This window comes from Acomys russatus, chromosome 3, assembly GCF_903995435.1.
Source record: "Acomys russatus chromosome 3, mAcoRus1.1, whole genome shotgun sequence".
NCBI lineage: Eukaryota > Metazoa > Chordata > Mammalia > Rodentia > Muridae > Acomys > Acomys russatus.
Genome location: NC_067139.1, coordinates 20,859,733 through 21,003,911, shown reverse-complemented (window position 1 = coordinate 21,003,911; position 144,179 = coordinate 20,859,733). Strand labels below are relative to the sequence as shown.

The window sequence follows — 144,179 nt, the reverse complement described above, 5'->3', positions numbered from 1 at the left end:
CTTGTAGATTTCTAGGACCCTCTGGATCCTTTTATTTTGCTGTTCTCCCATGCGTCTCTCATTTAGAGTCCCAATAGGATGCCTTCCCCTCTGTCCCAGTTTCCTGGTAAGTGAATCGGCCCTTGTTCTTAAATCTATGTTAAATTTTGTTTCCTTCCAAATCAACTCCACCTCTGCTTCATACTGTAGTCTCCTGCTGAACTTCTCTGTGCAAACTCAAGAGTCTCCCCCACGATACTAGGGGGAAGTGTGTGAGAAAAACTCAGCTGCTGCAGGTGGAACTGTGTCTCTGGCCCACTCTTCTTCACTGCTGACAGGGGGAAATACAGACTAGATGTCTAACTTCTTGGTTGGCAACAAATTAGTATAGTGAAAAAGTTCCCAGGGCTGTGAAGGGCAAACTGATGGGTATTACATGAATCAACATGGCTGAGACTTGGGGGAGGGCCATAACGCCTTTACTTATCTCTTTAGTTCCCTAACTAGACTCCTTTCTCTCCTCAAGTTGAGCCTTCAGGTATTTCTGGGTCTCCATGGTGTTTCTTACTGTCAACTTCCTCCACTTTCGCCCCCCTCCCCTATATATTTTCTTTATTTCTTTTCTCAGTAATTCTCTGTAGCCTCTCTGGTTTCCTCAAGAATCTCTATCCTCCCTGCTCTTCCAGGAACCAGTAGAAGGCTTCAGGGGAGTAGTACAAACAAGGGGCCACTCCCCCAAGAGAGTAGATATCTTCTTACCCCAGGGTGAGGGCTATCCTCCGGTCTTTTATGTGAGAAAGCTCTCGTCTTCTTAATTCCTAGAAATGGCTCTCTGCAATTCCCCTTCATGGCTAGATAAGAACTTCTGTTGTGGACTAAGATGCCAGAGGTCCAAGCCCCCACCTCCATATCTTAGAATGACTGCATTTGGAGGTAGACCGTTTGAGTAGGAGATTGAGTTAAAATAGTCATTTGAGTGGACATATTGAGCATGCCTTTATAGAAAGACATTAGGATGCTGACACACAGCAGGGGAGACCACATGAGAACACAGAGAGAAAGCTAATTACAAATGAGAGAGAGAGAGAGAGAGAGAGAGCAACTAGCCTTGCCAAACTTAGACAAGGTCTATGGGGAAATAAAGGCCTGCTGCTTAGGCTGCCCTGTCTGTGTATTTGCTATGCAGCCTGGGGAACAAGTCCTCTCTCAAATGATGTGTACTCCATCATGTGACACCCACAAGACTCCCAAACAATAACCCCTATTTACCTCTGACAAGCCTAGAAACGGACCCTCCAATTATCATTACATGTTTATTTAACGACTCACTCAACTGTTTGTCCTGCAAACTAGTTAAACACAGAAATGGAGATGTTTGACCAGATGAGTGGCAGCTTTTCCACATAGCAAGAACAGTGTGCCTATGCACCACCCTCAGACACAAAAGTCTAAATGACCGTCATCTGGCATGCTCTTGTCTTTGGATATGGGTACCCTACTGATTGCAACAACCTCAATCAAAGCGGTTTCCTCCCCTGTTATGACTTAGAAGGAACCAGAATCTTGACCTGCCTTCTCCATCCAGGAACCAAGGTCTCTTGAACTGCTTACTCTGTTCCTGGTGATGGCAGATTCCATGGGAACTCACTTCCTGATCACTGTGCCTAGACATCTTCCCATGGCAGAACATTGAGTATTTGATTTTAACTCTTTACATTCTGAGCTACACAGGGAAACCCTATCTTAAAAAACCAGAAAAAAAAAAATCAAAAGAAAAGAAAAAAGAAAAATAGATATATAGAACTACCAAATGGGTTGGCCATACCACTCCTGGGTGTGACCTAGAGAAATCTGACTCATCACACAAAGAAGACTCTTGCACATGTGTGTTTATCATGGCACTATTCACTATAGCTAAGTCATAGACTTAGCCTGGTACCTATCAATAGTTTAAAAAAAATGTGGAATATATACACAACAGAATTTTATTCAGTTACAAACAATGGAATTGTGTCATCCATAGAAAAATGGGCGGGATTAAAGATTATCATGTTAAACAAAACCCACTAGCCTCAAACAGTCAAAGCTACATGGTTTTGGGAGGGGGAGGGGCTAAGTGGGAAAGCAGAGGGAGGGAAATTTGTTTGGAATTTAATATATAAGAGAATAAATAACCTTTTTAAAATCTAAAAAAACAAAACAAAACAAACAAACAAACAAACAAAAACCCTGCATGGTTTTATTCTCATACGAAGACCATAGATGTAAAAAGGAAGACATGAAAGAAGAGGGGGGGTCTATAATATTAATGGTGTTTGTGTCCTAGCAACAAAACATGTGATGGAAATAACTTTCTGTGAAGATGATTTGTTTTGAATGGTGGTGTCTTTAGTGTCCCTCCATGATAACACCATGGAGTGACTCAGCCTACAGTAGTGGAAGTACTCGGCAGGAAGCTTCCTATAGAGGTGGGCTTGGAAGCAGACCAGAACCAGAGGCACATATTACCTTCAAAGGCCTACCACCAGGCATCTGCTTCTGCCCGCTAGACCCCACTTCTTATGGGTTCCACCGCCTCCCAAACCATAACAGGGACTGTTGAGTAGAGGAAGGGGACAAGGGTAGGGAAGATGGGGTGGGAGGTAGGATGGGGGGGGGTGAGAAGGAGGGGGAGATGGAGGAGGGTAGATAAAAGAGCTTAATGGAGTTGTAAATATAATTTAAGTACACTCTAAATGTATGACAATCTCACAATAAAACCCATTATTTTGTACAAACAGTATACACTCATTTTAACGTCTTTAAATTTTTGGTCTTGTCACATCATGAAGGGTGACTCTGGAAAATAAGGTAGTATTAGTGAAACAGAATAAGAGAACACACTGAAAGCATGGTGGCCTGCATCTTGGCTGGTTTCCATAGAGGTTCGCCAAGTAGGTCTCTTGGGAGTGTTGCTTCTCTCTTAGGGTGGAGCTAGAACACCTTCAGGCCTTTGGTGGGTGAAACAGAACTTATTCTAGGACAGGCCCACTTGTGAACCAGTTTGGAAAATTACTAAATCACAAGAAAGTAGGAAGAAGAAAGTACCATAGCCTTGCCCCAGCCCTGCCCTGCTTGCTGTGGCCTTGTCCACATATGCATGCTGTGTGACCCACTTCCTTTCTTCTGCATGGGCTGGAAAGCCCGTGGTAGGAAAGAAGGAGGTCTGGCAGGCAGCAGGGCCAGCCAGGGGTGAGGCGCTGGGTGTGTGAAGATGGGCTGGCAAAGGGAGTTCCTTGGCATGTGTTTTCAGAATGAGGGCTGGGGAAACGTGGTGACTCAGTCAGCACTGTACCCACAGGCTCTACATTTGCACACCCAACTAACTGTGGATTGAAAAATAATCAGAAGAAAAATTGATGGTATACTAAACACACAGCTTTCCTCTCACCGCCACTTATTAAGCACTACAGAGGTGATCTGAAGCAAATAAGATGCCTAGGTCCTAGGAGGATACAACACCACAGGCGTGCGTGCTTATGTACCTGACGCATGCCTTGCCTCTGGGGCCAGAAGAGGGCGCTGGATTCTCTGGAACTGGAGTTACAGCTGGTTATTAGCTACTATGTGGGTACTGGGAATCGAACCAGAGTCCTCGAGAAGAGCAGCCAATGCTCCTAACCATTGAAGTTCTATTTAGCCAACCAGCCTTTGCCGAATGCTCAGTATAGTTGTGGCTTCTGTCTGGGAACCTGGGTTCATGGTGGAGACAGCACACTGTCTCCTTTTACTTGTCTTTAAGTCTTTTGTACTGTGTTTGCATCCCCATGGGGCTCAGGTTGGTTTAGAGCTCGCTCCCTTCCTTTCAATGACTGGGTACCCATCACCATGCCCAGCTGTGCTGTGTGTTCGACAGAGGCGGACAGGTGGTGCTGGGAGCCCGGTCGGGGGGGCCCTGATAACACTTTGGAACTCAACATCTAAAGAAGACTAAAGGGCCTGAGTTGGGATTGGGATTCACACCAGGATTCCACACAGCATACTACTCTGAACAGCCACAGCCAAGAGAGTTCCCCACCAGAAGAGCCCATCCTTCCGTGCCCTGCCTCGTCCGGTAACCATTTGCCATGGAAGAGCTACTTCTGACCTGAAGGGAAGGAACCTCAACTCTATCTCACCTAGGCCAGTAAGCCCTGGACCCCCCTCCCAGCCCCACCCCCCTCAGCTCTCTGAGTCAATTCTTCATGGATTCAACTTCAGGGTCACTTCGTTGAAGTAAACTGAAGAAAGACCTGACAATGCAGCCTCGGAAGCCATCGGCTTTGCTGCAGGCTGTAGCAGGCAAACCCACGCAGATAATCCTACGAGCCTGCAGATTGGCCTTTCCCTAGATGTGGTACGTGCTCACCCGTGCCAGGGTTGCTGTAACACAGTGCCCCAGTACGAAGGCCCCTGGGAGTACTGCTTAGAGTGACTTTACAGACTCAAAGTCACCCCCTCAAAGATCATAGGGTCAGTCTGGTCACAACCCTACCCATGGCCTGAGATGGTCTCTAGCGACACAGCTGAGGAATATTTATAGGTAGCAACCCATGACTGGAAAGTGCTAACATTCCAATTTGATAACACTGCTATGCAAGCTTCTAAGTGCCTGCAGTTCTCAAAACCACAGAAGTGGATGGCTGCAGGTGCCGAGTGGAAGCTACCCGGCCTACCCCTCCCACGGTAGAAACAGAGCTGATTTGCTCACGAGCTTGAAGTTACTGTTGACCTGGGATTAGGTGTCCTGACTTCTTGCCCAGTGCCCTCTTGGCCTACCACCCCCTATTGTTCATCTTAAATTATTGCAGGTTCTCTAGCTGTAGGGCCTTTTAATTGGTTCATATTCACAGGATGATATTCTCTTGAGGATAAGATTATACTTTTATTTTCCCTCATTTACTTCCCACTCCTCCCTGACCCACAAAGGCCCAACACTGTCAGTCAGAGCCATTGAAACTCTGGCTGAAACCAGTCAGAAAAGGCTTCCTGCCAAGTGACTTTTGGCCAGGCAGTGCGATGAGCGGAGTACAAAGGAGAGAGCCTCCCTGGTTTTCTCATGTATGCTCCACATCAGCCTTGAGCTAATTTGATCCAGCTCAAAAATGTGCCCCAGTTATTCCGCAAATGCTTACAAGGCCCGAATGTCAGGTCTGGAAAAGGAGGTAGAGAGAATCCAGTGCCAGGCTCTCCAGCTGTGCTCCAAAGAGCTCTAGAAGCTTCCTCTCAGGAAGGAGTTTGTCTCCCCATTCAGCTCCTAGGCATAGGTTAGCTGGGAGCCTGAGCAGACCCTGTTCCAGGCTGTGCACCATTCAGCTGTTTAGCTGGGGCTCCACGTCAGGGCTCTTGTGTGTGTATGTGGAGAGTCTGAGGCTGAAAAATCCATGCCAGCTGCAGTTGTAACCCAGAGCTTCCATATGAAGGGTGTGGAAACAGGGGCTTATTCTGGTTGAGGGAGGAGACAGTGATCACCCTGGGTGCAGAGAGGTGGGAGGACACCTTGCTAGTGACAGGATAAGGCTGGAAGACAGCTGTAGCCACTGCCCCCTCATTACTTTGCATGGTTGACCTGGCCCTTCTATGAACCTGTAGTTTGGGCTCCACGGAGATTCAATTTTTAGAAAATAGCATGAGGCGATGAAAGCTGCTTAACTGGCAAAGGAAAAGGACAAAGTCACACTTTCTGTACCATGGCTACGAAAAATATCTGCACTCAGGGCAGATTCTTCGGTTTGATGAGTTTCAGATGAAGTGAGTAGGCTTGTTTGTTTGTTTGTTTGTTTGTTTGTTTTTTCCCTCATTAAGCCTCCTGAGGAGCCTGAAGAAGTTCTACCAAGTTTCAAAGGGGGGCGGGGCATGACTGACAGGGCAACTGGGCTCTGAAAAGCAGGGCCACCTATGTGCTGCTGCCGCTTCACTCCACATCTGCTATACAAGGCACCATTTTGTATCCTACTAGGAGTTCAGTTTTCCTTGGAGACCCAGAAGCCCACAGCTGCACACAAAATGCAAGGAGTTGAAACCCAGTTAAAACAGAAACAGAACTTGAGCTTCTCCATTTGGAAAATGGCTGGACTCGCCTCTGCGCCTGTTCTCCTGGGGACACAGTCTTTGCTAAGTCTAGTTTCCCACCTCTTCCTAGTCAGGGTCTTGTGGTTCATGGCTTGCAATGTTAGCCCTGGTTTTTTGGTTTGTTTTTGTTTGTTTGTTTGTTTGTTTCTTGAAGTGGAAAACACTACTCATCTTATTGCTCAGCTCCTGGCTGGGTCCTGGAGCCCCTGTCCCTTGGGGACATGGGTGTGGCAGTGCTGTGCCTGCAAATGCCAGCGATAGAGAGATAACACTGCAGAGAGAAAAACCATCAGAGATACTAGGATGCTATTCTTCATTCTCCTTTCTGTAAGACATTTTCAATTGCTCTGTCTCTCAAAGAATCCTGCCTCTCACAAGAGTGACAGAACAGTGGTTCTGAGGCAACTTCAGGTCTTTTTTTTTTTTTTTTTTAATCATTTGCTAGGGATTTTCACAAGCAACGGACTCTGCTCAGCTTCTAGTTATGTAATCTTTCTCCTAAAAACAAGGAGTCATTTTGAATAAAACTGAATTGATGGAGCTGCTGAGACCTGTGGGCCCGTGGCATGAGACTGCCAGGCTGTGTGGAATTAGTGCCAAGTCTTGCCAGGGTCCTGAGGCACATTGTTTAGGGTGTGTCCCAGTTGCTGTTTTCCATGGAAGAAATATGGTGCATGCTGTCGTTTTGAATATTTTTGTATTTTCAGCTTTAGGAACCAGCATCTGTATCTCTTTATCTTAGAAGAACCCGACGCTGGGCTGGGGAGAAGATGGCTCAGAGGTTAAGATCATTGGCTGCTTTTCCAGAGGACCCAGGTTTGGTTCCCAGCACCCACATGGCAGCTCATAACAGTCTGTAACTCCAGTTCCAGAGGATCTGACACCTTCACACCAATACACATAAAATAAAATGATAATCAAAATTACTTTTTTAAAAAGCTGCCTCTGACTCTGTTGCCTGCCTTTGGATTCCTTTCCCATAGCTGGGCTGCCTTGTCTGGCCTCAGTGGAGAGGAAACACTTAGTCCTGGTGCTAATTGATGTGCTGGGGGTTGGGGAGATGGGGGGTGGGGGGCTGGGAATGGGGGGTTGGGGGGTGGGTTGGTACCCTTCTCTTAGGAGAAGGGGATTGGAGGGGGTACTGGGAGGATAGAAGGGAGGGGTCTGCAATCAGGCTGTAAAGTGATTAAATAAATAAGTTAGTGAGGAGGGAAAAAAGAACAAAAGTTGGTGGTAGTGAAGTTGGTTGGTGACTTTGGCTTGATTGTGTAATCTGGATATTAAAGATTATTCTCAAGGCTTTGTTTTGTTTTTGCCAGCTTTAGAGATAAATATAGTAACCATCTTTCAATGTCAAACTAAACACTATTTTTTGAAAACATTTGACTCTAAATAGTAAAGTGATGAAATTGTTTCAACAGGCACAAAAGTGAGTTTCGATTGTTTGGTTTTTGTTTTTTGGATTTTTTTTTTTCACAAAAGTAAAAAATTAAAGCCACACCATAATTTGGCATCTTCCTCATTGACTTCAAGGTTATTATTTATGGCTATATTTACGTCTGCTTTAGAGGGGTAGTTCTCTATGTCTTTTTTATTTTGTTTGGGTTTCTTTTTGTTTTTGGTTTTTTTCGAGACAGAGTCTCTCTGTGTAGCCTTGGCTACCCTGGACTCACTTTGTAGACCAGGCTGGCCTCGAACTCACAGCAATCCACCTACCTCTGCCTCCCAAGTGCTGGGAATTTAAGGTGTGCACCACCAACCCCAGCTCTTATTTTCATTTATTTTTAGGGAAAAGTCTCAGTACACAGTACAGGTAGCTTGGGCTCGAACTTTTGGTGGTTTGTGGTCTCTGACTCCCTTTCCTACTGCTAAGGTTAGAAGGGTGCAGCCCTATGCCCAGCCTTTTTATTTTTTAATTATTCATTTTATATTATTTTTCAAGAAGAGCTAAACAGCTTACTTTCCCAAGCATCTAAATTTAAATATTACTTTAATTTAAAAAATTTTTAACAACACCTTAGCAAGCATGAAGCAAAGGCCAGCAAAGACTCTTTGGGTAGGAGACCAGTGTCTTCTCTCATCTGAACTCTAGGACACTGTGGGCATGTCTCCTGGGGCAGGGTCCTGGGGGCTTTTTGTCACTTGGCATGCACCACCAGAGAGGCAGAGGGAAAGCCAGGTTACACTTTGATGGGTGTGCATCCTGACTGCCTAAGGTAAAGTGCAGTGTTTTAGCATACTTTACCAAGTGTAAAGTAACGTATGTGTTTTCACAGTGGAGGATCCAAGGAGCATCCTGGAGCAGCCACCACAGATTGTCCACCATGAGGGACAGATGTTAGTTGAGAGTGTTGCTATTCATGGACCACTCCTGAGCCTCTTCCCTTCTCTGTAGTTGTAGCAAGCTCAAGCATCGGGCCAAAACAAACGGTCCAGGGATGAACCATGCTTTCATGGTGTGCTACACACCCGGGAAGGGGTTTCTTTGTTTGTTTTAGAAGAGATTGACTCTCTGTTCTCCAGTGGTGTGATTTGTGCTCCCTCTGTCTTTGATTTCTCTCTCTCTCTGGGAGAGCCTTTTCAGATCACATGCTGGGGACTGTTAAAAAGAGCATGCTGGAGCATCGGGACTGGGCCTGGAACTCTCAGGACAATGTTCTTCACGCTCTCTTAAGAGCTTAGAGGTTTGGAACTGGTGGCAACTGGTAGTTTTCAGTGTTTGGTAAACAGCCAGTATCCGGAGCCCAGGGAACAGCCTCGCTTAGCTCTTTGTTTAAGTTTTGGGCTAGAGGCTCTGAGAAGTTGGTGCAGGGGAGAGAAATTAACAACCACTGCTCGTTCACAGCTGGGCAGCCAAGTGGACAGGCCTGAAAGACCCAAGCTGACAGCAGAGAAAGAGGCCCCTGACCAGTCTTGGACCAACAGCTTTTAGAGGAGGACACTCCCTCACCCCCACCCCCCAACTGCTCTGCATCTGCCTGGCCTCTGGCCAAAGATCTGTGCACACTGCAGCGTTGGTATGCTTTGGGTGAGGCTCGTGGCCATAGCAACAGGATGGGAGAGACCCAGTTCCTGGGAGTAAGAACTGTGGCCAAGATACAGATTGGGCAGGCAAGGGGTAGGGAGGGGAGGTCAAGGTTGGCTTTGCCTGAAGAATGGAGCCCTTTATTGTTGTGGACAGAGCCACTTCAGTCAGGGCTGCTAATGGTCCATCTCAAGCCTCGCCTTTCTCCAAGTACCTGTGGGTTGAGCCAAGTGTTCGTTAAACTGTGATGAATGTAATCAACCCAATGACCCCCTGACTTCAGACAGAATTAACTGCTGATCTACTAGTAGCACGTGGACCTATTTAAGTATGCACATGCCTAATTCTTCAGTCATGGCTTGTGTTCACGTTAGGAAAAAGAGATGCTCTGTGCACTCATGGCCTGTGGTTGGAGCCCCGGGCTCGTGTTTGAGGAGCTGAGTTCTAATCCTAGCACTGACTTTTCCCCCTCTCTGTGCACGGCTTCTCTGAACATTAATGTCCCTGTCTGTGGGGGCTTATGGTGACGAGGTAGAAAAGAGAGGACTGGTTCCTCTTTGGAACTTCTATGTCTACAGGCTACAGAATAAAGGATCAGAGATACGTCTATTGTGGAGGCGTCTTTGTTTCTTGCTTGTGTTTCTTTGAAGGCACCAGGTACAGCTAAAGATAAGAAGGGTCAACAGATTTCGCTTTCAATTTTTTCTTTAAGCTCTTTATTTCTTCTAGAGCATCTTTATGCTCACACACAATGGAAAGGAGGCGTCACAGAGATCACGCACACAGCCCGCACGCACACCCTCCCCCGCTATGCCATCCCAACAGATCAGTGCATTTGTTATAATTGATAAATACATTGACAGACAGTGATCATGCAGAGGTCAGAGTTTACGGCATGGCTCCGTCTTGGTGCTGTTCAGCCTATGGGTTTGCAGGGAACAAATTAAGCTATGTCTCCACCAGGGCTTAGTGGATAAGCTTAAGCATAAGGCTCTGGGTTCAAATACCCAGCACCTACAGAAAAAGCTGGGTGCAGCTACACACTTGTCTAGAGCCCCAGTGAGGGAAGTTAGGAGGATTCCTGGTGCTTGCTGGCCATCAGCCCAGCTCCAGGCGCAGTGAGGACCTCACAGAAGACAATGGAGAGGTGGGTAGCCAACATCATCCCCTGGCCTCTGCACATTAGTGTAGGAGAACACAGTAACACATAGACAAACACAAATAACACACACACACACACACACACACACACACACACACACACACACTCACTCCATAAAAATTAAAAGAAAAGAAAGGTTAAGTGTCCATCAGCATTACATTGCTGTCTGACCCCCACTTCCCTAAGCCTCCGGCAATAAGTGATCTTTCCTCTGTTTCCAGGGCTTTGCCTTTCCCGGAACATCATGTGACCTCTGCAGACTGGCTTCAGATAACTTTCTATTTCATTGTTACTGTTTGCTTGTTTTGACCCAGGATCTCAATGACCTGGAGCTCACTTTGTAGCCCAGGCTGGCCTTGAACTCAGTAATCCTCCTAACTCAGCCTCCCAAATGCTGGGATACAAGCATGATCCAACAGGCCCAGCTCACACAGTTTTCTTTTTCCCTTCTGCCTACCCCTCCTTTTTTCTCTTCTGACTCTTGCAAGTGTCACCTGGCATCACCACTCCCTGGTGGCCTTGCTTTGGTGACAATTGTAACAACGTACTCATCTCCTGTATTCTTATCTGGTATACTCCAAATGTTCCAGGGCTCCTTAAGGCTAGTCTCTCTCTCTCTCTCTCTCTCTCTCTCTCTCTCTCTCTCTCTCTCTCTCTCTCTCTCTCTCTCTCTCTCCCTCCCCCCCCCCCCCTTCTCTGGGTTTTCCTTTTCACAACTGGTCTCTCCCAGAAGTCTAAGCTGCCAGGCTCCACATCTTCTCCCTTAGTGACTATCACCACAGGCCCAGTTCATTAACACTAAAATTTTTTTCACCTCAGGCTGGAGAGATGGCTCAGAGGTTAAGAGCACTCGCTACCCTTCCAAAGGTCCTGAGTTCAATTCCCAGCAACCACATGGTAGTTCATAACCATCTGTAATGAGATCTGGTGCCCTCTGTACATGTAGGCAGAACACTGTATACATAATAAATAAATAAATCCTTAAAAATTTTTTTCATCTCAACCTTGACTATGCAAAAGAATCAGGCAGGAATTTTTTTTTTTTTTTTTTAAGAAACAGAAAAAAATCAAGAAACTGATCCACACCTGGTTCAAGGGTCGCGGGCGAGACCTGGGCATCTTGGGAAACCACTGTTTCAGGAGAGTCCATGTCCTGTGACAGGCTGTAGGCCATCCTCACCTGTGACAGCCAAGGTTATGTTCTTGGATACTGAGGCAGCTGCCCTGTTGAGGTGTGGCTCTAGCTGTGAGACCACTCCCTGAAGTAAGGAAGAGGCCTTGAAGACCGTCCTGTGAGCCCCCAGTCCTGGTATTTAGGGTTCCGTATTAGCCCCCCTCCCCTTAAGCCTGGGCTGTACCTAATGACTCATATTTAACCAGGAGCATGTGTCAGAGTTGATGGGAGGTAACTTCCAAGATTTTATGTCTTGTCTCTCTTGCATGGCTTCCAGGCCCCTTCCCTAGCCCTTGCAGAGTTCTTGCTCTGAGGGACAATGGCTAACAGTTATGAGCAGCTCTGTGACAGGAAAGTGAGTGTCCTGGAGCCTGCTGACTTCCAGGTGAGTGAGCTGGAATTCACAGGAGAGCTGCCCTCTGGTACAGCCCTGCCGTGACTACAGCTCCAGTCCGTGTGGTTTGCAGCCTCTGTCAGAGTTCCCCCAGCTAAACCACACCTAGATTCCTGACTCACAGAAGCCAGAGATGATACATGCTTCTTATTTTTGAAGCATTCGGTTTGGAGGGGTTGTTATAGCTCGAGTCTGTAATGCCCCCCACCCCCACCCAGGGCTCATATGTTTGAACACGTGGTCCCCAGCTGTTGGAGGAAGCTGTAGAACTTTTGAAAAATAAGTCCCAGCTGGTGGGTGAGCCAGGAGGGGGCACGCCTGGACGTTTGTAGCTCAGCCCTGTCTTAGGCCTGCCCATCACTGTGTCCCATCCAAGATCATCACCTACCTTGAGTTCCTGTTGCAATGCCTTCCTCATCAAGATGGACCATTCTCTGAAAATGAGTCAAAACAAGCCTCTCTCCTCCTTTAAGGTGCCTCTGTCAGATACTTTGTCACAGCCACAAGAAAAGTAACTAATGTTGCAGCAAAAATAACAAATATGCTTAAGGAAAACAAAACAAAAACAAAAACAAACAAAGAAACAAACAAACCTTCCTAAAAGGACCTGCCTTCCTCTTGGAAGGGACAGACTAAATGTTGAGTTTGAGCTATTGGTAGGTCTAAGAGAATGTTCTTTGGGGGTGGCTGCAATACGGGGGGGGGGGCAAGGAAAGGGCAGGCAATCAATAAACAGCACCTCGTTGGCTAGGCCACTGCTTCCCCAACAATATAGAGGTCCCAGGAAAGCATTGTTATGATGCTGATAATTTCAAACAGGATCCTGTGGGGACGGTGGTAAGAGCATTTTTCTGCAAGCTTTGGGTCTTTCGTTGTTCCTGTGGGGACTACGTGTAAGGGCCCAAGGAGTTAAACTGTTTGTATTCTTGTTTCTCTTTCTGAGTGCTCCCCTTAAAATGTCTTTCACACAAGGGAACACCAAGGGCGAGGCCTCCGGAAGGCATCCTTTGCCTTTGGGGAGTTTAGGAAGTGGAGCAGCGCCCTCTTGAGGCCACGTGGCGGAGGTGCTGGGGAGGAGGTGGCGGCTACAGCTGGCTGAATCAAGCCAGGTAGCCATTTACTTAAGTCACAGGCTTCCTCAACTGGTTCTCTCAAGTTTCCTTCACCATAGAAGACCACGAATCTTAGGAAACGGCCTCAAAAAAATCTTTGCGAGTATTTTTTCCTGTCCATTCTTGAAAATCAGTAGAATGTGTGTGTTTATTGCCACATAAATCTGATTTCCCCCCTAAACTTCTGCTCCAGCAAGATGTAATTAGTCTAAACAGCGTGTTCCTGGGAATACATCCTTCCTAGCTAGATGGGGACTCTCTTCCCATCCCGGCCTCCAACTCTGAGATTCCTCCTCCTCCCTGCTTCTTCATCTTCCTTGGCTTCTCTGTCTTGACTTTCCTCGTAGCCTCTCAGACCTCTCTCGCCTTCACTTTGGTCTTTGCTAAGGGTGGTCCACGGTGAGGTACCTTACCACTTTGGAGAGACTGTCTCTTTCATAGACCCTGCTTTCCTGGAGATAGAGATCCCATTCCAGCATCATTTGGTTTAGTTCCATCTTCCTGCTAGACTCCGCCCCTGATTAGACCCCCCTTCTGGGCCTATCCCTTCAAGACCCTGCCCCTTCTGAAGAGAGAGTGCTGTGCCTTCTGGCTCAGTGCCATCCTTCTGGTCAGACCACACCCTTATTTGCTAGGCTCCTCCCTCTGGGAGCTACCTCGCCTTCCTGAGCCTACCTGGTTACACTCCTCCCTACTGGCCTAACACACAAACACAAACCTAACCCCTCACTTCTGGTTTTCTTCCCTACAGCTTCCTGGTGGAGGATTTTGCCCAAGAAAAGAATTCAAAATATTCCCTCAGGGTCATGTTTTCCGGTTTTGGGTCTCCTTGAGCACAACGGTTCTCACACATGAGTTCTCTAAAGAGCCCGACAGCTACAAGTGTACGCTGAATCCATTCTGACAACAGATTTCGGTCTGCCCCAGCTCTGCAGAAAGCATGCTTCCCGGGAGAGCTCTGGAAATCTGCACTGCCACGCTAGTAACCATCCCGTTTACACTCAAGCTTGAGAAGCACAGCTGTGGCTGTCCTAGGACCCAGCCCAGACCCCAGTGGCCATTGGGGACTTCTCTCACTGTCTCCCCTCATCACCCAGACTAACCGCTGCCTCCTTTCTCACTTAGAAGATTGAGGCCATCTGTTGTGAGCTTCCAGCATTTCCTGCCCCCACTCTTGACATCCTTCACATTTCCCAGTTTGCCTCTCTCTCTCTCTCTTTTCTTAGAAAATAAACATCTTCCCATGGCTGGATTTCTATCCTCCTTGACCGTCTCCTCTGGAACTGTGACCTCCCTTGATCCCCTCTCTGTATATTTTGGTCTTTTTCTCACCAGTGGATTTCTTCTTCTTCTTTGTTTGAATTTAAACTTTTTTGGATTGGACCTTATATCTTTTCTTTCCTAAATCTCAAAACATCTCTCAGTAACTTGGCTCCTCCCTCAAGCTGCCAGCTCACTTCCCACTCACTTCCTTCTGGAGTCCTTCTCATTGCTGTGTGAGTCTCAGCCTAGCACTTTCCCTTTCTAACCTCACAGGGGGACCCTGTACAAGGCTGTGCAAAGCATTTGCTGTGAGCCTGGTACAGTGCTCTCAGCCATCAGGCTAGAGGTCGAGCTTTCACAGCTGAAGACTGGATCCCGGGCTGTCCCTCAGGCTGGGATCACATGGGTTTGACATTGTTGCTCAAATATAAGGCTACATCCTTAGAGCCTCCTTACAAGCACATGGCACCTATCACCATCTGTGTGTCTGTCAGCTTTCTGTTACTATCACAAAACACCCAAGCTAATAAATTTATAAGCAGTAAATGTTTGCTTTGGTTTATAATTTCAGTCTGTGGTCACTTGGTCTTATTGAACTTGGAGCTAGAGGGGCACAATGTGGCTTGAACATGTGGCTGACCAAGCTGCTCCTAATGATGAGAGAGAGAAAGGGGCAGGAGGGGGGGGCGGGAACAGATCTTTATATCCCCTTCAAAGACACCTTGCCCACATCTGAGAGTTGACTTCTTCCCACCAGGTTCCACCTCTTAAAGTCTTCACTATTTTGAAATACTACACAACATGGCAACCAAGCCTTCAGCACAGCAGCCTTTTGGGTAGTACATATCTAAAGCACTGCAACTTGAAGAACTAAAGAAAGCCAAAAAAGAATGGAAAACAACACAAAACAAACAAACAAACAAAAAAGCCCCAACTGTTCCAAGTGAGCATGGATGCTGCTGAGCTCTACAAGTGAGCTTCTTTGCACAAACTTTGGGGTAAGAAGGACTGCCAAGAGCTAAAGGGCATCCAGACCAATTCCACTTTCAGACCTGGCTCCCACCACCAGTGCCCACCAGCCTCATCAGTGCCCACCCCCCCATCCCCCACCCCCCCACCCCCCACCCCTGCCCCATTGAGTCTTACTACATCTTTTTGGCTGGCCTGGAGCTTGAACCAGGCTGGCCTCGAACTCACAGAGATCCACCTGCCTCAGCCTCCTAAGAGCTGGGATTAGAGGTGTGCACCATCACACCTAGCTTAATGATCAGCAGCTCTGGAAGAGACAGTGGGCTCTCTGTGCTGCTTACCAGCCCTGAAGCTTAGCCTCTCCTCTCCCATTCTGCCTGATGGTGAGCACCTTTTGTAGGACACAGAATGAGAAATGAACTGGGACATCCATGTGAACAAAGATTCCTTGTTTATGCCAGACGAGAATTGCAAATAAAGCCAGGGTGACCCAGTGCCTTGATTGTGCCCGTGAAGCCTCACACTTTCTTCCAAATGACCTTCTTTTGTGGTTCTCTTACGATGATGTACAGGGTACGGTAAAGAGAATTCTTCATGATAAAGACCCTTTAATTGAAGCCAGATTCTAGAAAGAGAACAAGCAGGAAGGAAGGAGACTGTCTGATTGATAATTCAATTATAATTTGGTGGGTACAGGGTAGACTGTTGGGACAGGCAACCCCAGGAGTCTCTTATGTCATTCCACAGGCATCCTATGTAACCTCTGGTTAATGAACAGCTGATGAAAGAGAGGCCTAAGAGAAGAAGCAGCTTGGCTTTGGAGGGTGGCTGGAAAATCTCAATAAATAGAACCTCAAAAGAGTTATGGTGCTCCTGGTTACACGACCTCACCTAGGAGAGGCAGGACAAGACCATCGAATGTGTTCTTGCCAGCTCATCTCACATCTCTGTGGGCACCTGTACGAGTTTAGACACTAAGTTGCATTCAGTGTACTTTATGGCTTATTCTCTTTTCGTGTCTGTGGTGTCTAGCATAATTCTTACTCATATTAAAGCGTGGTAAACATTATTGATCAATTTAGGGAAGCTATTTATTTCTGTGGATTCTCTATCTAACCAAAAGGATTTTATTTTTGAAAACTCATGGGAAAATCCAAAGCCTGTTTGGAATGTGTAATGAATAACTGACTTAGAATTATGAGTGGACAAGTTCTGGGTAACACGCTCCCTGGGGAGACTCAAGCAAAAGTCTACTTACCCTAATAAAGAACGAATAACAGACCAAATAAGTAGTTACACCAGAGCTCAACTTGCTGAACCAATTAGTTCATTAAGCTTGCTTAGAGTAGTGTAGGTGAGAGGTGACACACAGGAGCAGGAACAGCTCAAAAGCAGCTGCATCATCAAAAAGCCAACTCCAGCCTAGGTGCAGACTCAAGAGCTACATCCCTACACAGCTCTTTCCATGATGTGCAGGCAGATTGACAGGCCAGAAAATCTCCGTGCAGTTCTCCTGCTTGGAGCGTCTCCTCCCCTAGCAGTTGATTATCGCTTCCATAATGTTGGGAAGAGTCTTGCATATCTTGTTAACTAGTAAATTTCAGGAACTTCTTGAAACTTGTGAGTTGTTTATGACACCTTTACCACCACCCACTGTGCCCTGCAAGGATTTTTCCCTCCAGGATGGAATATTTAAATTTAGAGAAAATTGCTATACGATAAGATGAGCAAATCTAATGATTTGGAATTCCGGATAGACAAGATGTACTTACATATGTGCTTAATGTACTTTTAATGTAAACATTCTTCCTAATGGCCGAGCACCAGATCTCTTGTCCTGGTCCAGGAAGCATCAGTTTGATGGCCGGACTGACAATTCTTTAAGGTCAATAGTCTTTAATGTAGTTCCTTCATGTGGCACAACTGTTACCATAGCACTTATGGACTTATTTGTACTGGAACAACAAAGAGTTCCCCAAGACCATGTGCTTAGGACTCTGACATACACAGCCGTGTCTGAGCATGACGACTTCTTTTAACTCAACTCTGCATCCTATGTGTCATTGCTAGTTGCCATTGTAGGAGTAGAAAAGGAAGTGAGGCCGGGCATAGTGGCTCAGACCTTTAATCCCAGCACTTGGGAGGCAGAGGTAGACAGATTGCTGTGAGTTCGAGGCCAGCCTGGTCTACAAAGTGAGTCTAGGACAGCCAAGGCTACACAGAGAAACCCTGTCTCAAAAAAAAAAAAAAGAAAGAAAGAAAGAAAAGAAAAGGAAGTGATCTCTTTGCTGTCCATCATAGTCAACACCCTTTTATAAGATGGATTAACAAGAAAAATCTTATCTATCTGATCATACTTTTATGTGACATGAGAGCCCTCATGTGGGTGACATGGAGGCCCAGACTGAATTAAACAGCCTTATTCCTAGGTCTGATGAAGCAGGAATGATGGGATTCCCCACAGCTATGCTTAACTAGTACTATGTGTACAATAGTAAACCCAGCAAGGCTTGTCTGTTAACACCCTCCCCCCACCCACACCCTGCTCGTTACTCTGTGTAACAGTTTTTTCACTTGGGTATGGAACAAGGCTCTTTCTTGGACAGGGATCTAGGCTGGTAGTGACGCTCAATGGCAGAACTTAGGCTCTGAGTTTGATCCCTACAATTGGACAAGGTAGGTCAAATTTTCTTTACTTCAGCTCTTATGCTGAAAGGCACGATCATACTTTTAAGCTTTTTAGAGGAGAAGGCCTTAATTTGCTAGACCCCATTTTGGAGAAGAAGAATCCTAGGCTCTGTCTTTCCTGGAAGCAGGAGACACAGGAAGCAGAAGACCAGAAAACGGCTGTTCCCTTGCAGTATAGTTTCCTGAGTTCTGACTCCACATTCCCAAGTGTTGTTATCCAGAATGTCAGAAAAGTAGGTGGTGGGACTCATCCTCCCATTATCAATAAGCTGTTCTGCATGCTGTGATGTAAAGAGAACATGGCTTCCAACCATGTCTTTTCACTTTGGACTGCCGCTTGCATCCCAGGAATGCACTTTCTTTCCACATTTACCCAATGCCTGCCTTCCATGTCCTAGCCTCAAAGGGGAGCTGGGAGGAGCAACCAGGGGGACCCCACTTGGCAAGAAATACCATCCCTTATCCTGCACAGAGTTTAACTTTGGGAGAGCACAATGTTATCACCTGTGTTGTAATCAATGGTGGATCCGGGTGTGGTGGCGCATGCCTTTAATTCCAATACTGGGGAGACAGAGACAGGTGGATCTCTGTGAGTTTGAAGGCAAGAATTCCAAAACAGCCAAGGCTACATAAAAAGACCCTGTCTCAAAATAAAATAAAAGGAGATCTGGATTGGCAGCACTCCTTGGCCTCTTGGAAAGAGAGGTAATAAGCTCTCAGGGGACTCCCTGACTCACTCACAAAGCCTGCAGAGGGCATGATGATTGGTCTCCTTTCTGACTGAAGTTAGCAGTGAGAAAACCCAGAAGAGGGTCACCAATCCTACTGATGGCAGGGCGGGGGCTGCAGCATTGGGGGAAAAGTCCTGGGGCAGGAGGTCATGGAAGATGGGGATACACCAAACTGGCCTACTAGTTTATTTCACTTAATGATGCCCTAAATATGTGCTACTAGCTCAGATAGCTTAGTTGTGCTCTCTTCTCCTACTTAGATGAAAAAAACAATTAAAGGTGAGCACTAAGGATCAAGCCCAGGGCTTTCTATATGTTGGATAAGTGCTCTGCCATTGTACAATGTCCCCAGCCCTTTCCAGTTTTATCACTAAGTTGCCCAGGCTTGCTTTGTGCTCAGTAGCCTCCTGATGGAATTATAGGCATGTGGGACCATACCTGGCATGGCTGAGATCTTGAAAATCTAATTTCTATCCTAGAATGTGTCTTAGCCCACGACTGATGCCTCCAGGCCCAAGAAGTCCACTGAGTCACATGACTCCAGTGGCAGATGTGTTTGTCTTTGCTCTGAACTTTAAGACATCACTTAAACACCTTTCAGCATCATCTAGTGTATAGGAGGGGTCAGCATTTCCAGGTGTGGGAATCTGCTGCCACCAGGAACAAGTGAGGTACACAAGGCATTAGATTTCCTAACTCATGGCAGGGAATTTGAGGTTTTTCATGGTCATACAAATACTGTCCATCTTTCCCAGAATGTACTGTGGCTGCTAATGTGCTTTCTTGACATGTTGGGGGTATTTCCAGAGGTTTCTATCTGATATCTTCTACTATGATAGTTCTTTCATCATGGCCCATGGAATTGATGCTGAAGCCAACCAAACCACTGAGTATGCTAATTATAATTGTGCACTTAGGACCCAGGGTTTATCTAATACATGCTGCTGGGTCTAGTGGGAGCATCATGAGCAGGACATTACCCATGATTCCCTCTAGTGCTTGGCTCTGGGTATTCACTTTAATGTCGGGGAGAGGTCATAATGGCATGTAAGGTCTTTACATGTCAATGGTAATTGAGACTGACCATTAGTTTGGGGACTGATTGAGGCATCCCCTTTCCTGGTAACCTGAGCAAATGGCCAACATTTGGTGTGAGGGATATTGTAGGTTGACCCTCATTCTCCAAAAGATGATCCTCTGAAGCCCTACTCCCCAGAACCTGTGACTGGGACTTCTGCTGAAAACAGTCTTTGCAGCTATAACAAAGTGAAGGTCATGAGGGTGGATCCTGTTTCAGTTTGACTTGTGTCCTTGCAAAATGGTGAAATATGGGCTGCTACCATGCAGGAAGCCATGTGGGCTGCACGAGGCAAGTCCTGAGTGTGCATTCTTCTGAGAGTGGAAAACATGGGTCTGCCTTCTTTCTAGGGCCAAGGCACAAATATACCATGGACTTTTAACCTGCAGCTTTTGGATCGTGAAACATTGTTAGCATACCACAAAGCTGACAGTGTCCACATGAAATGTTACTTTCAAGGAGAAGCTAGGTCTTCTGTCTGGCCCCTTCTCCAAAGAAAACCTCTTGTTGGGAATCCTACAGCCTTTCCAGGCCTCAACTGGGAGCTATGTTACATGAGCATATTCCATGACTTCCAAGTATTCCATTAAGACTTTATTATCCAAACAGTACATGGCAAAGCTTGGGTCCACTGGGAAGACATTAATTTCCTTGGGTTCTTTGCCAGTAAAGGGTGGAGGCTTTGGTAACCATGGTGAAGATAGCAAAAAGTTGAATGTGCATGTGTAGAAATAGAGTGGGTAGGGAGGTCAGTGGGGGTGAAGGATCGATGGGACATGGAAAGTGGCATGTGGCCCTTCTAAGGGTCCCACGAGGTCATGGATCTGGTTGAGGTGGTAAAGGCCACAAATATCAAGGCATGGCATTCAAACCATTCTGGCTTCAAAAGGAAAGCAAAGATGGAAGGATGAAGTGAACTTATTTTTCTGCCCCACCTCAACTCCCAACTAATCAGAATTGTCTTGGGCATCTCTGGGTAGAGTGGAAATCCATTCTTTCCAAAGCAGCCTGGGGCCTACTGAGATACATTTACACCCACACACATGAACATACACATGCACGCATCAGTGTTTGCAGTGGTATTCATACAAGCGGGGTTGTGAAGAGGATAGAAAGTTCTAGAATCATTAAAGCTCCAGGTTGATACGTGAATTAAAGCCGGTGTGCTGAGATACACAAGGTCAGACAAAGACATAATCTCACTGTCTTATTTAAGATCTTCTTTCCCCTTTTTTCTCCTTTCCTCCTCCCTCCCCTCTTCCTTCCTTCTTTCCTTTCTGCTCCTCCCTCCTCCTCTCCTTCTTCTTCCTTTGGAGACAGCCTCACTGGTCTGATCCTTCACATTTCATCCCACCTTAGCTGTGCTTTGGTGTGCAGGGATCCAGCAAAGGTGGAAAGGTGGTGTCATCCTCACAGTGACAGTTGTTGGAATCTGAAGATAATATTCATGGCTCATTTATTTATTTTTTATTGCAAGGCCTATTGTGATGGCTCATTCTCTAGAAACTCTCTCTCTCTCTCTCTCTCTCTCTCTCTCTCTCTCTCTCTCTCCCTCCCTTCCTCCCTCCCTCCCTCCCTCCCTGGGGTGCCCCTCCCACTTCTCTGCTCTTCCCTGCCACTATAATAAACTTCTCCATATCATACCTGTTGTGGCACATATTTCATATTTCATACTTAAAATGGTAAGCCCATAGCATTTTAAACTTTGTGTTTTCAATGTTGTAAAGAAGCCCCAAAGCTTCTTTAATGTGAGCAGCCATCACATCATTACTCTGCATCCTCTGACTTCACCTCAGAATCTCTCGAAAGTCGGCAGCCGCTTCGCTCCCGGGGTGGGGGGGTGGGGCAGAAACTCCTTCTGGAATTCTGCTAACATTTCTGTCATTCACTTCCAGTATGATCACTTTTCTCTTTGGCCACAATTCCTTCTTTAGATTGTCCTCTACCCCCCTTTAAAAAAAAAAAACTCACATGGGTTTGCAATGTGGCTGGTCATGTTTCACACGTAGTGTTTATAGACTGATTCGTGGGCTTCTTTGTGCAGCAGAATTTGTGACGGCTGTTGGTCAGTGTGACTTCCCATACGTTCTCTCATGGGTGCCTAGGTGCTCAGCTTTCTGCTGTGTCTCAATATGGCCTCTCTGTACCTGAGCATCTCTGGTGTCTCGGTCCAAACTTCTTTTTAGCAGATTGCTTCTTACATCGGGCTCACAGGTCACCTTTGCTACATCATTTTAACATAATTACCACTTCAAAGGTGCAAATACAATCCCAATCTGAGGTTCTGGGAGAAGAAGTCTCCATATGAGTTTTGAGGGTGGCCCAGGTTAGGTCATAACTCATTGAAAGGAGACATGATACATTTTATGATTAAAATAAGATATAAGGTATAAGATAATAAGGTACCAAGTGGCAGATATTATGTTAGGGAGGCATTTATTAAGTGAGCATGGGGGAGAGAAGGAAAAGGGGAGGGGTACCCCGGGGTGGGGGGGAGGGAGAGAGAGGCAGAGGAAGGGAGAGACTAGAGGTAAGAGTAAGAGATGGCAGGCTGGAGAGATGGCTCAGAGGTTAAGAGCACTGGCTGCTCTTCCAAAGGTCCTGAGTTCAATTCCCAGCAACCACATGGTGGCTCACAACCATCTATAATGTGATCTAAGGCCCTCTTCTGTCATGTAGGTGTGTGTGCAGGCATGTATACATGATAAATAAATAATTAAAAAAAAAAAAGAGTAAGAGATGGCTAAGAGAGGGCCATGAGGAGGGTCTGTCCTTTTATACACTGGGCAGGGCCACACCCCCATGGCAGGTGGGCAATAACGACATCACAGGTAGGCAGACTGAAGCAGAATCCTAACAATGCACACATTTCAAAAGGAATTATGATTTTTAGACATAAGCAGGAAACGCAGATGGTAGAATCAAGAAATGCAGTAACTTTTAGGATTGGTTAAAGTTACTTGAATCTGGTACTTTTCACCAATCATCTCAGGCCCATAATCCAGCACTTGGCTGATGCCAATCTAGTTTACTTTATGAGTTCTAGGCCGCCCAGGACTCTCTAATGAGATTCTGTCCCCTCCCCCTCCCACAAGGTGGTATCTATGGATCATACTTAATACGAAGTGTCGAAGTGCCTGGTAAACGTAGAGTAAGAAATAGCTCTGCCATTTTTGTAAAGTGTAGATAAATATAAGCAGTAAAATAAGATTTTCTTTGGGGTTTCTAAACATGTGTGCTGAGGCCCAACCACAACAGCCAGAAGTTGAAACTCTTGGTTTCTTTCGAAAGAGTGTTTAAAAAGGGCTCCTTAATTGCTGCTTACAAAATAGCCCTTCCAGCGGGGAACTGGCTTTCCTTTCTTGATGTTCTGACCCTGCGGGCTGTTTGGGGGAGCAGCATGACACTCTACTGTCAGGATTCTCCTGGGTTGCATATAGAACAAATACTGACTGAGAATAGTATGGGAACAAAAGGAAATTACCAGAAACATGACCCGGGGATTGTATTCGTGATAGAAGTTTAAAGGCATGCTGTGTTCATCAGATTTCTATCACCCTGACAAAATACCTGTAGAAGCTGCTTTTCTGTTTTATTGTTTGTTGTTTTGGGTTTTTTGTTGTTGTTTTTTGTTTTTGTTTGTTTGTTTTTGTCAGTAGTAACAGTTGAACTCTGGGCTTTATGCACCATGTACCAGACCCCTAGCTCTTTTTCTTTTAAATTTTGAGACAAAGTCTCATCTAGTTGTCCAAGTTGGCCTTGAACTCACTTTGTAGCAGGCGTTGAAGTTTGAGTTTTCTGGCTTAAGCTGAAACAAACTGAGATTGCAGGTCTGAGGCATCTGCCTTGGCTGAGATGGCCATCCTCTAAGGAGAAAGGTTTGTTTGGGCTCTGTATTCATTAGGCTTCATTGTTTTAAGCCTGTGGGAGGTCATGATAAAGAGGCCCCTGAAATCCTGACAGCTGAGAAGGGAAAAAGGAAGTGGGGGGTGGGGGAGGGAGAGAAGGGAGCTGAGGTGGAGGGAGAGAGGAGTCAGCTAGTGGTCACAGTAACCCCACCACCATCAAGGGCACAGTCCCCAAATCTAGCTTCCACTCTACCTACTTTTGAAAAGTTTTAAAAGTTTATACAACATTGCAAAAAATGACTCAAGTTACAAAGGAAACCTTTAACATATAGGACTTATAAGATCCAAACTCTAGTGTCTGCCTCTCAGGGTCTCAGATTCATGTCTTAGCCACAGGTTCATCTGAGAGCCCTCACTGAGCTGCCTCTACCACCACACTGCAGGCCTTCTCATCCCATGAAGAAAGAAAGCCCGTGAGACCCCAACTGGCTTATGCTCATCCTGGACCAAGGGTCTGGGGACAGCAGCCAAGGGCTGAGGGCCCCCTCCCTCGCCCCTCAGGCCGGTGACGCTAAGTCGAGTGTGGTAGGTTGCTGTGGACCGCCAAGCTTTCCTCAGTGGCCACATGACCACTGCTTCCTTCTTCTTTCTCCTGTCCTGCCTTCCTGAGTTAAATATCTGTCTGCTTTGAGGTAAACCCTGTCTCAGGCAGATCAGGCAGGCTTGAGGCCTGAGTCTTTGGGCTCCCTAAATAGGAGAAAGATGTAATGGGATATTGTGGGATCATCAGAAAAGATGCAGAAGCTCAAAGGGAAAGGATGCTGCTGCCACAGTGGAGAAATAAACCAATGTGGACTAAAAATAGCCCTGGGGAAGGAGGGAGGGAGAATGACCCACTCTGAAACAGCCAAGAGCAATGGTAGAAACCATTCTCCTAGGAATATGGTTTGCTAAAGGGAGGGGCTGGGGGTTTGCCCACAATCATGCCCTCGTGGTACTTAGTACCCACCCCCCTGCATTCTACCCATCACTGCATGCAAAACAGCTGCCCTCCCCACATCCTTAGTTCTACAACACACTTGTAAAGAAGGTAAGCCTGCAGCTCCCATTACAAAGATGGGAAACCAAGGTGAAATGACTGGTTGATGTGCCAAAGCCATAAGAGAAAGTCTTGCTGAGGTTGGTATTACACTTTGGGCTTCCCACCCTCTGTGGCTGTGGCTTTGGCCTGGTCCCACCCTTTACTGGATGTGACTCCAGGGCAGAAAACGTTGCTAGGTTTCCTGGAAGGCAGAGAGGTTTGCGTTTGCACGCCTTGCAGTGGACTGGTGGGGGGGTGGGGGGGGGGTTGGGGGGGATGGGGGTTGGGGGGTGGGGCATTTCACAAGACAGGAGGAGAAAGCTGCAGCTGGTAAGGCTGAGAAAGGGAGGGGAGAGGAGCTAGGAGAGCAAGCTGCACAGGGGTGGGGTGGGTGCAGTCCCTGCCCTCTGTCGTCCCATGACTGGACTTGCCCCTGCCACGAATGGAGGAGCCTGCAGCTTCAGCAGCGGCAGCAGCATAGGGCAGGGCTGAATCGTGTCAAATGCTGTTCTTTGAAACAGCACTGTTTGCAGCCAAATGCAAAAGACAGTGAGACTAACAATAGCAAAACCGTTCTCAGTAGTAAGCCGCTGTTTTCTATACATATTGGGGGAAAAGAAAACAGATCAGGACAACTTGTGCCCACCCGTGAAACTCAGGGAACCAGGCAAAGGGAAGCTTCTGCTCCGGCTGCAGCTGCGGCTGTGGCTTCTCCCTAGATTCTGTTTTACTTTCAGCCTTCAGAGTGATGCCTTGCGCTGCATTCTGAGTGTAGGAAAAGTGGAGGGACCACAGTGGCATTTACATGTATCGCTTACCCCTCCTGACAATCCTGTGAGGTGCAGGGTAGAGTCATCTGTCCTTTAGAGATGAGTGGGGGAATGTAGCAAGATGAGGTAAGCTGAGTTGTCACTAGGCAGCCCCACCCTAGCCTGGGCTATTTCCACCCCCAGCGGAGGAGCTTCCCTGGCTTCTTAACCACCGCTGTTTAGCTTCCTGTATGGCTGACTCACCCCGCCTCCTGTGAACCAGAGACATCGTGGAGAGGCCTAGGCATGATAAGCTCAAATCATGGCTTTGTCTCTGGTTTTCTTCATCCCCCACACCCACTTTTAAAAAAGTGGATGACAGGTTATCCTCCCTTCCTAGAACTTACCTTTGCATAACTATCAATGTGCTTGGCTGGAGGAGAGCAGGGAAGGGGAGGTAGAAGGCAGGAGAGAAGTGATGGTTGAATTTGTGTTCTCAGTCAACTGATGGTTTCGCGGTCTGAAGACTCTGCTGTCAGCCTGGTGTTTTGGGTGATGAAGCTGTAGATGCTATTGGTTCCCTGGGAACAGTAAAGCTGCAGGAACTGCTGTCACAGGTTTGTAAGGAGAGCCTGGGGACCATCTGTGAGCTTGCAATCCTGCCCGTGGCTCAGCTCCAGAGTTCTGGGATCACTACTGCGGATACTTTAACCAAGACAACACCCACCTTTAAAATCTCCAGAAAGCTCTTGATGGCCTGTAGACAGCGCAATCGTATCCAGGAAGACATGAATAAAATGATCTCAAATCGATTCAACAGAGTTCCAATGTGACTGTAAAACGGGCTTGGGTATGCTGTGCCCCATTTGTTTAACCTGTATTTCCCCTTTGTGTATGCAGAGAGTGGTGCATAATTTAAAATTATTATAATTAACGTCCAACATGATTATTTACTTTGTGCGTGTGCATGCACGAGTGTGTACGGGCCCACCACAGAGCACCTGTGCAGAGGTCAGAGGGCAACTTGCAGGAACTGCTTCCATCCTTCTACCACGTGAGGCTGGGAATCAAACCAAGGTTAGTTGCTTGTGTGCCAGGCTTGGGGGCTAAACAACTTTATCTGCTGAGCCACCTCACTGTAGTCTCCAATCTTTGTCACGAAGATGAATTCTAAGCGCTAAGGAAGCTATGTGACTGACACACCTGGCTCCTTATCAGCATTTCCCCCTTCCTTGGACCTTCATGAAATAAGATCTCTGATACAGATGGAGTTTTAGGTTCCACAGAATATGGTAGGATTTATGCCTTATGTTTCAATAGTTATCAATCTGTTTCTAATGTACTCATGGGAAAATATGGGAGCCATCTTGCCATTAAGCTATTTTTGAGATCTTGTGGAAAACTGCCAATGTTTTTGTGAACTAGCTAAGAAAGACTCTTGCGTATGAGAGGGAATTTTCGAAATACATCTCTGGATATCTCTTTGGGAAAGTCCTTGTTAAACTAGCATATTCTAGAGCCAAAATGAGTACACAAGCAAGTAAATAAATAAGGATGCGACAGGAACTATTAAAACGTTCCTACTGCAAAATAAGAAATTTGAGAAATGATATTGGTGTAGTATTTTTGCAATGTGCTCTATTATTATTATTATTATTGTTATTATTATTATTATTATTATTATTATTATTATTATTATTATTATTTCAAGAGCAGGTTTCTCTGTGTAGCCCTGACAGTCCTGGAACTTGTTCTGTAGATCAGGCTGGCCAATTCAAGTCCTGGTCTCCCAGATCACCTGCCTCTGCCTCCCAAGTGCTAGGATTAAAGGCTGGGATGAGAGGCTTGTACCCCTGCACAGGGCTTGCTATGCCTCTCAGCTTGGTATGACTTTCGTAAGAACATTTTTGTTCCAGAGGGTGGCCCATTCGCTCACATGTCGACTGACTTGTGATGTGGGATCCATGCTTCCTTTAGTGCGTTCGATTTGTCCCCTGAGTATCTTTGCATACAACATGTCAACTTTATCACTGGTTCTCCGGGTGTATGTATGCACAGTACACATGCTTTTAGACAAACGCTATTAGAACATAACAGTGTTTCCACCTGGACCTTTTTTCCCCACAAGCAGCTTAAGTCTGAGCCTAAAGAAACATCAGGACCTGTTGGGTTTTGCTACGTTCCAGAGGATCTCAGAAAGGATCCAGTCCTTTGATCTGTACCATTGTTTTGAGTATGGCCACTGCCTTGTCACTGTCGTCTCTGGGTGAGAGGCACTGTCTGGGCTTTGAGGAACACCAAGTTTGGGAACATAGGTTTCAGAGTCCCCTCAGTTCTGGGAAATGTCATAAAAGCAGAGCCTTCCCTGGAAGGTACTTTCAGACCCTGGACTTGGCACCTGTGTCTTGTTCAAGCATTCCCCCCCTCCCGCCTCCTGCTCCCTGTTACTTTCTGGTTCTCCTTCATGAAGTTGTGAGTTTCAGGGTCACCCTCTACACCCCTGGGCCCCACAACCTTGCTCCCACCAGGTCTCTCTGCTTTCCTGAAGCCTCTAGAGCTCCAGGTCTGGGTCTTACTATCTGCTGCACGCCTTGGGGGGAAAAAGCATCAGTCCTTCCTTTTTTCCTGGCCTAGTGGCTCTACTCTTTGGAACATTATTCAGCCATGAAGAAGAATACATTTGCTTTGTTTTCAAGAAGCTGGATGTAAGTGGAGACCAATAAGTGGCAACACACTCCACACTCAGAAAGACAAGTTCTTGTCATTTGGGGACCCTAGGTTTTCCATACTAATATACACAATCACGAGCCCATGTATTTCATGAAGTGGAAGGAAAACGGACGAGGGCTGTGAAGGGGACCAAGGAGAGGGCGGGGAGGAGAGGAAGAAGACAAAGTGGGCAACGGGGTCAAAGTACATTCCTTGCTTTTGTGGAGATGCCCCTGTGAAACTCAATGCGGTGTACCATAAATACACCCCAAAACCCTTTTTACACAGCACCCCATTTTCTCCAGCATTAGATTGGGCTTCTCTGCATCTCCCATCTCTTCCCTCTCCATCTCCATCAGTTCTCTAGCTGCTCTGCCTGTGGCTCCGTTTCCCCAAAGGCACAAGCTTTCCTGCTAGCACAGGGACTCTTTCCCCTGGCTTTTGAGGGCGTCCTGGGATCACACTCTGTTAGCATACCTGCCCCCAGTCTGCCTAGCAACTTATGATGTCACTGCCTGCCTGCCACTAGGAGTGCCTCAGCCCAGGATATAAAAAGGGCAAACTCACCTAGTCTCCCTCTCTTCCTCTTCCACTCTCTTCTTTTCTCTTCCTCTCTCTTGTTTTGTCTGTCTGTCTGTCTGTCTGTCTCCTCTCTCTGTCTCTCTCTTTCTCCCCTTGGCGTGCCCCTCCCCCTTTCATGGTCTCCCACACTTCTACAAATAAACTTCTCCATATTATATCTGTTGCCTGGCATCTTATTTTTTTAACCATTTCATAATCACCCTGAGTGTCACAGTTATAAAAACACACATTCTGCCTGACCTTCGGAGTGCAAGGTGCATAAGGCTAGATCCGCACCAGTGGTACTAAAGGAATCCGGTTTGTCCGTGGACAGTTGGGCCTTTCAGAACTTCGGAGGTCCTGCATAGATGGTGCACCTGGCCTGCTCCTGCCTCATGGAGCTGTGACGCCATTAGAAACAGGCCTGACACACTCTGATTCGGCTTTGGAAAATAGTATAAGTTGTGAGACTTCAGCGTGAGAACCATGTCATCCTGTTTCAGGTTGGTGCGTGGTGTGCCCAGTACACTAAATGACACCCAGGACTGGTTCGAGATCACTCCCTTGGGTCATAGGTGTGAAGCTGGTGCTTTTCATTCCATGCCTTCGGTGTGTTCCCACCTTCCTTCTGGCCTGGGCGGGGCTCTCTTCTTGCCTGGCACTTGAAATGTTTCAATCGTCCCCTTAAGCTTGAGGCTTCTGGTGCCACGAAGTCAACACTCCTTGATGCTCATCCGAGTCAGCAGGTGACTTTTCTCTGATTACAATTAAAGGAAAGGCTTACTCAGGAAAGACTGGATGGTGGTGGCAGCAGCAGCGCACGCCTTTAATCCTTGCACTCGGGAGGCAGAGGCAGGTGAATGGATCACTGTGAGTTCGAGGCCAGCCTGATCTACAAAATGAATTCAAGACAGCCAAGGCTACAGAAAGAAACTCTGTCTCGAAAAACAAAACCAAAGCAAAGCAAAACAAAACAAACAAACAAACAAAAAACAGGAGAGACTGGAATCAGCCTTCCCCAGGAGCAGAATTTGAGGAGCTGAACTGCAGAGGTGCTCTGATATATTTTCATGCAGAGAGAAGAGGGTCTCAGAAATTCTTGGCTGAAACAAAGAAGTCTTAGCAAATCTGTGTATGATGGGGAGAGATTATGGTATAGGGTGGTACGCTATTCTGGCCAAGTGGAGGGAGTCTGCCCCTGTGTTCATGCATGCTTTTGTGTGTGTGTGTGTGTGTGTGTGTGTGTGTGTGTGTAGGTGTGTAGGTGCTAGTATTAAATGGTGATGGGATAAGATTTAGGGCTTAAATGGTACTCAGTGAGTTTTCAACCCTGCACTGTAACTTGGATAATCTCAGTTTCCTACAAGACCTATTAAGACATGAAATAAAACACTTTGTAAAACAATAAAAGCACAAAATGGAGCTAGGTGTGGTGGCACAGGCCTTTAATCTCAGCACTCAGGAGGCAGAGGCAGGTGGATCTCTATAAGCTTGAGGCCAGCCTGGCCTACAAAATGAATTCCAGGGCAGCCAGACTGTTACACAGAGAAACCCTGTCTTGGGGTTGGTGGAGGTAGGGGTGGAGGTGGGGGTGGGGAGTGGGGAGTTGGGGATGGGTGGGGGTGAAAGTAGGGGTAGGGGTGGGGATGGGGAGAGCACAAAATGGAAATGAGCGTTAGAAATCACAAAGTCTGGGATGTACTTGGTGATAGCCCACTTGTCTAGCCTATACAAAGTTTAGGGCCCACTTTCTAGTCACACACACACACACACACACACACACACACACACACACACACTACTCCTCCCCTCCCCAAAACACATCCCAGAATTAATAAAAATGCATTTTTCAAGTACAAATCTGTATGGCAATAAAAAAACAATGCCACTAGGTAAATACCATAGTAGTAACTATTTTAGGTGGGCATTAAGACTATGCTAGAATTAGAGGGCAAAGGTTTGCTGAGGACCGGATGCTCACACAGTTTGTAACAATTACCAGAGAAGGATAAGCCCACAGGAAGAGCCTTCAGATACAATGCCCTGGAACCTCGTTCCTGTCAGACTCCTGCCACAATAGCCTGACTTAAACTGAATCAAGAGGAAGATAGTTCACAGAAAGACTGGTGGCACTTTTCGCAAGTGTCAGGGTCATGAGGAAAAGGGACCCAGCAACTTTCAAGCTCAAGAGAACTTGAGAGACACAGACTGTAGATTTACTGTTTGACCCCTGAGCCGGAAGAGGACACTATGACAAATTAAAATGAGGTCTGAAGGGTAGGTAATCATCATATATTAACATTGCTTTCTTTTTTTTTTTTTTTAAAGATGTATTTATTTATTACTTATACAGTGCCCTGCCTGCATATGCACCTGCAGGCCAGAAGAGGGCACCAGATCTCATTATAGATGGTTGTGAGCCACCATGTGGTTGCTGGGAATTGAACTCAGGACCTTTGGAAGAGCAGACAGTGCTCTTAACCTCTGAGCCATCTCTCCAGCCCCTGGAGTGGGTTTTTTTTTTTTTTTTTTTTTTTTTGTTTTGTTTTGGTTTTTCGAGACAGGGTTTCTCTGTGTAGCCTTGGCTGTCCTGGACTCTCTTTGTAGACCAGGCTGGCCTCGAACTCACAGTGATCCACCTGCCTCTGCCTCCCGAGTGCTGGGATTAAAGGCGTGCGCCACCACGCCCGGCTCTAACATTGCTTTCTTATTTTGATCGTTGCATCATGCTTTCACCGTAACTTAATGCGTGGAGAACCTAGAACAGATATATGGGAATTCTTTGTGTAAGTACTGAAAGCTTTTTTTTTTTTTTTTTGGTAAGTATGGTTTTCAAAATTAAAAGTGAATTATGTATCTCCGAATGCTCTGGCTTGAGCATCATCTGTTGGCCAGTTTGCTTCCTGACGACCCGCCAGTTCAGGACTGCCATCTCTAATTAACATGCAAGGAAACTAACAAATGGAGTTTCCAGAGCTTTCGCCGCTTTCCCAAATCCCCAAGCAGCTCCAGGGGCTTCCTTCCTGCAGTTGAGAAAGGACAGAGCGTGTTCTAGACTTTCCTCTGCAGTCTTCAGGATGCGCTGTGAGACTCTGTAAAACCGACTAAGTGCTGAGATTCAAGGAGAAAAACTTACTGGATGCGAGACTTTCCCGCCATCTTTTTTTCTTTTTTTCTTTTTCATGGTCACTTCTAAGTTAATTGGATCATGTGACACCCTTCATTTCCCCTGTCCCCCAGCGCTTAACATTTAATTAACCCTGGACACTCATTGTGGCTTCTCCAAACCGTCCCTGTCTGAGCTTCCCCGCAGCGATTCTGCTATGTGTCAGCCCGCGAGAGCCATTTAAACTCCGGCGCTCAGGAGGAAAGCCATGAAGGCTGTTTGCGCAAGGCAGCTGAGTGCTGGCTGCTTCTGGGCAAGATTCTGGTCTTGAGAAAGTCGGGTTAGTCAGTGCGGCATCCTTCCACCCACTCTGCTTCCCGGAGTTGGGATCTTTGTAGTAGCTGGATGGGTGGCTGCCCCTAGACACACCTTCCCACCAGCCCAGAGGAAGTCCAGGATCTTTTCTCACTTAGCTTCCTGGAATGAACTTGTAGCTGCTGGGAAAATACTTGACAGTCAAGCCATAGCTGGGAGGGTTCGACAACTGGAAAGGCACAAACATCCTCTATCTGCAGGGTGAGGTTAGTTTTTGTTTGGGCTTGTGCTTTTGAAAGGAGGAAATAGTTTTCATAAGCATCTGATTAGACGCAGGAAATGTCCACAGGACAATGAGAGGCTGACGGAGTCAGAGCAACAGGAGTTTGTCGTTGATCACTACTGCCATCTCCTGGCAGACTTTAAGAATTACAGGACATGGGCTTTGCGGGTAAACCATGGATGATGCTCTCTTGCTTCCCTTTCCCCAGCTCCTCTCTACAATTCTTAGTGACAAGAAAGGGAAATACCAAGAATTGTTTTTCAGATAGAATATTTATTGGCATCTTTCACTTATCCCTGGATGATGAATCAAACATGAAAGTGAAGACTTAAACTACAGTGGCCTTTTCTTACCTGAAGCATTAGGGCAGCAGTTCCTAACCTGTGGACTGCGTATCAGATATCCTGCATATCAGACATTTACATTATGGTTCATAACATTAGCAACATTACAGTTAGGAAGTAGCAAAGAGAATAATTTTACGGTGTGTGTGTGTGTGGGGGGGTCATCAACCACAACACGAAGAACTGTATTAAAGGGTTGCAGTTGAGAACCACCACGTTAGAGGAAAGAATTTCTCCAGGGAAGCTTATTATACCTCTGCATTAGTTGCTTTCATGACAACAAACCAACCAAAACAAAATAGGGAAGGAAGGGTTTATTTTCATTTCATCCTGAAGGAATAGTACCACAAGGCAGGGAAGGCTTAGTGGCCAGACCAGCTGCAGGTAACTGGTGGCCTCACGTCCACGGCCAGGAGAGGAGAGGAGAGGAACGCTCAGCTGGCCTTCCCTCTCCCTGTTTTTATTCACTACAGGATTTCAGCCCATGAGTTGGTGCTTCTCCCGTTAAGAGCGGTTCTTCCCTCTTCAGTTAAACATCTCAACCATACTTCTGCAGGTGTGTCTCCTAGGTGCTTTCAAATCCAGGAAGACTGACCATCACACCTGATACTCTTCTTTATTCAAAGTAAGTGCTGGCACGACCCAGATTTTTAAGACCCCTTTTTTTAAAAGTGTAGGGAAAATCTAAAAATCACGCTGAAAAAAAAATTAGCGCAAAACTAAGAAATTGAGTAAGAGCTGCAGTATCAGTTGGTGTGCCTCTTCAGGGATACCCAAATCAAGCAATGAGAGTAACGTAAGATTTGGGATTGCTGATCCCACATTCGAAGATCAACCCAACCCAAATCAAGGCCAAAGTAATTCAAGCAAGCTTTATTCATGAGCACCCGCTGTCTTGCCACAAGGCAGGATTCAAGAGATCAGCATTGTGTTGCGGCACAGTCTGGTGTTTTGTCCCTCGGGACCTTTGCTGGTCTACAAGCTCACATATAATCGTGTTGCTATGTAACCTTGCCTCCAAACTTATCCATGATTGGCCAATAAAATGCCTACACCTGGGCTGGGCAGAGGAGCCGTAGGCAGAGCTAAGGTTCCAAGGGCTTGGAGGACAGGAGGATCATGGGAGAGAGAGAGGAGAAGGAGAAAGATGCAGGAGAGGAGGAAGGAAGATGGAGAGGCAACCATGGGTTGGTGTAAAGAAGAAGCATGCGGTGGGAGGAGCTTGCTGTGAGACTAACGATTGGAGAGAAGCAACGCCAGAAGGAAAACATGTGCAAGTATTGATGGAATTTTGGCTGGGATTAGAAAAAGAAAGTTTAGGGGGTTATATCTGCCTATCCCCAGTGTTTTAGGCTATCAAAAACTGACCCGGCCTGCGGGGTCTTCAATGGGTACCTGTGGAGGGGGCAGACAAGTGGGGGAACAGACAGGAGACACAAAGAAATGAGGGCAAGTCTGGATTCTGATCAAGCCCTGTTTATTTAGACGGGGGGGTGGGGGGTGGGGGGGGCTGGGTATTTGCATAAGCGAGGGTTGCTATGGATACCTAACTCTGGAATGCTCCAGCAGGTGTCTACCTTTACAGCTGCTATAATCACAGAAAAGGAAGAAATTTCAGAGAGAAAGGGAAGTAGTAAAAGATCTGGTTAGTCAGGAAAAGGTTCCCAGAACTGCTGCTCGCAGACAGCTAGCCTTTAATCTGATTTTACTAGTAGTCTTACTGGAAAAGCTATTGGAAAATAGCCAGAAAGGAGTAGCTCTTATTATGAGCTCAAGGGTCTTAGAATGACCGTCCCCTACAATAAACCACAACAGGTGTCTAATTGCTGAACCACGACAGGGTCAGCTAGTTTCTGGTAAATGACAGACTGCTGGAGAAATAGGAACCTAGGCTCTGACAAGATGGCTGAACATTGGCCATATGGCCTACCATCCCCAACAAAAAATCTAACAGGTGTCTGTTAGTTTTATTTATATAATACCAAGTTAAGGAATAGCTGCTGCTTTAATAACAATATGCATCAATGTTAATAATAATTTCTACAAAAACATTGGACATGCAGAAGATAAGGATTTCATAGCTGAGGAGCAGGGATTTTCAAATGGGGGATTTGGCAGGCAAATAAGCAGGGGCCACAGAAGCAGAACATCAGCATAACATGTTGGTCATAATAACCTCCTGAAACAAAAATATGGTTACAAGGTGGTCATAACAACATAGTCATAACAACCTCCTGAAACAAAGACATAGTTGCAAGGTTGTCATAACAACTTTAAAAACAAAGGCATGGTTGCCATTTCCTGGAACAGGCAGTACAGAACCTTTTGTAGTTAAGGTTACAGGTGAGGCACAACCCAATTCCTGAGAAACAGATTTAATCATAAATAGGAATGGCTTTCAAGCCCAAGATGGAGGCAGGCTGGTTTACGAGGACCTGTCCCCTTTGCCATTTGATACTAGTTTTCTACACTGGCTTTTACCCTCCAGAAAGGTAAATTCTGTTATGTAATGGCTTCTTAGAACAGACATTTCATACACATACAGGGGCAGACATAAAACAGCCTTCCCTGGTTTTGTTTTGGGGAAGAAATTGTGTTTTGTATTTAATGGTGAAAGTTCTACAATGAAGAGAAGAATTTCTGAAGCGTGTTAGGGATACAGACACGGCTCCTTGCTCTGCCTCTTCCTCTGCTTCAGCTTCCTCTACCGGGGCCACAATAGACTGACCATGTTCCTGAAATAGAGACACAAATGTCTGACTTTTGTTACAATATTTTGTTACAATAGCGGTCTCTCCTGATTGGAAAAAAAAATTCAAGGTTTTGTTTGGAGAGGCTGAAGGTGAATCACATTGGACGAAAAGCTACGGGCAAGTGGCGTGGCCCCCCGACTGTGTGCTTAGCCTAGCTTAGCCCTCTGACTGTGTGCTTAGCTTAGCTTAGCCCTCTGACTGTGTGCTTAGCCCTCTGACTGTGTGCTTAGCCTAGCTTAGCCCTGAAAAAAAGAAGAAAGATGGCAAAAAGCTCAGTTACCCAGAACAATCACGAAGAGATGGTATTTGCTCTGTAAGCACCATGAAGGTGCTGACCGACTCCCTCCTCTCTGCCAGAGGAATAGCCGCCCAGTCAGCCTTCAGAGGAGGCAGCTGAGGAGAAAACAGCCCGACGGTCCCCGCCTCTACCAGGCTGAGAACATTGGTCCAGTAGATTTAAGAGAGAGGGATGAAAGGAAAGAAGGAGAGCAGCTTGGATGCGCACTGTCTGTCAACTCCAGAGGATATCGGAGTTCTCCCTAAACTCATAATTCATGAAGCCTTCAGAGTTTGGGAACACAATAAACACAACGTTCTGTGTGGCTCCTCGGTCACCCAGCCTTGTGCCGTTTTCCTGGGTACAGGGAAGGAGTTTTTCTGAAAGGCTATGCTTAGCCTTTGTGATGATGACTTTGCAAATATGAGTCTACCCATTAAAGCATTTGGGTTGGCCTTGGCAGCGCAGGTCGGTGACAGAGTGCTTGCCCAGAATTTACTGAAGCCCCAGGAAAGCAAAAACAAAGTCAAGATGAAAGTCTGTGTGACTGTGTTGTCCGTGATGTGTTCAGCCAATATATGTGTTTTCAGTGTGTCAACCTAGAGATACCGAGTTCCCTAAGTCTATTGATTGGTTAGTGATGCTGAGCAGTGAGGAAACGTGTGAACCAGGTCTTTTCTCTGCTGCTCAGTATCTTGTCTGTGAGAGAGTTTCCTTATGTGGAATATGGATTTTAGAATAGTCCCTGGGTTGAGGGATTGTTCCAAAGATTAGGTCTGTGAGCACAAAAAAGCCTGGAGCAGTCAGTAGAGTAGGAGGCAGGCTGTAAGCACACAGCAGCAACGTAAGCCTAAAATAATGATTAGCAGGTACTAGTGTCCTTTATAGGAAAGTTCAACCTCCATCCATGTGCTATCCAAAGTGGAGTCAACTACCAGCTTCCTGTGGCCCCTGAGCGCTTGAAATGAGTCCAAAGTGAAATGTGCTATGAATATAAAAGGCTAGGTAGGTGGTACACACCTGGAATCTCAGCACTCAGGAAGTGGAAGTAAGAGAGCCATCAGGAGGGGCCAGGGGTTCAAGGCCATCCTTGCCTATGAAGTGAGGCAGAGGTCCTGAAACAAAAAACAAAACTCAAGTGTCAAAAGACAAAAACAAATTATAAGCTGGCCATGGTTGTGCACACCTGGAGCCCCAGCATTTGTGAGGCAGAGGCAGGCAAAGCTCTGAATTGGAGGCCAGCCTGGGCTACAGAGCAAGTTCCAGAGTAGCCAGAGGCACATGGAGATAGCCTGTGTCAAAAAACCAATATACATATATATGTATACACGCACGCACGCACAAACACACACCAGATTTTGATTTTGACATTTTATAAACAATTTATTTTTATTTTTTGTGTATGATTATTTACCGGTGTATGTACAGTCTATGTGTATGTGTGTGTGTGTGTGTGTGTGTGTGTGTGTGTGTGTGTGTTGCCAGCAGGCAAGAAGACAGTGTCAAATCCCCAGCAACTGAAGTTGCAGACAGTTGTGAGCTGCCATGTGGGTGCTGGGAACTGAACTTGGGTCCTTTGTGAGCACAGCCAGCCAGTGGTCTTAAAGAGCTGAGTCTTCTCTCCAGGTTCCAGGCCTCAATTTGAAGTCTTAGTACAAAAATAAAAATGTGAACTAGCTTGCCAATGCTTTACAAAAATATTGATTGCACACTGAAATGATAATGTTCTCGGTAACTGGGTTAAATAAAATGTATTTGGCACGCATTTAAAATTTTTGATTGACATATTAATTCTTTACGTTCATGGAGCATGTGATACATATGCTCAGAGTATGAGATCATGTCTATCACCTCAGATAGTTATTATTTCTTTGGGTTGAGACTATTCTGAATTCTCTTTACCAGCTTGTTTGTAATATTCACTGTCTTCTCATCCATAGTTAACCCACTGTGCTATGCCTAATATGTATTATCAACATTAATTTTACCCGTTTCTGTTTTTAAAAGTAGTTACCAAAAAATTACAACTTCCATGCCTTGTGTGCCAGATTATTGTTGGATAAACATTGGCCCAGATGGATAGATTAGAAGGAACGGGAGGCATGGGAGGGCAGCTAAAATGAGTGGAAAATCACAGTCTACTTTACCAGTAACCTGTGCTTATCCTGGAACCAGACAAAAGAGTCAGCTGCATCTTCCCAAGGGTGTGTGGGCACTGATACAATGCAACCCCATCAGCATTGCCTGAGGTCACTGCGTGCTCAAGAGGTGACACTCTATCCCAGGTGTTCAAAGGCCGACTGAAGAACTGATGGTGTAGGATCCAAGGTGGAGTCTCAGATGCAGAGTGGGGCACTGTTAACCAAGAGCAATGACAGACTGTGATCAGCCACCTGGGCAGAGGATGGGGCAGGACATTTGCTTTGACAAGGAGATGCTGGTACTTAGATTCAATCCCATTGGTACCACTTACTAACCGAGCATGTGGTGGAGTCTCTACTAGAATGTGGGGTATGCTTTTGTGGTGCTCACTGGCTAGTGTTGAAGGCAGGGGACTAAACAGTCTGCTGTACACAATGACCATGGACTAGGATAGAATGTGAGAGAAGTTCTTGGCTGAGCAAAGGAATCTGTTGATAAGCATAAGGAACAGTTTCGTAGAGAAAGTAAGATCCCTTCTGAGACTTCTGGGACAGTGGCCAGGAGCAGAAAGGAAAAAGCACATTAGGCAAGGGAGCCACTGGTTTTGGGGTTCCCAAAAGTATTGTGTGCTGGGAGCTGCACATGGCTCAGTGATACTGCCAAGGACAAGAGTGGTGGCCGGATTGTAGAGAGAAAAAGGGATACAGGGAGGGGACACTTTACAGTCCTTAAGCAGAGGAGCGACATATCTATATTTGTGGTTTGGAAGACCTCTCTGCTTAGTTTGTATGGTTCTGGTAAACTCAGTTTTGTGTCGGCTCCTGAAATGGTTAGAGGATCTGGGTAGAACTGATGCAGCCAGCCGTTTGAGGACTCTGGAAAGTGAACAGTAGCTTGTGAGTTAGGAAGAGATGATTTAAAATACTGGAGACCCACCAGCACACCTCCATTTCTTTCTCCTCTTGGACTTTTTCCTGGGTTTAATCATAGCCTCAACCCAAGAGGAGCATCAGGACAGAGAAAGATCTAGAAGTGTGACAAGTGGGAAAGGTGTTTTAATACCAAAAAAAAAAAAAGAGTCCAAGAAATTTTCATTTTCACTTCATGTCTCCGTTCTGCAATCCAGTCCTGAAGCAATGCTGAGGCTGCAGTAGTGGACACTGCTGACGAGACCGGTTTATAGAAGCCTCAAGTCCCGAGGAAGGAGAAACATCTGGGATCGGGAAAGCTGTGGTCTTTAGTGCACGGGAAGGAACCCTCATTTCTTTAAAAAGTTCTTACTTTATTTGGCCCCAGGTATGTGCTCACATGCAGCAAACATGTGCTGAAATGAGGTCATCACCCTCCTATGTTTCCATATGGAGCCTGAAAAAGGTGAACCCCAGGGGACTCCCGCTGCGCCTGGGAAGAGGGTGGTGCTCTGGGAAGCAGCCTCAAAAAGCTGGGTGTGAGCTCTTCAGTTCCTTGTGCATGGAGCTGACTCTACGAAGACTGCTGTGGATGCTGAGGAGCAAACCGTGTGCTAGACCATAGCTCACGACCCACACGGGCTGATGGGTGCCTGGGGCGTGTGCAAACACCTTGGCAACTGAGCCCTCATCGATGTGGCTTGTAAATGGTTTTGCCACTGAGATCACGTCTGTGGAAGGCTGGCCAGAACCTGAAGCCTAGATCTTACATGGTCGCTGAACAGAACAGTTGGCCTGCCTAAATGAAAGCATCAACATGTTCCAAAGGGGTTAAATAATCTCTGGGGGCTTGTGGCATAGCATCCAGAGTAGCTACCACCCAACATCTATTAACACACAACTTTCCTGGGTGTGTGTGTGGGGGGGGGGGAAACCTGCAAGAAACACTAAAGTAGAGATGTTGTAAAGTCAGAATTCTCTAATAAAGATTTTAGAGTTATGACAAGAAAAAGGCTTTAAGCAGTAAGGGCAAACTTCCCTGAAATGAAGGAAAGACAGTCTCAGTGAACAATGGTGATACTAAAGGGGAAAAAAAGAACCAACTGGGCATTTTAGGAGTGAAAAGAAAGTTTTAAAAAGCTGAACAGACTCTGTAGAAACAACAGAAGAAACTGCATGGCAAGCCTAGGCTACTTAAGAACACCCCAACTTAAAAGAACACACACACACACACACACACACACACACACACACACACACACACACTCACCCCAAACCAAAATCCCAGTCCAAACACCCAACATCTGTCAAGTGCGTATCTTGTAGCTTGTGCCTTAATGCAAAAAGATATTCATCTAAGCCATATAATTTGCTGTTCTGGGCAGAAGAGGAGTAATGCAGCCTGTTCACACTGGGTGACAAAGGGCAAGTCATTGAAAAGACGGAGTTGGGAAAGCTTGTTGGGAGGTTTTCTGTCTCTGTGCTGGCAGAGACTGGAGGGTTCCCTCTGGCTTCCCTCAGCTCTTGGCTTCTGAGTGTTGAAACTTGAGGGACACGGTGGCTCAGGACTGAGCACTGGGAAAGCATTTGTGCTATGGCAATTGGCAAAGAGTTCAAATCCCTGGAGAGACTATTGTTAGATTGCTAGCACCACGATGGAGTCAGCTGAGAAGGATGCAAGGACACGTAAAGCATGGGCCATGCTGCCCAAGTTCAGGGCTTATAACATGTGACACTGTGGTGTGTGAGGATTTATGCCAACACGGGGTGAGCCAGCATAGCGGCATGCTATAGTTGGATAGAGAATAAGCCTTCATTTTAATAAAGTGCTTCATTTATTTGTTTTTTGTTTGTTTGTTTGTGTGTGTGTGTGTGTGTTTAGGTGCCACAGTGGTGATCAGAGCATAACTTGTAGGAGTCATGTCTCTCCTTCAACAGTGTGTGTCCTGGGGATTGAACTCAGGACTCCAGGCTTGGCCACAAGCTCCTTAACCCTTTGAGCCATCTCACCAGCCTGAGACTGAGCCTTTTTCTTTAAGTTTTAAGTTTTCCTTATTAGTAATGTGTAAGAGTCTTCTTTGCACTCTCAGGTTGTTCTTCTTTCTCATGTGGCACAAATGCTGAGTGGAAAAGCAGAGTATCTGCCATGTAGCCAAATATATGGTAAGATGAAGGGTCCTACTACAATGCCTGCGCCAAAGAATAGGCACCCAGAGCTCTACAGACCAGCAAGCACTCAGAGAGGCTGTGTACTCTCTCCTTTACACAGTGGTGTAATCCATCCGCACTCCCACACTCAATAGGACAAGACACTGTGAAAACACCGTCACGAGTTTGTGAGCTTCATCTCCTGACTGACAGATCCAATAGGCAAAGCCAAGTCAACTCTATCTTAGGGCCAGATGGGCCAAGCTAAGCTCACTCCCCCTGGAAGCCGTGTGGGACGTGTCTTAGATGCCATCTTGTCAGGGGTGCCCGTGGGCTAATGGAAACTGAGATAGAATTTCCCTGTAAACGAACTAGCTCCAGAGGGAGCACTGCACTCACTGTATCTAACTGAGGTAGAAAACTAGACTGAATTGGTAGCATGAACTGTCCTCCCCCTGGCACTACATGGAGGGAGCTCGGGGGGGTGGGGGGGAAGGAAGCCAGACCATATAGACCCAGTCAGACAGAGAGTATACATTTACAATCTAGAGACACTCATATCATAAATGAACAGTGTGACTTTTGTTCACACAAATGTACAATTCTTGAGACAACTTTATTTCCACCCCACCCTCCTCCACCCCCCACCCCCCCACCCACTCAAGCATTCCTTGCCTCAGTTTTATTCCGCAGATAAGAAAAACCTGGAGCTCATGCATTTGAGAACTCAGAGGCAGAAAGTCGGAGCCTCGAGGAACAACTGGAACTTCAGGAAGCGACCTATCCAGACTCAGGAAGGGCTTACTCATAAAATGAGAAAGCTGAGTTCATTCATTTGCTTGAGAAATATTGCCAGTGGCTGAAATGCTCAATTACATACTTGGTGTAATTTAGTTCCAGAACCTGAGACACAGTCAGTTTAACATTTCAACCTGGTATCATGTCCATGGCAAGGTTAGGACTTAAACCCTGGCCCTCAACCCCCATTTTATACCAGGACCCAGAGTTCCAGCCCCTACTTGCTTTTGTAGGACTCCATATGAGAAAAAACTCACTGCTGGATTGCTGATAAATGACTATGGGGCCAGGACTTCCATTTTGTGTGTAGAACAGATAGGACTTCTGTTGGACCAATTTTTGGAGACACAAATTTTGATCCCTCCTCTTTTTTTTTTAAATTTTGTTTAGAGGACAAGGTTTCTCTGTGTAGCCTTGGCTGTCCTGGACTCACTTTGTAGACCAGGCTGGCCTTGAACTCACAGCGATCTGCCTGCTGAGTGCTGGAATTAAAGGTATGTGTGCCACCACGCCCAGCTTTTGATTTTCTTCTTTATTAAGCTCCACTGGGAAAAATTAGTCTGCTGGATCTGTGCTTGGGTTATATAAATGCTGACTTGGTGCTGGAGAGTTGGCTCAGTAGCTAAAAGCCTTTGTTGCTCTTTCTGGAAGACCCAGAGTTAGTTTCTAGTACTCATGTGGCTGCTCACAACAGTGTGTAGTTCCAATTCTAGGGGATCTAATGCCCTTCTGGCCTCTGTAGGCATTGCGTACTCATGTGTATGTGTGTGTCACACACACACACACACACACACACACACACACACTAAAATCTTAAAAGTTTTTTTTTTTTTTAAAAGTTGACCTAAGGCATATTACTTTTTAGTTAAATACTAGGTCTCAATGTTATTCTCTAGTTTCCTCAGAAATGAGGAAACAAACAGGTGTGTCTTTTCTGTTTAACTAATTTCCCTGGACACATTGTCTTCAAGATAATCTACAGTGAGGATACCTCAATATTTCCTTCCTTTTTAAGTCTGAATAGCAGCCTGCTGAATACAAATGTCACACCACGTATTTTCATCCTTAGTGGTGGCCTCTGCCTTTGGGTATAACGCTGCCATGAACAGATCGCGAAATCAGCACCGAGCACCTGGGTGCTTGGTTATACTGTGTGTCAGCAGAGGGGCTGATGGGTAAACAGTCTAGCCACTCAGGGACACACTGCCTCCCGCAGAGGAACACAGAGAAGTCAGTTAGGGTCAACCTTCAGGGCTAGACCAATAGCTCCAGAGTGCAACACCTCCCTCAACACAGGCACACCGCGGTTCTGTGATTTAACGAAAGCAGGTTTCTGTGAGGCCATACCTTCTTCAGTCACCAGATCCTAACTTCAGTGGTGGTTAATGGGTAATTTACTTAACCTCCTTCAACCTTACCTCTAGAAGAGGCTCTTAAATAGAGATAGCCTCTTTTCACAGGGTGATGGTTACGTCTACGTACCAGCCTATTGCTCTTAGAAACAAGCCAGTGACAAGCATTTTAGGATGGAATAAAAGAAATAAAGTGCTGCATGGGAACTCTGGGCAGAGGAAGTACTACTGTGTTACCCTTTCCGGTGTTCACCCACCCTGGGGTATTTTATTTGAACCAGTTCGTCTGTTAAATTGTATCAGAGACCCAGAGAAGCAGGCAGGGTCTTTTCACTATTCCAAAGCTCACTGTCTCCAGTAAAGGATGCCCACCGGCCTGCCTGTTCATTGAGAGGCTTGAGTCTGTGCCTGGCCTCAGTTAAAGGGGCTGTTACTCAGCCCAGCATGGTGGCACGAGCCTGTAATCCCAGCATTCAGGGAGGCAGAGGTAGACTCATCTCTGTGAGTTCAAGGCCAGCCTGGTCTACAAAGCAAGTCCAGGACAGCCAAGGCTACACAGAGAGACCCTGCCTTGAATAAATTGGTCCTTTTATCTTTTTTTTTTTAAACCCGTTACCCTCCTGGCCTCTGGGTCTCCTGGTGGTCTGGCTCTCCTCTCACGGCCTGACTCAAGGTCCTGTTCACTCTGGACTCTCCCAGATGTTTCTGGTTCTGTCTATGCTTACCCTTATATCTACCAATAAACCATGCATAGGAGCAGTCATGTCCTCTTCTTCCCTCCCTCCCTCCTTTTCTTCCTCCCTCCCTCCCTTTCTCTCTCTCTACATCTCTCTCTCTCTCTTCCTCTCTCTCCTTTATTCAAAGGGAATCCTTGTAGGTAGAGTCCGAGATATCTTCTAGGTCTGCCTCAGCCCTGGATGAGGGGAACTGGCTTGCATCAAGGAAAGCGAACTCCAGGCCCTGCCACCCAGAGGCAGAGTAACAGGAAAACACATTGCTTTTAGAGGTAGGGAAGACACAACATCTTCACAGTTTGAATCCACACAAGTCCTAGCTGGCTATCTAAATTAATACTGGATCATGGGACTGTAACGTTAGAGCATGTGCAAGCCTCACATGGAACAAAATTTTCTCGTTGCTTTGTAAAAAATGTACATGGCAAAAGAGAATATTAATTTTAGTGCTAGGCTTTATTTAGTACATCACATCCCAAATACAAACAAACAAACAAACAAAAAAATTAAGTCAGGCATGGTGGCGCATGCCTCTAATTCCAGCACTTGGGAGGCAGAGGCAGGCAAATATCTGTGCATTGGAGGCCAGCCTGGTCTGTGAATGGAGATCCAGGACAGCCAGGGCTACACAGAGAAACCCTGTCAAAAAAAAAAAAGGCATTCTGAGAAAAACTTAGAGACTCTGTTTTGAATAACTTCTTTTAAAAAAAATAGTATCAACTTCTGCCAACATTTCAGGATCAAAGACAGTTGAGAATAATACAACAGTGGACACTTGGTAAGGAAGAGCTGAGTGAGGATTGGGAAAGTCACACTACATGAAACAGGAATCTATTTTCTTTTCTTGCCCTCCAAGGAAAATAAATGCAGATCAAACTTGCTTTAACTTAAAAAAACTTAACTCAAACATTTTAGCTATAATATTTTGCATGAAGATACAATATGTAGGGCATAGAATTTTTTGTTTTCACTGTTTCTAAGTATTCTCTGGTGTTAACACAGTCACATGGTATGTGATGGTCACTGCTGCCCATCCCCAGAACTCTTCTGTCTTTGCATATTTGCCTTTCTAGGCTTTTCTTTCTTTCTTTCTTTCTTTCTTTCTTTCTTTCTTTCTTTCTTTCTTCTTTCTTTCCTTTTTTACTTTTATTGAATGTCTATGATTTGTATGTCATGCACCAAAATCCCTCTCCTCCCCCCAGTAAAATAAAACAAACAAAAAATCTTGTCACAGAAGCTGTAGTGCATCACGTAGTATAGCCTTTTGTCCACATGGGTCTGGCTTGAGGCCTACACTACCATTATCACATGTTGGGGTGAGGTTAACTCAGAGCCTTGGATCAGGGCCCACTCCCTTGTCCTCAGGGTGGAGCCCACTCTCCTGTTTCTGTGTCACCATGGCAGGGCCTGCTCTCCTGCTCCTGTGTCCTCAGGGTGGGGCCAGTTCTCCCACTTCTGTCTCCTCAGGGCAGGGCTGGCTCTCCAGCTCCTGTGTCCTCAAGGCAGGGCCAGCTCTCCAGCTCCCATTCAATTCACCAGATTGTTGTCAGTTATCAAGACCTGGATGGCCTCCTACTCCTGTGGGTGCTGGATCTTGTGGGCCATCAAGCAAGTGGCAAGTGGAGGCCCCTCAAAGTCTTTGTTGAGTAGCTCTTAGAAACCATTGATGTTGGCCCAGCTCAGCTTCCTGTCCCGGGGAACTTGTGGCTCTGTTGATTCTCGCCTCCTGAGTCTCTGGTTCCACCGTGTGTGTGTGCTCCATCTGCCATGGACCCTTGCCTCGGTGCTGCCCCTAGTATCCAACTCTGCATGATTCAGCTTTTGGCACTGAGCATGGTACTGACCTGTGAGAGGAGGTCCGTCTGTGAGGCCTGTGGTGTGGGCGGTGCAGTCCTTGCTTGGGCTTGACTCGAACAACACCCCCTCCTTGGCCTGTGGGGGCGGAGGTGGGGGCAGGGGCAGTGGCAGCGGCGGAGGCAGCAACAGCGGCCAGGAGTCCCTGCAGGGTCCTATCGTCCTGCAGCGGGAGGGCATGGACAATTCACATAACAGGATTTCTTTCTTTCTGGAAAGCACCAGCACTGTGTTCGGGAGTTCTCAGTATGGTCCTTTGGTGGCTGTGCAGTCACTGCTGTTCTGTGGCTCAGATACAGTGTGTGATCGACGCCATCTTGGATGATCTCAGCTTGGGTATTTCTAATACATTGTGCTAAGTGTTTCCTCCCAATCAGGCCACTCTCAGGGGTGAACATTTCTGTGTAGCTCTGGAACACAGTCCTCCTCCTCAGGCTGCATTGAGGACCTCATCTTTCTAGGCTTTTAAGGATGAGGTGCCATGTGTGACAGACAAGCACTCTTTCCCTAAGCTCAATCTCCAGCCCTATGTATTGTCATTATCTTTTAAATTGTGAGGCAGTGTCTCACAGAGTAGCCTGGTCTGGTTTTGAATGTGTGATCTTCCTGCCTCAGCCTCCAGATCTCTGGGATTACAGGTGAGTACCAGCAGGCCCAGGTCCTTTATTCCATGACCCTAAGGTTTAGGCCACCTTAAGGGAAAAACAAATGAAGAAGAACTTTGGTTACTGCGAACTTAAAAGTGGGGGTTATTTTTTATTAGTTACTTAAAAATATTTGCAAAAAAATGTGAGTTTTGCTTTCTTGGGGATTTTAAGATCTCAGTTGTCTATCACTGGACTTCAGACATTCTTTGTCTAATAGGGTTTCTAAAGGATTCTGAGATTTTTGGTCATTCTGAAGTAGCCTCTCTGACACAGTGAGTATAGGGCTGCAGGTCAGGAAGGGACAGCTGTAGAGAGCCATGTCAATAGACCACCACAGTGGAGGGGAGGGGACCCGGGTTGCCCCCTTACCCAGACACTCCTACCATGCTTACAGTATACTGTCTGAGCAGCTGAGGGCAAGGGTGGAGAGGATACAAAGGCGTTGTCAGATATAACAGGGTGGCTGGGTTTGGCTACCTAGCTCTCCACGGAAGACAAGCAGAGATCGATCGCTCATTTCTGCCGAACTCTGGTACCATCTCTAGGGCTGCTACTTGAGGAAGCCAGAGTGATGTCACAATATAAAGTTAGCTGTGTTTTGTCCCTCTGTGTGGTACACGCTATCTGATAATGATTTTGCTTGCGTTCCATCCCAAGTGACACAAAGGCAGAGGTTCTGTCACTGTCCTTATTTAACAGGTGAGGAAGCAGAGCTCCTGGGTCCCAGTGGTGGCAGAGGTGGGACTTGAACTGAGGTCCATGTGTATGCTACAGCCACAGTCTTCACCTTAGTGTCTAGTTGCTTAGTGTTGAAGCCACACACTGAACGTGGTTTCATGAGGCATTAAACGTGTTTTTTCAAGGCATGACTCTATGGCCTTTCACTGAGTCTCAGTCTATGAATGCTGTGAAAGATGGAAACGAAAAGACCATCTCATGAATTGCTATGGAGAATAAGTCAATGACATGCCTGGAACTGCTGGCCAGATGTTAGACACATGTTATAGATTAACGTGTAAGCCGCTATAGCAACCAAGGGGAAAAGTCAACAGCTGATTACAGTAGATGTGGCCACTCATCACACAGGCAAAGCAAAGGCAAAAGGCTTTGGGAATCATGAAGAATGGCATTTGACCAACCTGGAAACTAGGGAAGGACATATCCCTAGAAGGAGTGATTGTCCACACAAGATGGAGTAGGTGTTTACCAGGAGTGAAAAACAGCAAGTCTATTCTGAGCTCAAGGTCATGAAGGATTTTTTTTTTTTTGGGGGGGGGGCTATAATGGACCAATTTCAAGTCCAAGTAAATCTAAAGAGCAATAGCAAGGAAGATAAGAGGAGGCTAGACTGGAAGCTGATGTGTTTGTTTTACTCAAGTGTTTCCTAGAGAGAAACTCTTAATTAGGATGTTTCCTTATAGAGACTTGAGTGGTGAGTTGGGGCTGGGGCGGAGTGGTATAGTGATGCAGTCAAGGAGCGTGAATCAGTGGACAGAGTGACTTCTTGAAGTCAGAACGTTTTCTTTATTTAGTTCCATTCATTAGCATGTGCTATGTGATAGGAGATTTCACAGCTTGACCTGGGCTGCTGAAAAAGGTATACAGGCTGTGGACTGCTTAGGACCTCTGGCCAAGGGAAGCAGAGGGCCCAAGTCTACCTGCTCAAGCTGTGTATCTTGGTAAACATCTTCAGAGGTACCATCTGCTCACCAATTTGGATGCCACTGATGCCTGGTCTACACAGAAGGGACACCTTTCTCTAACATGCCACCTACATGAATAGATGTTAGATCACAGACTTGCTAGCTTCATCTCCCCAGAAATCAGGCCTTACAGCTGTGGGCAAGCATAAAACAACCTCAAATTATGACTTTATTCTTATCAATCTCTTGTGACTTATGGCACATAGGTTAGAAGTCACATAGTATGGAACTTGCCCACTGTGTCCCCCACCCACACCCCCAAGAAAACCTCTAAGAGCCAGAACTCTCCTTTGTCCCTTCAGGACCCCATTGTGTTGCCTAGAGGGCAATGCTCAAACTCTGATAATGCTCTTCCACCTCAGGGCCTCACTATGGCTGCCCATGGCAACAAGCCTGGAGCTCTCCTACTGCTCTTCCTCCTCCAGGCCTCACCATGGCTGCCCATGGCAACAAGCCTGGAGCTCTCCTACTGTTCTTCCTCCTCAAGGCCTTGTCATTGTTGTCACTGATCATCTATGCCCTGAGCTTTCATGTATATTTTGACTCATGCATACAAAGTCAAGGATATCTATTTTATTTTATTTTTTCTCCTTCCTTCCATCTTTCCTTCCTTCTCAACATAGGAAGTCTGGGGCACAATGATTCTCTGAGTAACAGCTAACACATGTTCATTATGAATATTGTCTACAATGTTCTCTGCAAATTCCACTCTAGCCATAGCCTTAAAGCTAAATACCTGGCAAATTGTTCCAAATTAGCAGCTTCTTTTCCCACTCCACAGATTGGGTTTAGTGTGTGGTTACTGGACAGGCTCTAGGACCTGGGATGTGCTTTGGCTCAAGGCAGCACCAGTCATAGGGTCTGAGGCTGAATGTCAGGAGTGGGAGGAAGGGACTCTGTTACAGGAGTTTGTCTGTCTTAGAGCAGAGGGATGCACAGCACCACGGGGACAGTGGGGGCGTTTCAAGCGGACTTCCAGATGGCAGTAGTGGAGAGTAGGAGGAACTGGGGCGGGCATATGGGGAGAAGTGGGATCCCCATTCTGCTGGGGAGCCAAGAGCAGAGGCAATCGTATTCACCAGGGATGCTGAGATTTCTGATGTGCTTCTTGTCTGTGGTTTTTGGGAAGATCCTTGAACAACAGTGACCTTTTAACTGTCGTCGACCCACCTGTGTGTCATGGACTGTCTTTAGGCACTCTTCGCTTACTACCTTTGCTATTCCTACGAGCCTCATGCCATGGTGACAGTGATTCTTTGCTACTCTACCCTTTAGTATCTTCTTCTCCAGGCTGTTGAAGGTCTTGAAGCTCTTTGAAGGTCAAGGTTCATTGCCTTGTCTCCATTGAGAGCCACATGACAAATCCCATGCCCAGGTTTGCCTTACCCCTACCTTTTCTTTGTGTGTCCCTCACCCTCAGGTTCCTGGAACAAACCTTACTCAACTCTCAGTGGGCCCACCACAGTATGCTGCAGGTACCTTAGCACCTCTTCAAGTCAGTTGGGAAAGTCCAAGGTTTGATGTTGAGTCTATAACAACAGGAAAGATACAGTAGGTGGCTGTGATGGCTGCTGAAGAAAGAAGCTGTTTGCTCACATCTTCATAGACCAGGAAGCAAAAATAGGGCAAGAAATAGGGGCAGGCTATAGCTTCAAGGCACACCCACCAGTGACCTAATTCCTCTAAGGGATACCCCACTTTTTAAAAGTTTCATGGCCTCCCGAAACATCTTTACCAGTTGGAGACCGCATGTTCAAACACATGAGTCTCGGTTGATATATAAGTCCTTTCACTTAAGGGCAAAGAGACCAAGATATTTGAAGTAAAGAATTTATTCACTTCCATGTCACTCAGAGACCATCAGATTATAAAGAGAAAAGGACTGTTTTTTGCTCAGTTTTGGAGTTTTAGTCCATGATGGATGGGTTGAGTTGCTTTGGACCTTTGGGGATAGAGTATGTCCACTGATTTCATCAGCTGCAAAGCAAAAGGGAGAAAGAGGCTTAGAGCCCACAGCCCCTCCCCCATGACTTAGGACCCCTTGCTAGGCTCTGCCTTTTTTAAAGGCTCCACCATACTTCTCAATAGCATCAACAACATAGAAGGACCTGGGGTCCAGGCTTTTAATACATGGGCCCTTGGGGGATACACATGTACCAAACCACAACATATATTAGGGGAAAGCTACATTAGTGAGGGGCAAAATTACATAGATACATTTGAAAGTGGTGGCAGGTCCTTTTCAATTCCAAACTGAACAACCACAGCTACATGTAGACTAGAGGGAAAAATAACTCCTTTTCAATTCCCGTAGTGCTCTGCCTGCCTGGTGCAGCGATGGGGAGAGTAGACAGGGGCACTGGCCTTGCTGACTGGGAAACATCCAGTTAGTTTACATCTGAGCCACAGTGTCCCAGAAGACAGGCAGTCCATGTCATAATGAGGCTAAGGACCATTCCCACCTCTCTGCAGCTATTTCTGGCTGTTAAGTCATTGTTAAACTGGCAGTTGCTATATTTGGTTCTTTGCATCTTGGAGGTGTTTCTTTATTTGCAGGGAACAAGTTGAATTAAAATATACACACACTTTCTTCCAAAGACCCTTTTGGCCTGGTTACGATATTTCCATTTTGGAGGAAACTTCAATTTATCTTTTAGGGAAATGTATGTTTCTTAAATATCTTGGAGAGTTCATTGGTCCATCCTATAACTCATGAAAATGCCACCACAGTTGGTTTAGGGAAACTAGCCATAGCATGCTTAGATAAAATAGTGGTCCATTTGTGTGTCAAGCTGACAAAGGGTCAGTTGTGCTGGTCAATTGTTTTATTTTTGTTTTTTGTTTGTTTTTTGTCAGCTTGACATAAGCTAGAGTCATCTAGGAAGAGAGAACCTCAATTGAGAAAATGCCTCTACCATAAAGGATTGACTTGTAAACGAATCTGTGGGGACATTTCTTGATTACTGATTGATGAAGGAGCACTGAGCTCACTGTGGGCAGTGCTACCCCTTAGCAGGTGGGCCTGGGTTGTATGAAAAAGCAACTGAATAAGCAGTTTTCCTCTGTGGTCTCTGCTGACTTCCCTCAACGATGGACTGGGATCTAGAAGTGTAAGCCAATAAAACCTTTTCTTTCCAAGTTGCTTTGTGTCAAAGAGTGTTTTGCCATAGCTACAGAAGGCTTTAGGCCAGGCACAGTCCTTGTAATATAGCTAACACAATAGAAGAGGGATGGCCTTCTACCATCTTACGGTGCCATCATCGAGGGTAGGCGTGAGGTGGTAGGAGGTATAGGGAGGGCAGGAGACATTGCTTCGCCCGGTGAGTGCCTGTCCTGACACAGTAATGATGCTGACAGCATCTCAGGCAAGCTTTAAGCTGCACATGCATTATCATTCGAATCCCCCAAACGCCCATGTGCTAAAGTCTCAGGCTCAAGACCAGTGTGTTGAACGGCACTGTCACATCAAGAAGTGGACCCTAGTGGGAGGAAGGCAGGCCACTGGGACTCGCAGCTTCCGCAGGACATTAGAACTCCCTCAAAAAGACACTTCGATAATATTCTATGCAGAGAAGTTAAAATTTCCCTCAAAATATGAAGGAGGGCTGGTAGGAACTACGATGAAGGCAGGAGCTTCCCAAAGAGGCCTTTAATTCTGGCAAAGAGTACAACCTCCCCAAACTGGTTTTCCTTTCACTTCAGAGGCTGGAAAAGCTCCTGGAGTTTTCCAGGGTGATTTGCAAATAGATAGAAAGTCTTTTTAGGAGAAGAGAAGTAAACATAAATTATTTGATAGACAATCTGGGTCCCTTTACTGCTGACTTCCTTATGACACTGCCTAGATTTCTGGCTCTTGATATCTACTTAAAAATTTTTTTTATTCAATTAAAATATAATTTCATTATTTCTCCTTTGTCTCCAACTTCTCCCATGCCTTCTCTTCTCCTCCTCAAATTCATGGCCTCTTACTCTTTAACTACTATTGTTACATACATAAGCAAATAATATGTAAATTCCAAATGGGGATTCTGCTTAGTGTTGCTTGTTTGTTTACATTTTTTAGGACTGCCCACTTGGGAGTGGATAACCATTTCAGGAGATCATCCCTGGGGAAGATTAATTCTCTTTCTCGCAGCACTCTTCAGTTGCTTGTGGCTCTTTAGTGTCCCAGGAGAATCTCCCATCAGCTTTGGCATGTCACCTGTGCTGTCATTGCTTAGGGCTTGTTTAAGCAACCATGGTGCTGAGATTTGATGGGTGTACCTTTCCTGTCATATTCAGAAGACAATCTTACAACAGACTTCCTCCAGCTCTTATGATCTTTCTGCCTTGTGCTCTGCAATCTTCCCTGTGCCTTAGGTGCAGGGTTGTGTAATAAATGTATTTGACTAAAAACAAGAAATGGGGGAAAAAAAAAAAAAAAAAAAAAAAAAAAGGAGCGCATAGCCAGTGGCAGAGACATCTGGGAGAGTCTGGAGTGAACATGACTGGACTGAACTTGGCTATGTGAAGAGAGTGGGAGGCAGGAGCCAGACTAAGAGGGTAGACAAAGGGGGCGAAAAAGGCAGTAACCAAAATGACTGGATTATATAGGGGAGGGCAGCGAGGCAGGGGCAGACCAGCCAGCCCCAGGGGTGGGGAAGTTTGGGGTAGGGGTGGGATATGCCAGCCATGCCCTGTAACAGTAGGGACCGAGGGGTAGTGGGAGGACCTGGCAGCTAGGTCCACTCTGCTGTGTTAATGAGCACCTTGGCCATCCCTGTTTCTCCATCCCCCAAACTCCCTGCTGGGCTTTGGGACCTAACTTCATCTGTTGGGGATAGCACCGTAGTCAGTCCTCTGTGTTCCACGCAGCTGTGGCTCTCCATAACAGTCTCTGTGCGCTGCAGAAAGAAGCTGTTTTGATGAGGAGTGGGAGCTACATTTATTCTTAACACCTCCAGTCTTCTGCCACGCCACACGGAGCCTTAGTTACCATTTTCCACCAGAGTGATTCTGGCCATTTCTTCTACCGGGTGTAAGTGTATTTTATAAGAGACTCCTAAATTACTGGGTTTTCCTTTCTCAACTTGCAAAAATGAAACTCGTGGTGAGAACCAAAGTTTAGGATAAGACATTAGGAAAATATATATGTAAAAACAGAGAAATAGATTTTCTTTGCCTTGCAAATCATGATCTTAGTGAAATTGTGTTGAGTGTATTCTTTCAGCCATACCAGTGACCAGCTCTGCAGATGACAGTCCCTATTTAACTCAAACAATAGAAACTGACTAAATATCTATGTCTATGACATTATGTATGTGTGTATGAATGCTTGAGTGTGCACATGCACACACACACACACACACACACACACAGACACACACACTACACGCAGATGCATCAAATTTAAGAAGACCAAAGGGAAAGGAATGTCTGGGATTGGCTCATACCTTTGGGAGTCTGTGCCAGCTGCCCTGAGCTGGTGGGATGTGTGTGTGTGTGTGTGTGTGTGTGTGTGTGTGTGTGAGCACAGAGTCTCCTGAGGGCTTTTATCAGTCACAGGAACGTACTGAGAAACGAATGGGGGGTGCCAGCTGCCGCGGACCATCTTATTCGGGTATAGGTCCTTGGGGTTGGGAGTTTTCGAAGCGTCTGTGGGCAGAAGATAGGCGAGTGACAGGGGCATGTGCCTGGAGTGAAAGAGCATGGAAGGGTCAGAGTTGTTGTGTAAGGTAGAGGCCTTCTCCTAAGCCTGGCTTGGTTGCTTTTGTCTTTTCTTGCAAGCATTATGGGTGCATTGCTATCACTTTTGTCTGTCCTCAACTCAGAAAACCTAAATATTATTGGGTTTCAGACACAGGACAAGCTCCTGAGGTACATCAAAGTAGACCTGGCCTCCAGGTTCTCAGCATCCCTCAGTCCATACCTGTTACAGGTTATAGCTGGCATACCACGCCCTCTACCCTGAACATTCCAGCCCAGTGGCTGGGCTTCCCTTCCCTGAGAGGCTCTTCCCTATGTAATCCAGACATTTTGGTCTCTCGCATTCTCTCTCTGTGCATGTGGGTATGTCCAGTTATCCATTCTCCGAGATTTAATTACAGGAATTCAAAACAACTCACAGGCTTTTGACTAGGAAATTTTTCCCCTCTTCTAATCTGACACAAAGACACTTTAGTAGGTACTAAAAATGGGCAGATGACAAAGTCAGCCCTTCTATCTTGACTACAACCCTGTAGCAGGAGGCTCAGGCATGCTGCTGGGAGAGACTGAGAGGAAATGGGAGTAGAATGGCTGCAGAGCCCAAGTGCCATCTACTCATGCAAGATGGGATGGTTTCAGAAGCCAGATGGGAACTGGCTCACTTCCTGAGGCACCAACAAAGGAGGGACATGACTGCTGTGAGTGAATGTACCCACAGCTGGACTCATGGCTTCTAAGCTGTTCAAGGACTGAAAGTTCTGAGGAGGTAGGCACAGTGCCTTTTTGTTTATAAGACCATGGCACCTGATAATAAAGTGTTTAGTAGTAATTGTCTGAATAATGAATGAATGAATTATTAATTCAATAATTAATTCAATAATAAGCACCAATGTGCATGAGGAAGGTAAAGTCAGGCTTTGAGGATACTATAGTTTGAATCTTGACTGACCTGGAAGGCCAATGAGTTAAAAGCTTGGTCCCTAGGGAGGTGTTATTTAGAGCCGGTGCAACCTTGAAGAGAAGGGGCCTCGTAGGAGGTCTTCGAGTAACTGGTGTTATTGTCTTGAAGGGGATTGTGGGATCCTGTCTCCCTTTAGTCTGTTACATGCTCCTGCAGTAAGGTGACACTCCACCACAGGCCACCAACAGAAACTTCCAAAGCTGTGAGCCTAGCGTCCATTTTTCCATTTGGAAGTTAGTTACCATAGGGATTTGCTGCAGAGATGGAGGACTCACAGGCACAGAGGATGAAGGGAAAGAGTATGTGGACAAGTGGGAGGATGCTGTCACTCTTGGTGGGGTTTTACCAGCTTCTCCTGGTCTTAGGGCCCAGGAGCAGAAACGACACATTGCCTCTGAATTTTAGGCAGGCCACCATCCTCTTGGCTTTCTGAGAGTTACTTGTGCTGCACCAGTGGCCAACACTTGTATCCAAAGAAAAGAACTCGTTAATCACACACAGTACTTAGAATCATTGAGTAAGCCACAATGAATAGGTGTGGGTGTTTTTTTTTTTTTTTTTTTTTAATGTCTCAGGCAACTGTGAGGAAGTGTTCCTAAGGAGCAGACAAGGAGGTAAGTTCCATGAGAGGTAATCACATAAAAAGAGCCATTACAAATGGGGCCTCAAGAGCACTTAGGGTCCTCAGAAATAGATCATTCTGGAGGCTTTATTTCATCAGCTGGGCCTGGGAACAGCTGCCCCTGGGGCTAAGATTGGCAGAGGGATTTCTCTGTAGAGCTTTTCTTGGTCACAGGTGGTTCTTCTTACAGGCAGGTGGGTCTGAAAACCTTTGGGCTCCCTGAGGCTGAGTTTGCTGTGAAGTTTTTGGCAGCCCGTGGTCAGGAGCAGACGACAGTAGCATTGGCACAAGCCACAGTAGCACGGTTTTCATTGTACAGTTCCAGCAAGACCTGGTACTCTCCCTGCAAGGGACACAGGCAAGGCATAAAGCAGATGACCCGCAGTATAGTCAGCCTCTTGATAAAGACAGCCATTCCCCCATCTGCTCTAGGACTGTGCACACTCCACCAACTGCAGAATGAAAAGATTTGTCAAAGCAATGTTCCTGTGTTAAACAGGTAAGGATTCCTTTGTTTGGTTACGGGTCTCTGGACAATGCAGTATAACAATCAATCTAAAGCTTGCATGGCGTTAAGTGTTTTATGTAATCTGAACATGATTAAAGTGAGCCCAAGGATGAGTATAGGGTATACTGCAAGGACTATTTTAAGAAAAGATTTCAGCATCTGTGCATTAAATTTTTTTAAAAATTATATTTATTTATTTTAATGTGATGGGCACTAGTTTTCTTTTATCATATGGGAGCCCAGGCTAGAACTCAGATCACCAAGTACCTTTACCTTCTAAGCCATCTTTCTGGTAAATCTGTGGATCTGGGTGTTTGAGGGGGTCCTGGGTTCTATCCCTCACGAGCACTGAGGAATAGTTCTATTTGTTTGCTGGCAGTGGCATGCCCAGGGACCCAGGAATAGAGACTATGCAAATGGCTTGACAAGGATCCGAGCTGGAGGTCTCCTCCAGATGACCCTGAATGGACGGGAGTTGAGCCGTCTGACAAAGATCTGATCCCTCCTGACCCCTGAGCTCATCAGTTGTTATGATGCCACCTATGACTCTCATAATGCTGCTTTCACTCTGCTCTCCTCTCTCCTTATCTCGATGTGTGCTCCCCCTCACCTGTTCTTTGTTCTCCAAAAATCACTGAGCACAGAAAGCTGGATGTTGTGCCAAATTCAAGTAATAACACCTGGCCAGCAATGCACGCTTAAGGATAAGAATGTCTCTAATGTAGGAGCAACATTAATTTGGGAAAAAGGAAAAAATTGGTTTGTGATTTACAAATGGCACGTGAAAAGTATGAGGCATTGAGGAAAGAAATTCCCAGGGCTGACCCTTTGATCAAGCAAAAAGAAAAATTGCCTATGATTTAGAACTTTAAAGAAAAGGCTTGAATGGATTCTGAGGAAGGCATCAGCTGTGTGTGGAATGGTGAGCGAAGCAGCTTGGGTTAATGATTTGACTTTTTTGGAAAGATTGGCTGCCACAGAGAGCGGACTTTGGAATTGTCATACTAACGAAGAGAAGATTAGAAATTAGAGCTGAGGCATGTAAGGCTGCAGCTACATTTTGCTATGTTCAAGGATTCTATATAAGATGCCTAGCTAGGTAGGCATCAAGCTGAGCTGGAAAAATTAACCGCAAATTGAGGCAATGTTTAGTATTTCTATGCAAAAAATAGCCTAAGAGTGCTAATGTCTAGTTGAAAGGAAACTGCAAAAGCTGTGTCCTTTGGCCAAAACCAAAACTGGCTGAAGAGTTCAAACATTGAAGTTAATAAGAAATAAAATGAAGTACTTGCTTTGGGGGTTAGTGGGGCATAGACATGGCACTTGCTTTCTGATTTCTGAAATTTAGCTGAGGTTGAAATTCTGTAGAATTTTATGCAGCTGTCATGTGAAATAACTGACTTAGACTTCCTTAAAACCTTTCTGACTTTACTTCCTTAAAAAACCAAATAAAGAGTTGATTTTGCACGGCTCCTGTTCATCCCTGCTTCAAGGACTCTCATGGCATCTGGAAGTGCTAGAGCTGGTCCCTCACATTCACTGAGCACCTTTTGTGTGCGAGGCATTGTTCAGGTCTCTGGAGAACCACTAGAACAACTCAAGCCAACTCCTTGCCCTGAATAGCTTGCATCTCACTGAGAGAGATGCAAAGTTCCCAGGGTAAGGAACTCTGCAGATGTAGCCGCTATGGAGGGTTTCAGGCAGGAAATGGAGTGGAAAGAATAGCTGGGTAAGGTTCGGGCTGATGCTGGCTTGCATCTCTAAGTAGGCTGATCAAAGGGAGGCCTTGGAGAGAAAGGCCTGAAAGAGATACAAGAGGATGCCATGCTACTGTGTGGCTGAAGTCTCCATATATTGGAGAGACAGACAAGGGGCCAATAGGGTTTCAGGGAGGAGGGAGATTTAGGGATATTGGAGGCTCATAGGGGACCAGAGTCTCAGAGCTCAGCAGACATGGTGGGGTATTTGCTTTGAGTATGAAAGGGACCCAGGTGTGGCAATTTTCTCAGGTATGATAGATCTCGTTGACTGTTGTGTTTAAAAGAGGTTGTAAGTGGCATTAGCCTAAAAGAAGATACAGCATTTGAAGGAAGGGGCTCTAGATTGTGAATGGCAAGATACACATGCTTCTATATGAAGGATGAGATGATTCAGGGAGCCAAGCCTTTCTGGAGGCAGATGGAGGCATGGGTTACATGACAGGAGGCCAGTGTAGGGGTACTGGACAGATAGCACCCTGTTTCTGTTGCTGAGGAGGGCACTGGAAGTGCAACTTATGGGTCAGGTTGTACCAAGAGGGTATCCATATGTTTTGAAAGCCCAAAGGATCTCCAACTTTTAATTCAGGGAAGAGCAGACACAGACAGATATAGGATCATATGCAGAACCTTAATTTGGGTCAAGGGATTGGAAGTGTTAAAAGAAAAATGAGCTGGTAGTGAGGGCTTAAATAGATACGCCGGTGCTATCATTTCTCAGCATAAAGAAATGATAGTAATGGCTATGCCAATTGCCCTGATCTGATCAATATAGACTCTGCATGTATCCTGAGAGGTCACACTGAACTCTTTAAACACACCCAGATATTGTCCATCAATTAAAAGATAAGTTTTAAGCTAGGGAGGTAGCATAGTTGGTAGTTTCGTGCGCAAACACAAAGACCTGAATTTGTGTCTCCAGAATCTATGGGAAAAAAAAACCCAGCAGGGGTGGTTGTGCCTATAAACATAACCCTTGTGTGTGTGTGTGTGGCATGGGGGGGGGCATTGAGGGTGGAGATAAGTGGATCCTTGAAGCTCAATAGCCAACCAGTCCAGCTGAATTGATGAGCTTCAGGTTCATTATGAGACCTTGTGCAAAAAAATAAAGGTGCAGGCATGGCAAGATGGCTCAAAGGGAAAGGTGCTTCTTGCCAAGCCTGACCATCTGAATTTGATCTTCAGAACCCACAAGGTGCAAGGAGAGAACTGACTCCTGAAAGTTGTTTTTTGATTCCCACACATGCACTGTGACATGTGCAAAACACACACACACATACACACACACACACACACACACACACACACTCACAAACACATAAATGTAAAAAATAAAGATGGAGTGAGACCAAGAGAAGACATCCAATGGACACCTCTGGGCTCCTTACACGCATACACATCCTTGTGCACATGTACATGCACATGTGTACACAACCACACTAATCAGTATATACTACATACATGAATAAGAAAATAAATACATTTCAAAAAAGAAGGAAAATAGCCAAGGTATTGAAGAGTAAATGCTGAGTGGGAAAAACTTTGGTTAAAGAGAAATCTCCAGCTGTTAGTGTCCTATAGGCCTGTGTGGAATGTTTCCCCAGAAGCTATGCCTTTTGTTGGTTCTGCAGGCTGGGTGGGAGCCAGGAGCTTAACAGGTGTCTGCTTCCCACGTACAGGGCCCAGAAGAGGAGGAGAACCAGCCAGCGTCAGGACGCCTGGCTATGCGTCTGGCTGTATCTCTTGGAGCATTGTCACTGGTTGAAGAAGGCAGGAGAGGAGTATGCTGCGAGCGGTGTAGATGGCTACAGTTAGTGCCCGCTGACAACGCTTCTACTTACAATGGTGAGAGACAAAAATGGGTGCAGTCGGATCTGCACTTTTCATTTTGAGTTTTCATGTTTTTCCAGGCCTGTGGCATGCAGTTCAAAGCTCCTTCCACACTGAGCAGGGACAGTGAGTCACAGTGCCCAGGCATGAGAATACATGATCAAATGACCAGAACTCTCCTGTATATTGTGCCATTAAGCTAAGCTGTTCTGCAGGCTGGGTGGACTCAATGCATTTTCAACTTAAGCTGTTTTCAATTCATGGAGAGTTTATGGGATATAATCCTGTGTTAAGATGAGGAGCATCTTTTATAAACCCCGTTACATCTCTGAAGGTAAATTTCCTTTCAAAGAGCTTCTATGACTTAAAGAGTCCCCCCACCCCCTTCCCCTCCCCTGCCTTCGTTGCATAGGAATTGCTAAGGGTAATGGATTTTATAAAGCCAGCAAAGCAAAATGAAATGCAGTTGTTAGCTATTATTACACCAGTCTCTAGCGGGGTATCAGAAGAAAAATGTGGAAAGGAAAAGCATTCAAGTAGCAACAATGTTAAGAAATGCTCCCTGGGAGAGTTCAGGCCCTGCGTGCTGGAAGTGAGGAGAGTTTTCCTTCCTGGAAGAAGTTGTGCATCTCACTGAAAGGCCTGGGAAGCTCGCTGGTGAATCCCAGAGAGGGAGGGCCAGAAGCTCCTGCTATGAGAAGGATTCCTGTGGAAACTGGAGAGGGCCTGTTCCAGCCTCTGTGACTTAGGAGCTCACTGGGTGGGATAGGAGGGAAACAATCTCAGAGCTGAAACCAAGCTCCAGAGATTCCTTCTGCAAGAGGCAGCGCCTCCTTCAGGTCCAGGATGGCTGCAAAGATGAAGCTGAAAGCAAGATGTGAAAATGATGGCATTTTCGTGATGTTTTGTATCCTTCTTTCAAGGAGCAGCAGGAAAATGTGTGGTGATGGCAGAGTAGCTTCAATTCACACGTGTCCTCGCTTTGAGTCTTGCCGTTGAATGCTCAGGACAGGCCAATTTATTTATCTGTGTGTCACTTGCTGTATGACTGCCCCCACTATAAAGTTCGTTGAAACTTAATCCCCAGCATGAGGTCAGAAGATGTGGGACCTGGAACCTTTAAAAGGGGTCTACCCTCTTAAGTGGATTCATTCATTTATAGACTAATAGGTTAAAGCGTCAATGGGTTTTCCTGGGAGTGGGTATGTTATAAAAACTGTGACTCCTTTTGTCCCCTAATGTCCTGTGCTGACTTAGGATGTTGCAAAGTCCTCACCAGCAAGAAGCCCCTTGCCAGATATGACCGCTTTACTCTGGATGTACCAGACTCTGGAGTGGTGGGCTGGGTACATCTTTATTCCTCTGTATTCATGTGTTATATGGTCATATTTGTATGTGAAGATGCATGTGTGTGTGGAATATATGTAATTGTGTGTGCACTTGCAGGTAGACACACCTTTTTCCTTTTTCGAGTCAGGCTATATCACTGGTCTGAAACTCCCCAGGCTGGCTGGCTCATTTCTGCTTTTCCAGCCCTTGGATTATGAGCATGTACCACCTTATCTAGCCCTTTTATTTTGAAGTTTTGTTTGTTTGGTTTTTTTGTTTTTTTGTTTGTTTGTTTGTTTGTTTTTTTGAGACAGGGTTTCTCCGTGTAGCCTTGGCTCTCCTGGACTTTCTTTGTAGACCAGGCTGGCCTCAAACTCATAGACATTTGCCTGCCTCTGCCTCCCTGAGTGCTGGGATTACAGGCATGTGCCATGCTACCTGGCCTTCATCTAACTTTTCAAACTTGGGCTCTGGAGGTCAAACTCAGACCCTTATGTTTGCAAGGCAGCACTTTCCTGGCTGAGCTCTCTCCCCAGGCTGTTCTCCCCATTCTTTACCCACTGAGAGTAAATAGAAGCAGACTAACATCCCAGCTTGGTGGTCATAGGGAAAGGGTGGAAACTAGTGGGATATTGAAGCCTTTGTGGTTTGTAAACTCTTCTTTCTCTGGACTGCCAGGAGCCAGTTGCTGCCTACACATCCCAAGCAAGTCTAGCCATATGGAGCATCCTCCATCCCCACCCCCTGCATCCTGTGGACAAGATGCCAGCATTTCAGGTCTCATTAGGGTTTGCTCTGGCTCAACCCAAAGGTTTTACAGAATACCAGTATGAAGCATCAAAAGGACCACGCCCGCATGTCAAGCGTGCCTCCTAATCATGGCATGTGCTAACACTCTCAACTATTTACGTCTGTTCTCTTATTCTTTTCCACCTCTTTCCTCTCCCCCATGAGTCAAAGATCAACTCTTTGTCACAATAATTACATAACAACACAAAACAGAAAACCAAAACCTTACCTGCGGAACATCAAGTCCAAGGTTATTGACAGGGCCAGCGTAGTATATCTGCTCTGAAAAACATAGACAATATTGTTCATTCATTTAAACAAGCCTCAAAATAATGTCTTCGTGTCAGTCGTGGCCATTAGAGATGCTGATGAAGTCTGGGTAATAAAATAAGAGTAGCCATCGATATAAAAGCTTTACTTTCCTGACTTCAGATGGATCTCAGCCACTTATGAGCAGTAGACCCTGTCTGCCTGTTGCTTGCTCTCCAGTGATGAGGTTGACAGCACAGAGACACCTGGGCAGAGAGCGCTGCCTACATAGTGAGAAGCCCCGAAACAAAGCTCGGAGGCCGTGGAGAGACTGTGGCCGCCTGACTCAGTGGTCAAAAGTCCAGACTGGAGCTGGGAAGCAGGAGAAACACAGGGGAACCCTGAAGCCACTGCCTGTAACTGCCAGGCCAGCCTTTCTCTCTTCCCACTCAGTTACCTTGTTCCTAAGATGGGTGTTTTAATTTAAAAACAGCACCCACTTCCTAGGCCTGGGGAAAAAAATGAAGAGTTAATGAACGCAAAGACTGAAAAGCAGCCCCTGGAAAGCTTTTGCTCTCCCCAGGAACAGAGGGGAGGTTGAGTTTTACAAAGGAGGTATCACTGTCATTGTGGTGGTGACAGTCAGCTAAGTCCTGAGGAACACGAAAGATTTTAAAGCAACAGTATAAAGACAAAGGCCTCGATGTAAAAAACCCCCCAACTTGAGAAAACATAAGAACAGAGAAGGGGGTGGCTTGAATATCTGCGAGGATTGGGGTGCTACTCATTAAGATAGGAAGTCATGGAGAAAAAAGTGTGTCAGGGAAAATTAAAGGGCGTGACCCTTGAAATGACCAATAAAGGGTCTTTGAAAGGAGATGGAAACAGATCTGGAATTGGGGGCAAGAATTAGAGGGCTACAGATATTTGAGTCATTAGCTATAAAGTCATGAGTCCAGCATACAGCATTGAAAGAAGGAAAGCCAGTGGATGCCTGAAGGAAGGAAAATGACCAAATTGCAGAAGACAAGGAATAAACAGAGAGAAGAGGTTAAAAAGACGGAAAGAAGAGACTTGCCATTGAGAGAAGGAGCACCAACATAACTCTGATGCAGGACAACAGACACAGACTGGGCTTGGGGTAGACTGACTTGCAAGGTGGTTAGTACATCAATGCAGGGTGCCTGACTGCACTGGTGTTCTCATTGAAGGTCACAGGCAGAACGCGGAGGCCTTGGGTATTGGTGAGCAAAGGGAGTTATTACAATGGACCTTTATGAACAATGGGGAAGTAAATTCCTTGAGAAGCCGCAGGATTCTTAGGATGTGCTGAGGGCTCAGTTCTCAGTCTGTGGCTAGCATGCAAAGACAAGACTGCCTTAGTTCCGGGAGAAACATTCAGTGGCTTGGATGCAGGCTAGGGTTGCATTGTAGTCACCTTTGGGTTTTTTGTTTGTTTGTTTAGTTTTCTTTTCTCTCTTCTCTAAACACCATCTGTTGCTGCTTACAGCTGGAGGAGCCAAGTGGTGTCATTTATTAGCAACAAGTCCAGCTGCATTCAACACAGATGAATTATCACCTGTCCCCTTTTCAAGAAAAGAACAGTAAAGAATTTAGGTCCCTCACATAGTGGAGGTTGTTTCCCGATCATCACACTGAGTTAGGAATGGTGAAGTGTTTTCACTGGGCCATAAGACTCATCTTTCTTCTGGCCTACGTCAGAGGCCTCCTGTCTCAGTCACTTTAAAAGCCAGGGTAAGATGGGCTGGGGGTAAGCTGGGCACAGTGGCCTGAGCCTGTAATCCCAGCACTTGGGAGGCAGAGGCAGGTGGATCTCTGTGAGTTCAAGGCCAGCCTTATCTACAAAGCAAGTCCAGGACAACCATGGCTACACAGAGAAACCCTGTCTTGAAAAGGCAAAACAAAACAAAAAGAACCAGGGTAACTGGTGTTGATGGCATGCACTTTTAATCCCAGAACTCAGGAGGCAGAGGTAGGCAGATCTCTGAGTTTGATGCCAACTCAGAGATCTACAAACGAGTTCCAGGTCAGTTAGGGGTACACAGAGAAATCCTGTCTTAAAACAATAACAACAACCAAAACAAAACAACTATTTTATTTTATTTTATTTTATTTTTTATTTTTTTATTTTTTTACTTTTTTTTTATTAATTTATTCTTGTTACATCTCAATGTTTATCCCATCCCTTGTATCCTCCCATTCCTCCCCCCCCCCATTTTCCCATTATTCCCCTCCCCTATGACTGTTCCTGAGGGGGATTATGTCCCCCTATATATTCTCATAGGGTATCAAGTCTCTTCTTGGCTACTTGCTGTCCTTCCTCTGAGTGCCACCAGGTCTCCCCCTCCAGGGGACATGGTCAAATGTGAGGCACCAGAGTACGTGAGAAAGTCGTATCACACTCTCCACTCAACTGTGGAGAATATTCTGACCATTGGCTAGATCTGGGAAGGGGTTTAAAGTTTACCTCCTGTATTGTCCTTGGTTGGTGCCTTAGTTTGAGCGGGACCCCTGGGCCCAAATCTGCCTATCATATTGTTCTACTTGTAGATTTCTAGGACCCTCTGGATCCTTTTATTTTGCTGTTCTCCCATGCGTCTCTCATTTAGAGTCCCAATAGGATGCCTTCCCCTCTGTCCCAGTTTCCTGGTAAGTGAAGGCTTTCGTGGGACATGCCCCTTGGGCTAGTATGCAGATATAAGTGAGTATATACCATTTGATTCTTTCTGCTTCTGGGTTAACTCACTCATTATGATCATTTCTAGCTCAATCCATTTATCCACAAATTTCGGGAATTCCTTGTTTTTAATAGCTGAGTAGTATTCCATAGTGTATATGTACCACAGTTTCTTTATCCACTCTTCTACTGAGGGACACTTAGGCTGTTTCCATGTTCTGGCTATTATGAATAAGGCTGCTATGAACATGGTTGAGCAAATTTTCTTGTTGTGTGCTGGAGCATCTTCTGGGTATATTCCAAGGAGTGGAATAGCTGGGTCTTGAGGAAGCCCTATTCCCATTTTTCTGAGATAGCACCAGATAGATTTCCAAAGTGGCTGTACTAGTTTGCATTCCCACCAGCAATGAAGGAGTGTTCCTCTCTCCCCACATCCTCGCCAGCATGTGGTGTCGCTTGAATTTTTGATCTTAGCCATTCTGATGGGTGTAAGATGGAATCTCAGAGTTGTTTTGATTTGCATTTCCCTGATGACTAAGGAGGTTGAGCATTTCTTTAAGTGTTTCTCAGCCATTTGATACTCCTCTGTTGAGAATTCTCTGTTTAGTTCCAAGCCCCATTTCTCAATTGGGTTATTCGGTTTGGTGGTGTTTAATTTCTTGAGTTCTTTATATATTTTGGATATTAGACCTTTGTCAGATGTAGGGTTGGTGAAGATTTTTTCCCAGTCTGTAGGCTGTCGCTTTGTTCTCTTGACAGTGTCTCCTGCCTTACAGAAGCTTCTCAGCCTCATGAGGTCCCATTTATTAATGGTTGACATTAAGGCCTGGGCCGTTGGTGTTCTGTTCAGGAAGTTGTCTCCTGTGCCAATATGTTCCAGGCTCTTTCCCACTTTTTCTTCTAAGTGGCTTAGTGTCTCTGGTTTTATGTTGAGGTCTTTAATCCACTTGGATTTGAGTTTTGTGCAAGGTGACAAATATGGGTCCAGTTTCATTTTTTTACACATAGACCTCCAGTTAGACCAGCACCATTTGTTGAAGATGCTATCCTTTTTCCATTGAATGGATTTGGCTTCTTTGTCAAAAATCAAGTGACCATATGTGTGTGGATTCATATCTGGGTCTTCGATTCGATTCCACTGATCAACCAGCCTGTTGCTGTGCCAGTACCATGCTGCAAAACAACTATTTTAAAATAGACCAACTGGTTGTTTTTAGTTAGCTTAAAAGACAGTGGGTTCCACCATGACATTTCGTTTGTTTGTTTTGAGTAAAGGTCTCATCTAGTCCAGGCTGGCCTTGGCTTAACTAAGAAGCTGAGGAGGATCTTGAATTTCTGATCCTCCTGCCTCAGCCCTCCAAGACCTGTGACTGCAGGTGCACCATCCCCAGATGACATCTCATTTTCACACATGCATATTGCAGTAGGAGAGTAAGGTGGAGGGGGGCTCCATAGCCATCAGGATAAACATGGAAAACAGCAACAAAACCAGCTGTTGGCAGGACTGGAGAACATGCCTCTGCAGGGTTGCGTAGAGCATGTGTGAGAACACACTTCCAAAAGCTGGGAAAGGTAGATGCTACATGAATCTAGGGGCCTGGGGCTAAGTCCAGTGTGTCTGTCTACGTCTCTGTCTCTCTCCTCTTTCTCACATTAAAGCAATCTCTCTCTCTCTCTCTCTCTCTCTCTCTCTCTCTCTCTCTCTCTCTCTCTCTGTGTGTGTGTGTGTGTGTGTGTGTTTTCCAGAGTGACCAACAAGGCTAGAAGGAGGTACCAGATCCTTGGAGCTGGAGTTATTGACATTTGTAAGCTGCTTGATGTGGAACCTGGGATCCAAACTCTATGCTTGACCACTGAGCCATCTCTCCAGCCTTGCCTTTCTTGATGATAAGCTATCTCTATTTCTAAAATTAGCTAGCATCCCCAGTCCAGTTCTTTGTTCCTGGATACGCAAACCTGGAAATCTCAGAAGGTGCCTTCGGATTCCAGGCTATCCCTACAACATACATATATGGTACTTTGCTTATGTTTACCTTCAAATTGCCTTCTTTCTCACCTGCCATCCTGCTGGTCCCCTTCCTACCTCAAACTTATGGTTTCTCTCTGTGAGTGCATTCATTTGGGCATATTATATGCCTACTTTATTGCTTTTGGGTGGCCTGGAGCAAATGGCTTGAGCTGAGCAGCAGAGATGGGTATAAGGCCCAGCTCTCTCAGTCACTAGCAAAATGACAGTGGCCAATCTTGCCTCTCAACTTCTAGACTCACAGAATAGACTTCCTGCAGGGTCCAAGGAGAGGACTAGAGAGCTTGACTTTAGCCTCATTAGGCAGAGTGTGGAACCCAGTAAGAGTAATGGCAATTGTCACTAGTTGATTATTAGTCAGCGCAGAGAAGTGTCACTTGACGGATTCTGACGGCTACGATGACACTCAGTTTTGGAAAGTCTTGTGTGGAAGCATGTGTGTTTCTTTTCCGCTTTTTCAGTTTCAGAAATGGACACGTATAGCTGTTTGAAGAACATCATTTGGATGATCGCTGCTCTTCTCCGATGCTCACTTAGTGCCCCAGGGTTTGCTAATTTGCGCTCTTCACCCTTAACAGGTCCTTCCACTGGGAGAGGCGTTCACTAAATTGGTTTTCTATGCTTCACACTTTCAACTGGAGCATTTTTGGGGCCCATGATGTTCCCGAGAATAGCTGCGAGTAACTTGGGGAAGTGACTTTTTGTTGTTAACTCGACAAAACAACACCTAAAATTAAATGCTCGTTCCTTCCCCTCTCAGGCCTCTTCGTTTCTGAGAATCCTTTAATTAACATTCTCACACTCTGTGCTATAAAAAGGTCCCCAGGGTGCTTGCACCCATTTCTTCCTTTCCCTCATTGGAATACTTATTCAATTCTAATGTGCCGAAGATTAAAGAAATTCACTTTTTTGATTCAGAAAACCTTTCTAAGAATTGGCCTTTTTTTTTCCTCATTAAAGAGAGTAAATTGGCTTTAGTTCAAGCAAGCTTAATTTGATCATCTTTTTGTTGTGCTAGGGATTAATGCCATGCTCACTATGGGGGTGATGGGCCACTGAGCCCCACTCCTACCCCAGACACTGACTTCTACAGCACGGACACACAGGCCCCACATGGTCCAAGGACACAGACTTGGGGTGAAGGTCTGTGCCTTGCTCCCTCTTTCCCCACCCCTAGGCTCCACAACCATCATGGATCCCAGCCTCTGTATCCAGCCTGGGTCCTGTTTCCGTAGTTCTCTCTCCAGTGATGACAACATGGGTGGGTGTAAGTGCTTGTTGGATGAGTCCCACTGACCTGAGTGAGAACTTCATGCACTGGGGATGACTCTGTTTCAAGCTCTTTAGTTCTGGCTGCACTGGTCAGTGCTTGGTAGGTTCAGTTAATTGGTCGGAGTGGGAGATGCTTCTGCACAGGCTCCACTGAGCTCAGTCAATTGCTCCATCTTTTTGTTCTCTGAAACCAGGCAGAGGCTGGAGCAAGTGAAGGTGCTCCCAGCGTGGAGGTGCTCTCGGAGTGGCGGTGTTCCCGAGTGGAGGTGCTCTTGGAGTGGAGGTCCTCCTGGAGTGTAGATCCTCCCATAGTGGAGGTGCTCCCAGAGTGGAGATGTTCTCGAGTGGACGTGCTCCCACAGTGTAGGTCCTCCTGTAGTAGAGGTGCTCCCAGAGTGGTGAACTCCACTGGAAGCATCTGTACCCTTCCTCAGACCTTTCTAGGACATCCTTAGACTTTCTTCCACTTTCAAAACATTTAAGCATTGGTACAGTGTTTTCACAATGTAAAAGTACGTAGACTAACGATTATGATGCCAAGTCTATTAGTGTATGTAGAACGAAGGCTATATTTTAAAAGGTTATTATATTTTTATGTGCTATGCTGGGGATTGAACCTAGGGCTTTACCTATGTTAGGCAAGTGCTTGATCACTGAACTACAATCCTCAGCCCCCTTTATTTGTTTACCCAGCCTTTTTCTTGGGTGTTGAAACCAGAGCACTTACTTTATGGCTGACCATTGAAATCCTCAAGATGAGTTGGCTGTGCAATAGCTGCCATCTTGGGTACAGCTGTGTTGGTCCTGCATGGAATTCACATGGCTGAATCTGCAGTAGACAGCTCACCCCATCCAGGTAGTGTTTGCTTGCCTCTCCAGTTATGATTTCTCTTGCCTTGGCAGGGCATCTGTCTGCCACAGGTAGCTCTGAAGCTGCAACAGGGAGCCTTAGAGAGCTATAAAATCACCTGTGGGTGTGCATCAGTGTAAAGACACCTGTGCCGGGTAGTGTTTGCTCATCTGGGAAGAGGGAACCACACTTGGGACAATACGTCTATGAGATTGGGCTGTAGGCAAGTCTGTGGGGGCGCATGTTCCTTATTAATGATTGATGTGGAAGGGCCTAGTCCTCTGTTGGTGTTTCCACCCCTTGGCATGTGGTACTGGGTTGTGTAAGAAAGGCAGCTGAGCATCATCAGCCTTGAGGTCTTCCTCCATGGTCTCTGCTACAGTTCCTGTCTTGGGTTCCTGCTCTGACTTCCCTCCATGACAGCCTGTAAGCTGTAAGATGAATAGCCCCTTTCCTCCCCCAAGTTGCTTTTGGTTCTGGTGTTTATAACATCAATATAAAGCCAACTAGGACAACAGTAGGTGTTCCTTTCTTTTCCCTTGGGAAGCCCACATTTATGCTGTGGATGTGAACTCTGCCCCTCCTGGTGCCTCTTGTTTAACACCTGTTCTTGAGTCTACACTGCGTCCTACCTCTGCTTAAAACACTTACTTTTCTTCACTTGGACTCTTTCTGAAATTTCTTTCTGTTATATATTCAGGGACCTAGATTTACCCGAGTGGAGGTGCTTAAGGATGTGGGAATAAGTGTAGGGTCATATGAATCGGGCTATGGGTCTTGGTGCTGGTCTGTTGCCCCAGCAACTGGTGATATTTTGAGGCCTGCTCCTTTCTGCTGGGCCAGTAAGGCAAACAGGTTATCCCAAGCTATAGAAAACTATCAACAAAGTGTATACCAAAGACATTTAAAGCTGACCAATGCAGCCACGCACTCCTAGTGTTGTCCCCCCAATAAGAACACCCAAGATCCATCCTGTCAACAAATTTCTATTAAGTAACACAGGAATGTGAGGGCCAGTTTCCACACTGTACATCCGATCTCAAGAATGCTTGATCTCACAGTAGGAAGTCTGTGCCTGCGAAGGTTAGTGCTGCCAGCTTGACAGGGTGTAGAATTGGCTCAGAGAGTGGCCTCCGGGCACATCTGTGAGGAAGTTTCTAGCTCGAGTTAACTGAGGTGGCTGGTCTAAATGTGGGTGGCACTATTTTATGGTCTGGAATCTCAGGCTGAAAAAGAAGGTGAAAGCAGGCAGAGCACCAAAGTGCACCCTGGTCTGCTTCTCAACTGTGGATGCAATGTGGCCAGGCTGTGATAAGTGGTATCTCCTTTTTCCTTTCTAAAGATTTATTTACCATGTATATGGTATTCTGTCCACATGTGTGCCGGGTATGTCCCATGTGTGCCAGAAGAGGGCACCCGATCTCATCATAGATGGTTGTGAGCCACCATGTGGTTCCTAGGAATTGAACGTGGAACTTCTGGAAGAATAGACAGTGCACTTAAACTCTGAGCCATATCTCCAGCCCCAAATTGCATCTCCTGAACAGTGAACCAAAACGAACAAACAAACAAACAAAAAACCCCAAAAAACCTTTCCTTCTTTAGGTTGCTTTTGTTAGACTTTTGATCACAACAGTGAGAAAATTAGTGTTCATAGTACAAAAGTCTTGGACCAATGCCACTCTTTTACTTCTTAGGTTCTGGCTGGTAACTATTCTCTCCTCTCTGAGTTGATGAATTTGAGTGGTTTTTTGTTGTTGTTGTTGTTTTGTTTTTAACTTTTGGTTTACACACATAAAGGAAACCATGCAACGTCTGTCCTCTCTGTGGCTTATTTCACTTAGCACATTGTCCTCCAGTTTTATCCATGGTGTTAAACAGAATGGGGTTTCCTTTCTCCTCTCCTCCCTTCCCTGCCCCCACCACTGTGTGTACTTTTGTGTACATGTTCACACATGTGTGCATGCTGGGGATTGAACCAGGGCCTTGCATGCTTCTGGGACATTTTTTTAAAATCATTGTCTTGTAGAATCCCTGAGTTATTTTTGTTTCACTTTTGAGAAATTTTATTATACATATGTGTGTGTGTGTGTGTGTGTGTGTGTGTGTGTGTGTGTGTGTGTGTGTGTGTTTCACCTGCATACAGGTCTGTGCACAGCTTGTACCTGGTACTTTCAGAGGCCCGACGAGGGCATTGGATGTCCTGTAACTGGAGTTACAGATGCTTGTGACTCACCATGTGAGTGCCGGGAATTGAATCATGGTGCTCTTGAGCCATCACTCCAGCCCATTTTTGTTTTATTTTCAAAGTACACCCTAGGAGTTTCTGCTGCATACCTGCTTCAAGTCTCATGTGGGCCTGCAGGGCCTCAGCACATGCTTGCAGAGAGTGTGTGGTGAGGGTTGGGAGAAGCAGAAATCCATCAGAGGCTGGAGGGACCCTCTGATGTCATCCCAGGTCACGGGGTTGAGTGCCACCTGGGTATAAGGACTCTGCTTTAAAGAGATGTCACACAGAGAATCGAGGAAATCAGTGATGTGAAACCCCAGAGGATGACCTTGACCTGGCAACCTTCGGACTTTGAGGAGGACAATCCTGCAAGGCCCACTGCAGTTCCTCCAGGACCCCAAGCTGGAGATCAGCTCTATGGTACAGTGATGGCTAGCTTTTCTGCCTTGTTGGGACCCTTTCCGTACCCCCACCTCACTCCTGCTTAGTGTTAGGCTTCCAAGTTCCTTATTTCTTTCTTTCCACAGGGAGGATCCCAAATGCAGAGTACTCCCTGGCAGAAAGTGCCTGCTAAGGTTTGACTAGCTTGTCTGTACCCAAACCCAGGGGGGTTTAAGAGAGAGAGTGGGCTCTTTGAGATGCATTTGGGTCACATGGGATAGCACCCCCCATAGAGGGATGGGCGCTCTGGCTCTGCAGGGGCTGCGCTGGTTAGCATGAGAGCAGGTTCGCAGTGGAGCAGAGCGGTGCCCTTCATCTCCTCCCCTTGCTCCTCCTGTCATGTTATAAAGCATCAGCAGGCCTCAGCAGATGTGGGCATCCTTGCTTGAACTTCCTAGACTCCAGAACTACAGATCAAAACAAACTCGTTTCCTTTATAAAGTCCCCAACCTCAAGGATTCTGCTATAGAACTAGAAGACAGGCCATGTTGGTGCCCTATGTTCCTTGCGAACACTGTCTCAAGGATTCAATTGCTGTGATGAAACACCACGACTGAAAGCAGATTGGGGAGGAAAGGGCTTACTTCGTCTTATACTTCTAGGTGTCAGTCCATCACTGAGGGAGCAGGACAGGAACTCAACTAGACCAGGAACCCGGAAGCAGGAGCTAACGAGAGGCTATGGAGGAGTGCTGCTTACTGGCTTCCTCCCCATAGCTTGTTCAGTCTGCTTTCTTACATGACCCAGGACTACTGCCTACGGGTGGCACAGCCCACACAATGCACTGGGCCTTCACACATGACTATTCGTCAAGAAAATACCCTACAAGTTTGCCGATAGCTGGATCTTACAGAGCCCTCTCAGATGACTAGCCTGTGTAAAGCAGACTAAAAACTAGTCATCCCATGCACCAAGGCTATATTTGAGCTAGTGCTGGCCCAAGACACTCAGCTGTTGATTCGTTTGGACCTGCCTCTGATGACAGGCTACTCAGTCTACAGATTATTGAATGGCCTGGAGTTGTTTTTCCTGACTTTTAAGTCAAAAATCAGGAAAAAAATTTCATGTCCTGAATCATGCTCGTGAATTCTCTGAACCCTGCAGTGGTGGTAGAGACAGAGGGATTTTTATTTTTTATTTTTATGTTTTTTATTTTTATTTTTATTTTTATTTTTTTTTTTTGAGACAGGGTCTCACACATCCCAGGATATTCTTTAACTTACTTGTGGCTAAGGGTGGTCTTGAACTTCTGATCCTTTTGTGTCCATGTCCCATGTGCTGGGGTTTCAGGTGTGTGCCACACTACATCTGACTTATGTCGTGCTGGGGAATCTATCCTAGGCCCTTGTGTATGCTAGTGTGCATGCTATCAGCCGAGTTACATTCCCACTAATAGTCAGTATTTTGTCTGATCACACTGGCTGTACGTAAGGTCAGCGCCCTGGGAATCACTTACTGTCTTCCTTTGTGAAACCACAGTCCTACTTTAGGGCCCACAGCTGTTCAGCAAAAGTGGTTGCTTTTCCTTCATGTGAATTATTCTTCATTTTGGTTCAATGATTTCTGCTTCGATATCTTCCCTTGCACATGCAGGCAGAATTCTGACCCCCCCCCCACTCCACCCCCCTCCCCCCGCCACTGCCCGCTTATGGAACTGCACTACCTAGAGAACTCTAATGTGATCAACTCAAAAATAGTCACTGCGGACTTGCAATGGATCATTACAAAATTATCAGATAAGAGTTCTCCAGGGTTAAATCAATCGTGGCCTTTTTTTCATCACACCTCTCCAGTGATTCAGCGATGTGTCATCATCAATCTTCTTAATTTAAATAGCAAGCTAGTTTTGAACTAGGAGCAGTTTCAGCACATGAATTATGTCATTGACTTTAGGCCAAATTGTTTCTCCTCTGAGTAAGTGATATGTCAAGTAGGGGTGCCTACGAAGTTGAGAAGGGGTGACAGTAATGTCCCAGCGAGGCATGGCTTTGATATGATGATCTGGCCTCCTACCAGAAAAAAAACATTCATATGAGCAAGTCGTCTGGGAATATGGTCTGGGGAGTTCTCAGTTGTTTGGTTTTCAAGAGAATAATTTGGTAAAAACACAAGGGCTCAAGCCTTCCTTGGATTATACATAGTCACTTGGGCTCTTGACATGGCAAGCAGAAAAAAAAAAAAAAAGGCTGTTTTTCCTTATTAAGGGTTGCATAGGCAGCAGTGGTCAATCACAGATGTCCACATCCTGGTCCACAGAGCTGTGTATATACCAAAGGGGATTTTGCAGATGTAATTAAATTAGGATTATGAGATGGAGAGATGACCCGAGGTTACGTGGATGGGCTCAGTATAACTAAAAGGTGAGAGGGAGGGACAATGGGAGAAGAAAGAGGAGAGGCCATGTGGAGATGGAAGTAGAGAGTGGAGAGATGTGGCTGTGAGCCAAGGAACGCAGCAGAAAAGGAAAGTGGGTAAGAAGGCTCCTTCCCTAAGCTCCCAAGGGCACATACAACCTGCTCTTCCCACACTTGGGATTTAAATCTGTGGCATCCGGACTTTGAGAGAACAAACCAGTGTTGTGAATTGCATATTGTGTGACAACTTGTTACAGACATCTTGGATTAAGCGAGGAAGATGCAGATGGTCATCCTGAGATGGTCCGTGAGTGGTGGCTTCCCCAAAAGGGCACCGTAAGTGCTGTGACACAAACGCGTGTTTTAGGATTTGAGCACAAGAGAAAATATTAGGGTTTGAACTGGGCCTAGGGGTGAGATTTCTTTTCTTTCCCATGTTCTTCTCTCTTTGCCTGGGAATCCAATTGTTCCATCAACTGATAAGGTAAAATTAGAGTGTAGTATTTAGATTTTGCAGAAATCCAGGAATAACTTGGCAGGAGGAAAGAAAAATAGTCAACATATTGAATTCTCTTTTTCTCTTTCTTTCTTTCTTTCCTTTCTTTCTTTCTTTCTTTCTTTCTTTCTTTCTTTCTTTCTTTCTTTCTTTTTTCTGAGACAGGATTTTTCTGTGTAGCCAAGGCTGTCCTGGACTCATTTTATAGACCAGGTTGGCCTCAGACTCATGAAGATCCACTTGCCTCTGCCTCCTGAGTCTGGGATTACAGGCAAACACCACTGTTCTGGGGCCCCGGGAGTGAGATTTCTAATGCAAGTTATACTGCTGAGTTCAGGACAGACGATTACAAGCAACATGGAGCGCTATGACGTGGTAAGCCAAAAGTACCTGACAGAACATTCTGCAAAGATCCTATCGATTATGACTGCCCTTAGCCCCTTGTGGCCACAAGACTTTGCACTGTGGCCAGTACAACAGATGAGCTGCTTTTTAACTCACTTTGGGAAAATTTTTGAGTAACCACATATGACTTGGGTTATTTTGCTAGACAATGAAATTCTGGGTCAACATTAGCAGAAATATAATGAGAGTTGCATGGGCTATTTAAGATTTCCTAGGGGCCGTCTTTAAAAAAGAAAAAGGAAACAAGTAAGATTAGTGAAATATGTTGTTTAACCCAGTTATTTAAAATATTACCATTTTAGCATGTAACCTATATAGAAATGAGGTACTGTTGTTGTTATTGTTGTTATTATTATTATTATTATTATTATTATTATTATTATTATTATTTCACACAAAGTTTTAAAAATCTAGTATGTGCTTTAGACTTAGAGCATGTCCACTTTGGACTGGCCATGGTTCCAGGCCTCACAGACACTGGTGGCTGAAGGCAACTGCCCTGGACAGTCATGGATGAGGAGCAGGATCCTGGGAGTAGTAAGACTTATTTGCAACTTCCTTCCTCTTGCCAGGTCTCTCTTCCTTTGCTGCTCAACTTCCGTATGAGAAACATAACTTCAGGGAAGTACAGAAAAAGAGAATTCAATGTGTTCACTGCCAACCTATTCCTGGATTTCTGCAGAATCTAGATACTACACTCAAATTTTACCTTATCAGTTGATGCAGGGACTGGGTTCCTGGCCAGAGAGGGAAGAACATGGGGGAAGAAAAGTAAGGGGGCGTGATCTGCAGAAACCGGTCTGGTCCGGCAAGAACATGGTGACTAAGAATGCAACACAAGGCCAGCGTGCTTTGGGAAACTCTGTGGCCCTGCACAGCAGAGCCCCAGGGATGCTTACTTAGTTAAAATGCAAATAGCAGCAACCTTAGGGTCAGATTGGGGTAGAATGGAGGAACTGAGAGTTGCCCTCTTAAATTAGCTTTCTAAATGATTATTGCATGAAAAGCGAGTGAGACACTGAGTTAGATTTATGGAATTTCATAATGGGCTGAGGACTTGGAAAGAAGCTAAGCATTGTCTTGGAAAGTTAAAATTGTTTCTGGTCCTAGGCCATCATTAGCCTTACTATACTGGGCTCAAACCAAACAAACTGACTGGTGTTAAAAGAGTTTTAACCCACAACTGGATCATTTACAGCTGTGCTTGAATTTAAGGATGGAGACAAATGCCTGAACCATACGGATTCCTTAGCAAGCAAGCTCTCTCTCTTCATTTTGTTTAACAATGAAGAGTCCCCTTTGCTTAATCATTGCTCACCTCTCTTTTGTGGCCATTATTCTTAGCTCTGTGTTCTGCCCTTCAAGGGTAGAGTAGTTCTACTCCTTCAGTACAGAGGCTGTTGCTTTGGTTGATGCTCCATGAATTTGCAGCCGTAGTGGCTGTCCAGGAAACCCAGAGCTACTTAAAGGTTATAGACAAGGAATAAAACATGAAGATAAGAAAGGGTTGAAAGCGAGGTGACAGAAATGCAAATGGGGCTCTCCCCTGGGTACCGGAAGGCCAGGGAGATGGCTTTGCTGACCTCTGGGGAATATATAGGCTTGCACCAAAGGCATTTATTATCTTGCTACCTGTGAGGAAAAAGAGCCACAGCTTCTGAGCTCCAAGGCCTCCAGTGCCTCTCCAGGTGCCTCGTTAGGATGCAGACTTCCTCTCTGAGACTGATGATTCCTGAGGGCCTTTGAGGCCTGGCTTGAGTCTCTGTCATTAGCTGCTTTAAGGAGCTGCTGTGGCTGATATTTCAAATGCATGCCATAGAGGCAAGGCCCACATCTCCCTTTGATCATCTACTGCGTTCAGTCACATTTTCTTTATGGTAAGGATTGTATTTGGCTCGCTCAGGGTCATGTAGGTCCGGCTCCAAATGCCATGACTGTCCACCAGAGGATAGTGGTTCTCAGGAGTGGGCCCTAGACCAGGCCTATCACTTTCACTGGCGTGATCTGCGGAGTCATTTCTGCTCCCGTGATTAGTCTCCCATCCATAGTCCTGTACGTAACCCCCAAAACTTCATTGTTTCACCAAGTTAGACTTCGGTGGTACCCTCTCATTGGCCAGTTATGGGTTTCCTAGCTAAGACAAGCATGCACCTCTCTAGGAACTGCGTGATGCAAGAGGCATGCACGTTTTCAGAATTCTCTGAAATGCCAGGATGGTCCATCCATCTGCAGTTAAGCACAGCCTCCAAGCAAAGCTGATGAGTTGTGAGAGCTGCTGGGCTGAGCTGAGCCCCATTCTATCTTTCAGTAGGCAGGCAGAGGGCTGAGGCACCGGAGCAGGACATTGTCCCAGAATAATATTGCTTTTGGTGACATGCTGTCCGCAGTTACGAAATGACACTGGGAGTGAGGATGGCAGGAGAGACTGTACAGTTTTCCAGGTAGGTTCATCCATGGGAAGAAGAGTGAAGACATCTTGTCACTCAGGCTATTGAGAGGGTTGATAAAGGCCAGGGCGAGAAGCTGGCATCATGAGAGGTTGAGAACAAAGTGTGGGGTGGGGAACCATCAGAGCATAAAGCCTGCAGCAACAGGGCTTACAGAAGCGGGTGGTCTCAAATGGCCCCAGAGGCCAGGTGAGTGGTCAGGTAGAAAAGGGGTGACATATTTCATAATTGAGGCTTCAAATAGAGCTGCTTAATCTCCTTCTGCTATGGCAGAAATCAGTGACCAGATTCCCTGGGCTTGCATTTGTTAAACAAGTGAATAGCAAGGCTTGCGGATGCGCTGTGTCTCCAGCATGCTTTATAGAGGTTGTCAGGTTGTCAGCCAAGATTAATGCTCTTCAATGTGCTGCCTGGAAGGTAGCTTTTGGCCTTGTCTTCACAATAGCAGTGCAGGTAGAAGGCATTGTACAGAAAGCACTTAATGGGATGTTTTCCAAATCTAGGCAATAAAGAGATTGCGTTCTCATTGCTCAGCCCCCCTCCACTGCCCTTTCACAGACCCCCCAGAAAGCAGCACACTGAAACAGAAGGAACAAAGGCACCAGAGAAACGAATGGATTCTGACCTGAGGATTTAGGTAGAAGTGTTAAGATGAGTTTTGGGTGGGTGTAGACAACAAGGCTGAGGTATCTCAGAGGTGAATGGTGCCCTGAGGAACATCAGATACAGATACTTGAGGAGAACCTGGACAGCAGGAAATACCCCCAGGATGGGAAGGAATGCAGGGCTTAAGAGAGTACCTAGTGCACTTACACTTTTGACTTACTTGCCTCTGTAAGATCAGGAAACACCATAGTCCAAAGCCCTTAGCTACTGTCAGGGCTAATATCTGCCCTAAGGGCAATGCCATGTTTATATATAGCTCTCAGTGGGTCCACTGGATATTGAAATTCTAGTAATTTTGATATATTTACCATATTGGACCAACAATTATAATAGTAAACTTGATTTATGCAGAAGATAAGCCAGAGAGCAATTGATTTCTAGACTGAAGAATTAGTCAGGGACTTGGGGTGTGGCTCCGTTGCAGGAGTATTTGTATTGCATGCATGAAACCCTGGGCTTGATCCTTAGCACTGCATAAACCGGGCATGTGGCCACATGCCTGTAGTCCCAGTATTCAGGGGACAGACACAGAAGGATGAGAAGTTCAAAGCCATGCTCAGCTATGTAGTGAGTGTCAGGCCATGTTGGCATACTCAAGACCTCCCCTCAAATACAAACAAACAACAATCAATTAAACAAACACTCTAGAAAACAACCAAAAGCCCAACAATTCTTCACCCTGCAAGAAGTGTCACTATGGTATTTTTTTCAACCCAAAGAGTTTAAAGTCAATGAGTTTAGAATACAAACTCGATTTTGTCCTGTAGCTTACATAACGCACAAAGTGACATATGTTCACATCTTCTGTATTTTAGAGTCGATTTAAGTCCTACATTTTTGATGAAAAGTGTCTTGGACAGGGGCAGAGGTACCATGAAACAGCAGCTCTTGTGGGTGAGCACGGTCTCTTGCACCTCTCTAGGAGTCTAGTATGAAAGCGACATCACTAGGTCCCTTCTGTGTCTGTTGAGTTGTCCTGTGTCTGTTAGAGATGTCTCAAAGGAGTCATGTACGCATACAGATGTACCCAGTGCCTTTACATATGACTCCCATGCTTGTCTTTCCCAAATTTTACATTTTTTCTTTAGTTGGTTCAGGGAATAGGTTGGGGCTTTACCTTTCCATTCACTGTAACAAATACCTGAGCTAATCCTCTAAGAAAGAGAAAATATTTATTTTGGCTTAGGGTTTTAGAGGCTCACTTGTACAGTCAGGTGGCCCCATTAGTCTGGGCTTGTAAGAACACAGGAGGAGCATGTTCAGAGCAAACCATTTTCACTCATGGTTAGGAAACAAGAGAAAAGAAAAGAGACCTGGAGGTCCACACCTAAGGTCCTACCATCAGACCACACATCCTACCTCTTGTTTCTATCCCAGCACCGCCCTTCAAATGCCTTCAAGGGCATTTAAAGTAACTAAATAGTCAGTTATTTGTCAAGTCAATTATTTACTTGGTGCTGTGAGATCAATGCCAATCTTGACCGCACTGGGTAGAATTCACAGAGGTTTATCCAGAACCAAGTTTGACAGTTGACGTGTAAGTTGTCATTAGGTGTGGGAAAACCACATGCTCATGCCTCCTGGCCTTGGTCTGGGTCTGTACTCACATTTCTATGTTTATTTCCAGCAGAGCAACTCATTGCTATATGGTCTCACATAACGAACACAAATTACCACACTCCTTTGAGTAGTTTCTCCTAATTTTTTATTTGGGTTGAGTATGATATGGAGTAGGCCTCTTCCTACTTCCCAGCTAATTTAGTTTCATGGTCAGTAAGTCTCATAATTAGTATTCTGCTTTATTTAACTTATGTCACACTCACCTTCCTGAGGAGGGATATTCTAGGAAACTCGTTGCATGGTATTAACCACACTGAAAAGAGACAAAGAGAAGCCAAGCACGCATGTATGCATGCACCCACACACGCTGAACTCTTGGTAAATCAGATCTTTAAAAAGAGTCGGGTAACTTGGCTACAAGCTAGGCTGTGGGGTCTACCCTGTGGTGTGAATTCAAAATGGAAAGAGCAGACTTTGGGGACATTTTCTATGTTAGATGGCTAAGGGGTCACCTTGTTGGGGGCTCTCTGGGACCCTACATGATCTGTTAAAATACATATGGGGGGAAAAGCATTTTTTTCTTCTTATTTTCTCAAAATATTGTACTTCTGGCTGCTAACTGTGTGAGATTTACTCCCACACCATCCACTTCTTCAGTGTCACTTCAGTTCTGACACTAGTGACACTGAACCCCTAGGTTAAGGGCTCAATTCCACAAAGCTGTCTTTCCCGTTCATTTCAGACACTACCCACAATTAGTAGACTCTCAGAATATTCGCACTTTCTCTTTGAAATTATGGCTGCAAAGAGGAGATTCACACGGGCCCTTTCTTTTGCTTGATAATTTGCTAAAGCAGCTTGCAGAACCTAAGAAGCCGCTAACATTTCTCAGTTCCTTCTGAAAGGTATTATAGAGGCCACATGTGAACACAAAAGGCAGCTTATGCGGAAAGCTGTGCAGAGCTTCCATGTCCATTTTAGGTACACTACCCCCTCTAGGGACCTGTACACACACTTTAGGGGTCACTCGGGAGCTGCCCCCCACATAGACACGACTGGCATTAACTCAATCCCCTAAGCCTTATCAGAGGATAAAAGTGTGTGGGATGGAAGATTTCTGGCTTGTAATGACTTTGCATTTTTTGATGACCAGCTGTAGAGCCAACCAAGAATGACACCAGGAGGACAGAGATGCTCATTACCTTGGAAATTCGAGGGGTTTAGTAGCTCTGTCAATGACTAACATGAGAACAAAAGCTTTCCCCAGTCCCTCTGAGGCTCAGGAAGTTACAAAGCATTTAGAAGCTGCTGGGAACCAGTGAGAGAGAACACATACTGTAAACCACAGCACTATAGAAGCCAATAACAAGGCTTCTGCACTTCATAAGGTCCACAGACGCTTTGGTTAATACACATGACACATAGTGAGGGTGCCTAGTGTCGTCAAAGGCTATGCTAACGTTGACTGCTACCTGTACCGACTTGACTTCCTGAAGTGAATGGAGTATTCTTTAGCTATGGGGGGGACTGGAGTAACTGGCTTGGTTCTGACTTCCATGAACTTTTATTTGGTTATCTTGGGGCACAATCTAGGTTTTGGGATCCTCAACATTTTAAAGGGAGGCAATATAATATAATATAATATAATTAATATAATATAATATATAATATAAATGTTATACTAGTTTATACATAGCATAATGTTACCTACAATATAACATTTATCATTATATATAGTGCTATTATATGATATAAATACATATTTTTATGAATATATCTTGCATCATATTATATGATGTATGTAATACTATATTACTTCCATTGTAGTTGTATCTGCAAGACAATGTTACACTATATTACTAAGATAGTAATGCTATCTTAGCAATGTATGTGATATATATCAATATATTATATTGATTGGATGTATGCATGTCTGTACATATGTGGAGGTGCGGAGGATGTGTACAGGTATGCATATGTGTCTGTACACCTATGGACCTCAGAGGACAACCTTGAGGAGTCAGTTTTTGCCTTCTGTGTCGGTTCCAGGAACTGAACTCAAGTCGTCTGGCTTGGCAGCAAGTACCTTTCCCCACTGAGTCACCTCTCTAGCCCCCTAATTTTGTTTTTGAGAAGTCACATTTGAAAAAAAATACAAGTGGTTTTCACAATACACTGATATACTCTTATTAACAAATATATAATACATTGATGTATTTTACTTAGCTCAGGGTTATGATTAAAATCTTAGATATTCCCCAGAGGCATTGAAGGTCCCAGCCTGTGCTGCTGCTGTTGGGAGCCAACTTTTAGAAGGCAGAGCCTATGGAAAGAATTTAGGCTGTTAGGGGTGTGTCTTTCAAGGGAATACTGGGACTCCAGCCCATTCCTGTCTTTTTGTTTCTTGGTCACCATGGGGTAAGCAGCTTTGCTCCAGCACACACTTTGCCACACTGTCCACCTTTCATAGGCCCCAAACAATGGGAGCAACCACCATGGACTGAAGCCTCAGAAACCATGAGCCTAAACAAGCCTTTTCTCTTTTCAAATTGATTATCTCAGGCATTGTGATACAATAAAAAAATAAAAAAAAAAAAAATGACTAACACATCGACCATGTCCCAGATGCCATTTCAACATTGCTATAGTTTGAACATGTCCCTCGGGTCTTATGGGTTGGAAATTAAATCCCTGAAGTTGTGTGTGAATGGCATTTGGACATGGGAGTCTTTGGGAAATAATTCTGATTGGGTGAGGTCACAGAAGTGGAGCTTTCACAATGCAATTAGTGGTTTTAGAAGAAAAGGAGAGACCTAGGTTTGCAGCTTGCTCCGTTGCCCTGTTTGATCCTCTCTGCCATGTCTTGATGCAGCAAGAAGGTGCTGAACAGATGTGTGTGAACTGAGCGTTCAGCCTCTAGAACCCTGAGCCAAATCAACCTCCTGGTTCTGGCATCACTAAGCTGTAGCCTAAGCGAGGCTCTTGGTCCCTTGCCAGCAATGCAAAGACAAACAAACAAACAAACAAGTAAAGTTCACTTCTTCAAAAGTCATTAGGCCTCAGATATTGTGCTATAGCGATTGAAAATGAAGACAAACATATCAATGATGATGACGTAATATGCTTTTCCTTCATATTGTCTTTAAAAGTTGGACCTGCACTTTAGACTTACAGCGTACTGCAGCTCAGACTGGCATCATAACTATATGTGGCTCGTGATCTCTGCATAGGACAGCAGGGGTCTAACTAAAATGTAACCAGCGTTAATATCTGCAAAGGGAACCATGGCGAATGGCTTTGGGATGGCCTAAACTACGCAACGGCATAGTATTCTATAGGTGTGACCATCTTTGAGTGTGGCCGGGACTGCTCCAACTTGTCTCTTAAGTAGTTAGGTGTGGTCATTAGAGCATGCTGTCAACCCCAATTTAGTCTTAAATATTGATATTGAGCATATGCAGCTCGTCTCCAAGCACTGAAAGCAAATGAATCTATGTGACCTGAGCTAGAGAGTAAGTGGTATAGAAGATGCTTCTGTCCAGTCTCTGTCTTCCTAAGCTCAGAGCCTGGATGAAGAGGCTCAGGCGTGTCTCAGGGGAAGAGGGGAGAGCTGGCATTAGATGGTCCCCTGGTGGTCTATTGGACTCTGATTCAGAGCTTCCTACAGATGTTCCTGGAAACAGCTGGTTTAACTGCAGACCACAGCATCTGGGTACACATAAACATTACCCTTATACTTTGCTGGGGTTTGTTCAACGTGCAACAGCCTGCGACTACAAAAAGATGCATGTACCTTAGTTTAGAAAATACCTATTGCCAAAAAGAGTGTGAAACACAGATAAAAATGAACACACACTGAGGGGCAAATGGTGTCAAGAGACTTGCTGGTCACGGGGCTGTCAAGTCTTCAATGTGTTAAAACAGTTTCTGCCAAGTGTCATGAAATGAAATAGGATAAAATGAGGCGTGTCTGTATTCAATTCTACACACCAGTAAATCTGAACTACGCTGTTTCTCTTTGAATTCTCTTAGAGTTCTGTGGGGGGAGAAGAATTTGTGCCTCCCCCGCCAAGCATAAACAATAAAGCATAGTTGATAAAGCATAAACCATGGGCAATCCCCTTGCCTCAGAGCTAGCTGAGGTAGGGCAGAAGTGAAGAAAACTACATCTTATCCATTAATCTTTGTTCAACTCAAGCCATTTAATAGCTTTTTTTTTTTCTGGCTTGGAGAACAGCCACTGGATCCAGTTTGCAGAAGAGTATGTGGTAAGCAACACTTAGCACCTGATTTGCAGATGGCGGCAGACTGTCCCACCCGCAGTGGGCAGCCAGTTTTCCTCCCTCTGCTAAGAAGAACTGTAAGGCCCCAGGGACGCTGTCCCGTGCTTGCACTACTCCTGTTGGATGCCTCCCGTTCTCCCCAGTGTCTTTTGTTGCTTCTAATCATTGTGTTGATCACTGTAGCTGCCCTTCCTGCAGTAGGTTCAAAATCACAATGACCCAAGAGGCCTCTGAATTGTAAGGTTTCACTTTTCTGGCTTATTTAATTTACATAATTATGTGTTCATCATTTGTGTATCCCTTATTTGGTTGTTTTATACTAAGTAAAATTTCCTAGCAATTCCCCAAATGCCAGTCCCTCTGCCTGCCTCTGCAGTCATTGTCCCACGGCAATAAGGAAAGTAAATTGACTGTGGGCTGCCTGCCCAGCATTCAGATAAGTCCAAGGCAAGCTTTCTGATCTGCTAAACAGATTGAGACTCCCCAAAGTGTTTGAGGGAACACTATTTCTCCTGTTTTATTAATTCTGTTAAAGCCATGCGCAGGACAAATAGTAAGGTTTTCTTGAGCTTGGAGGACCAAGACAATTTCCTCCATGTGAGGGTTTGATGAGCTTCCTGCGCAGAAGTGTCCTTACACATGCTCATCTGATGTGAACTGGTATCCTTATATCTGGTCTATCATCTGTCCACACCGAATTCAGCAAAACAAGACTTCACTGTCTCTTTATTCTGTAATAGCTCTATTTGCCATGCCCACAGAGACAGGCATGCAAACACGCACGCACGCACGCACGCACACACGCACGCACGCACGCACGCACGCACACACAACTGAAGTTGAAATCAGGGATATAGCAGAGGGAGGAGCCATGAATTGTTGCATTCGGTTATTTTTCCTGTCCAACTGCACCCCCCACCCCCCACCAATCATCCCCCCCCACTTCCTGTAATGATTAATCAGCATCTCTGCCCTGTGCTCCTCCACACCATTCCCTGGCTCTAGCAATGACTGAAGCAATTAATCTGGTTGAGTTTGGAGGAAGGGATATTGGGTTAAATCTGCATAGAAGACAAATGGAAGAAGGTGTTACATCCAATGGGAGCACCCACGCAGACTGTGGTCAGAAAGTAACCTTTTGCTGAGATGCTAAAGGCACAAGTGCTGTGTGGGACCAGATGTGACTAAAGAAACAGGACACTCAAGGTTATAATACACTTTGCTCATTACAGAATATAGACTTTGGAATAACCTAGGTTTCCAGCAACAGATGAATGGATACAAAATATGATCCATACACAAAAGAATATTATTCAGAGATGCATACAGATAGCTGAACACTTTGTAACAGGATTCAGATAACTTTAAGGAAGGCGGGAGAGCAAATATTTATTCAGTTTCCTGGTTTGTTCATGTTCTCAGAAGTGGGATATCAGAGGTATGAGCTACCTCGCCAGCTCACCTCCCACTTTGCTTATTCCTGTTCAATGTAAACACAACATGTGGTGACTTTGAATCATAGTTTTATAGATCTCATATCAGGCTGATAATGTCCTGAATGGCAGAAAACATCCTTGCTTTACCTTGGGTTCCTCAGAGCACTTGGCACCAAGTAAGGGACTTAGTCATTGAAGTAGGGGGAAGGGGGACAGGGAGGGGTGCAGCCAGAAGATAAAAGAAGATACAAAAGAGAGGAAGTAAGTAAGGAAGAAGGAACTGAGGATTGAAGGAATAGAGGTGTGTGTGTGTATGTGTGTGTGTGTGTGTGTTCTACTAAGTGTGGCCTGGAGGATTAGCTGAGACAAGGACATGTAGAAAAGATCAGACAAACTTTTTTCCCAATAAAATACATGCAAATAAAATTTAAGAAAACATATGAAAATTCATTCATCACAATTAAGTCAGCTTTATCCCAAGCATGAAAGGATGGCTCAATCTGTGTAAACCAAAACACATCATATAGTGGGCTCATGACAGAAATCACATGGGTATTTCCATAGACCCAGAAAAAGTTTTTTGACAAAATCCAGCATCCTTTCATGATAAAAGTCCTAGAGAAACTTAAAACAGAAAAGACACATTTCAACATAGTAAAGGCTATATTTGACAAACCCACAGCCAACATTATATTAAATGGAAAAAACTCAAAGCATTTCTGTTAAAACCAGGAATAAGATACCGGTATCCACTTTTTCCCACTCTTTAAATATAGTGTTAAGAGTCTTAGCCAGAGCAACAAGACAAGAAGTATTAGTAAAAGAGACACAACTAGAAAGGACAGACGTCAAACTATCTGTTTGCAGCTGATATATACATGAGGCCTCAAAGACTCTACCAGAAAACTCTTAGAACTGATTACCACAGTACAGTGGCAGAATATAAAATTATCATACAAAACTCTGTTGCTCTCCTGTATACAAATGGCAAACATGCTGAAGAAAGTATGAGGGGGAAAATCCAGCTCTACAGTAGCCATCACAAAGGTAAACTATTGGAACAAACCCAACTAAGGAAGTGATGACCTCTATAATGAGGATTTCAAAACACCCAGGAGGGGCCCGTTTCTCAAGAGAGAAATTGAAGAAGATGCTGAAAGATGGAAAAAAAAATCTCTTATGTGCATGGGTTGGAGGAATCAATACTGTAAAAATGGTCATTTTCTCAGAGGCACTCTAAAGACCCAGCTAAGTCCCCATCAAAATGCCAGTATCATTTTTCCCGGATATTGAAAAAAAAAAAATCTTTTTTTTTTTTGGTTTTTTCGAGACAGGGTTTCTCTGTGTAGTCTTGGCTGTCCTAGACTTGTTTTGCAGTCCAGGCTGGCCTCGAACTCACAGTCATCTGCCTGCCTCTGCCTCCCGAGTGCTGGGATTAAAGGCATGTGCCACCATGCCCAGCTTTGAAAAAAAATTTTTTTTTAAAAATTCATTTAGAAACATAAACTTCTTAGACAGCCAAAGGGATCCTGAGCAAAGAACAATTCTGGGAATGCCAGATTTCAAGTTATGCAACAGAGCTGTAGTAACAAAAGCAGTGTAGTGCTGGCACAAGAATACACATGCAGATTAACAGAAGACCTAGCCATAAATTCACACACCTATAGACACCAGTGTAGGCTCAATTTTCTTAACCAATATATTTTATTACAACTTACAACCTGACTAACCAAACCAATAATAAAGGAGGATTAAAGAACACAGAACTGTAAGGATATCAGTTCCGAGGAGCAATTCTTCTGGCATAATCAGTAGGGTTTCTTCTGCTGGAACCTGGGGTAACAAAAACCTGGAACCTCAGCAGGAGCCAGAGGCCCCAAGCCTTCCCTTGAGCGGTTTTCTCTAGGAGTGTCTCGAAATGCAGCGATGAACAGCCAAAACTATCTGAAGTCTCCAGCAAGCCCCACCTCCAATTTTTGGCTCACTTATATATCTCCTCCCAGAGTCTGTTCACGGGATCCTTTCAGCTGACAAGAATCAAGCTCTCCCACGAGGTGGTTGGTCTTCTAGTGGATTAACCTCACCTGTTCTCTCACAAGACTGTTCTGATCCCACATGTGGGATCCTAAAAAACAGGTTTATCTCTCCTTCACACCAAAAATACTTTCTGTGCTCACTTGGGGGGGGGGGGGGAAGCCTTTTTAAACTAATAGTATTGGGAAAACTGGAAAGCCACATGTAGTAGAATAAAGTTAACCTTTCCCACCCTCCACAACAATTAACTTCCTGTGCACCAGAGATCTTAACATAAGACCCGAAACTGTCAGAGTTCTACAAGAAAAAAACAAAAACAAAAACAAACAAACAAAAAAAACCACTCCACTTCAAGATATAGGCATAGCTAATGACAGTCTGAATAAGACCTCATAAGCTGAAGAAATTAGACCAAATACTAACAAATGGGACCTCATGAAATAGAAATATTGTCTGCATGGCAAAGGACACAATCATTTGAAGAAAGCACCAAGTTTTAGGATAGAAGGAGAACAAGCTTTACCAATTACACATCTGATGAAGAATTAATATGTAAAATATATAAAGAACTTAAAAACTGGACACCAGTAAACCAAATAACCCAGTGAAAAAATGGGACACAGAACTAAACAGAATTCTCAAAAGACAAAACACAAATGGCTCAGAAACACTTAAAGAAATGTTCAATATCCTTAGACATCAAGGAAACACAAACCAAAGCTACTCTGAGATTTGGTCTTATACCAATCAGAATAGCCAGAGTCAATAAAACAAATAATAGTTCATGCTGGTGAGAATGTGGGAAAAGAGAAAACGTATCCATTGCTGGCAGGAGTGCAAATTCGGACAGCCACTATGGAAATCAGCGTGACTGTTCCCTAAGAAGCCAGGAATAGATGTACCTTAACATCTAGCTGGACCACTTTCAGACATCTGACTACAGAGACGCTTGCTCATCCATGTTCATTGCTGCTCTACTCATAATAGCCAGAGATTAGAAACAGCCTCGATGCCATCAGCAGATGGATGGCTAATGGAAATGTGGTACATCCACACTACAGAATATTATATATTTATCTGTTAGAAAGGAAATCATGAAATTCATAGGAAAATTAATGGAGCTAAAAAAGATAGTCCTGAGTGAGGTGACCCAGACCCCAAAGGATGCATATTGTATACATTCTCTCACATGTGAATGTTAGCTGTTAAGTCTTTGATAAGCAGTGTACAATTTGTAAAATCATAGAGGTGAGTTATAGAGTAAGAGACTGGGGGGAGGGGAAGATCTCCCTAGAAAGGGGAAATAGAATATATCATTATGGATCCCCGGGGGAGACTGGAATAGGAGGATTAAATGGGGATGGGGGAAGGGAGGAGGGAGTCACAGAGGGCATATGGGAGAAACAACCAACACTAAGGGCCATTTGGAAATCTACCACTGTAGGAGTTTCTTAAAATATATACATATAGCAAAGAAATCTAAGTGAAGTCACTGAATAGTGGCAGACATAAAGCTCCAATTACAAATCTTTTGCAACCAAGTGAAACTTCCAATGCCAAGAACGGGTTATATCTAATTGAATTTTTGGCCAAAGGGGGTCCATTTGGGATACCCCCAAATAATTCAAGCTATTGCCAAGGCTATTGGTTGCTCGTCATCAACTGATGGTAAGGTCCTATTGCTGAAGACAACACTTACATACCTCACTGAACAGGGAGAAGTCAAGCTGGTGCCTAACTAGTGCCTTCATCCCCACTGACTAGTAGTCATGGTGCTGAGAGACACTCTGCATGCAACCAAAGGAGAAAGGTGAACACCAACCCAGCTACAAACTCTGCAATCTACAGCATTCATCTGCCTGCACCATATGCTGGTGTAATAGTGGCACAACCGTAGGAGTAACAAAGCACTATTTCATTAGATTTAAGGCCCACTCCATGAGATGGAGCCCATCTGGATGGAGCTCTAACACTGCTCAGATGGCCAAGAACTTGAGACTAAATAGACCGTGGGCCCAGGGGGGAAACAAAATACTATTGTTCTATTAAAGAACAGAAGGATAAAAATGACTCCTATCAACAGGCATTATATCCATAAATGCCTTACTCAGACGGCACCAGAGAAGTGTCCACTTAGAGTAGAGGGAACTAATACCCACAACTGACCAATGTGTAGAGAGTGAGAGACTTTGGAAGAATACTCAGTCCTACATGGGGTGTCTTCATCAAACCACTTCCCTCAGGCTCAGGGAACCGACTGTACAGAAGAGGAAGTGGAAAAGTTGTAAGAGCCAGAGAAGATGAAGGACACCAAGGAAACAGTGTCTTTCAGACACAACAGGACTGATACAAATATGAACTCCCAGTCACAGGGCCTGTACAGCTTCAAGCCAGATGAGGTCCCTGTGCTGAGGGGGAAGTGGACATGAGCTCACATCCCTAAGCAAGAAGCTTTCTCTAATTGACGTCTGCTTGCAAAGAATTAGTTCTCTCCAGTGCAGTCTCACTGAAGGGGGGCCCTGTGCCAAGCAGTAGATGGCCAACACAAGATGAACTCCAGGGTATTTTTGAAGATTATTATTATTTTTGGTATGTGTGTATGCCTCATATTGCTTTGTTTTGGGTAGTTTTTGGTTTTGTTTTGTTTATCTTTACTGGTCTTTTGCTTTAAATGTTCAACATCTTTATTGGGGAAGTACAGATCTATTATGAGATTCTACCTCGTCCCTTTCAGAATGGTTGTCACTAGGACAATGAATGACAACTAATCCTGGTGAAGATGCGGGAAAGAAGAGCATTATTCCCTGTGGTAGGAGTGTAGCCAGATGCGGCCATCATGGAGTTTAGTAGGGACATTTCTCTAACAAGCTAAAAAATAGAACTTCCATACGACCCAGCTATACCACTCCTGGGCATCTAATCAGAAGACTGTGCATCCTACTGAAGAGACACTTGCTCATCCATGCTTATGGCTGCTCAATTCATAATAGCAAGGGACTGGAGTCAGCCTAGATGCCCTTCAACCAACGAATGGATAATAAAAATGGAGTACATATATATAGTGGGATTTTTACTTAACCACACAGAAAAATGGGATTATGCCATTTTCAGAAAAAAAAAAAAAATGGAAAGAACTATTAAGTGGGTAGCCCAGACTCAGAAAGACAAACATCACACATTCTCTCTTTTCTGTGTCTCTTAGCTTCTAATATTTTATATATGTGTATTTCTGTGGGCTTGATGGAAAGCAGATACCATGAGAGTAGATAGGGGCTCATGTCAGGGTAACAAATCCTCTAAGCTTTCTATGTTATACTTAAAAGCCCCAAAGTCCTGATTGGTTGGGTTAGCATCTGCCATTTGTGAAAAATTTTAATTCCTAATTATGTTCTAGGAATTGCTGTTCAGATTCACTTCCTGATGTAGTTCCTCTTCTGGATGCTGATGCTACTTCAGATTGTGGCATCCTGGTTTTGTACCCTTTTCCACATTAAAAAAAAAATGCAGACAAGAGATTAACATACAGTGTTCATCATGCTGAGGGAACTCATCGATGTACTCAGCTCATCGAAAATCTCCAGGGCATACATGAGGTGCAATAGCAACACTCACATGTCAGTGGCAACCAAGAGCTGTCTAATTGGACTAAGGAGACAAATTGCACCCAGAACTGGAAGCCTGACCAGTTTCTTGGAGCTAGTGAGGTCATGGATCCTAGAGGAGGACCTATTTTTACCACTTTGCTAGACCAGCAGAACTCCTTACTACATTCCAAATCTCCTTATACCCTAAGAGTGGCTACCATCTTTCATCAAAGAAGTTTCTCTTTACAGCAGATGGAGACAATCACAGAAAACCACAGCTGGGCACAATTCAGTGATCAACAAATCATTGGGCTGGGGAGCCCAGCACCAGTGGATTCATCCCTATTGCGACCCCTGCATCTATGTAGCCCAGGGAACAAGGAAGAAGGGCAGAAAGGCTGTACGAGCTATAATATCAGGAAGTTTGCTAGGAAACAGCCCATCCTAGGTACGGCTACGCAAACAAGGCTGGAACAAGGGCTGTGTTAATAAGCACACTATGATCGAAGGGGGGGGGGAATTTTAATGGGGTCCCATCCCCAGGCAAGAATTATAGGCCACTAATGACTGCCAGGAGAACTAGCCTCTCTCAGGGATGAGCCCTTACTGAAGAGTGGTCAACCTTAGTAAACCATATACACACCACCCCAAATAATGGACTCTGCAGGTTGTATTTATATTTATTCAAGTATACACACATGTGAATAATTCATGTGTATAGCAATAATAATCAAAGGAAAAAAAAAAGGCTATTAACTTGAAAGCCAGGAGGACATGAGAGGTGTTGGAGAGAGAGTAGCTGGGAAGAGCTGGAGGGAGGAAAAGGAGGTGGAGTGATGTCATTCTATTTCAACTAAAAATATATTTTAAAACCCTCTAGTGCTACAGCGATGGCTAAGTGGTTCTAACACTTGCTATGCAATGTGAGGCAAGCAATGTGTTGGGATGTCCCTACATGGAAGTCTAGACAGGCCATTGCGTGAAGGTGAAGCCTGGATTGCCTTGGAGACCCCCCAAGATGTTGGAGATGCCAGAGCTGTGGGATACCTGCCAAGGAGAGCGCTAACAGGGAGTGGAAACAGCCCAAGTGAGAGAAGTGTGTTGCAGTCAACACAGCTGAAAGGAGTTGGAGCACTTGACAAACAGGCATGGAGATGCAGAATTTCAAGTTTGCCCAGCTGGGTTTTGGTGATTCTTTGGTCCAGTATATTTTTACTATGCTCCCCATCCTCCATCTCAGAAAAGTAATGTATATCATGTTCCATGATATGTTGGAACTATGTGATCTGCCTTTTGATTTTGATTTTAAAGGGGAATTACAGTTAGGAGACTGCCATGAGTCTCAGAAGAGACTTTGGACTTTGAACTTTCACAGGGTGGAGACTGTTATAGACTATGAAGACTTTTGATGTTGGACTAAGTGCATTTTGCATTATGATACAGCTATAAGCTTATGGGAGCCAGGGAGTGGAATGTGGCGGTTTGAATAAAAATTACCCTCATACGCCCATAGGGAGTGGCATTTAAATTAGGAGATGTGGCCTGGTTGGATGGCATGTGTCTCAGTCTCTTTGTGCTGCCTTTTGATCCGGATGTAGAACTCTCAGCTCCTTCTCCAGCACCATGTCTGCCTGCACACTGGCACACTTCCCACCATGATGATAATGGGCTAAACTTATAAAATTGTAAACCAGCCCCAGTGAAATGTTTTTCTTTGTAAGGGCTGCTGTGGTCATGTTGCCTTTTCACAGTAATAAAACCCTAACTAAGGTAGAAGCCTACTTCAACTCCCTAGAACCCATGTAAAACCAGGCAGAGTTGCATGTGCCTGCAATTCCTGTGCTCCTGGGATGAGATAGGAAGCAGAGACAGGAGAGTGATGCCAACTCTAGTGTTGAGATACAGTTGGATGTGTTAGCAACACTGGTCAATGGAAAGGCCAAAGTCCTGTAAGGGATCTGCCAGAGAGGACACGGAGCTGTTAGTCATGAGGACAGTGCACACTCACCTGCAAGATCTGCACTAATGGTTTTTCCAGGACTCACTAAGTGTCCAACACTTAAAAAATGCATGCAACAACATTTCATCACCTCCTCCCCGGCTGTCTACAGTCACTGCTGCTGTGTGACAATAGGGTCAACCCTCAGTGAATAAGAGAGCTCACACAATGGGGGTTCTGCTTCTCCACTTGGAGCACAGCTATCTGTTAGCCCCAGCAGTCAGCTGCCCCCTGGCTACACCAGTGAATTTTTATCAAGCTTTGTTCTATTTTCTTTTTCTGAGTTGTTGCTTACACAGGCGACACCTTATCACCGCAGAGATCATCAGAGAAAACCCGGAAACACATACTGACTCCTCAGGTCTTTAGAAACCATTGGTTCTTTCTGCTGCCAGTCTTTTGAGTAAGATGCTCTTATGTGCAGGAAAACAAAGCCTCTATTAGAACCATCTCCTGCTCACACCTTTGGTCTAAGGGAGGCCCTCCCCACAGAACTGCCTAGTATTTTTATGCAATGGGTGCTGATGGTCGGGTGTGTGTTGCCCAAAGGTAAGAGGGGAGAGCCAGGGCTCTGTCCACGAGGAGCCTGGTGCCAGGTGCAAGCAGTCAGTGAGGCCGGTGGCTTACCTCCTTTTCTTTTTCCACAGAAAGAGAACTTGGGCTGGTCCTCCTCACAGATGGGATAGGAGAAGTTCACAACAGAAGAGCCTTTTGCGACAAGAGCTATGTCCAGAAATAGCTTTCTGATGTCCTCTCCTAAAGAGAAGCTTGACGTCAGCACTGTGTGTCTCCCTGCAGAGAGGCCACTCAAGGCTCAACAGCACCATCTAAGGGATCTTCACAGCCTTCATGGCACCGGGGTGGGGGCGAGGGGGCACTTGTTGACAGAGCAGTATTTCTAGCTTAAGCCTTACCCTGTTTGGGCTAAGGCAGCTCCTTGGCTAACCTTCCCTCTTGATGCTCGGTGCCCTGCCTTTTTAATAGAATGCCTATAAGTCTGGCTTTTAGAGTTCCTCAGTTGGTGTTACTTAACCCCCATGACAGTAGCAGGGCATGGCTGGCTCTGCCTATTCTCACCACTGTTGCCTGGTAGATACTGCACAGCTCCCCAGGGAATTCCAGCGAGCTCTGCTGGCGGTGTCCATTTTTTTTTCTTACTCCTTTTTTCACTCCCACTTTGTCTTTCACCCATTTCTCTTTTCTCTCTTGGTTTCCTTGCCCATAGCATTTTCCCAGACCCTGTGAGTTCAGATCGTGTAAAGAGTTCTAGAAAGACAGGTCAGGCAAGAGTTCTAGGTCTTTGAGAACATTCCTTCCATTTCTCTGGATTGATTCTAGATGCTGGCTTTACTGACCGCGTCTGCTCTGGTTTGAGAGCACTGGTCCTCTAGAAAAGGGGATATGACAAACATACTGGTTTACTGTAACGTCATGGCCAGCAAGGAAACTGCCAGGAAGTGTGTCGCCTCAGAGCCCTGGGTGGAAAGAAAGATTTGCACCCCCCTTTTGCCAATTTGTAAGCACTTCCACTAGTTGTTTGGGAAGCAGACTAATATGAGTAACAGCCCATGCTGTGATGGTGAGTACAACCGATTTGTTTGTGGCAGAGGGACTAGGCAAGCATCTTGTCTGTGTAGCAACAAGAAAACCGTTTCTTTTTTGCTGTCTCTGGTGACCAGGGGCTGACAGTGTTGAAGTGAGCATCTGGAGTCTCTTTAATACTAAAGCATAACATTCCACGAGGGATTAACTGGTGAGTGGACTTGAGAGATGAAGGTGGAATAGTGGTGCAGCCTGCTGTGCTAGTCAATGTGAGTCATTGTGTGTGGAGGGGAGGAGGAGGAGGAGGAGCAGGAGGAGGAGGGGAAGGGGGAGGAGGAGGAGGGGGTGGAGGAGGCTCCTCCGCTATACTTCATGCCAAGGTAATTGCGTCTACTTACTCAGAATGATGCCAAATCTAATGTTGAGATTCTGTTGGATGTGTTTGGAACACTGGTCAATGGAAAGGCCGAAGTCCTGTAAGGGATCTGCCAGAGAGGACATGGGGCGATTAGTCATGAGGACACTGCACACTCACCTGCAAGATCTGCACTAATGGTTTCTCCAGGACTCACTAAGTGCCCAAAACTTAAAATGCCTGTAACATTTCAGCAGCTCCTCTCAGTCTGTCTGTCCACAGTCACTGTCATCTTCACTCTGACAACAGGGCCTCGGCAACAGAGGACACGTTTAGTACTTACATGTTTACATCATTGCTTAAGTTCTTTTAGGACCTGGCCTAATCTTGCTAACAGGAGGAGCTGTATATAGATACTCAGTTAAAATGCGCCTTTACAATTCTGATGTATCCCATGGCATCCCATCCCATTCAATGAGCTTCCCCCACCTCCAATGTTGTGCTCCGTGCAAGGCATTATACTAAACAGTCCGGGGCTAAAGATAGTGTTTGACAGGTATTTTTTGCCTGTTCAAATAGCCACCTTATGAACCAGAATAAAGAGCAGAAAGAACCAACTGCCCCCAACCCTGAGCCACACCTCACATTGTGAGTCCACAAGGCAACAGTGCACACATGCACACGCACATGCACGCGCGCATATGCACACACACACACATACACACACACACACACTCTCTCTCTCCAGTCCCTCTGATTTGCTTGTATGCTTTCTTTCATTCAAATGTTTCTTGTTAATTCTCTCCTTTTGTGAAGGTTCCTGCATAGTCTTGAAAATAGTCTTTTGTTCTCTGAATTCATAGGTGTAGCTACACCTGAGATACTCTTCAGACTGTGTAAATATGCTTAGTCATCCTTCAAATCCATGAGGAATCCATTCCAGGACCCCTCCCCCCATATATATACCAAAAGCTATAATGCTTAAGTTCCTGGTACAAAATATCTTATTTTCATAGAACCCATGTAATGCTCCTGTATATATGTACATATTTATACATATATATGTATGTATATATACTCATTTTTAAGTGTATGTGTGAATGCTTATGTGTATGTATGTGTACCACATGGGTACCTGTGGAGGCCAGAAAAGGGAGCTGGATCCTTCAAAACTGGAGTTTACAGACAGCTGTGAGCTGCCATGTGGGTGTTGGGAACCAAAAGTGGGTTCTGTGCAAACCCTTTTAACAGAAGAGTCATGTTTCCAGTCCCTTCTCCACACAGATATTTCAAATCATTTCTATGAGGCTTACAATAGTTGTTAAGCGTGATGCAATTATGCGATACAAGACAAATGCAGGGTGAACCATTGCTTCACTGCTTTGGCCAAGAAACACAGGAAGAAGTCTGCACACGCTCCGTGCACTCATAAGCAAACGCTTTAGATCTGTTTTTGGTTGAATCTGAGGATGTGGCACCTGTGGATACAGAAATACAACTGTATTGCTTTGTAATTTGATCTGCACCTTAACCTTCTAGAACCTAATGTAAACTTAGACTTAAGGCAAGAACTATTTCTGGGTCATTTATTTTTCACTTCCTTTTCCATTCAGCTTCTCACATGGCTTTCTCATTCTGTTTGATTTTATATCAAGAATTTGAGTATGCATGGCTTTTGGTTTATATATATATGTGTGTGTGTGTGTGTGTGTGTGTGTCTGTGGGGTCCTGAAATAGGTTTCTCATGAATATTGAAGGATTACTAGATATATTTACAGTTTGAACACAACTGGGCCTATGGGAGGAAAGTCATCTTTTTTGTTTGTTTCTGTTTTTGCTTTTTGAGACAGCGTTCTCGGTGTAGCCTTTGCTGTCTTGGATTCCCTTTGCCTCCCAGGTGCTGGGAATACAGGCATGTGCTGCCATGCCCAGCTGAGGAAAGCCACCTTGAGCTGAGAACTTTAAAAGAATTTCCAGCCCTCGTTTTCAGAATGCCCATTACTCGGCCCATCCAACAGATAGGCACCCCACAAATGCACATGATGAACATAAGTTAAGCTATCCACATCTCGGCTCCGACTCTGGCCTTTGGGCTTTGCTTTGTGAGCTTGCCTATCTGCTGTCATTCCTCTGGTATATGCAGACAGGGGGGTGATGTGAAATGGAAGCGGAGCCAGGGGTTGGGCTTGCTCTCCATCAGGGGCTGGGCTTGCTCTCTCTCCATCAGGAGCTGGGCTTGCTCTCCATCAGGAGCTGGGCTTGCTCTCCATCAGGGGCTGGGCTTGCTCTCCATCAGGGGCTGGGCTTGCTCTCTCTCCATCAGGGGCTGGGCTTGCTCTCTCTCCATCAGGGGCTGGCCTTGCTTTCCATCACTTTTCAGTGGCGCTTGGTTCCCATACATGCTTTTCTTGTACCTTCCTGGTCCCAGCCAGGCTTGGCTGTGTGGGCACCCAGACCTCTGCCAAATAGCATCTCAGGAGTGGTTACCCTTCTCCTGCCTTAGACCACAAGGTCTGTCATCAATCATCCAGGTTTTCATCTTGCCAGCTTTTGCCCTTAGCTGCTCCAGCCCTCAAGGAGGCAACTCTTATTCACTGCCATTTTACTCTTTTTATCTGTATTATTTCTCAATGTGGTTAATTAACATATTCCCTATATTAAATTATTTATATTGAAGTCAATTGCTTGGTTATTTCTTCCTCTGTTAGGAGCATTTTTCAACCTGTGGATTGTGACCATCAGAAAACACATATTTCTGACAGTCTTAGAAACTGAGGTACCACTCAGTGGCAAAGTTACAGTTATGAAGTAGAAATGAAAATAATTTTATGCTCTGGGGTTCCTAAGACCACTGGGAATATGTCTTCTCCGATGGTCACGTCCCACAGGTTGAGACTCATAGGATCGAGATCAGTAGAATAGGGAACAATTTGAGAAGCAGGTGTGCCTTTCCTCCTTTCACAGGTGTCATATTAACCTACCTACATCCCAGCATGGGAAGTGTCTGAGTCAAGATGTAAACTCAGCATTAACAGAAGCACAAACAAAGTGACGTCATCTTAGTAAGTACTGCACATTGAAACCAATAAGTAAATCCCAAAATATGCATACTAACTTCATTTTTAAGATTGCCTGGAACATTTTCCTGTGCAGGTGTATGGCCCTGCATGCTTCAGTGTCATACCTGATTTCCTCTATGCGTTTCTAGGCGATGATGCAGACAGTGTTATTACCATCCAAATACTGACCTGGGAGATGCACCATTGCCTCTGATGCCTGTGACGGAGGTGACATCTCCAGCCTGGCAAATCTAATGAAAGTGTCCCTCTGATTGCTTTGCTCCATAATTTTCTTAGGGAAAATGTCCCTCTTTTCTGCTGCTCATTTGGCTCCTTCCTAAACACTTCCATGCTGTCTCGGGGCTCCTTTCAGATTGCTAAACAGTGGTGGGGATGAAGAAAGCAATTAGTCCTGCCACACAATTAGCACTCAGTATTTGAAGAAAACAGAGGCCACCTAACAATAGATGCTTAGGAAAGTGCACCTTCAAAATTGAGCATTAATTTAAATTGCTGTCTGAGGCAAAATGAAAAAGGTATGCATTGCTCAGATAGCAGTTACAGGATTCCAGGGTGTGTTTATCAATACTTTACAGCTATACATAGGATAAACTAAAAGGAGGAGAAAGAAATAAAGCCTTTTTTTGTTATTAGAAAAATAATTTTAATAAGAAACAAAGTCACAAAGGAGTCAGTAGGTTGTTTGTCTCCTCTCTCTAAGGAAATGTATATGAAAACAGAAAGATTATTTTAAAAGTACTTAGGGATTTTTTTGAGCTTCACTGGCAATTTTCTCAAGTTTTTATGCAAACATGATGTCTTTGAATTTAACTATGCATTCTATAGAAACATTATGCAGTCTCTAGGAAAAGGTGACGTCACTTCCTTCAATTCCATCCTAATACTAATACCCTGTATCTTGTTATGTTTCCATTTGGGCCCTTAACATGCTCTGTATTTTGTGTATTATACAGCCTGCCATTCCTCTCCTGGACATGAACTCCCAAGGACCAGAGGTGTCATGTCTTAATATTGTACTAGCTCCTCAGTAACTGTTGGGATAAAAATACTAAAGGCGATTTAGAAGAATGTCATTGAGAACCTTAAAGCAGAAATAGCCCAAACTCATGACTTTGCCATTTACCCTCATGCTGTGTATCATAGGATGGCAATCAGCATCTATCTAGCCATGTGATAGAAAGATCCCTGTGATAATCCATAATGTCACAGAACTGCTGAGGGTCACCCACCCCTGGGTACTATCTTACCCCTGGTGAAGAGGATTTGGGTTAAGGAATTACTTTCTTGTAGGCCGAGCCTTTTGCAGGGCAAACTAAGAGAGTGTGGATAGAGGATTGTAGAGGAAGCAAAAATAGTGAGGTGAAGTCCTAGGGGCAAAAAGACTTATGCAGGGAAAGATGTGGGTAGTATGGGGGGAAACAGGGGTGAAAGTTGGATTAACTCAAAGCAAGGAGACATGAAGAGCCATGTGCAAGCTACTCTACTATCTCACAGCCCAACTTAAAAAAAAAATAGGTGGAAGGATAATAGAACACATACTAAAAGGAAGAAGAGGGGAAAATACTGAGGGTTAAAGCATTAAGCAGAGATGAAGGGGTGGGGAGAGAGAGGAGGGATAATGGATCAGTTAACCAAAAAAATAAGGATGTATGGAGAAACCATTAGTAAGATAATTTCAAAATATAATTCTACAATGAATGTTCCTGCAGAACATTCTGCCTTGGTGGACAATTGCTCCTCCAGAAAAGTGTGAATTTCAATACGAGGTAAGGAAAACCTCCTTAGGAATGAGTGATCAGGGAAATGCTAGCCGCCTCTCAAACAGCACAGGCTATTGCCAGAGCCCTTGTGATCCATCATAACTACATGGTAGAACTCGATTACTAGTGATATCACACATTCTAGCTGTAAGACAGAGAAATCCTTCCCAAACAGACCAGGAAACATCCTGTTGGCTAGCTTTCCTAGTCTTGGAAGGTATTGGAAAGTCTAATAGGGAGAAAAGACATTGGTGTCTGTAGACTGCAATACTGACCTGCCAGGTAAGTTGTGCTTACTGGTGTAATAGTGGCATGACTGTTATAGGGCAACTAACCACTTTATAATTGGATTTGAAAGATGATACTATATTCCTTGTCAAAAGCCTGTGGCCAGGGAGCTCATAGGCCGTGGTATAGAGCTGGTTCTTAGTATTGTACGAAATGGTGATGCTGTCTTGCTGTCTTCTAAATAGTTATGCTTACTCCCATAGACCTGGGCTTCTCGCAACCCAGAGAGCTTCGTTTTGCCATGAACAGCAGGCAATGAAGACGTGTATAACCAATCAAAGTGCTGAGAATAAAAGATGGGGTGCACATCTCTAAATGGGACATCTGTATTAATCCCACCACCATTAGGCTCAGGGAGCATCAAGAGAGAGGAAGCATAAAGGATGTAAAGATTTAGAGGGTCAAGAGAAGTGCTGTGAACTGCTGCCTTCGAAACATGGCATGGCAATTTAATTCACGAGCTTACAGCAGCTGTAGCTCCCTGCACAGGATCTACCCAGGATCAAGCTTGCTCAAATCCCAACATTGATGAGGTAGATGATCATCAGGCTCCGCCCTACACTAAGAAGTTACCAGGGCAAGCAGTTGTTATTCCTCAGTAGAGACTTTGCCTGTGGGTGATTCTGAGTTGTGGCAAGTTGACATCAAAACTAACTATCACACCAAGTTCTGCAATCATGTGTGTGTGTGTGTGTGTGTGTGTGTGTGTGTGTGTGTGTGTGTGTGTGTGTGTGTGTGTAAGTGTGATCTGCACTTACTGCTAGTTTTATTTGCTTGAACTTAAAACCTGTTGGAAATTGGCCAGTTTTCTCCTTCAGTCAAAAGGCACCATGAGAAGAGAAATACCCCACCTACCTCACCCCCATCAAATTTTTCTCAAGCTGTGTCTAAAGCCAGCTTCAAGCTTCTGTACTTCCGGCTTTGAGAAGGTGACCCCCCCCCCTCTCTGTCCCTTTTTTTTCTTCTTCTCCCTTCATTTCTTTTTCCTACTGTGCTCCCTGCCCTCCTTAGAGCTCCCTCTCTGTACCTCTTTCTCCACCCCACCCGCCACTCTCTCCAGTGCTTTTATCTGACTGCACTCTGAGGGCCAGAACACCAACTTTCCCCCCCCAATGGATTTAACTTTTGTGTCCATTCTCACCTTAGCTCAGTATCTGGTTTTGCTTTATGCATGCTCAGACTGACCCAGGAGAATGCTAACGTGAAGGCTAAGGATGCTAATGGGCTTGGCTACTTTCCAATTAAAAATTTGTGAAAGGTTTATATCCCACACAGTAAAAGTTCTATTATCTCTCTCCTGTGGTCCGTAACGTCATACCTGGATCAACCACACCTCTCCAGGATGCCCTCAGGATTGCTAATTTGCCCTTCCTTTAACACCCCACAGCCTGCTTTATATGCCTTCATCACACCTTTATCATCCTTAATCACTGTAGAACTTAAGGCTCTATTGCTCTTTCTTGTTTGTGGCCCAGGATAGCTCTGGGAGTGGCTCAGTAAATACTCATACATTTATTTAAGTATTGTAGATTTTTTTTTGGCAAAAAAATTTTTTTTGTAGCTCAATTGTGCCATTCTCCAACATGAAGTTAGACACACCTACTCCCAGGACCTGTGCTGTGTCAGGTTAGGAGCCGTGTTTTATTTTATTTTATTCATGTTCAGCTAACTGGAGTCTGTGTGTGTGGACATGTCCAAGTTGGTTAGATATGTACATGGGAGGACAAGAAACCAGGTAATTTGACAAGAGCAGAAGGCTTTAAACAATGGAGCTTTTCCTTCCCAGCATTGACTTTGATAGGTGCTGGTAATTACATGCGCGGCCTGGCTGAGAGGCCCATGATTAGCAATCTTTTTCGCCAGTTTGGCGCTTCAAGAAACCTCAAGTGTATTAACTTTTCTTGACAACAATGGAAAGACTTCCTTTTGTCCTGGAGATAGAGTTTCTGGGTGTGCTTGAGCAGCTAGTAGCTCAAGGTCAGATGCAGCCGACTTTCCACAGCCTCTCTGAGCACTCTTTCCCCAGATAATAACAAACAGACCTTATTTAGACATTGTCCTGTATAGGCTGGCTGCTTACCAATTCCGTGAGCCTGTGTTTCTGTTTATGATTGAAATCTAGCGTGTGTTGAAAGTTCCCTTTCTTGTGTGGTGGTTTTGACCGGGGTCTTAATGCTCTTGTATCAATTCATATGGTATCATCCGAGGATCACTGTAGGTCCATCAGTGATTATGATGGCATAAGTCTTGGGTGAGATATTGTTACTCAAATTCATCTACAGAAACTCAAAGCCAACTTTCATCTTTTCTGTTTTTGAAGCTATTGTCTTGTTTGCACTGGCCCCTTTCTCCTCCTTTCAATGCACTAAAAGATAGGAAATAAGTCTAGTGTGGATGGATGTATTCTAGCTGTGTTTTCTTGATCTCTTCTTTTTTCCGCCTGTCAAATCTCATTATTAGAGACTAGCATAGCAAGGTCCCAGTGGCTCGCTTTCAGACAATAGTAGTTCTATTCCCATTCAAGTCTCTTCTCCCAGGGTCTCATAGGGAATTTACTCATTCAAAACTGTACATCCAGTGGAGTTGCTTGCGTCTTCAGATGTTGCACTAAAAAAAAAAAAAAAAACACAAAAAAACCAAAAAAACCCACCCCCAAAACAAACAAACAAACAAACAAACAAACAAAAAAAAAAAAACCAAACCAAACCAAACCAAAACAAAACAAAAAACAAAAAACAAACAAAAAAACCAAAAACAAAAACCAAAAAACAAAAAAACAGCACCAACACCATCAGAGTAGTATACTTTTACTTAGTTTAGGGCTTAGAAATTTCCATTCTGTTTGGTAATGGTGGTCAGTGTGCTTTTGAGTGTAAAGGTACGTTTGGGTTGCTGATGGAAAGTTCTGGAACCTTCACTAGTTTCCTTTCAATTATGAAATAAATGAAACTCATTAACAAAAGCCTTTTAATGACAGAAAAGGAAAGGAATACATATGGCCTCAGAACTAACTCTCTCAGAATAACTACTTTGCCTTCTCCCAACAGGGGAGGAAATGGTTTGTAAAATAATACAGTGGCCCATCTCTTACAGTTTCGTTTTCAGTGGTTGCCATTACTTTGATAATTATTGTCCAAAATTATTGGATGCACCTCCCTTTGGGAGGTGAACTGGCTCCTTGTCTGGCATATCTACACTGTGTACACAATCCACCACTTAGCAGCTATCTTAGTTATAAGAACTTCTGTCTCAGGATTGTAGTATGTTCAAGCAATCCCTATTTGATTTAATAATGACTTCAAAGTCCAAGAGCAATAATGCTAAAAATTCAGGCATGCTAAAGAGAAGCTTTAAAGTAGACCGTTCTTAGTACAGAAAACAAATCACATGCAGAGGTGGCTGAGAGTTATGTAAGCATGAAATACGTATTCATAGAGTTCTGCATTCTCCATTGTTTTAGGTTCTAGAACATACTACAGGTAGGAAACTAAAAAGGAGTACATTGGGCATGATGTTTGTTCAGAATGCCTCCCTCAAAGATGGCCTCCATGTGAGCATCACTGTGAATGTGTCTGAGTCCCATTCAGCCACTGTGACTTAATGTGTCTAGTACTGATAAATCTGTCATCAACTCACATACCGATTTACAGTTTTGTGGTTTTAATTTCTCTGGAATAAACACCCATGAGTGGGTGTTCTGGCTCATATTGCAAGATTGTGTTCAGTTCCCTTAGAAACTGCCCAGCCTCTTTCCACAGTGGGAGTGTGTCTGAAGCTGTCCTTCCAGGAGGGATCCAGCAGGCAGTGTCCACTGGAAAGAAACTCTTGCTAGAGACGTAGGCTGCCTAGGGAGAAATTACAGGAGACTTATGAACTACGGTATGGTTGAAAACTTGCATGTCCACTGAGCTCTTGAGTAGCCAGGCGTAAGATTGCCTCTGGGAAGCCATTGGTGCCACAGGAATGGAGCTGTTCACACTGCAGGGAGTAGAACAAGGATGCCCGTGACAGCTGGCGTCTGTGCTTGCCACCTCCTTTCTTCCTGAGGCTTTATTCAGGGCCCTGACACAATTCTGGCCACACTCCGAGGTCTAAAGGCTGAGTGTTAATTGTTAAGATGTGTTTCCAAAATGCTTTTGGTCATGGGACCAGCCTGATGTGTTTTCTGTTCCTTCTGTATGTCTGGTAATGAATTGCCCACTGCTGTCTCCAATCCCCCAGCCGACTCATATAAGGAAAAAGATCAATTTACACCTCCCCCCAGGAAGCAGCCCTGCTGATGGAGATGACTCATAGTGAGAGGCTGTGTTCACCACACGTCTCAGAGGACCAGCGAGGACGATGCTTGTGAACATGGCTGCCTCTGATGTAAGAAAAGATTGTCTCTACCAAGAAGTACTGGATTTAAGGAAGATCATAGCAGCATATATCCAAAGCATATAAGAGCCCATTATCTCCCAAGTGTGGACTCCCAGGCTTCTGCAGCTATAGTGCAGCTTTCCAGAGGAATTAAAGATGTCCGCTGGGAATGCCCCTCAGGATATTGTGAACTGAAACTGGGGTAAATGACTCTTCCTGTATCTCTTACCTCAGTGAGAACAAGTCAGACTGAATCCACCAGATGCCGGGCTCAGCCAGGGCTGTGTTCCTTCCAGGGAGAATAGATGCCTCCTTGGAAAACTATCCTTGCTGATTGCATCTTACCATTGGCAGAGCAAAGTGCATGGAGAACAGGGTTCAGGGGGTGGGAGTGATACAGGATTACAAGCTCGTGCAAGTTCGGGCTGGAGGAGGAAAAGAACAGTTGCTGGAGGCTGTGCTTCTGTGCCAGCAAAACTAATTCTTCCTCTAGTAGAAGGCTCATTTTTCTGTCTCCAGTCAACAAGCCCTATCATTATTTGCTCTCTTCCTCTTTAGAGGATTAAAAAAAAAGGTTCATATATATATATAAAGCTACCATAGAAAAGAAGCCAGTAACCCAAGCCTCAGATTAACCAAGGAGAACCATGATGAGCAGTTGAGTGACTGCAGTCTCCAGACTAAGCCTTCTTTGGACTCCTTACTGAGTTAATCACACAGTAGGGGTTGAACTTGGCTCCATTCCTAAGCTGCAAGAAGCTGGGCAGCATTCTGCTGTCTCCTTAACATCATCTCTGTAACCATTTGGATGTTCTTCAGCGTCTCTTACCATCTGTTCATGTGTTCTCAAGGCATAACTTAGAAACTGTTGGTGTGCGTAGAAACATCGCCAGACAAGTGTTGGTGCCACTATAGCTAAATACCTTTGTCCCAGCTTCTGCTTCGGAGAAGGTGAGAAAGAAAAATACCTGGGCCAGAAATCACTTTCTGATGGAACAGACGTAAATAGGCATGCTCACACCAAACGTGGGAAACAGACAGGACATAGGACCACAAGTGTGAAGAAAGCCTGGACTACATGCAAAGTTTCAGGTAGACCTGGGCTGTATAATATTCTGTCTCAAAATAAAACAACAATAATAAAAGTGAAGCAAAGAACTGTTGTTCAGTAGTTTATAAGGACAGCAGCTTGAGCATTCTGCATATGCATCTGTAGTCTGCACACATAACAACACTCTACAGCTGAGTGGCTCACACTAGCTGCCTCCTGAAAGAGTGCAGTAAGTTAGTCTCCAGAGAAACTGTGAATTCATCCCTCATGCACTGCAGTAACTTGTTGACGAGGCTTTTCCATGTGGATGGTCATATTAGATGCACATTATGAAATTTTTATCTGTTATGTTTACCTCTCAAATCCTTAAGTATATTTTATCTCACTCCTCTCATAGGAGCCTTCAGTGGGATCTTGGATGGATGTTGGTGGACATATTTGCTCTGTCTTTTTTTCACTTTAAACAAAACACTTTTTGTGTTCTGCCATTAAATATAATGCCCGCTACAGAATTGCAGCTTAGATAGATTTCTCTAGAAGATAGACAGCTCATTTTAAAAAGGCAATCTGGCATTCTTCGGTATTTTTAAAATCTGATTAATTTGGTCAATTTTTATTTATCACTACCCCTTTTCCCCTCAGAGCTAACTTTGAGGATTGTTGCCAGGAAGGGCTCTAGATTTTGTCTGGCAGAAAGGTCTTTACTTCTCTCTCATTACTGATGGGCATTGAACTATATATAAAATTCTAGACTGGTGGTTTTTTCCTGTCTTCTCTGGGGTGATGATAATCCTATTTATAAGCCTGTTCTCAGCCAAGTTGTAATTGATTTCTAGGTAACTTGTTTCCCTTTGGCAGGCTATTGAATCCCTCTTGTGAATCTATGAGGGGATTGCTGTGTGTGCTGAACCTGAAAATGCATACCTCTCAGAGTTCTAGAAAAGGAGCCAGATAGATAGCACCAGATAGATTTCGAAAGTGGCTGTACTAGTTTGCATTCCCACCAGCAATGAAGGAGTGTTCCTCTCTCTCCACATCCTCGCCAGCATGTGGTATAACTTGAATTTTTGATCTTAGCCATTCTAATGGGTGGAAGATGGAATCTGAGAGTCGTTTTGCTTTGCATTTCTCTAATGACTAAAGATGTTGAGCATTTCTTCAGGTGTTTCTCAGCCATTCGATATTCCTCTGTTGAGAATTCTCTGTTTAGTTCTGAGCCCCATTTCTCAATTGGGTTATTTGGTTTGGTGGTGTTTAATTTCTTGAGTTCTTTATATATTTTGGATATTAGATCTTTGTCAGATGTAGGGTTGGTGAAGATCTTTTCCCACCAAGATGAGACTCGATAGTCTATGACCATATAGTGGGGGAGGAGGTCCCTCTCAGTCATAGACCTAGGGGAGGGGAATAGAGTGAAAGTGCAGGGAGGGAGGAATGGGAGGATACAAGTGATGGGATAACAATTGAGTTGTAATCTGAATAAATTAATAAAATAAAAAAAAAAGAAATTCCTTTTCCTCAGTTCCTTCCGTAGTAGTTTATATTTTCCATCACTTATTCTTCCATGGTGTATATTGAGTAACACACCTCTCACCTAGTCCAATAACATCTTTCCAGCAATTTTTTAATAATTTATTCAGATCACATCTCAGTTGTTATCCCCTTTCTTGTCTCCTCTCATTCCTCCCTCCCTCCCCTTTTCACCCTATTCCTCTCCTCTAGTTTCCAGCAATTTTTAAAGGTTCATTTAAACTTAGCTATTATTATTTATTTCAACATTAAATATTCTATATTAAGTGGCTTTATTTTGCCAAATATCTCTGGTATTTATTGGTATTGCGTTTTTCTTTCATATTTTTAAATTCCCACATCTAATTCTTTAAACAGTTATATTTTATTTATATTATACGTCTGTATTTCCAAATTATAATATCTCTCAGAATATGTCTCCTGCATTTGAGTTCTCTGCCAACTCTGATTTACTTCCTTCTGTTTTTAGATTTTGGACTCTGAGCTCATGGAATCTTTAGCATGCCAGTGAAACATAAACTGAGCATGTTTGTTTCTCTGCCAATACACTCCAGATGTTCCCAATCAAAAGCCACTTTAATTTCTGGTACTACGATTCCCTGAATCAGAAAGATGGTGCATATACATTTGGGCCTGAGCCTGTGTGTTATCATATCTGGAGCTGCTCACTCTCGCAGACGTTTTCCTCAGTGACCTGGCAGACTTAGACAGAGCTCCTTGTCTAGTAGCGCTTTGCTTTTGCTCATTTAAACATACATTTGTGGATACTGCACGTAGAAGGATGTGTCTTCATGGTGGGTCAACTTTCTGTCTTACTTGGCACTGTTGAAAACTACCGCACAGTCATTAACACCTCACTTCTAGTCATGGAAGGTAACCTGTTCTCTGAGGGTACTCAAAGCTCCACTATCCTCTCTCTGCTTTTTGGGGGGTATATTTTGTTTGGGCTTTGTATTTGCTCTTGCTCCTGGAGAACCCCTCCCCTGGCCCTTTCAATACAAGCAAGCTCAGCTATACATTGAAAATGTTTTGTGTCCCATGGCACCCCTTATATCCAGGTATTACTCAGCAAGACAGATTTCTATGAAGCTGCTCATTCCATGCAGCTTGCACATAGCACATATAGATGATCTTTTTTGTGTGTGTGTGTGTGTGAAAGATGTCAATCTCTTTTAACAGTGTCTTGTTCACCAAAATATTCATGTGTATTCAGTAATTCAGTGTGCAGGTCAAATGTTCAAGGGCATTGCAGCAGAGTGCTATAGCTGACCTTCAAGGCAGTGGTCCTGGAGGGTAAGGACTCTTGGAGTTGGTTAGATACTTAGTCCCTCATTATGGGAATTAGTTAGTACCTTATGAAAGATGCCCAAGGAAACTTGCATGCCCCTTCCACCATGATGACAAAATCTAAGAAGTTGAGACTAAACTCTCATCACATGTTAAATTTACCATTACCTTGGATGCTTAGCCATTTAACCAATAAAATTCAATAAAATAAATATATGCCTATTAGTACAATAGTGGCATGACAATGATGGGGGCAACCAATTGATTTCTGATCAGATTTGATGTCCACTCCATAGAAAAAAAGTCCATGACCCATTTAATAAATAAATTAGAAGTGAACATTAAAATTCTATTGCACATAAGTTACCCAATTTGACATTGTTTTAGTAGCTTAAATGAATTAAAGCACATAGCATTTAATGCTACCAAATTTTTTTTTTTTCCTGCAGTCTCTTGGGACTTTCTGCGTATACATCTCTTGCTGTAGGAGTAAGCCTGTCTCATTAACACAGTTAAGCAGAAGTGCTGAGAACTGATGCCTCTGGGAACAGCTCAGTACCCCAGCTCTTCCAGTTTGGGTGTGACATTTTGAGGTATCATCCACAGAGTCTTCCTGAGGTCCTCCATAGGACTGAGATTAATTTCTCATGGTGGTCACTTGAATTGGCTTTATTTTCTTTCATGTCTCACTCCTTCATTCTCATCCTGGGGCGTCCTAGGATGAGGACCATTTCTTAAGCAAGTTTATACTCAGTGCCTTATGTTAGCAGTCATTTCCAGAGAAACCTTTAACGTCAGCAATATTCAAGCCAATCCTTCTAGCTTATATTGAGTACAGGCTGTGCTTTCTGTTCTAAAATAAGTCAGATGTGGTTTCATATCTAGCATAATTTATGGTTGCTTTCTTTTTTTTTCATTCTTTAAAAGAAATATATGTATATATTTCAATTTTCCAGTCAAGATGTGCCTATTGGTGCAATAGTGACATGATTATGGAGTAAACCAACTGATTTCTGATTGATTCAGAGACTACTCCACAGGCGCAAATTCCTACCTGGTACTGGGGACCTACGTAAAAGCCTATGGTTTGTCTGGTCATAGGCATCATGGGTGAACCTACCACTTCTGTTTTGAAAAATGGAAATGCTGTCTTATGGGAATGCTAAGGTTCCAACATTTATGAGCTCACAGCTGGAGTTGTCTCCATAAGGTCTGCACAATACCAAGCACAGTACCAGCCATGGTTGGGGGATGAGCTCATGGGCACAGTCCCACCCAAGGGGACAGTTAGCAGTTGTCTTCAGAAATGCTAGATACTGGTGAGTTAATCATACTTTACCTTTGCAGCTGTGCCCATGAGAGTGGCTTGGTTAAACCTGGTGGGTTAGGAAGCAAAACCAAAAAGATATGACAATGGCACGGGGACTTAGTGGGAGGGGAGAGAGTTGGTGGGAATTGACAGATGTAAGAAAGGGTGGTGGAGCGTGGCCAGAATGTATTATATACATGTATGAACTTATCAAATAAATTAATTTTAAAAATAAAGGAGAAAGGGGCACTGGTCCACACCTAGGGTGTGAAAGACGAGGTCCTCAACGCAATCTGAGGAGGATGATTGTGTTCCAGAGCTACAGAAAAGTTCACTCCCGAAAGTGACCTGATTGGGAGGAAACACATAGCACAATGTGTTAGAAATATCCAAGCTGAGATCATCCAAGCTGGCATCGATCTCACACTGTGTCTGATTCTTGGAACAGCAGTGACTGCACAGCCACCAAAGGACTACACTAAGAGTTCCAAAACACAGTGCTGGTGTTTCCCAGAAAGAAAGAAACCCTGTCATACAGATCATCCATGCCCTCCCACTGCAGGACCTTGGGACCACGCTCAGGTGAGCTCTCGGGGACTCTGGGCAGCCCCCACCACTTTTGGGTTGTGGCCTGGTGCAGTGTGGGCCAAGGAGATGGTGTTCGAGGAGGGGGGTGCTGTTCCAGTCGAGCCCAAGCGAGGACTGCATCGCCCACACCGCAGGCCTCATGGACCTCCTCTCATGGGCCAGGGCCATGCTCAGTGCTGAAAGCTGGATCATGCGGAGGTGGATACTAGGGGCAGCACCGAGGCAAGGGCCCATGGTAGATGGAGCATGGGATGGAACCAGAGACTCGGGAGGCATGAATCAACAGAGCCACAAGTTCCCTGGGACAAGAAACTGAGCTGGGTGTGTTTTGTTGATTCCCAGTGTACTCAAAACCAGGTTGTTTTCCCTGTGTACAAATTAGAACATTGCATCTATGGGGCAGGTCTTGACTTATTTTGAAAAATAAGGAAATAAGACACCACAGACCTCACTCTTCCACATTAGATGGAGACGAATGTCAGAGTCCCATTGGGGATGGAGTGAGTGCTCGAGATTTCACATTGTAAATCACAATTAGCCTTCTTCATTAGTTAAGCACACACACACACACACACACATGCACACATGCACACACATGTGCACACATACACGCACACATGCACACATACACACACACGCACGCATGCACACATATGCACACACATGTGCACACACACATGCACACATACATACACACACACACACACACACACACACACACACACCTTTTTTTATGATGGAGCCACAGCCTTATAAACTCAGCAGAAGTTGAAAAGGCACGTGATAGCCCCAACCTATCAACACCTTGGCTTAGCAATAGAGTTGACTGACTGGTAGCTGAGGCTTGCTGCTACCTCCACTCATCTGGAAAAGACATCACATCACATGATATCTAGATGAAGAAAATATCAGAATTTATGGTTTCAGTCTTAACATTGTCAAGCTGACGGCACGTGCAGTTCTGACAATAGCTCCACCTCCTCTGTCAGAGGTGAAGTATAGACCCACGGCTTAGCAGGAGTGCAGATACACCTGCCTACCTCCCCCCTGTGTTTCTGTTTCTTGGGGCTTACCACCTGAGGAGGAAGTTCCCTGAGAACTTGCCATCAGAGAACATGCACAGGGCCACCTGCTCTTTCTGCTTACTGGTATTGAAACCTCGGGCAGGGCTTTGGTCCAACCCTGGATCCTTGCCTGCCAGCTGTGCTCTGTTAAACCCCTGCATCAATTAAATCAAGAGTGACTGAACGTTTTCTCCTCAGGTATGCTCCAAAAACACCAACACTTATCTATCCACGAATACTCTTTAGTCAAAATTTAATCTACACATGAGGTGGAAAAGCCATTGCTTCCTCTGGAAAATGACCTCACTGCTCACTCTACTCTGCTTGGTTTTCAAACAAGCTCAGCATGGCTCTGGCTGAAACTTAGTTTCCCTCTTAGAACCCCTTCCTCCCAGTGATTCAGACCCAAGGGTGATGCTCCAGTGGAGGCAGAGGCAATGGCTGTGGCAGCATTTGGGTATTTGGCCTATGGCTGAATTTGGCTGTCTATCGCTAGCTTTTCCACAAATGGAGAAAAGAACAGATGCAACAGGCTCTGGTGTCAAACTTTCAAGCTCAAGGGTCCAAGCCACTGTAATAACTTTCACAGATCTCCTCTGACACAGCGTGTGTTTACTTTAAGTTGTTAGGTCTCCAGAGGAGGCCCTTGTTGCAGAAGCTGCAGCCCTTACCCTGCACAAGTATTTTTCCTTCTGATAATCAATGAAAGATACAGTAGCGGCTCTCCAACTGCAGTTTTATGTTTTGTAATTTGCTACCATCATGAACCAATACTGTTAAAATGGAAAATTCCACAAATGAACTATTTCTCCACTGTAAATGGTAACCTATCCTGAGCAACACGATGAACTCTGATGTCATCCTACCCAGGCCACCTGCGTCCTGCACGTCCACCCTGTAGAGGGGACTTGCACACCAGCCACTTCCTAGCCACCTTAGTTGTCAGGTTGGTTGTCTTAGAATTAGGATCCTTTGCATTCAAATGACTGTCATCCTACTTTGTAATGGCCCTAAAGTGCAAGAGTAGTGCTACTAGCAATTTAATTAGGACGTGTTGTTAAAATTATTTCATTACTAGTTGCTAGTTGTCACTATTACTAGGCCTATTTATAATTTCAACTTTGTCATAGGCATGTGTGTAGAAAAAGCCATGTCTACAAAAGGTTAGCACTCTATGACTTTGAATGCTTGGGGTATTAGAAAGTGTCTTTCACATATAAAGGGAGAAATAATACATGCCATTCCCAAGTAAGGTCCACAATTATAGTATGGTACTTTTATAAAAATTGTTGTTCCTCTTAATTAGAGTTGAGTCCCATGGACCATTTTCGGGTGTAAAGCTTCATATTTTATAGGAACTTGGGCAGCAAAGGACCTGGACACATGGTTTTACGAGATGGGCTGCCTGAAAAGATGAAATTTTACTCTTTGGAGACCTTGGTCTGGTCTTTGTTTATGTGGTAGCTCTGATCTGAAACTGGGTGAGTTCTCTGGGTGGTTTTATGCTTGAAGAGGAAGTTGAGTCTACCCAGAGGGTCCTGTTGTGTTCTTCCACTGATTGGCTTGGTGACCACAGTTAGGACACACTTCCTCTCTGGCTCACAGGTTCCCCTTTTAAACAAGGGGAGTTACATCGAAACCCTATGGCTCTACAGGGCCTGGCCTTAGTCCAGTATGTTAAAGAGCTCCTGGTTTGCCTATCAGAGGCCTGGAAGGAGGCTAACCCTGTCTGAAAAAATGCCCAGACCTAGGGGGCAAATTAGTCAGCAAATGGCAACTTTCCTACACCCCAATGTTTCACCGGGAGCCCCAGACAGACTGCCAAAACTAACAGTTCTGCCTCTGGAGACATTGAGCTGATCTACAAGAGCTGCTGAGGCCCCTTGTTCCATGCAGAGGCATGTTTCCTTCTTGTCTTATCCACCACAATTATGATGAACTAGACCAATGTCCTCCATGTCTGCACTTAAGGTGGCCTAGCATGACCTGAAATGCCTATTAAAGATGGAGAATACCAGTCAGAAAGAACTCGGCAGGGTCTTCTCCTTTGCTGACTTTGGCCAGTGGTGTTAATGGTCCCAAGAAGTTGCTAGTGCTGGATGAAATGCGTCAGTGCTGTTCTGATGTCTCTGAGATCTCATGTCTCATGGTTCTGTCTCGAGGAATTACTTAGCAGACGTGTCTGAGTGACAACAAAGATGGGAAGGAAACTAGGTCACCTCCTAAGCACTTTGTGTGCACGAAGCCTCATTCTCAGTTATTTGGAATTCAGAATGTTTTTATCCATATGGACAGACCAGGGAGAACTACGAAGTTTTCTCTATCTTTGTACATGAGTAGGAGTGAGGACAAAGAGTTGTGAATGAGCCAGACTGCCTTGGAAAAAATAAAAAATAAAAGGATGGATCAGTTCAACTGGTCTCATCCAAAAATCTAGTAGATAGGCTAAGGATAGAGCTTGTGGCAGAGTGCTTGTCTGGCACACACAAGACTCTGGGTTCCTTCCCCGGTATGCACTTCCCCAAAGTCAACAGAATGTTTGGGCTGGCACCATCAATCACAGACTATGCAGGTAGAAAGACAACTTAATGCTAATCATGAGTCAGCTCAGTTTTTTATAAAGACGAGCCTTAATCATGCAGGCAAACTCTGTCCTCTCCTCTAAGTGACCGCTTGCCTTTTTTTTTTTTTTTTTTTTTGAGGCTTCCACAATAGACATAAGCTTCTAAGCATAGGATAATGGCAGGGTGGCTGAATGGTAAAACAGTGTCCCAGCAGACCTCAGTGTACTTTTAAAAGAAAAAGTGGCAAAGTGGAAGGAGCCTTGTGGGAAGAAGGGTCTTCAGAGGCTGTGGCAGGAAGCACCATTGACAAGCGAACTCAACCCTATGACTGGCAACCAGGTCCAGAATCAATTGGTTAGTAAGTCAAAAATATGTATTCTTTGAACTGAAACATGCTAGCTATACAAAGAAATACCTAAGTGCATACTTCTGCAGCTTCAAGAAAGCATAAGTCTTATAGATGAGAGTAATCATGTCAGTGCCATGACTGTACCCACAATACCAGTTGCTCAGGAAGCTGAGTCAGGAGGATCAAGAGACTCAGCTTACCCTAGGCAGCATTAGTGAGACTGCACCTCAAACTTGAGAAAGAAAAGGAAGAGGAGCGAATGAATAAGTGTCAACACAAAGACGAAAGAATTAGGCCCATAGAGCCAAGGTTTTGAAACTAGTTCAAGAAAAATGGGAGCAAAACTATTTTGTGATGGTTCACACTTTTTCTGCCATTCGATGTTTTAAAGCGATCAGGAAAAGCAAGTTGTAGCCTGCTAAACACGTAAGGGGATTCTGTTGATAATTCTGTGGATAAGGTGTACATTGGCAAAAACTGGTTAAATGAACAAAACGTTAGTATATTTTGTGTAATCAGCGCTCACATGTTTAAAGGGGCATTTAAAAACAGTAAAAGAAGGACTGAACTGTCGTTGACATGCAGAGAAACCTTTTGGGTAAGAAAGGCCTCAGCTATTGGGACTGGGGGGCAGCACTTGTGGCAACCATACAAGGAGGTTCTGGGCACTTTATCCTCTGCCTGAGAGCTGAAGGGACTCCTGCTACCCCCTAATCTGCACATTGTCCTCTGTGCATTGTCTACTCGTCAGCCTCACACAAACGTGCAGGCACTCGCTTCCTGGTTGATGGCAGCATACTTCTGGCACCTGCTTGGTATTTCCAGTTTCCTAGCACAGAGCTCCTTAGTCACAGATGTAGAATCTGGCCTTAGGAGGTATATAGGAAAGGCGGAACACAAACCTGCAGCGCATGGGATTACTGAGGAGGGCCACCCTTCTGTTCCCATAGAGAGCCCTGCCCTGCTGCTTGGGTCTTGGAAGGAGGCACTTGCTGCTCTGTATGAACCAGATGCTGCTGTCAAAAGTCCATAGAACCTCTGCGAGCTGCGTGTTCTTTCGCCACTATACAGATGGAACTCGCAGTGGCTTTTCGTTGACAGCCACCTTCTCAGACTCTGGCATCCCATGTCCTGTGCACATCCCACCACCTAGGCCTGGATGGAGGCCATGTTCAGGACCCCATGCTGCTTGTGGTGTGGCAGATGTGCTGGCTGTGAAAACTAGATGGTGAGCTGGCGGACATCCTTTCCCAAGACTCTCCTCTCAAAACACCAACAGAGTCAGGAGCCCATGGGGATGTCACATGGCTGGAAAGGGCAGTGGATAACCTTTCAGAACACCTATTTCCTGTCTACTTACAGAGGCCTCTTTAGAACCACAGACCTGTCTTACTTCCCTCTGTTCAGAGCTACTTAGTGTCTCCTTTTTAATGTGCTCAGGAGCATTCACAGCAGTCTGCAGGTTTGGCTTCTAAGTGTTTTCCATTAAATAAAAGCACGAGAGAGTCCCGGTGATGGGTTCTTAGGAACCTCTCTTTAAGGATTGCTTCCCTTCCAGGACGTGTTCTTACTAGTTTAAAGGGCAAAAACAACAACAACAACAACAAAACAAACAAAACAAAAAAAACAAAACAAAACAAAACAAAACAAAAAAAAACCCAAAAACCCTGCATCTTTTGTATTTTTTAAGTCAACTTCCTCTTTTAAAATTTAACCAAAAAGCCAGCCCTGTTTCTGGTAATATGCTCTTCAGTCTCTCTCTCTCTCTCTCTCTCTCTCTCTCTCTCTCTCTCTCTCTCTCTCTCTCTCTCTCTCTCTCTCCCTCCCTCCCTCCCTCCCTCCCTCCCTCCCTTCCTCTCCATCTATTAATATTTTCCTTAATTGCACAACAGCATAAGCTAAGAGAGCTTGCTTTCTGTGCAGGATTAGAAAGCATGGCTAAATGGCTATGTGGCCTGTGATTTTTCTTTTTTCTATGTTGTTTCTTTGGTATTGGTTTTATGCTCCATTTACTCAGAACTGTTAGGTTCTGGAGAAAGAAATCTTCCCCCCACTTCATTCCTCACCTCCCAGGGCACCTTAAAACTTTTTGATGAACACTTTATCCATATGCCTTGTTCGTTGATCTATGGGGGTAGGTCATTCTTAGCTTGCCCTCTATTCTACAGGAGATTTTGCCAGCATTGTTTTGCATTCTTAAAGCCTGATTAATTGTCCTGTTTGAGCACCTTGATGGATTATGCAGGTGCATGTGTGTGACCAGATTTAGACTTTCATAATTAAGGGACATTTTGGAGGTCAGTTGAATTGCCCAGCCTGAAACAAACGTCAACAGCTTGTAAATCCTGTTTAGACAGATGTGAATGGGGCTGGTTGCATTAGAGGAAGGAGGGCAGTAAGTAAGTCTAAAGCTTGAGGACCAGATGCAGCACTAACCTGACCCTGGGCACTCTCAGGAACTGGCTGGGTCCTGTGGGATCAACTGCAGCATACTGCCCAAGATAGAGCATCCTTCTTTTCTTCACTAACTACTCCACAGGGGAACTGGTTGCTGTGTGTGGGAAATAGGCTTCCTTATGAAGTAAGCATGCCAATTGCACAGGAGGGCCCTGACTGGCAGTGCACCATTCTTGCCGACAAAAGAATTCCCCATTGGCTCTCTCTCTTTTTTTTTTAATTTGGGGGAGACACATCATTACAAATGTTAGTGTGGGGGGTCCTCTTCTATAGCTACTGAAGGTCCTTGATTAAGAAGAGCCAAACTGAGCCAATTCTGAATAGGGAAAGAGATGCAGAGGGTGGGGATGGGGGGCGGGGGAGAGGAAAAACCGTTATTTAATCAAAAGACAATTCCACTCTCTTCTTCTTCCTCCCAGATGTTTGTCTGTTTGAATACCAGGAGAGGGGAAGTTGGAAAACTTAAGTTTGTATTAAACTCAACATAGATCTTGTTTACTTACTATGTATGTGCCTCAGTTTCCACATATAGAAATGGAGCTCCCCATCCAACCTCTCTCTAGGATTTTTTTTTTGTAAGGGTCACACAAGGCATTCAGAGTAACTATTGATTTTTAAATGGCTGCATCAGAAAAAGCCCACACCAACATGGATGAGACTCACAGAAGTTGGAACTCTAGATACTTAAGAGGGAGATTATAAGAACACACATCATTCTCTGAAAGAAAGCCTACAAAGTTTATTAACATGGTATTTTTAGGGTTCGCTTGTTCATACAGCCACTCTATTGCTAGAATCATCTAGAAGATCCAGAACTTGAGGATCTGATCTAGTGACAATTCTGACAGATTCTTTCTTACCTTTTGCCATATATGTGTATAAATATGATTGGTATCTAAGGCTGTGTGTGGCATGTGGTCAAGGTCACACTTCTCAACATTGCTGTTATGGCACATGGGCAGCCATCAGCAATGCCTAAAAGAATGGATGCAGCTATGTGCTAATAAAGCTTATGGACACACACGCTTGGATGTCATGCAGTCTTCATGTACTACCATGTTTTAGTTTGGATTTAAATGTCTCCCAATGGCTTATGTCAAAGGTTTGTCCACTAATGTGGAGTTATTGGTAAGTGATAGAACATTTAAGAGGTGGGGCCTAGTAGGAATTTGCATAGCAATTTCCTACATGTAGCTCATAAAGACTCAGGAATAAGACAACTCAAAAATCTCAGAGAGTTTCTGAAACTTATAAGATGTACAAGATTCCCTCTACCCCCTAGGACAGTAGAGATGACAAGGATTCCTGAGGAGAGATGTCTGTGACCTTTCAAGTTTCCTACAAGTGATGCTGCCTACAGAGCCAGGCTTCCAGCTTTGTTGAGTCTCACTTGTGTGGGAGTGAGCTTTTGATGATGTAACTCCCTTTGAGTCATCTATGTTCCTGTAAGAAACCCTTGGCCCACACTCCTGTAAGTAACCCCCAAACACTCACTGCCACTCAGAACCACCCTTGTGACCTCATGTCAGATATCCTGCATATCGGGTATTTATATTGTGGTTCACAACAGCAGCAAAATTACAGTTATGAAGCAGCAGTGAAATAATGTTATGGTTGGGGGGGTCACCACAACATGAAAAACTGTATTAAAAGGTCGCATGCATTGGAAAGGTTGAGAAGCGCTGTCCTATTGATTATATTATATCATATATAAAGTTACCAAAACAAAGATACATTAAGCATGTAGTATATGAGGAGAACTTTTCCCATTGGCCTTTTCACCGAATCCTTATATAGCCCTGTACGGTAAAATGTTATCTCTCATAGTAGGCTGAAATGATCACCAAAACCACCCATGTCCTTATCTTTGGAACCCATGAATGTCACTGTATGTGGTCAGGGACTTTGCCACTGCAGTTGCAGCCCTTGCCTCTCACCCAACTCATCTTTATGGGTGGCTTGACCTTACTTGCGTGTTTCTCTTGTCTCTGGTTGCTATGACAAGTTACCACAGACAGAGTGGCTTGAACAGCAAACTTGCATTTCTCACAGTTCTCAAGGTTAAAATTTTGAGATCAGAGTGCCCAGTAGAGTTGGGTTCTTGGAGTGGTCTTCTGGCACTAGTGGTCTCTTTTGTAAAAGAAAATCCCATTTCTGTGGGTTTGGATTTCATGATCTAGTTGCCTTTTGAAAGCATCACCTCCTAATACCACCGTCTAATAAGCAGGGTCTAACATATAAAATTTTGTTATTATCGTGTGAGTGTGTGAGTGAATGAGTGTGGGCAGGCCCATGATATATGTGTGTGTGTGTGGGACGCGAGGACAAGTATTGTCGAATCAGTTTTTCCTTCCACGATAACATGGGTTCCAGGTATCAGTTGCAGATTATCAGGCTTACAGACATCTCACTGGCTATTAATGTGTGAGTTTGCTTTTGGTAGGACGTACGAACATTTCTTCTGTAACGTGGTCTCCTACTTTCTCGCTCACCTTATTTCTACCACTGCTATTGCTTTCTCTCCTTGTCATAAGTGTTTTTATAATCTACATTGTATCTTTGTGTACTAGAGGCTGAATGTGAGTAAATGCACCAGTGGGCATTGGTGCCATATCCCTAGGCGCGCGCGCGTGCACACACACACACACACACACACACACACACACACACACACACACACACACACATTCTTACAAATTAACACAGGCACATTCTTTACATGTTCTTGCACTTTGCTTTGACAACACTGGCTTTTTTGTCTCCACCTCCCCAGTTCTCTTCCTTGAACAAATGAGAACCTCTGCTTTTCAGAACATTTTGCTCACTTTCTGTTTAGACTTTTTTTTTTTTTTTTTTTGTATTTTTGAGACCAGGCCTCTTATAACCATGCTGACCTCAAAGTCACCAAGAAGTCAAGGATGACCTTGAACTTCCAGATCCTCCAGCCTCTATCTCCCAAGTGTAAGGATTTGAGGCATGAGCAACCGCACCTGGCTTCTGGTTGGTACCAAACACTCAGAAGCCACATCTGATGTTTCTTCTTCCTCTTGAAGGATTTAAAAAAAATAATGATGCAGAAAGTAATTGCTGGCTTAAGGTCTCCTTCTCTTGGGACTAAACTCACAAATGAGATAGAAAAGAGACAAACAAAGCACAACCCTGGAACACCACAGCAACTCTTATCACAGGCACTTAGTAGGACCCCAGAAACCCCTGATGTGCACTGATACTGCCTTAACACCATGCTGGCCAGAGTGTCACTCCAGGCAGCCTGTGACTAAGGCTGCTGCCCTGCCAACCTGGTAGCAGAATGGGAGGCTATCTGTGTCTGGAGGTGTGTACAGACATTTAGCCTTCAAAAGCTCAGGGCCATTCAGAAGACAGAGTGAGCGTAACCCCTACAGGAGGGCCTAGGATTCAGCTTGCCTTTCTGCTGACCCTAGAGTATACCCACAATCCCCTCAGTCTTAAGATGGTTTTCATGATGATCATGAACTGTTATGACTTCTGGATTAAAAACCCAATTTCCAATCACAAATAGGCTCCATTGCAATACTCACAGCCCTAGTAACTACCCAAGGGGTCTTTCCAAAGCAGGGTCTTCTCAAAGCCGAAGGCAGGCAGCACCTCCTTGTCTAGGGCTCTGACGCCATCTCACCCATCATTTCTCAGCCTCCTGAACTTGGTCTGGTCGTGTAACCCCTCTTGGCCTTTATCCATGCTATGCTCTCTGTTGATCTCTCCCTCTCTACCCTCCTCTATGGCACTGCCCCACAACGAACTCTGCACACCTGGGTTCTTAAGAGCATGCCTTTTGGGCTCAGAGAGGCCAGCGACCAGTGTGTTTTAGTTCCACAAATATTTACTCAGCGTTTTGTCTTCTCCAGGGCTCTGGAGCATAGTTCTACAGCATTAGCTGGATAGGCTTTACAAAGCTAGCTAGCTAGCATCTCTGGCCCTATGTTCAAACACCTATAAAGCAAGGATCACGCTAATGAAACACAAAGCGTGGTCCTTGACACACACAGGCAGACCCTTCTAGTAGGAGGTGTTGTTCAGACACTTTTAGATCATTCTCTAAGTTACATTTGGTGATCTAATCCTTGCTCTCTTCCAATCATCATGTCCCCTGGTTACTGATACCTGCCCTTGAGACAGCCCTTCTGCTAAGCATTCATTCTTTGCTTTCAGTGGCTGACTCTGCCACTCTTCCCAAATGAGAACTTTATCTCCTGTGCTCCTTTATTCCAGGCGCCCAGGGCTTATCCCCGAGATTTAATTACTCTGAGGAGAAGTCCCACCTTCAGATGGATGCAGCATCCCAGCCAATGAGGCAGCCCTTATGTCCTGCTCCTTCCCCAAGAGACCCAATCTTCTTGCCTCTTCTCCAGGCAAGTGAAAGGACACATGAGACTTGGCCGCAGTCTCAGGGGGATTCTTGGGCCCAGACTAGCCAATTCAATAGGCCTGGATGACCTGAAGAATCAGATGCCAACTAGGCCACATGACTCAGATCTTGCTGTCATCCCACACCTTAAGTGAATGTGTCACCAACAATCTAGGTTTCCATTCTCCCCAAGAACAAGAAGCATGATGAAAGCACTCACACCATCTAACCAATCACTCGCTTTTCAAAAATGCACTTCAAGGTTCCTCTTTAGAGGAATAAACAAACCCATCATATCACCCCAGAAACCAAACTGACAATGTGTGTCTGTCAGGTCAGGTCCTTGGGTGGCAGAAGTTAGGGTCAGCTATTTGCTCAAGAGTTGCTTTCATTATTCCCCGCTTATGGTGGGACCAACATGGGGATTCAGTGTCTTCTTTCCACATTCTTTGGCTCAAGCCACACTAGCCCTGTCTCCCTACAGATGTCCAGACTTTATAACCCTGCCTTTCCATGAGCCAGTTCTTCCACTTTCTATTGGAAAATGGATCCCAAGGCTCATTTCTCCTCACTGAGTCATAACAGCACAGAAAGAAAAAAGCGAGGAAAGGCACCAAATTTAGACTTTATAACTAACATGCTCCTAAGTTCTGGCTGGTGGTGCCAGCAGTAGAGCTCTCCCAGCTGAACACACCACTTCCCAAGCAGTTACAACGGGGAACTAATACATGCATCAGGACACAGTCAAACCTCCGCAATCTTTGGCCCTAGGGAAACCCTGGCATTGGATGTTACTTCCGAAGTGCTGGGCGCTTTAGTAGGTGGCACAGCATAGTGTGACAAGAACTCTGGAGGAGCGGGGAGTGCTGGAGATTGGAGAGCTTTTGATCAAAGTGACTTGACGCTCACTCAGACTGCAAAAGGAGTGCCCTGGAGAGCCAGCCCAGGTGCAGGATTTGGGAAGAAAAGCTTATTGGAAAAAATCACTGATCAGTTGTTCTTGGGGGGGGGGGCTGAGCCCTTATACTTGGCTCCATACATAGACTGTTAGTATCTCTCTCTCTCTCTCTCTCTCTCTCTCTCTCTCTCTCTCTCTCTCTCTCACGCTCTCTCCCTTTCCCTTTCCTCCTTACAGCTCCCAAGGGCTCTCCATGGCCCCCAACAACTCACTACAGCCAGAAAAAGCACCGAGCTTCCGATAACCTCATCCCTCACCCATACCAGCTTAGAGCGCATGCTACCCACACTTGTAGACTTTAATTTCCCCATACACACAAGCGAACATTGCACAAGATCTTACCACAACTCTGGTAGAAGACTTCCAAGCCTCCACCACTGCAGGCCATGTGTGTGGGCCAACCTTTCCCTTTGTCATGGCCACTGCTGCTGGGAGAAGACAAAATCCACACAAGGAGGGCAGCTGTCGCACTGTTCATGGTGAGAGATTGTGTGTGACCAATGAGAAATAAGCCCAATAAAAAGGCCCCCAAGGTTCTTTCCCCCTTCATGAAAGTGGAGACATGTTCACTTTCACTTCCCAAAAACAGGCTCTGGGGAGTCCACGGTGAGAGGCCAAAGGCTGAGAGGAGGCGGGAGGAACATTTGAATACTGTTCACTGTTCCAGAGGGTCTTCACATTTCACACACTTGAAATAGTAGGTGTGTGTGTGTGTGTGTGTGTGTGTGTGTGTGTGAGAGAGAGAGAGAGAGAGAGAGAGAGAGAGAGAGAGAGAGAGAGAGAGAGAGAGAACGCATAGGTCTGGCCTAGGTTGAAAGCCGACTTCCTGCATTAACAGGAAGAGGTTCAGCATGACTCCTCAGAACAGCCCTCCTTAGATTTTCCATCCCCTAGAGAAGCCATAAACAGAAAAGACGAGCCTCGGGGGCCACCATGCGTTTTCTATCAGCAAGCACATCACCACCAAAGGGTCCTGATGTAAGGATCAGAGCTGGCTAAAGCCTGTAGGCACCTTTGGAATTTTGAGGGTTGTATACTAGAATCTGGGCTCTGGAATGAGGCTTCTGCCACATCTGTATTGGCTCTCCTTTGGCTTTGGCTCTGGAGTTGGGGTAGGCGTCAGCTGTACACTGTCCAGCAGAATAGGACCTCACCATTGGAGCCTCACAGAGGAGCTCTGGAGCTGGGTGAGGTGACCGGTCTGAGCAGGCCATCTTCCATTTCTGAGGCAACAGCACCAGGAGGCAGGATCTCTCTTTTAATGTTTATTTTTAGTGTATATGTGCATTCTATTTCCTCTCTCCCTCTCCCTCTCCCTCCCTCCCTCTCTCCCTCCCTCCCTCCCTCTCTCTCTCTCTCTCTCTCTCTCTCTCTCTCTCTCTCTCTCTCTCTCTCTCTCTCTCTCTCTCTCTCTCTGTATGTGTGTGTGCATAAGGAGGCCAGAAGACAATCTTTGGAAAGACAGCTCTTTTCACTGTGAATTTTGGGGATGGAACTCAGGTCACCAGGCTTGGGAAGCAAGTGCTTTCACCCACTGAGGCATTTCATTGGCCCATGGTCTTCCTTAAGGCTAGTTTATCTATTGGTCAGTGACGAGGTCATTGACATCACTTCTCACAGTCTCTCTTCTATAGGTTCCTGCTGTTCTGCTTCAGAAGAGAAGCCTGTTTTTTTTTTCTGTTTTTTTTGAGACAGGGTTTTTCTGTGTGGCTTTGGCTGTCCTGGACTCACTTTGTAGACCAGGCTGGCCTTGAACTCACAGAGATCTGTCTGCTTCTTCCTCCCTGAGTACTGAGATTACAGGCATGTGCTACATGCCTGGATGAGTAACCTTTCTTAATCTCATCCCCACCCTCTCTCTACTCAGTTAATGAAACTCACAGCCAAGGCCAGTAGTGCTTGGAGCAACAGAGAATACTATTTCCCTAGGCAAAAAGAGATGGATTATATTTTGTTGAGAATGTATAGTATATGTTTAAAAGATTTCTCAATAAAAATTTATCTTCTTGCAGGACAGATGACATTTTCATATCACATGTAACACATCTTTATAGGAAAAAGGGGTAAGTTATATCTTCAAGGAGATATATGTATGTGTTTTGCCCACTGAGAACTAGGATTTGACTCTGACTACTGGTCAATCCACAGTGATGCTGTCTTCATAACAGCAATCCACAGATGCTGTTATGGTTTGGATATTAACTGTCCCAGAATTCCATGTGCTAAGTCACCAGCCAGGGGCACTGTTGAGACCTTTAAGCCAGATCATTCAAGGATAGGCCCTTAAAAAGGATACCAGGACTCTTACACTTTCCATCCCTCTTATTGTTTTGTTTCCAAGTCGCCATGAGGTGGTCAGGCTTCTTCCACAGGTAGCCCTTCCATAACATGGTTCACTGTAACTCACAAAACAGTGGGGCCAAGGGCCCATGCTTTGAAACCTCTAAAGTCATGAGGCACAATAAACTTCTCCTTCCTTTGTTTATCATAGGCACTCTGTCACAGTGACAGAAGGCTGACACAAGTGTGGTGGTTTGAATCAGAATGGTCCCATAGGATCATATATATGAATGCTTAGTCATCAGGGAGTGGACCTTTTTGAAAAGATTAGAAGGGTTAGGAGGTGTGGCCTTGTTGGAGGAAGTGTGTCACTGGAGGGGCGGGTCTTTGAGATTTTAAAAGCCCATCCCAGGCCTAGTGTCTCTCTCTCTCTCCCTCCCATTCTGCCTGTGGATCAAGATGTAGCTCTCAGATACTTTCAACAGCACCATGCCTGCTTGCCACCATGCTCCTTGCCACAATGATAATGGACTAAGCCCCTGAAACTCTAAAGGAGCCCCCGTTTACGTGCTTTTTTAAACATAAGAGTTGCTTTGTTCATGGCATCTTGTCACAGCAATAGAATAGTGACTAAGACACATTTTTAACTAGAAACTTATAAAGACAACAAAAAATTATTTAAGAATGTCCTGTTCCTTACTATAGAATAAGATTCAAATCATCTTATGATAGCTATTTAAAATATGGTTATGTATATGTAAATGGTAACTGAACATTCTGCCAGGCTCTGGTATTGTCTTCCCCCAACTTAGCAAGTTGTGGCTAAAAAGGCTCTGTCTCTGCTCTTGGCTGTATTCCTCCTCTGCTTTTTGACAGTCCTCTTCCTCTGTCTCCCTCTATGCTCCTTTCATAGTGGTCATATTGGGAGTGATGCCCTCCTTTTCCTGCAGGGTGAAAATCAGACTGCCTAAAGATGGAGAGGAAATAGCAGAGAGTGGAAGGAGGAAGGGAGCAAGGTGAGCTGGGAAGGGATGCTGAGTGGGCTGACACATCCTGTCTATGGGTAGGATGAGCCAAAGATATCTAAGAAGAGAGCCTGAGCACTGAAGAGACTGGTGTAGGAGGATTAGGACTCTGAGACCAGTCTGTGCTACACAGTGAGATACTTTCTCCAAACAATAATTTTCCTAACCAAACAATAACAAAACATGTTCTAATTTGTTTGGTGTGCAGAGTGAGGAGAGCCCCTTCAGATAGTCTGACAAAATTTACAAAATTCGTATCTCCCTCCTCTCTCTCTCTCTCTCTCTCTCTCTCTCTCTCTCTCTCTCTCTCTCTCTTTCCTCTTCTCTTCTCTCGTCTTCCTTCTCTCTCGCTTTCTATCTTCTCTCTCTCTTCCATCCTCCTCTCCCCCTTCTCTCTCTCTCTCTCTCTCTCTCTGTGTGTGTGTGTGTGTGTGTGTGTGTGTGTTTAAAGGGAAGAGGTTTACCTTTGCATCAATTTACTGTGAAATAGGAGGCTAATGTCATGGAAACCAGCTTGTTGGGAAAATGATTCAGTTTCACTGTGGATATTGTATTTCCTTGGGACAAGGAAGGCGGTTTGGATCGGTTTTATCTCTCTCTTACATGCTGCTCTAAACCCTAACGGTGGATTCAACAGTAACAGTGTTTTCATTCTTATTTGTATTCAATAGTACCCTCATCCTCTAACTGCCACGGGATCCTTATTGCTGTCCAGAGCTGCACAGCCATTGTCAACAACTGACCTTACGGAGGCGGCCAGCCGTGGCAGCCTTGAACTTCTTGTGCTTATCACATCCCTTGCTTTTTTTTTTGTGCTAATTTAATCTCAAGCTGCCTTGTTCACTGTGGCCCTGAGAGAATCCATTGCTAATGATGCAAGGAGGAAGCCACATGAAGTAACTGACCTAGAAAGCAAATTCAACGTGACTAAGAACTATAAAGGTAGAAAAAATAAGTGGCCACTGCTTTCCACTTCATCAGGTGCCATTGCACCATGGCTGTGAGCTTGAAGAATAAAATTAGAGGGAGCCATTGAAAGACCAGTTTTACTGAAACAACAAGATTCACAGAAATTTAAAGAGAGCCTATATTAGATATGGAGAATCGTCCAGAGATTGGGATGGAAGGCCAGGTGCAGAAATGCATTTATCCTAAGACTATGGCAGTCATGGGCAAAACAACAAGTTTGCTTTCAACGTTGCAATAAAAACCTGGACTCAAGTGTGGATCTAAATTTACTCCCGTGTCTGAGTGGCTTCAGAGACTGTAGGAGCTTTGTTCAGTGAGCAGAGTCTGGAGAGCCAATGTCAAAGCATTTGGGAAGGAGTTTTGGCAGTGGTAGGTCATTTACTTGTAGAGGAAATTTTTTTTTGGTGGACTGGCTCCTCAGTGCCATCCAGACCTGTGTAATGCTGCCTGTGATGTTCACACAATGGCCCAGTGTTCCCTATAATGTGTTTCTCAGAGCACGTCCCATTGTTAAGTGTCCTTGACTGGATATCAGGCTCAGTGTTTCTCTCTCTTTGGCCCCAGTTTCCTTCCCTTTCCCATGTGTCCTCCCTGTCTCTAGCTTTCTGTCACACTATTGTGGAAGGAGACAGGCCTTTTAGACTTCTAGATTGAATGTAAAGTGTAAACTGCTCTTGTGTGAAGGTGAAGGAGCACCTTATTTCCTATGTAACACCATTTCCTAGCTTGCTGTTACGGTGGATGTTTTTCAGTTATCTGCACATCTTCTCTTGAAGAATTGGTACCATTCCCAAGGAAGGTATAGAATGCCTCCTGTAGACTCCTGATGTCATAGATGCATACATCTGGCAGAAAGTTCAGAAACTAGTCATCTGCTTTCTGTACAATGGAGGGACGAGCTCCTATTTGTCAACTTGCTTCATATTTGCTTGACAATGTATTTAACAAATGTTTGTCAAGTACTTCCACAATATCAAATACAGCTCTAAGCACTAAGAAAACAGGAAAACACAGCCTTTATTTTTATAGTTGCTTCTTGGTGGAAGGAAAAATACATTTATTTGTTTATTTGTTTAGTACAAACTTACTAAAAGGGGGCAAGTATTTTTATTTACATGGTTTGATTGATTGAGAGAGAGAGAGAGAGAGAGAGAGAGAGAGAGAGAGAGAGAGAGAGAGAGAGAGAGAGAGAGAGAGAGCGCACGTATGCATATGCATATGCCTGCCGTCTTACACTCACTGTGGAGGTCAGAAGACAACTAATGGTTGTCAGGCTTACTTCTCAGGTTGCTGGCCTTAGTTCTAACCACTGGCCCTGTTTGTTTATTTTAGGTTATGCTCTCACTCTGTATCCATCCTGGTCCATAGTTTGCAATGGATCTCAGGCTAGCCTTGATCTCATGATCAGTTTTCTTTCCTTAGCCTCTCAAGTGCTGGGCTTACAGGCATGAGCTGCCATTCCCAGTTGAAAAAGCGAGTTGAAGACTGAAAAGCAAGACTCTGAACTTTCTGAGACATTTCATTGGCTGCTGCATATATACAATAAACTATAAAATTTCTCCAGACAGACCAGTAGCTCATTATGTTTCTTCCATTAACCATTTTCTCTAATGTATTAACCATAGCAGGCTTCTATGAAATGCCAGTCTCTCCTCATTTTGTTATTGCTGCTGCATTTGTTATTATTATTAATGTCTAATTATTCCAGGAACATAATATGTAAAGTATTTTGTTTCTAAATGGATCTATAAATTCTATAACAAACTCTAAGCAGAAATGAATTTTGTTTGAGGAATGTATTTGCTATTCAAGGGAAGAGGCAGGCACTATAGATCAGCTAGATCAATTTTCCAATGATTTAAAGGGCAACACATCGCAGCGACTGATTAAAGCAGGAGAAATTACTCAGATTCAGGGTGTGGAGGACTCATTTGCAAAGACTGACACTCGTACTTAACAGCATGGGATAAATTAGCAACTTGTAGCTAAAACTCTGCCCCACAAATTGAGAATGCTTTCAAGATTGAAAGAATTTTAGTAAGTTCAAGGAGGGACCCTGGAGGAAATTAAAGCAGAGTAAAGAATGAGGAGATCGCTGTTATGTGGCAGGTAGTGGGAAGATGGCTCTTACGTGGCAGGTGCCACAGCTGGAACATGGGCTTGGTCTTCCGTATATGTCTCTGACTCTGGGTGGTTTCAGAACTTTCAGATATCACCATAGGATGTGGTTTTGCCACATTTAAGCTGACTCTCTGCTCAAATAAAATAACTTCTTACCCTAGTAGCAAGCATGACAAGTCTTTTTTTTTTTTTTAATGAGTTGTTGGTCAGAGTTATCCAAGAGAATCCCCAATCATTCTAAGCTATTGGTATTGCCCTACCATGGCGGAAGGTAAAACCCTGTTGCTGAAAACACTACACACTTCAGGCACAGGGCCAAAGCTAAAAGCCTTCTCTCTGAGGACTAGCTTGCATGGCACCTTTTGGTACCATGAAAGCTTCCGAAGGAGAGAAGCAACAACAGATGTGGTGCCTATGTGCCTATGAACCACAGCAATGCACAGCGTAGCGCTGTTACTATAAACTGTAGTGGCAAAAATACCCAGCAGTAACCAACAGCTCTCTAATTGGACTTAAGACCTGATGAACATGAGGGAAGTCCATCACTGAGGGAAGTCAGGGCAGGAACCCAAGTAAGGAATTTAGAGGCAGGAACTGAAGCAGAGGCCATGGAGGAACATGGCTTGCTTTCCACACTCATGTTCAGCCATTTTTGACTCCCGTGGCCACCTGCTTAGATATAACACGTCACACAGTGGACTGGGCACATCAATTATTAATCCCACATCAATTACTAATCAAGAAATGTTACACAGATTTGTCTAGAGGCCAACCTGATAGGGACATTTTTTTCAATTGAGGGTTCCCTCTTCCCAGACGACCTTAGTTTATGTCAAGTTGACAGAAAGTAACCAGCACAGAATGTTTCCTTGTTCACACTTTCTGCTGTTTTCTGTTTCTTCTCCTCATTATTGTATGCCCACTGTCTAGTGAATAATAAGTAGCCAACAAAATATCTTAGATTGAACGAATGGAATTCCCAGGTAGTGTGGACCAACAAATGTGTCTTCTTTGTCAAGTCTGTAGGACTTCCAGTTTTCACTGGCCATCACCAGAAAGACAAAGCAAGGCACTTTTCATCAAAGAGCCTGTGACACCCCATCAAAATTAACGAAATACAGCAGCATCTTTTCCTAAAAGTAGGTCAGTTTCTTTTTGTTTTCTTTTTTTGTTTCTCATGCATTTTAACTGAAGAACTTTTCAGGAAGGGAGGCTAAAGGGGGGGGGGGGAGGGAAACACTAATAATCTCAACATCCAAGAGTGTCCGTTGTTGAGACTTGGTGAGATTTCATTTGAATGTGCTCACACACGACATTGTACTACACAACTTGCGTTGGCTATTTGCCTCCTTCCACTGCGTGAGCTTAATGGCTGTGTGTCCTTCTGCTAGATAGACTGCATCTGTTTATACCTAGACACTCAGCTAGTTGTCAATAGCAAAATAATAGAAACTAATGCTGAGGGGAATTTGTTTTGTTTGAATTTAGTCACAATGATTTCTTCAGAGGAACTTCCTCAAAGTGAGGTTCTTGGTGTAAAGAATTAACAGATATGTGAAGGCTTCTGACACATACAATAATATTCTACCCAGTGACACTGGGCAACTTAACAATCCTCTCAGCACTTGCATATTATTATTGGTTGTTTTTGGCCATTTTAGTAGACAAACATTAGTGTCTCCTTATGTCTATTTACATTTCTTTCAGCATAATAATACAAGTGATCATCTTTTCAGAGTGGTTGTTATTTGTATTTCTGCCTTTGTAAGTTCTTGTACATGGTCATTGGCTATTTTTTTAATCTATGCAAAATTCATATGAAAGAAATGAAATCTAGGTATTTAGACCACCATGAAAAATCCCATCAATAATCATTATTTTCTCCTCCTTGCTGAATAGTGCTTCTCATCCCTGGATAAACTGCTGTGATCTTAGGCCAGCACAGGAAATTTGTCATGAGATTTCCTTGAGACTCAAGTTTACTCAGAGGACAGTGTTAACTGTTAAGACACACAGTGCTTATAATACATAAAAATAAAGAATTCTAGAGATTAGATGCTGCATTTGCTTGGGTTGCCTTCTCAGTCTGAACATGATTAACTGAGAGGTTGTGTGGGGGAAAGCTGACTGCTTCAGAAACATTCCCCTAGCTGGCGCTCCCCTCAGAGAATGCAGTTTTGATTGCTAGAAGCACTTACTTAGCCGTGTGGGGTACTTTGTCACGCTGTAACCTCTGGGTGTTTGGTAAGAGCCGCTGGAGGCCTGTGACCCACTTATTATAATTGAACAAATAGGAACCTTATTGTGCGACAATTGCTTTTCCTTGAAAAGCCTCAAGAAGAGAGTGGGGGCTTTCTCTGACATGGACTCTGAGGCCAGCTTTTTGATCGTTTCCTCCTGGCAGGACTGCCTTGCCAGGGCACAAGGGAAGAGGACACACTCATCCCTGGTGTGACTTGATGGGCTGAGGTGATGGGAAGGAGGGGCTCCCCGCCTCTGAGGAATCGGAGAGGGGAGGGGGAGGAGGAGAGGGAGGGAGGGTGGGACTCGGGGGAGAGGAGGGGTGTAAAATGTAAAAAAGATTATGCCACGAATGTCTGTTTTCGCATGGGTTTAACGCGACTACTGTATAATACCTTTGCAATAAGCTGTGGCATGGAAGTCTAGATAACGAGATCATTTTAGCAATGCCTCCTAATGGCAGAGCTAAGATTCAAACCTAGGGATGATACGCAAACCATTTTATTTTCCCTGAAAAAGGCTTTCACTCTGTAGCACAGGCTGACTTGGAACTCACTATGGAGCCCAGGTTGGCTTCAAATTTGCATCAATCCACCTGCTTCGGCCTCCAAAGTGCTGGGTTACAGATGTGAGTCACCACACCTAGTTTCCAAGCCATGCCCTGAGGCACAGGACTCTCTTTTCCCAAGTGAATGAATATAAACAAATAGAGGGGCTATAAGGCAAAGGAGTAAGTGCAGGGGACACAGATTAGATTCAGTTTCTTGCTGGCTACTCCAGCCTTTGAATCCAGCCAGCTTCTATCTATGCCCACTCCAGCTAGAGAGGATAAGACTAGAGGACCACAGCGACACATGCCATTTCTCCTACCTACTCTTCGTTTATTTGACTTCTTTGCCTTTTATGTTGGCGTTTGATTTCTGAAGTACTTCATTTGATCGCTGTCTTGGTTTCTTTTCCTGTTGCTGTGATAAAATACCCCGATAAAAGCAATGTGAGAAGAAAGGGGTTCATTTCAGCTCACAGTTCAAGACTACTGTCTAAATCCTGGCAGGAAAGTCAAGGCAGCGGAGCTTGGGACAGCTGGTCATATCACAGCCATGATTAGAACAGAGAATGGCGAGTGCAAGCATGCTGGTGGGCAGCTCCCTTTCTCATTTGGAAAGCCTCGAATCCTAGTCAAGGATGGTGCCACTCCCAGTGGGTAAATCTTCCCACATCAGTGAACATAATCACGGTAATCTCCAAAGGCAAAACCCATCTCCCTGGTGACTCCAGCTGTTGTGAAGTTGGCAGTTAATATTAACCACCACACCTGCCATTGTTGTCTGTTTAGCTATACTTCCCAATTGATGTTTCCAGCTGTTGTTGTGATGGTCAATGGGATAGCGATTGATTATGTTAGAAGTTGAAATGTGACTGAAAGGAATTGAGATGGGCTTAAACACACCATAATTTTTGAAGAGTTCAAAATATAAAATATTTCACTAATGAATTTTTTTCATATGTTGAAATGATAATGTCTTGAACATACCAGATTAAGTAAAATATGATACTAAAATTATTTTCAGCCATTTCTATTATGCTTTTAATATGGCTGCCAGAAAATGGGAAGTCCCATATAACATGCATTCATGGTCAACATTGCATTTTTACTGGGTACTGCTTCCTTAGGAGTTAAAAGTGTACATCCATAAGAAACTTGAAATAGTGCATTTCCATTTATGCTTTTGTTCTTTACTCAACTGCATGCATTTAACTTGTGCAAGCTACAAAGTTCAAGATTACATTGTCATTATTTCTTGCTTATCTGGCTGTTCACAACTAGGAAGATCCAGAGACAGTATTCTCCTTGCAAGGGAACAAGTTAGCTTATTTCATGATGCTGGCAACTGACATCAATCCCCTTGATAAGAAACAAAGGATTTTTGTTACCAACTGCACAGAGAGGAACATGAGCACCTTTGAACTGACTCCTTTGCCTACAAGTCCCACCTGGGCAATGTGTTGGGCCCAGAGCGATGCTACACTGACAGGTTTGTGATTCAGCAAAGAAAGCCAGAGCTGAGGTTACAGCATGCTTTAAAGAAAGATAAGCATTGTAGAAAGGAGCAAAGAGGTCGGTCTTCCCACCAAAGTGGTTCCCCAGCAACCACACCATCCTTGGCTTGCTAATTAGTCACCTTTGTAATTAGCTACAGAACCCATGCTTCCTCAGAAGACAGTGAGTTTTGAAATTTGGCCCACACCACAAGAACTTGTTTTGAAGCCCGTGGCCTTCGGTGGCCTGCTTCATCCAACAATAGTCCGTTTTCATTTAAATACACCTCAGACTCTGTGCTGGGGTGAGTATCCGCCTTGCTGTGGTTTCTGGAAGGGTTGCATAACCATTGCTTTAATCTCTTCCCAAGGCATGTCCTCAATGACTCAAGGACCTCCCAGGCACTGAAGTGTAAAGAATTACAGGACACAGAGAAGTGAAGATGAGGTTGAGTTAGGCTAGGGGCTTCCTTCTTGCTGCCTAAAACTCACGCGGAAGCTGCTGGAGGAGAAAATCCATCATCGCTCTCCCCCAGCTTTGCAGCATATGTGCTAGCTACTATGCTGATTCAACAGGCGAGGTGTGGCCACCCCTGTGTTAGTGACACCATTGTTTGGGGGAGAACTAATTGCTTTGTGAATGGATTCAAGGACCACTGCATGAGAGAGACTATGTACTTGATAATATAAACATGGCCCAAAGCCTGTAGCTGTGGAAGGCATGGACTCAAAGGAGGAGCATACCACAGTGGCTTCTCTAAATGAATATACTGTGAAACTGCCTTCTAAATACTTAGGCTGTACCCATAGACTAGTGCAGCTTTCAGCCTGGGGCACAGAGGCTCCTTTTAGAAGACAGTGTACTCAATGCAGAGACTTATTTCTGGTCAAAATGTGACCAAGGAGTGGTCAGCCTGAAATAGGACATCTGTATCCCCCAAACACATACCAAGGGCCAGGGAACATCACAGAAAAGACAGTGCGAAATGTGTAAGGACAGGGAAGAGCTCCATGGAACACTGCCATCCAGGCGTGACATTGCAGTTGCAGCCTTGAACACACAGCAGCTATGGATGCCTGTACAAGATTGGTCCTCTCAGCTTTCCATCCTAGATAGAGGAGATGCATGAGGCGACTTCCCTTTTTGGAAGAGAATGACTGTCAGTGTTTGCTAGAGGAGGGGGTATTATTTTCTCTATTGTAGCCACTAGAAATTTATGTAGAAAGAACAAGGTGTTTAGAGGGAAAAAAGGAGGATATTAGAGGACAACTGGGGTGAATATAATTACTTGTTGTGTATATACATAAGAAACTCTCAAAAAGAACAAAAATATTCTATTCCTATCAGTATTGTCTCCCTGATCACCATACTTTCAACATACAAACCTTGGGGGCCATTCAAGGCATATTTAAGCCACAGCGAGCAATAAAAGAAAAGAGTCAACAAATTGGACATGGAAGAACAATAAAACATTGCATATTGAAGAACATTATCTCCAGAGTGAACAGACAAATTGCAATGGAGAAATTATTTGCAAATCACACATCAAAGGATCAGTTTTCAGGATAAGGAGCAGCAACTCAGCAACAAAACAACAGGGCTCAACCATGGGCCAAATGCTTGCTATACATTTTCTCCAAAGGTCACAGCATGTGAAGGAGGCTCAACATCTTTATTCATTAGAGGCATGTAGGTCAAAACCAATCAGATACCATTCTCATTCATTAGGATGGCTAATAAAAATAGCAAGAACGGAAAGTGCAAGTGCTGGTAAGGATGCGGGGATGTTTGAGCTTTTGTGTGTGAAATGTAACATGATTCAGACCCCATGCAAAGCATTTTGACAGCTCCTTTAAAAGCTAGACAGGAAATCACAAGAGACCTGGAAGTTCCACTTCTAGGAATCTACCCAATGAACTGAAAGCAGAGGCTGAAATGGTACCCGTGCACCACTGTTCATGGCATTACCCACAGCAGCCAAATGTCCACCAATGAGTGAGTGGATAAGCACAGTTATATACCTCTCTGGGTATAATTATATGTATATACGAGCAGCCACACAATCAAATATTATTCAGTCTCAGAAAGAATGGCATTATACTATGTAACATGACTGAATCGTGAAACCATTATGTTAAGTGATATAATCTGGCTACAAAAGGACAGATGCTTAACCTGGGCCCATGGGGGATCACAGAGACTGAACCACCAACCAAAGAGCATGCATGGGCTGGATGTAGACCTCCTACACATATGTAGCAGATGTGCAGCTTGGCCAACATATGGGTCCTCTAACAATGAGAGTAAGGGTTGTCTCTGACTCTGTTGCCTGCCTTTGGACCCATTCCCCCCTAGCTTGGCTGCCTTGTTTGGCCTCCCTGGGAGACATGGGCTTAGTCCTGTTGTGACTTGAGGTGCCATGTGGGTTGGGACCCCTTAGGGGTATCCCCTTCTCTGAGAAGAAGGGGACAGTGGAAGGAGGGAGCTTGAGGGTGGGACTGGGAAGAGAGGAGAGAGGAGGCTGGGATCAGACTATAAAGTGATTAAATTAATTTTAAAAATCATAAAAGGAGAAATGTCATACAATTCCCCTGAGATGGAGCACTATCTCACTTTGGGTTTTAATTGCTGTGATAAAACCCCATGAACAAAAGCGACATGAGGAAAAAAAGAGGTTTTCATATCACAGGTTACAGTCTGGTACCCAAGCATGTCAGGGCAGGATCCTGGAGGTAGGTATTGAAGCAGAGGCCATGCAGAAACACTGCTTTCTGACTGGCTGTCCATGGCTTGCCCAGCCTACTGTATCATAGGACCCAAGACCCTCAGCCCAGCTATGGCACCACCCGGAATAAGCTGGGCCCTCCCACATCAATCATCAGTCAAGAAAATTCATTACAAACCAATCTAGTGGGAGCCATCTCATGTAGTCTTTTCTCTATTGAGGTTCCTTCTTCCAAAATGACTCCAGATTTGTCAAGATGACATAAAACTGGCCAGTATAAGCACCCAGAATAGACAATTTTATGGAGACAGAAACTAGAGCCAGGGCTACTAGAGGCTTAAGTGATGGCGGATGGGGACTTGTTTAATGGCCATAGAGCTTCTATTTGGGATAAAAAAAAAACTCTCTGGAAAGGGTCTTAATCTTTGTTACTAAATTACATACCTAAAATTACATACCTAAAAGAGGCCAAATTTGATTTTCACAAAATAATGATGGAAAGGAAAGTCCAAATTAGTGTGGGTGTAATTCTGATGGCAGAAAAGAGAGTTTAAAATCCCAAGGGAAGAAAGATGCATTCTCTGGATACTCAGCCCAGCTGGAAAGCTCACCCTGGCATCTGCATTGTTTTCATTTTCCTTATCTGTTCAGTCCTGACAACCGTGTTTCCTGCACACTTTTAAGTCCATAGGCCATTTTCAGAGTCACTGCTAGTCATCCCAAAAAGGTATTGCCTAGAGAGATGACACTAGGGCCAGGTCATAGAAGCACAAAGCCAAAAGTGACACCTGGCAGTGTGGCAAAATATTTTTACATTTTTCATGGAATACATGTATAATTCATATATTTTATGTTGCAGTCTTACTATACATTTATCATTTGTCTATGAATCTATTTATGATATATCTATCTTTTCTCTATCATCTATCTGTCCGTCTATCTATCTACCTATCTATCATCTGTGTTCACCATAATCTGATGTCCTGTGACATACAGGGAAAAGAGCACATATATTAGTTACTTTTTTCTTCGCTGTGACTAAACACCTGACAAAGCAGTTTAAGAAAGGAAAGGTTTATTGCTGCTTCACAGTTTGAAGTGGTTCATTGACTCCTGGTGGGGAAGGCTTAACAGTAGGCACATGGGGTGGTTGGTCATATTGTGTCCTCAAGCAGGAAGCAGAGAGAGACAAATGAAGAGATCAGCTCACTTCTTCCTGTTCAGTCCAGGACACCAGCCCATGGGACAGTGCTGCCCACCCTCAGGACATGTCTTCCCCCCTCAGTTAAACAATTCCAGAAATACCCTCCCAGACAAGCCCTGGGGCACATCTTCTAGATGAGTCTGAATGCAATCCAGGCCATAGTGCAGAGTACCCACCACAGGGTACTCGGTGCCTGCATCCTTCACGGTAATTCAGTTAGCACTTGTGGGATTGGAAAAGAAACTCCAAAAATAGTCCTCGACTTGGTGCCAAATAGAGATTGCCACTTTCATTTTGAATGTTCCTTCCTCGAACCTTAAATAACATCCCTGGGAGCTTCTAAAGTCAACTTCCTGTGGCAATAGCATCCTTGCTGATTCTTTCTTAACACTTACCATGGAAAGAGGAAGATGCAGTGGCCAGTGTACTTTGATTTTGCACAGAGGATGCTGATGCTTCCCAGCTGCCATGAGTTGCCTTCAACGGCTGTAAGATGCTAAACCCACCACATTAGAAAACATTGAAATAAACTATCATGCAGGCTAAAATGTAAGATGTGGAAATTAAAACATACTTTATCCTTAGAATAAAAGTGCCTCTGTCCTGTGCATCTCCAGTGGTTGAACCTTCTCCAAGGATGGTGCTCCAGATACTTGGTGGAAGTAGTAGATCCATCCAGGAGGAATTACTTGCCCAGGAGGTGGCCATGACAGGCTTTTGTTTTTTTGTTTTGTTTTTTTGTTTTTGTTTTTGTATTTGGAGAGAAAGGCAGAAGCAAACCCTTTATGGAAGTTCAGACACAAACCTTGCTTGTGGGTCTGCATTGTATGTATCTCTTGGACTTTGCCTTCTCCAGAGACCATGGAAGCCTGTTTGTATTGAATAGTTTTGCCTAGAAGATCAGTTGCAACAAGGAATGAAAAGCTGAAGCAAACAGTTTCCTATAACCTTTAAGGAATAGCCTTCACATGTGAGAACTGAAGGCATCACTTTGTTCAAACTGGCAGCAGATTTCAAAATGTCACAGACAGCTGGGGAGTGATTCTTTCCAAGTCGCAGGCCTCAAGTTACTGTCAGCCTGGGAGAACAAGGAGAAAGAACCTGAACTCCAGTGGTGCAAGAAATTGTTGCCTCCAAATGATTGCCTTTAAAAGGGGCCGTTCCTCTTTCTACCTATGATGTTGTAAAGTCGATAGCTGGTCCGTGTCCCTGTTACCTTACACACAGTTCCTAATGCCCTAGGAACCTTGAGGGTGGTGAGTGTGTTTCCTTTTTCTTTCTTCCTTTTTTTTCTTTTGGTTTTTGAGACATGGTTTCTCTGTGTAGCCTTGGTTGTCCTGCACTCGATTTTGTAGACCAGGCTGGCCTTGAACTCACAGAGATCCACCTGCCTCTGCCTCCCTGAGTGCTGAGATTATAGGCATGAGCCACAGTGCCAGGCTTGGTGAGTGTTTTCTGTATAAGCAGATAACTGAAGACTGGGAGCCTGTATGGATTTTCAGGATGGCTGGTGAATCATTTAGTTTATTTTACCAGAAAGACTAATACTGGAATAAGATGGGCACTTCACCCCCAACTTTTCACTCCAGAGAAAGAAAAGAAGCCAAAGGAAGGTAGATTACTAATGGCCCATGATGTCACCAAAGACCAAGGGCAAGTTTGAGGGTACGATCCTCTGATAGCTGATCTTGTGGAAGTTTCTGGAGGGTGGCACACAAAAGGATATTGATCTGTGATCCTGATCCATTCTATTGCCTATGCATCTCTTGTGTCTGATTGTTCATCTGTAGACTTTTTAACTTCTTCCAGAACAAACGGTTAAGTATGTCTCCCTGAGTTCCCTGAAGGGCACATTAATAGAACTCAAGGTGGGGGATCATGAACACTCTGATTTAGAGCCAGTGGATCAGAAAGAGAGTCTACAATGAGGGCTTTGTGGGGTACACTGGAATGAGGAGATGATCTTTGAGGCTAAGGACCTCAACCTGTGGATTCCTTTTAGATGGGGCAGTCTGGTGTTCACTGGAGCCTGCTTGATTGGTACGTGGAGGGAGCCCCACCCGTTTGCTAGGAGAAGTGCCAAATTCTGTGATAGTGTTGGAAGAGAACAGGAGGAACAGACCAGTTTGGTCCTTGTCTTCTTCCATAGTGGCCCTGGTGGACCTGTCTCTGTTGTCATTCTGCCTCAGAATCCATTCTGTACTTAGAAGCTTTTCTTGATTCTACTTCTGTCTGTCTGCTTATGTAGTCAGTGCGCTGTTTGCAAAGGGCATGGGCCCAGGAAGACAAAGCTTGTGGAGAACTCCTGAAGAAAGTGGAGTGAATATCTTCCCTTCCTAAAGCCTTAGTGTCTATGCACTTTATGAACACCATTCCTTTGTTTCTCCATGTTGTCTGAAAGCAACTGAAGTAGTCCTTGAGAAAGCATGTACTTCAGACTCATAATTCAGTCATGTTAGAACACACACACACACACACACACACACACACACACACACACACACACATCCTGCCTTGGTCCTTTGGCTCTATCCCTTTTGTGTTCTCAGTACCTCTTTTCTCTGTAAATGTCATTTTTATTTCCTCAGAAGAGGGGATGAGATGAGAGCGGTACCCAAACTTTACAAATACATGGTTTGGGCTGAGCCCAGAATGTTTCTATCTAACTATGCCTAGGCCTAGGCCTAGAAACTTCTAGCCTCCATACAATCTATTCTTCTGCAAGTCCAGACCTTGAAGGCTTCAGCTACCAGCCTCCATCTTCTATTCTAGGCCTAGAATGTTTCCAGCTGCCAAGACCTACTGCTGAATAAGCTCACCATTTCTAGTTCTTTCTAAACTCTGCCTAGTTGGTTCAATTTAGCTGTTCTGGTTCAAAACTCCTCTCCAGCTAACTGACTCACACTGGCTTCTCTCCACTTCTCACTGAATTGTTCTACTTGGAAAAACTGCCTTTGAACTCCCAGAACTGATCTACATAAACTCAACTGCACTCAACTGAATTTCACCAAACTGTAATGTACTTCTGAGCTTGTCTCTACGAACTCTCTTGCTCTCTCTCCATTCTGCTCTTAAGTGGCTTCTCTTTCCTGTCTGTTCTTGTGAGAGTTGGGTGTATCCTATCTCTGACTCATTCTGTCAAATCTTTCTCTGAATTGTCACTTTGTCTGCCCCTCAACTAGATGTCATTGTTTGGGATAAAGGCACGTCTCTATTCTAGCCAGTGGGATTAAAGGTATGTACTAAGGGCAAGTCTGAATTCCAGTCGGATCACACAGCTCTGGAATTTTGAATGTGATCCATTGGAAGAACTACCATGTTGCTGGATTAAATTCCTCTACACTTCTGAGTCCTGGCCTGTGTGACCTTGCATCTGAGCTAGCAAATTAGCTTCCAGCATGGCCTCGCTGCCTAGACCCACTCTTTCAAAGTCATCTTCTGAGGGAGAAGGACAAGGTACCCTGCATATTGCATCTGAGCCTCACCATCTCCTTGTGCACACGCCTTCCCTTTGAGTGTTTCGCTCTGCCCAAGGCGCTGCTCTACTGTGGTCTGGCTTTCACAGTTTAGAGTTGATTGTACCAAAGCAGTGTTACATCGAGGTCACGTGTCCACAACACATGGCTTGCATTATGTTCTCCTTTCACAGCAGGAATATGAGTCACTGTCCCTCATCCTTGCTGTTCTTTTTTCCTCCTTTTCTCTTCTCTGCTACAGTTTCCATGGACTCTTCCCAAGTGCCATGCTTGGTGCTCTCTCTCTGTCCTCTGTGGTACCTGCTACATGGCTCGGTGCTTAATAAAACTTGTGCTCTGTGTCACAGAGTTGGAACTCACTGAAGGACTGTCACTTTTGGTTTGAGACTTAAGAAATACCAGAGTGCTCCCAGGATCAACACATTTGCATTAATTAGGAGAGATAAAATGGGGAATGTAAGAGAAGTGCTCTCCCTGATCCACCCCTAGTCTCTCTCGCAATGCCTGTAGCTCATCTCAGATAATTGCTTGATACTATTTGGATATGGGCTTTGCCGGCCGTTTATTCTGTAACGAGTTTTTACTGAACCCATGTGCATGTGTGTATCAGACACCATAGTGAATAAAGAATCTTCTAAGTTCATTTTGTTTGTGGAAGCTTTATTTCAGTTCACTTCACAATCACTAGAGGATGGGCAAGGCAAACCCATGTTCTGCAGAGCCTAGGATATTATAACTTATGAGCTTTCCTGGGTAAAATAAAATACAAAAGTGTAAATACAATAAATATTTAAACTGAAGGGAATATATCATTAACCTTAAAATAATTATATTTAAAACACAGACAAGTCCCAGCAATATTGCAAAATACATAAGAATCATATTTTATTTACCCAGCTATCTGGCTTTGCTTATATTTGTTTTGTGTGTGTGTGTTTTCTATTCTTTAGTTATCAAGCTTGTAGCATTTCCCCATCTGAGAATTGAGAAGACAATTCAGTCCTTCTGATAGTATCATTGATCGAATTGATTATTATTACTATTGATAGCTTACAAAAGGGATCTTTTAGTCTTCCAATTATTCAGTTTTTGGACTCTTGTGAAACTTAAATATATATCTGTCAGGGATATTTTTTTCATAAGGACAGTAAGTATTTGTAAACTTTCTCATATGCTTGTTAATGTCTGAAATGTCTCTGAGCAGGTAACACTGAGCAGCTGTTCTGTCACCAAGTCCCTCATTAAGTGGCTTCTCTGTCATTACCTAGGTTATCCCCACTGCTGTCACTGTGTCAGATGCTCAACCATCATTCTTCATGTCTCCTTCCCTCGCCCCCACCCCCGTTTGTTTATGGGATGCATCCTTCATTAATTGAAGTATCTCACAACCCCCAAAGCTTGTTCCTTACTACCTTCCAAATGTCTCACATTGCCTAGCACATTTTATTACTTTTGGTTTAAAAGACCTTTTTAAAAGTTTTTTTTTTTTGCTATAATTTGCTTCTCAATCCTTAAATATTTTCTACTGATTGAACTGGTCACTTATGGCTTCTGATTATATTGTGTTAATTTTCAGCTCCATTTTCCCCCTTAGCTTAAAAAAATAAATCTAGTGGTGGCTGAATAGCTCTTTTGTCTGTACTCAAATTGAGGCTTGGTAATTTTTCACTTGTTTTATTGATACATTCCCAAAGTCACATTTTTCAAGGTTTATTAAAAACAAAAAACAAAAAAAAACCAACCCAACCTTCATTGTCTTTATACAGAAGGGACAAAAAGAGGGTGTGTTTCTAACTGTGTTTGTTAAATCATCAAGTATATTTCTGAGAGACTTCCATTCTGACTAGGTACCTGTAAGAACTATCCCCCACTGCCCTCTGCAACTCCTCCCCACAACTTCTATTTCAAAACTCATTTTGCTTCTGCGCACACAAGGGGCTGATGTCTGGTGAATTTGAGAATCTGTGAGAAAATTCTTGCACTTAACTTTCTATTTAGTGTCAAAAGGTCAAGAGTGCGTGAGCGGGAGCATCCTTGGAGACAGTTCCTATGTCAGAGCTATGGACCGCGAGAGTCTATAAAGAGAGTTCAAGAGAATTAATTCTCCGCTCAACTTCCTGAAGTGTCCTTGGCTTTGTCACATCACACACAGGTCTGAGCGGGGGCTCTGGCTTGGGGCTCTGAGAGAACTTCACAGGAAGTCTACCCATGGCAAACGGCACGTATCAGGCCCACACTGACCAAAGACAATGCTTATCTGAGGGAGATCTGTGGACCAATACCATCAGGGTCACCTGGAGCTTAAGAGGATGCAAATCCTTAGACATCCTCCTCCTCCCATTGAATCATAACTGAGAAGGTCTTTAGAGCTGTATAGCCCAAAGCAGAGTGGTACCCACACTTAAACAAATGAAAAGAAATTGGTACAAGCAACGTATAGTGCTCTGTGACCATGAGGTCTTCACTCTGTGCAGTACAAGAGCTGGCCGTTTCCATCACTGGAGAAAGCTGCTTTAGAATCCATGTCACCTCAGTAGAGCCCCGTCTGCACATCTTTTTAGTTAGCAGCCAGTTATTTGCCTCAACTAGAGCCTCTCATGCCATGCCAACATTACATATTTGTGTGTGCGCCTCTTCATTTGTGAGTGTGTGAACTTGGGGCTCTTTTATCAGAGCCAGATGGAGTCCACCACATATCAGTTGTTAGGTAAACAAGTAGACAACACTCACAGAAACGAACTATACACAGATAAGCCACTCCTACTGGCATTTATTTATGAATTTATTTATTGATATAGAATCTCATGTAGCCCAGGCTGGCCTTCAATTTTATATGTAGTTGAGGCTGCCCTTGAACTCCTCACATTCCAGTCTCTACTTCCCAAGTGCTGGGGTTACATGTGTGAACCACCCTGCCTAGTTTAAGATAAACTATTCTCATGAAGGGATATAGAAATTTTGCTGTTTCTTTTGTAATTCTAATTTGTGTGTTCATCTTATCTCATGTAAAATACTATAAATGTACTGTGAATCCCTGATGGGGGGGGCAGTAAGTCTATTTTCATTTTATGTGGGTCTGTGGCTTCTTCTGGGTAAATGGCAGACCCTCTATTTACTGAAGCAACTATTTTGGACACATATATTTATGGAAATATTCTCTGTCTCTCTGTCCCCTGTGTCTTTCGGTGTACAAACACTAGAGTGTGCCTGAAATAAACATCACAGGCAGGGGAAAACACTGATGCAGCTGCTATTCAGTCAATACCACCAAGAGAAGAACCAAATTATTCCACCTACCTAAGTCATTTTCATCCAGCTCATGGAAAGAGGATAATTTAATTTCAGGAGATTGGAAGCATTGATTGAGCCGTGAGTCCCTAAGGCATTTATTAGACAAATGAGACCAAGGAAAAAGAAATGTATTTTTCATCTTTAATTTCCATAAAAGATTTATAGCCAAGCTTGGAAGAACCGAGTTTTAAAATGTCACATTTCTTCCAAAAGCTGACGCCCACAGAACATTTTATGCAAAGACTCAAGAGAGGACCTGACTAAAGGTGGCTTTGGGTTTGAGCTCCATCGACTCCTCAGACCTGCGTTCTTTATTTTGAAGCCAAAGTGGCTGAGACAAGATGCGGCCGCACCATCCTACCGCATTAACTTGCCCAGAGCTTCATAAGTTAGAGCCATCAGCTTAGGGTGCACCAGCAGCACAGGATTTATTTTTTTCTCTTCCAAGATGAAAGAACTTGAAAAAAAATTAAATCCAGTTTTAATAAATGTCTCAATTTTGGGCTTAGTGGAGATGAGAATGGAAGAAAATTTGTCTCGGTGTGTCAAGCTTTTCCTAGTGTTTAGCAACAAGGAGCCCACTCAGGGTTCCCCTCTCTCTTCCCCAGGCCCAGCCTACTCTGCTTCATCCACTCCCGAGGCCCCAATTCCAAGCTTGAGCATTTTCCTCCCCTTACACTAAAAAGTGAGGGCATTCTCTCTGAGAGTGTGTGTGGGGAGACTCAGTAGGGCCAGGGAGGAGAAGCCATGGTGGGGGTGCAAGTCCAGAGCTGGGGGTGCAGTGGGTAGGCGGGCAGGAGACAGCTCACGTCTTCACTCCTCCTCCCGTCCAGAACGGGAGGACTAGCCTCCACTTCTCTCCTTGGTCATCCTCCTCACTGCTGCCCGAAGCCAAGCAAGGGAGAAGATCCCCAAAGTGAGAACCTACGCCAACTTAGCCGTGTTTTCAGTAAATGTGCTCACCTCCAGTGCGTCTCAAAGGCAGTATGTGTCTGTTTACAAGAGCTGAGGAGTAGTGGCACGCACCTTTAATCCCAGCACTCGGGAGGCAAATGCAAGCGGATTGCTGTGAGGTCGAGGCCAGCCTGGTCTACAAAGTGAGTCTAGGACAGCCAAGGCTACACAGAGAGAGCTGAGGAGATGCCGATGAAGAAGTGGATTTTCAGAGTCAGAAAGACTAAGCTTCAAACCCAATCCTTAGAGGCTGTCACTGGTCTCAGAGGTCTCAACTCCTTGTTTAAAAAGATCAAATAGTACAGATATAGTTATTAAAATACATAATTCTATAAACGTGGCATTCTTCCGGTCCTATTTCCCTAAAAACCACCCACTGTTTTTTTTTTTTTTTTCCAAATCTATTATTGTAATGACCTTTTGGATCACCTTCAAT

At 44.7% G+C, this 144,179-nt stretch overlaps 1 protein-coding gene across 2 annotated transcripts; it reads right to left on the bottom strand.

Moving 5' to 3' along the window:
- Nucleotides 1-55,504: 55,504 nt before the first annotated feature.
- Ly86 (lymphocyte antigen 86) lies at nt 55,505-121,896 on the bottom strand. 2 transcript variants are annotated; one of them, XM_051170162.1, is made up of 5 exons: nt 121,759-121,896; nt 94,429-94,515; nt 93,116-93,244; nt 61,688-61,740; nt 55,505-55,588 (listed from the first exon to the last, which is right to left on the bottom strand). In XM_051170162.1, the coding sequence occupies exons 1-5, from the start codon at nt 121,892-121,894 to the stop codon at nt 55,505-55,507; spliced, it is 489 nt and encodes a 162-aa protein (XP_051026119.1). In that variant the 5' UTR covers nt 121,895-121,896. The 2 variants fall into 2 exon arrangements, with proteins under 2 accessions (XP_051026119.1, XP_051026112.1); XM_051170155.1 differs by lacking the exons at nt 55,505-55,588; nt 61,688-61,740 and adding an exon at nt 76,685-77,425.
- Between the last annotated feature and the right edge of the window lie 22,283 nt (nt 121,897-144,179).

Excerpts from the sequence above, each read along its gene's own strand:
- Ly86 (XM_051170162.1), bottom strand. The coding sequence starts at position 121,894 with ATGAACAGTGCGACAGCTGCCCTCCTTGTGTGGATTTTGTCTTCTCCC. Across the intron at positions 93,245-94,428 it reads TAGATTTGGCATCATTCTGA|GAGAGGACATCAGAAAGCTA; the intron begins GTAAGTAGACGC and ends GCTTCTCTTTAG. Across the intron at positions 61,741-93,115 it reads CTGTGGAAAAAGAAAAGGAG|AGCAGATATACTACGCTGGC; the intron begins GTAAGCCACCGG and ends TATGTTTTTCAG.